Source organism: Panthera leo, chromosome B3 (assembly GCF_018350215.1).
Source record: "Panthera leo isolate Ple1 chromosome B3, P.leo_Ple1_pat1.1, whole genome shotgun sequence".
NCBI lineage: Eukaryota > Metazoa > Chordata > Mammalia > Carnivora > Felidae > Panthera > Panthera leo.
This window is the reverse complement of record NC_056684.1, coordinates 73,730,270-73,869,365: the sequence shown is the minus strand read 5'-3', so window position 1 is coordinate 73,869,365 and position 139,096 is coordinate 73,730,270. Positions and strand designations below refer to the sequence as shown.

General features: G+C 49.3%; 5 protein-coding genes and 2 long non-coding RNA genes across 23 annotated transcripts; 3 read left to right on the top strand and 4 right to left on the bottom strand.

Annotated features, from left to right (window-relative positions):
- Positions 1-45,329: 45,329 nt before the first annotated feature.
- DHRS2 (dehydrogenase/reductase 2) lies at positions 45,330-52,925 on the bottom strand. Of its 4 annotated transcripts, none has more exons than XM_042940597.1 (10): positions 52,847-52,925; positions 52,185-52,315; positions 51,789-51,968; positions 51,443-51,620; positions 50,808-50,909; positions 47,870-47,940; positions 46,756-46,807; positions 46,115-46,249; positions 45,807-45,862; positions 45,330-45,560 (listed from the first exon to the last, which is right to left on the bottom strand). In XM_042940597.1, the coding sequence occupies exons 2-10, from the start codon at positions 52,214-52,216 to the stop codon at positions 45,449-45,451; spliced, it is 918 nt and encodes a 305-aa protein (XP_042796531.1). In that variant the 5' UTR covers positions 52,217-52,315; positions 52,847-52,925; the 3' UTR covers positions 45,330-45,448. The 4 variants fall into 4 exon arrangements, with proteins under 4 accessions (XP_042796531.1, XP_042796532.1, XP_042796534.1 ...); XM_042940598.1 differs by having other exon boundaries at positions 52,767-52,920; XM_042940600.1 differs by lacking the exon at positions 51,789-51,968.
- A 9,675-nt stretch (positions 52,926-62,600) lies between these two features.
- On the bottom strand, positions 62,601-80,857 carry LOC122222364. Of its 3 annotated transcripts, none has more exons than XR_006203721.1 (5): positions 80,748-80,857; positions 77,937-78,010; positions 73,593-73,839; positions 73,115-73,280; positions 62,601-63,270 (listed from the first exon to the last, which is right to left on the bottom strand). It is a non-coding gene; the product is annotated as an uncharacterized LOC122222364 (long non-coding RNA). The 3 variants fall into 3 exon arrangements; XR_006203723.1 differs by lacking the exon at positions 77,937-78,010 and adding an exon at positions 75,380-75,447; XR_006203722.1 differs by lacking the exon at positions 77,937-78,010.
- Positions 80,508-90,064, top strand: JPH4 (junctophilin 4). Of its 2 annotated transcripts, XM_042942779.1 has the most exons (6): positions 80,510-80,637; positions 81,182-81,731; positions 82,494-83,265; positions 86,299-86,417; positions 86,741-87,273; positions 88,214-90,064. In XM_042942779.1, exons 2-6 carry the CDS (start codon positions 81,353-81,355, stop codon positions 88,295-88,297), a joined length of 1,887 nt encoding a protein of 628 aa, XP_042798713.1. In that variant the 5' UTR covers positions 80,510-80,637; positions 81,182-81,352; the 3' UTR covers positions 88,298-90,064. The 2 variants fall into 2 exon arrangements, with proteins under 2 accessions (XP_042798714.1, XP_042798713.1); XM_042942780.1 differs by lacking the exons at positions 86,741-87,273; positions 88,214-90,064 and having other exon boundaries at positions 80,508-80,637; positions 82,494-83,309; positions 86,299-86,404.
- A 95-nt stretch (positions 90,065-90,159) lies between these two features.
- Positions 90,160-98,529, top strand: AP1G2 (adaptor related protein complex 1 subunit gamma 2). 3 transcript variants are annotated; one of them, XM_042942776.1, is made up of 22 exons: positions 90,162-90,307; positions 90,671-90,875; positions 91,321-91,445; positions 91,586-91,727; positions 91,849-91,945; positions 92,116-92,192; positions 92,311-92,406; positions 92,818-92,898; positions 93,198-93,296; positions 93,472-93,527; positions 93,699-93,812; positions 94,009-94,149; positions 94,248-94,302; positions 94,386-94,508; positions 95,197-95,286; positions 95,374-95,501; positions 95,759-95,863; positions 96,196-96,316; positions 96,400-96,535; positions 97,848-98,011; positions 98,227-98,325; positions 98,428-98,529. In XM_042942776.1, exons 2-22 carry the CDS (start codon positions 90,672-90,674, stop codon positions 98,527-98,529), a joined length of 2,355 nt encoding a protein of 784 aa, XP_042798710.1. In that variant the 5' UTR covers positions 90,162-90,307; position 90,671. The 3 variants fall into 3 exon arrangements, with proteins under 3 accessions (XP_042798711.1, XP_042798710.1, XP_042798712.1); XM_042942777.1 differs by lacking the exons at positions 96,400-96,535; positions 98,227-98,325; positions 98,428-98,529 and having other exon boundaries at positions 90,160-90,307; positions 97,848-97,994; XM_042942778.1 differs by lacking the exons at positions 90,162-90,307; positions 90,671-90,875; positions 91,321-91,445; positions 91,586-91,727; positions 92,116-92,192.
- A 164-nt stretch (positions 98,530-98,693) lies between these two features.
- Positions 98,694-101,940, bottom strand: THTPA (thiamine triphosphatase). Of its 2 annotated transcripts, none has more exons than XM_042942781.1 (3): positions 101,695-101,940; positions 100,635-101,207; positions 98,694-99,559 (listed from the first exon to the last, which is right to left on the bottom strand). In XM_042942781.1, exons 1-3 carry the CDS (start codon positions 101,753-101,755, stop codon positions 99,414-99,416), a joined length of 780 nt encoding a protein of 259 aa, XP_042798715.1. In that variant the 5' UTR covers positions 101,756-101,940; the 3' UTR covers positions 98,694-99,413. The 2 variants fall into 2 exon arrangements, with proteins under 2 accessions (XP_042798715.1, XP_042798716.1); XM_042942782.1 differs by having other exon boundaries at positions 100,656-101,207.
- A 91-nt stretch (positions 101,941-102,031) lies between these two features.
- On the top strand, positions 102,032-133,801 carry ZFHX2 (zinc finger homeobox 2). Of its 8 annotated transcripts, XM_042942775.1 has the most exons (11): positions 107,640-107,730; positions 120,013-122,102; positions 122,283-122,800; positions 123,346-123,586; positions 124,861-124,935; positions 125,343-125,401; positions 127,081-127,281; positions 127,648-127,774; positions 127,914-128,531; positions 129,300-131,372; positions 131,625-133,801. In XM_042942775.1, exons 2-11 carry the CDS (start codon positions 120,062-120,064, stop codon positions 132,602-132,604), a joined length of 6,933 nt encoding a protein of 2,310 aa, XP_042798709.1. In that variant the 5' UTR covers positions 107,640-107,730; positions 120,013-120,061; the 3' UTR covers positions 132,605-133,801. The 8 variants fall into 8 exon arrangements, with proteins under 8 accessions (XP_042798703.1, XP_042798706.1, XP_042798705.1 ...); XM_042942769.1 differs by lacking the exon at positions 107,640-107,730 and adding an exon at positions 102,032-102,159 and having other exon boundaries at positions 127,914-131,372; XM_042942772.1 differs by lacking the exon at positions 107,640-107,730 and adding an exon at positions 104,426-104,715 and having other exon boundaries at positions 127,914-131,372.
- On the bottom strand, positions 106,332-107,575 carry LOC122222360. Its single transcript, XR_006203718.1, has 2 exons — positions 107,496-107,575; positions 106,332-106,645 (listed from the first exon to the last, which is right to left on the bottom strand). It is a non-coding gene; the product is annotated as an uncharacterized LOC122222360 (long non-coding RNA).
- Positions 133,802-139,096: the final 5,295 nt, after the last annotated feature.

Sequence of the window (139,096 nt, the reverse complement as noted above, 5' to 3'; positions counted from 1 at the left end):
GTCCTCACTTTTAGCTGATGACCTTGCTTCTGAATGTACGAAGCATATAGAAGCAATCTAAAATGTATTACCAACCCCAATCCTCTTCTTTCCCTTCTGTTACAGTGGATAAACTGTCAGCGCTCCCATGCAAAGCCAATGCTTACACTTTTGCCCTGGGTCCTGTTCCTTCTCACTTCCTCAAAGATACTGTCTGTACTGATCATTCCCATTGGCATACACTCTGTATGTCTCCTATGTTAAAAAATGAAAAACAAGACCCCAAATTCCTTTAATACATGTCCTCTCTCAACTACCATCCCATTTTCCCTCCTCCCTCTACAGGGAAACTCCTCAAAAAGATCATCTATACTCATCCTCTCTGCTTGCTCTTCTGTCCTTCCTTGACACTAGTCCCAATGGGCTTTATCATTACTGCTACTCGCTGCAACTATCAGCAGTGCTGTGGGTGACCTCCCCTTTGCCACATCTAATGACAAATGCTCCATCCTCATCTTGCTCAGCCTCTCAGCAGCATGTGACATAGTTGTTCCCTCCTTCTTGAAATGCCTCCTTCTCTTTGGTTCTCTTCAAAACGCATTGAATATTCCTTTACTGGTTCCTTCTTTTCCTTTTCAGGTCTAAAACAAAAATATCCCAGGGCACCTGGGTGGCTCAGTCGGTTAAGTGTCCAACTCTTGGTTTCAGCTCAAGTCATAATCTCACAGTTCATGGGTTCGAGCCCCACATCAGGCTATGTGCTGCCAGTGCAGAGTCTGCTTGGGATCCTCTCTCTCTGCCTCTCTGTCTGCCCCTACCCTGCTTGCACTGTCTCTCAAAATAAATAAGCTTTATACAAAAATAAAAATATAAAACTAAAGTACCCTGGAGCTCAGGGCTCAGACCTCCTGTCCTCTATGAACAGTATTTCATTAGGGGATCTCATCCAGCCCACGGTTTCACACACCATATGTGTGTGAATTTGACCACTCAGATTGACATCTCTGGCTTCATCTTCTTGCCTGAACTCCAGACTCACATACTATTTAGCGGCCTACTTGATACTTATACTTGATGTCTGATAAGCATCTCTAACTTAACAACCAGGTTAACCTCTCTTTCAGCCAGGTTCTTAATGCTCTCTCCCACAAGCCTCTTCCTCCTGCAGAGTTCACCATCTTATTAAAAAGCACCACTGTTGGGGTGCCTGGGTGGCTGTCGGTTAAGCGTCCAACTTCGGCTCGGGTCATGATATCACAGTCTGTGAGTTCAAGCCCCACATTGGGCTCTGTGCTGACAGCTCAGAGCCTGGACCCTGCTTCAGATTCTGTGTCTCCCTCTCTCTCTGACCCTCCCCCGTTCATGCTCTTTCTCTCTCTGTCTCAAAAATAAAAAAAAAAAAAAAAAAAAACAACACCACTGTTAACCCAGTTGCTGAGGCCTGGGAGTCTCTACACTTGGACTTCTCCCCTTTTCTCCCACCCTGTGTCAGCAAATTCTGTCTTCTCTACCTTCAAATTACATCAGAACACATGCACTTGTTAGTACCTCTACCACCATCATCCAGAGGCAAGTCATTGTCTCTTGCCTGGATTATTAGAATGACTTACTCACCATTACCCCACCGTTACCCCTCCCTAGTCCACCCTCCACACGGTAGCTAGAGTAATACCTATAAACTGTTGGCTATATCTTGTCATCCCTTAGCTCAGATCCTCCAGTGGTTTCCCACACTTTTCAGATGTCCTTATCAATGGCCTTCAAGATTCAGCATACCCAGTCCCCCTATTTCCTCTTTTACCTCATCTTCTATCACTCTTTCCCCCTACCTCCTCCAGATACGCTGGCCTTCTTGTTCCTCAAGACCAGGTATACTCCTGCTTCAGAGCTACCACTCAGCCTGGGCATTCTGCCTGAAAATTTCTTCTTGGATTCCCACATGCCAGACTCACCTTATCAAGATGGCCTTCCCCAGCCACCCCTATAAAATAGCAGCCCCACTCTATACTCTATCCCATTATCCTACTTTCTTTTTCCCCTGGCACTTACCATCACCTGACATATATTTATTTGTTTGTTGGGAATGTAAACAATCACAAGAGCATCGACTTTATTTTATTCACTGCTATATCTTCAATATGAAGCTAGGTATGTAACAGAAGCTCAATAAATATTTGCTGAATGAATGAACAAATGGACAAATTATTTTTCTTACAGTTTTTTGAGAGCTTTCCTGCTAAGGTCAGGAACACAACAAGGATGTCCACTCTCACCACCGTTATTCAACATAGTCTTGGAAGTCCTAGCCTCAGCAATCAGACAACACAAAGAAATAAAAGGTATCCAAAGTGGCAAGGAAGAAGTCAGACTTTCACTCTTCACAGACGACACGGTACTCTATATGGAAAACCCAGAAGATTCCAACAAAAAAATGCTAAAACTGATCCATGAATTCAGCAAAGTCACAGGATATAAAATCAATGCACAGAAATAGGTTGCATTTCTATACACCAATAATGAAGCAGCGGAAAGAGAAATCAAGGAATCGAGCCCATTTACAATTGCACAAAAACCATAAAGTACTTCATAATAAACCTAATCAAAGAGGTAAAAAAATCTATACACTGGAAACTATAGAAAGCTTATGAAAGAAATTGAAGAAGGCAAAAAAAATGGAAAAATATTCTGTGCTCATGGATTGGACGAGCAAATATTGTTAAAATATCTATACTACCCAAAGCAATCTGCATATTCAATTCAATCCCTATAAAAATAACACCAGCATTCTTCACAGAGCTAGAACAAACAATCCTAAAATTTGTATGGAACCAGAAAAGACCCCAAATATCCAAAACAATCCTGAAAAAGAAAACCAAACCTGGAGTCATCACAATTCCAGACTCCAAGATGTATTACAAAACTGAGATCATCAAGACAGTATGGTACTGGCACAAAAACAGACACATAGATCAGTGGAACAGAAAAGAGAACCCAGAAATGGACCCACAAATGTAGGGCCAACTAATCTTTGACAAAGCAAGAAGAATATCCAATGGAATAAAGACAGTCTCTCCAGCAAATGGTGCTGGGAAAACTGGACAGCAACATGAAGAAAAATGAACCTGAACCACTTTCTTACTCCATACACAAAAATAAGCTCAAAATGGATGAAAGACCTAAAGATAAGACAGGAAGCCATCAAAATCCTAGAGGAGAAAGCAGGCAAAAACCTCTTTGACCTCAGCTGCAGCGACTTCTTACTCAACATGTCTCTGGTGGCAAGGGAAACAAAAGCAAAAATGAACTATTGGGACCTCATCCATATAAAAAGCTTCTGCACAGTGAAGGAAACAATCAGCAAAACTAAAAGGAAACCGACAGAATGGGAGAGGATATTTTCAAATGACATATTGGATAAAGGGTTAGTATACAAAATCTATAAAGAACTTATCAAACTCAACACCCAAAAAACAAATAATCCAGTGAAGAAATGGGCAAAAGACATGAATAGACACTTCTCCAAAGAAGGCATCCAGATGGCTAATAGACACATGAAAAAATGCTCAACATCACTCATCATCAGGGAAATACAAATCAAAACCACAATGAGATACCATCTCACACCTGTCAGAATGACTAAAATTAACAACTCATTCAACAACAGATGTTGGCAAGGATGTGGAAAAAAGAGGAACCTTTTTGTGCTGCTGGTGGAAATGTGAACTGGTGCAGCCACTCTGGAAAACAATATGGAAGTTCCTAAAAAAAATAAAAAATAGAACTACCCTATAATCCATCAATTGCACTACTAGGTATTTATCCAAAGGATACAGGTGTGCTGTTTCGAAGGGGCACATGCACCCCAATGTTTATAGCAACACTATCGACAATAGCCAAAGTATGGAAAGAGCCCAAATGTCCATCAATGGATGAATGGATAAAGAAGATGTGGTATGTGTGTGTGTGTGTGTATACACACACACACACACACACACACACACACACACACATACATATACACACAAACACAATGGAGTATTACTCAGCAATCAAAATGAATGAAATCTTGCCATTTGCAAAACATGGATGGAACTAGAGTGTATTATGCTAAGTGAAATTAGAGAAAAAAATATCATATGACTTCACTTATATGTGGAATTTAAGATAAAAAACACATGAACATTAGGGAAGGGAAGCAAAAGTAACATAAAAATAGGAAGGGGCACACAGTATATGAGACTCTTAAATACAAAGAACAAACTGAGGGTTGCTGGAGGGGTTTTGGGTGGGGTGAAGGGCTAAATGGGCAAGGGTCATTAAGGAGGACATTTGTTGGGATAAGCATTGGGAGCTATATGTAGGGGATGAATCACTGGATTCCTCTCCTGAAATCATTATTGCACTATATGCTAACTAACTTGGCTGTAAGTTAAAACATAATAAATAGGAAAAGGAAGAAAGAAAAGGAAGGAAGGAAGGAAGGAAGGAAGGAAGGAAGGAAGGAAGGAAGGAAGATAGAAAGGTTTTACAGTTTTGTATTCTCAAATGTAGTTTTAATTCAACTTTATTTTTGTATATGATTTGAAATAAGGATCTAATTTGTTTTTATGTGGAAAACGAATCATGCCATTGGTATTTATTGGCTAGTCTTTCCTTTCCTCCATAAACTTGTATAAGCTCACTCATGTCATTTCCCAAATTTTCATCCATCTGAAAGTTTGTTTCTGGGCTCTCTATGCTGTTCTATTGGTCTATTTGTCTATTTTATTTACCACAGCATTTTAGTAAGTCTTGATATACAGTAAGGCAAGTATTCCCATCTTTTTTTCTTCATCAAAATTGTTTTTGCTATTCCTGAAGTTTGATTCTTCCATTTGAATTCCACTTAAAAAAACCTATTGAAATTTTGATCAGAATTACATTGACTTCATAAATTAAAATGGGGTCAAATGGACATCTTCATGTTACCAAGCCTTTCCACACATATCTCCCCTCTTACTCAGATCTTTGTTTTATTCTTCAAAAAGATTTTATATGTTTCTCCATAAAGATAGAATAAATTCTGGGGCACCCAGGTGGCTTAGTCAGTTGAGTGTCCAGTTGGCACATATCATGATCCCAGGGTTGTGGGATCAATCCCCACTTGGGGCTGTGCGCTGGGTGTGGAGACTATTGAGATTTTCTCTCTCCTTCTCCCTCTGCCCCTCTTCCCCACTCATGCTTACTCTCTCTATATGTATATTTTTTAAAGAGAAAATTCTATGTTATTTTTATTCTTAGATATCTTAAAGATTTTATTAATGGTACCTTTTCTCTTTAATATTTTTAAGTGGTTATTATGTTGTGGGACATTACTGATTTTGCATGTTGATCTTACAGCTAGAAAACTGCTGACTTATTCTAATATCTTGTCATAGATTTTATGCATCGGCAAATATTGACTTTTTCTCTTCCTTATGAATTCTTACATATTACCTCCACTTATTTTATTGTATTGATTAAAACCTCCAGTATAGTTGAATAGTAGGGCTGCCACAGGCATCCTTGTCTTATTACTGACTTCAATGGGAATATAGTTAGGATTCATTTTTAAATGCTATTTATTATAGATGTTTGTTAGGATTCTATATTGGGTTAATAAAATTCCCTTCTAGTCCTAGTCTGCTAAGAGGTTTTTTTTTTTTTTTTCATCCTGAAAAGATACTAAATTCTATAGAAAAAATGTTTTTGCTTCTGTTGAAATGATCATATGGATTGCTCCTCTGACCTCCTAAGAAACTGGATTATGGTGATAAATTTTCTGTTGGTGAACATCCTTGTATTCTTGGGATACACTCTACATGGCCAAGAGTTATTTTGTATATACTACTGCACCGGGACTGGTGAACAGCAGAGTCCTTATGTTGCAGTATACTGTATAGTGATGGCCTTCAGCGTCCCCTTCATACAGTAGCTTGGAAAAATATCAGAATTTAATTGCCATCAGATTTCAGTATGAAAAAAGGACTCATCCACAGAAAATAATGGAATTAATGGTTAACCCTTTTATCTCTGAACGTGGGATGAGATCAACTTCCAGCTGCTGTTCTCTATTTTGTATATACTATATACTGCTACTACAACTTTGGAATTTTTACATCTATGTTCCTCATTGAGACTGGTTGATAATTGTCCTTATCCTGGTTTAGAATTGATTATTTAAGAAACAAATGGTGGGGGAGTACCTGGGTGGCTCAGTCAGTTAAGCATCTGACTTCAGCTCAGGTCATGATCTCATGGCTCATGAGTTAGAGTCCTGCTTCACATGAGCCCCACTTCACTCTCCCTCTCTCTTCCTCTCTCTCACTGTCTCTCTCTTTCTGCCTCTTGTGGGATTCTCTCTCTCTCTCTGCCCCTCGCTCACTTGTGCCATCTCTCTCTCAAAACAAACAAATGGAAGTTTAGCTTCCACTTAGAATGCACAAAGGCACAAGAAAACATCAATTCCCACCCTAGGAATGAAAAAATATAGATCACCTACAGAATCATAACTTTCCTAGATTCCATCAGAAAGCTGAAGCAACCATGCAAACTGAATTCTGAAGACTGAGAAGACCCTCGAAAGAAACATGGGATACATGAACTGTTTCACTTTTGTTAAAGCAGGGGAGGAAGAGGTGGCTGCCATAAAAGTGGGTAGGAAGAAAGCAGCTAAAATGTTAATGAATTCCTTAAGGCCTAGTATGGGCTAACATGCAGTTTAGAACAGGGTTTCTCAGCGTTAGCACTATTGATATTTTGGGGAGGATAATTATTTGTTGTCAAATGTTGTCCCAGGCATTGTAGAATATTTAGCAGCATTCCTGGCGTCTACCTCCTAGATGCCAGTGGTACCCACTCCCCTAGTTGTGATAATCAAAAGTGTCTTCAGACATTACCAAATATCCCTTGGGGGGCAAAATGCCCCTGATTGAGAGCCAGTGGTTTAGAACAGTGGACACCCAGACACAGGGTGTCTCACAAGCTCTTTTCCAAGGGCCTTCACCTAGTACTGATGTAAAGGACAGTGGCAGAGAGAACCCTAAATTAAAAAACAGAGATTGCCAGATCTCTGACAAAACAAATATGTTGTCTACAAGAAACTCATTCTAAAAACAAGAAATGGTTTGAAAGTAAAAAGGTGGAAAAGGAAAATCATGCAAGCACTGCTCAAAAGAAAGCTGGAGGAGCTATATTAGTATTAAAAAAAAAAAAAAAACAGACTTCAGAACAAAGCCAGGGATAAAGAGGAACATTACACAATGAAAAAGGGATCACATTAGCAAGAAGATGTAACTGTCCTAAATGTGTATGCATCTAAAAACAGAACTTCAAAATAGATAAAGTAAAAACTGTTAGAATTAGAAGGAGAAATAGGATAATATGCATTTATAGTTGAAGACCTCAACACCCCTCTCTCAGTAATTGATAGAGCAAGTAAACAGAAAATCAATGAGGATATGGAAGACCTGAACAATACTATCAACTAACTTGACCTTGTTGACATATATAGAAGACTCCGCTCAACAAGAGCAAAATATACATTTTTTCCCCAAGCACACATGAAACATTCATCATGATAGACCATATCCTGGACCATAAGACAAATCCCAACACATTTAACAAGACTGAAATATTACAAGCATGTCCTCTGGCCTCCTCGACAGGATTAAGCTAGAAGTAAATAACAAAGATATTTGGAAAATCTCTAAACATCTTGAAATGAAACAATGCTCTGCTAAATACTCACACATCAACAGTGATTTACAAGAGACATTAGAAAAATTTTAATTGAATGAAAACACAAATATGTCAAAATTGGGGGGATATAAATGAGTATCATAGTTCTCTCTCTTTCTCTCTCTCTCTCTCTGACTCCATCTCTTCTCTAAAACAGTTTCTATTTTTTTTAAATGATACATTTCTAGTTTGTAAAACACATCTCTAAAACCATCTCGCCTTTTATTGAGAGAGGACAGAAGACAGAGTTTGATTAACTATTGATTCCTTTTCTCTAATAATTTTTTATTTTTTCAAGTTTTCCTGATGCCGAATGATCCGTTTGTTCTTTCACTGATAAGGTTGCTCCTACATTTGCATTTTTAAGGGAAGGTTACAAGGGGAAGAGATGCACACTGTGGGGACTGAGTCATGCCTCTGTGGGATGAAGAAGAGGGGACTCCTGCCTTCTCTTGACAGCTTGGTTTTGGAAGTGATCCCTTTACCAAGAAAGCCTTGACCTGTTCTAGGTGACATGGAAGTCACCCACAGCCTTGACACACAATAGATGGGGACTAACAATGAACACAGCTCACCAAATACTATTTGTACATTCTCTCTTTTCCTTTATCAGCTTTTCCCATAGGTTTTTCTATTTTATCAGTCATTTTCAAAGAACCAGCCCTGGGTGCACCTGGGTGGCTCAGTGAGCTGAGCGTCTGACCCTTGATTTTGGCTTAGGTCATGATCCCGGGGTGGGATCGAGCTCTGAGTTGGGTTCCTGTGCTGAGCATGGAGCCTGCTTGAGATTCTCTCTCTCCCTCTGCCCTTTTCCCCTTCCCCTGCTGCTCACATGCTCATGTGTGTTCTCCCTCTCTCTCTCTCAAAAAAAAAAAAAAAAAAAAAAAAAAAGAACCAGCTCTCAGTTTTGCCAATTATCTCTACAGTTTTTTTTCTCTTTTTTTTAACTTTTTTTTTTGAGAGAGAGAGAAAGAGAGCATGAGCAGGGGTGGGGCAGAGAATCCGAAGCAGGCTCCAGGTTCTGAGCTGTCAGCACAGAGCCTGATGCGGGGCTCCAGCTCACGAACCGTGAGATCATGACCTGAGCTGAAGTCGGACACCTAACCGACTGAGCCACCCAGGCACCCCTCGACAGTTTTTCCATTCTATGGAGATGGGAGGATGATGGTGGTGGTTTGGTGTAGTTGTGGTTTGGTTTGGGGTTGGTTCGTTCTCAGTCTCCCTCCCACTCCCCTCCACCAGCCTCTGGGTTTCCCTCTACTGGAGGGAAACCAGTGTTACCGGTTAGTTTTTTACCTATCATTTCAGCAAGATTTTGTGCATGTATGAGCAGCTATGGACATTTATAAATCGTACTTGTGTAGCTGTAACTCCTTATTATAAAAGAGTGGCATATTGTACACACTGTCCTGTCCATTACTTTCTTCATTTAATGATACATACTGGAGATGATTATGAATCACTACATACCGAGGGTCCTCATTCTTTTTTTTTTTTTATAAAAATTTTTTTAACATTTATTTACTATTGAGGGACAGAGAGACACAGAGCATGAGCAGGGAAGGGAAGGGGCAGAGAGAGGGGGAGAATCTGAAGCAGGCTCCAGGCTCTGAGCTGTCAGCACAGAGCCCCACGTGGGGCTCGAACTCACAAACTGCGAGATCATGACCTGAGCTGAAGTTGGATGCTTAACCGACTGAGCCACCCAGGCACCCTCGTCGTCATTCTTTAAAAAAATTTTTTTAATGTTTATTTATTTTTGAGGGAGAGAGAGACAGAGTGTGAGCAGGGGAGGGGCGGAGAGAGAGGGAGACACATAATCCGAAGCAGGCTCCAGGCTCTGAGCTGTCAGTACAGAGCCCGATACAGGGCTGGAACCCCCAAACCATGAGATCATGACCTGAGCCTAAGTTGGATACTTAACTGACTGAACCACCCAGGCGCCCCCTTGTTCTTATTAATAGTTACAGACAGTATTTGTATTTTATGACTGTTCACTAAATTGTAATCAATCTTTCGTTTTTATAAATAGTATAATTAATAGCCTTTTTCATACATCATTTTATTTGTATCTGTAGAATAAATTAGGAGAAGTGGAATTGATAGGTCAAGAGGAATATTCTGATATTATTTTATTCTGTATTGCCAAATTGTCATCCATAGATGTTGTATTGATTTTCCCTGCTGCTTACGACGTGTGAGGGGAACTGTGTCATCACACCCTAAACGCTGGCTAAACCAGTGTTGAATCACCTTATTGGATCTTTACCAATCTGATCATTTTAAAATGGTGAAGGTGATTAAGAGGTTCAAACTTCCAGTTACAAAATAAATCACGGGGATGAAAAGTACAGCATAGGGAATACAGTCAATAGCATTCCAATAACATAATGTGGTGCCAGATGGTAACCACACCCATCATAGTGAGCTCTGCGTAATGTACAGAATCATGGAGTCACTCTGTTGTACACATGAAACTAATAAAATGTTGTATGTCAACTATACTTCAATAATAAAAATGCTTTCATAAATAAATGAAATAAAAATGGTATTTCAGCATAGTTTGAAACTACATTTCCGCACTGCTGAAATGGAGCATTTTCTGTGAACATCTATTCATATCCCTTCCCCATTTTTTTTCTAAGAGTTTCTGTCTTTTTCTTATTAATTTGTAGAAGTTCTTTATGCATTAGGAAGATAAGGCCTTAGCCTGTCCTATGGGTTGCAAATACTTTTCTCCAGTTTGTTATTTGTATTTTAAAGTTACTTACAAATAAATAAAGCCCTCTTGGTAGAGTCCTCCCTATATAATTATGTACTATCATTTCTTATTCTCATTAATTCTTTATTGTCTTGAATTTTATATGGTCTGACTTATATAATGTTGCTACTCTAGCTTCCTTCGGTTAATAATGGACCACTATATCTTTTCCGTCCTTGTATTTACAACCTTTGCAACCACTTTTTTCACTCAGCTTCTTGTCATCAGCATACAACTGGGTTTTGTATTGCTTTATTTCATCCAATCTGCTAGTCTGAATAGATTAGTTTACCTGCTTGTGATTATCGATAAATTTGGACTTATTTCAACCATATGTTACTGTGTTTTCTCTCATCTATATTAATTTCCTAAGGTTGCTAGAACAAATTGCTACAAAATGGGGTTGAACTCAAAAAAACAGAAATTTTTTTGTCACAGTTCTAAAGGCCAGAAGTCTGAAATCCAGGTGTCGGCAGGGCTGAGTTCCCTCCTGAAGCTCTGGAGGAGAGTCTGTCCCTTGCCTCATCCAGCCTCTGTGGCTATTGGCATTCCTCGGCTGGCAGGTGCATCACTCTGATCTCTGCCTCTGTCTTCATATGACCAGCATTCCACTCCCTACATTTAATTTGGATTTAGGGCCCACCCAGATAACTGATGATCTCATCTAGGGATCCTTAGCTTCATTTCATGTGCAAAGACTTTTTTTCCAAATGAGGTCACATTCACAAGTTCCAGGGATTAGGATGTGAACATATTTTTAAGGGGCTCAACCCACTGTACACCATCTTTATTCCTTATTCTTCTATTATTCCCCCTCTTTCTTTGACTGTCAGATTGATAAAGGTTTATCTTTTTACCTCTAGTTGTTCAGAAAGTATTAAATATTTACATTAATTTCGGTAAGTATCCTTAAATTTTAACATGCATATAGTGATAAAATTTTTTTACCTTTTTTTTGAGTGAGAGAGAAAGAGCCCCTGTGCACACTCACATGAGAAAGAGAGAGAAAAGAGAGAGAGAAAGAGAGAGGGGGTGGGCAGGGGGGGAGAGAGAGAGAATCTTAAGCAGGCTCCAAGTCCAACCTGGCCCTTGACTCGGGGCTCATTGCCACGACTCTGGGATCATGACCCTGGGTTCATGACCTGAGCCGAAATCGAGAGTCAGATGCTCAACTGACTGAGCCACTGAGGTGCCCCTTTTTTTAAACTATTTTTTTAGTCATAAAATTTTCTAATAAATTCTGTGGTTTTTTGGTATTTCCATTCTTTCACAGAAAAGATCCCCCAAATTAGCATACTTTTATTTCCCACTGAATAAACCTGAACCCAGTCTTTTTTGTTATTTTTTAAATGTTTATTTTTTATTTATTTTTGAGAGAGCGAGAGGAGGAGAGAGGCAGAGAGAGGGAGAGAGAGAATCCCACACAGGCTCTGTGCTGTCAGCTCAGAGCCCAATATGGGGCTCAAACTCATGAACTGTTAGATCGTGACCTGAGCTGAAATCAAGAGTCCGATGCTTAACTGAGCCACCCAGGCACCCCTTTTTTTTGTTATTTTGCCTAGAAATAGTGTCCAAAATTTTCAATATCCAATTAATAAACTTTGAGCACCCATCTGCAATATTTACTTCTTCATTCATTTTATTTATAAATTATAGACACACGTCACTTTCCAATGTATTATGTAAATTGTAAAATATATGTGAAAAGATAAAAATAGATAAATATAAAGATGAAAAATTCTGTTATTTTCTTTCTGAGCACAAAAAGATTACCTTGCTAGCCCTCTGGGACACATGCACCCTATTTTGGATACTACTTGTATGGAGATTCTTTTCACTTTTAGAATAACACACCAAATATGTTAAGAAATTTACTGTCAATTTAGAATTACATTTATGAAAGTGTTTTACAAAACTCAATAATTCCATTGCTTCTTGTTTCCTACATCTTCCCTCTTAGTTTACTTTCATTTAGTAAGTTAGGCCTCCAGTTGTCCAGTAGATGTATTTTGAGTCTTTTAGTCTATTTTTGTCTTCTTTTCTTTCTTTTCTTTTTGCCTCTCTATGCTACAGCATCTTCTTTAAAAAAATTTTTCTTAATCTTTATTTTAAGTAAGCTCCATGCCCAATGTGGGGTTTGAACTCATGACCCTGAGATCAAGAGTTGCATGCTCTAGGGGCACCTGGGTGGCTCAGGGGGTTAAGTGTCCAACTTCGGCTCAGGTCATGATCTTGCAGCTCATGAGTTCGAGCCCCACTTCAGGCTCTGTGCTGATAGCTCAGAGCCTTGAGACTGCTTCAGGTTCTGTGTATCCCTCTCTCTCTGCTCCTCCCTTGATTGTTCTCTGTCTCTCTGTCTGTCTCTCAAAAAATAAACAGACATTTTAAAAAATTAAAAAAATAAAATAAAATAAAATTGCATGCTCTATCAGCTGAGCCAGCCAGGAGCCCCTCTGTGCTACAACATTTCCCATAGTGTCTTCCAATCCACTTATTCTCCTTTGACTTTTAATTTGCAACTATTATTTCTTTTTTCTAATTCTACTTTCAATATAGTAGTATAACGAAATGATTAAGCACAATGGAATCAGACAGCTGCTCTGTTTTGAATCCTTGCTCCACCCATAAAGCCCTGTGAGGACTTGGGCAAGTCATTTCACTGCCATTTCCTCATCTGTGTATGATAACAACACTTTTCCCACTCCATGGGCTTATTGTGCTAATTGAATGAGATTTGATAGCTTAGTATGTTTAGAGTCTGGATTTGTGCCTGGTACTTATGATGTGCTCCTTAAAATTTATTTCCATTTCTAATTTTGCTGAATTGAAGTCAGAGACTGTCGTTGACTCGCTCTCTGGCAGAAAATTTGTCTGGAGCTTGACATCGTAAAACATTCTGTGCGTACATTCTTGAACCTTTGTTTTGTAGAGTGAAGAGCCACAAACAAAGCCAGGACCAGCTCTCCCTCTGAGGACTAAAAAAACTGGACAAATTATTTTTAATGTATTTTAAAGTTTCAGAAAGCCATCAAAAACTACTGGGCTCAAATCCTAGGGATCAATAGGAGAGTGGGTAAATAAAGCATGGAGTGTATACATAAAATGGAAAATTATACAGTGCTAAAATGGAGCAACTAGATCCATACGTATCAGCATGGATAAATTCAAAACCATTAAGTGAAAAGTACAAGATGCAAAATATCATATGGGGTCTGATACTGATTATGCAAAACACCACACATATTCTATGCATTTTCTGTGAGCACAAATAGTTGAATAAAAAAATTTTTTTTAAGTCTGGAAGGAAAAACTGAGTTTATGAGTGTGATCAACTTGGGTATGAGGGAGAGGGGTTGGAGGGTAGGAGGGTGGTCAAAGTGGCTTTAGTGTGGCTGGATAAGCACAATGTGGTAAATGGGTACAGTGGAATATCATCCAGCCTAAAAAGGAAGGAAATTCTGACATTGGCCACAACATGGATGAACCTTAAGGACATCATGCTAAGTTAAATAAGCCAGTCACAAAAAGACAAACACTGTATGATTCCACTAATATGAGGTACTTAGAGGAGTCAACTTCATAAAGACAAAGTAGAATGGTGGTTGCCAGGGCTAGAGTAGGGAGTATGGGAGCTATTTAACGGGTATAGTGTTTGAGTTTTACAAGATGAAAGGAGTTCTGGAGGGTGCCTGGGTGGCTCAGTGGGTTAAGCATTGGACTTTGGCTTACATCATGATCAGATCCTCTGTCCTCTTCTCTCTCTACCCACCCCTCTTGTGCACTCACTCTCTCTCTCAAAAATAAAGAAACATTTTAAAAATTTTTTAAAAACCTAAGAAAAAAAGGGACTTTAGTGGTATTTATAATGTCTTAGCTTTTAAAAAAACTAAAAAAAAAATTTACAACACTAAAATGAAAATAGAATAAGACAAATAATTATGTTACACTTAGTTAATCTGTAAAGCAGAAAAGAGGGGTGTGCCTGGGTGGCTCAGTTGGTTGAGTGTCCAACTTCATCTCAGGTCATGATCTCGCAGTATATGGGTTCAAGCTCTGCGTTGGGCTCTGTGCTGACAGCTCAGAGCCTGGAGCCTGCTTCAGATTCTGTGTCTCCCTCTCTCTCCCCTTCACACTCTGTATTTCTCAAAAATAAATAATAAAAACATTAAAAAAGCAGAAGCAGAAAAGAGGGATGACAAACTGAGCCTTGGGGGGTGAGTCAGGCTCTCCACGGCCACTGTCTACCACTAGGATACCTCCGGGGCCACAGGGAGATTCATCATGTGCTGAAGTCTGATGGTTAATAACAGCTCCTGGAGTGCCTGGATGTCCCAGTTGGTTAAGTGTCAGACTCTTGATTTCGGCTCAGGTCCTGATCTCACGGTTGTGAGATCGAGCCCTGTGTTGAGCTCTGCACTGACAGCATGGAGCCTGCTTGGGATTCTCTCTCTCTCCATCTCTCTCTGCCCCTTCTCCACTCACTCTCTCTCAAAAATAAGTAAATAAACACTTTTAAAGAGTGCTACACTTATGGGGGCTTGTTGTGGTCCTTCTTTTGTGTGTATCCAATTAATGGATGTGGCTTTAGGTGTGTTATCTCAATTAATTCTCATGGCAGCCTTTTGAATTATGTACTGTTGTTATTCTCATTTGACAGATAAAAAATCTAAAGCTCAGTGAGGGTAAATGATTTGCCAAAGTGACAAAACAAGTGAGCAGTGGAGCTATGATTTGTATCCAGGCAGATCTGACCTCAGAGCTCAGACCCTTAACCATGCTGCTGTGAAGTGTGTTTTCTAGCAAACAAAAGTAAAATTTCCACACACATATCACGGTGGTAAGGTGTAATCCAAAGCAATAGCTATGTTAAGAGCATGTGGAATATTTTGTTCATTAACATAACTGTGTCTTTACAACCAAAAAGATAAAACTTGCAGATGACTGCCCTCTGAGATTTAAACCAGTGAAAAGAAATCTTTAATGGATGAGAGTATCTATCTAAAGAATTCACCTTAAGGAACAGATCAAAGTCGGAAGAGACAAGTCAATGCCAAACTTCAATCAAGATGTCTAGAGTGAAGTCACATGAAGGCATAATTGATGAGAGCGATTTGGATTTTAAAATGTTTATATTCTTTGATGTGGTGATTCTACTTTTTGGAATCTATACTAGGGGCATAATGCCACATAACTAAAGAGTTTTATCCATAAATATATTCAGCAGAAAATGAATTTTAATAGTAAAAATGAAAATCAATCTAAGTATCCAACACTAGTGAAATAGCGAAAAGGAATCCCATACAATGGAAATTGTGAGACATACACACACACACACACACACACACACAGAATTTGTGATTGTTTACTAATTTTATATGTACAAAGACAAATTGCATGAGGAAATCCAGTCAGTGTGCTATATAGAGACAGGGTTACCTTCCTGCTACAAATACAAAGAGATACTAAATAGTGTATAACGTTATTAGTTGAGGAATAAAATAAAGGAAATAATAAAAGGAAATTTTATTATAAAATAATAAGAAATTCTCAAGTCCCAGAAAAAAATAAGGAACGCAAAGCGAGTGTGGTAAGAAAGATGAAGAAACTAGGGCAGTCAGTGGAGTATAGACCTGGAGATAGACCCTTAGGGTCTACGGCCTGGGGTTTTAATATTCACATGGGGATGGAGATGAAGTCTCAGGTCCATGAAAGGTAGGGACCTTGTCTTGTCTGGATTGATTCCCTCTAAAACATAGGCTAAAGCAAAGATGAAAGAGCTAGAGCCTTACTTGGTGTTATTCGTCAAGGTTCTCCCGAGAACAACCAGTAGAATGTATATTTGTATAGGAAGTGACTTATTTTAAGGAACTGGCTCATGCAGGGTTTCTGAGTGGCTCAGTGAGTTGGGCGTCTGACTCTTGATTTCAGCTTGGGTCATGATTCCAAGCTCTGCATCAGGCTCCTTGCTGAGCATGTAGACTACTTGAGATTCTCTCTCTCTTCCTGTGTCCCTCTCCCCTGCTCACACTCTCTCTCTCTAAAATAAACTAACTGGGGCTCCAGGGTGACTCAGTCAGTTGAGCGACCAACTTCGGCTCAGGTAATGATCTCACGGTTTGTGAGTTTGAGCCCTGCGTCGGGCTCTGTGCTGACATCTCAGAGCCTGGAGCCTGCTTCTGATTCTGTGTCTCCCTCTCTCTCTGCCCCTCCCCCACTCATACTCTGTCTCTCTCTGTCTCAGAAATAAATAAACATTAAAAAAATTAAAAAATAAAAAATAAAATAACTAACTAAATACATAAATACATAAGTAAATAAAAAGGAATTGGCTCATGCAATTGTGGGGCTAACAAGTCCAAAATCTGCAGGGTGGGCCAGCAGGCTGGAGGCCAGGGACATCTTGATACTACATTTGACATTCGAAAGCTATCTGCTATAGAATTTTCTTTTGCTTAGAGGAAGTCATCTTTTTGTCCTCATCAGGCCTGTAGTTGTTTAGACAAAACCCACCCACATATGGGGAATGATGTGCTTTACCCAAAGTCCACTCGGTCAAATGTTCATTTCATCCAAAAATCACCCTCACAGAAACATTCAGAAAAATGTGTGACCACATATCTGGGCACCATGGCCCAGACAAATTGACACATAAAATTAACCATTCCACTTGGGAAGTACAAGGAAGGCAGCAAAGATGAGGAAAGGGGAAGTGAAGCAAAAAAGACATGAGGAAGTGTGAAATGGTACGTTGTCATTCTGGCTGACACTTCATGAGAAGCCTCCAAGATCACAGCAGGTTACTCAGCAAGCGTGTCTGGTTGGCAGATGGTTCTGCTCCAAACAGGCTGCAGAGAGAAATGGCACTTTGGAATAGGCCATGGGAGGGAGGAGGACGGGGAATTTATCTGCCAATCTCTCATCTCCTGTTTTCCATTAGTAGACTCACTCCACAGGAAGTTAACTTCCCAGCACTTCCACGGGTTGCCAAGTGGCCTTTTCTGTAGCAAGAATCAATGTGGCATTTCACCTAAGTCTAGAAGTTGTGGGAGGAGCCAGAAACTCTGGGTTCATAGATGTTTGGCCTACCTGTATGATGGAGGTCAAGGTGAAGGACTTAGTGTTCGCAGAGAGAGTGATGATCAACCTCTGGTAGTGTCAACAGAGTCATGGAGGCTATTAGTGCTGAGGAAATCTAAGGACGAACATAGATTTGCATCAGATACAACCCACTTCTCCTACCACTACAATCTACTCATTCTCCATTGTATTGACTCCTATTCTATATTATTGTAGGGATTTCATTTCTCGTGAGTACAAGATATCCTATTCCTTGCCGTAGAGGGAGGTCTGGGTCTGAATCAGAGTCCCTCAAAGTGGTTCCTAGTTGCAAACTCCTGGAAAAATTCAGAAACAAGAGTCCTTGTTATTGTAAGCTGGTCCCTGGTCGTATCTGATTTTCATCATCTCTCTCTTCCACACCCATTCTAAATTTCCCTCCTCCCCTGACAGCATTTAGGCTGGTGCAAGTTGATTGAGACCTTTTGGCCCTTTATTTTCCCTGCCTTTGGTGGGTTGTGGTATCTGCATTCCCATGATTATTACAGGACATAGAAGTACTAAGAGACACCCAAATAAAGGCCCTGAGTTCTGGAAATTCTCTTTACTATCCCCTTGTGTAGCAGTAACCCTAGTTCCTCATGCTAATCAGGATTGATTACCCAACCAGTGCAATAAGTCTTTCCTTTGCTTCCTGGTTCACTGTGGCCAGATAGAAAACTGGCCAGATGATATCTACCACTCCTAATTTGGGGGACCCTGTTCTCTACCAAAGGTCACATTCTAGTCACATGACTTCACACAGCTACATCCTCTGGGTTCTAGTAACTGTTTCATGTCTGCCCCTTTATTGTTGGCAGAATAATGGCTCCCAAGGATGTCCCCATCCTAATTCCCAGAACCTGTGACTATGTTAGGTTATATGGCAAGGGGAGAATTAAGTTTGAAGATGGAATTAAGGTTGTCAACCACCTGACTTTCAAATAAGGGGAATTATTCTGAATTATCCAGTTTGGCCCTATGTAATCACAAGGGTCCTTTAAATGTGGAGGAAGGACTCATAAGAGTCAGAAGTGGAGAGATGACATCATTAGAAACACTTGACCAGCCACTGCTGGTTTTGAAGTTGGAAGGGGGCTATGAACCAAAGAATACAGATAGCTTCTAGAAGAAGCTGCTACAAAAGGCAAGGAAACTACCCTTCCCTAGAATCTCCAGAAAGAAACATGGCCCTAGAGTTTGATCCAGTGAGACCCATTTTAGACTTCTGACCCTCTAGAACTGTAAGAGAATAAATTTGTGCTGTTTCCAGCTACCAGATTTGTGGTAATTTGTTACAGCACTGATGGGAAATCAATATACCCCTTCAGACTTACAGGAGACAATGGTTTCCACCATCACAGGCCCCAGGGCACTGCACCATCCTACTTGATTTCTTAAACCCCACCATACCTTTGAAGGGAGTTTAATAAAAGGAGTATTTACAATTACCCAGTTTGAGTTGTTACTCATTTCCTGCTAAGGCTCTAAACTGATACAGAGCCCAAAGCATCATTTCGGGATATAAGTGTCCTCAGCCACGGGGAGGGAGAATAGACTTGTCTAAAGAATTCAAGAGGCAGCTAATTAAAGTTCTTGCCGAGGTGTCCTAAAGCACCAGTGAAGAGCGCAGTCGTAGGTGACCAATGAATCTAAATGCAGACTCATTCACCTCTCTCCTCCAACTCTCCCCATCTCCCTTCCTGCTGTCCCCAGAACAGAACCTGCACTAGAAACTGGGAGTTCTGGTTTATAATCTGATCTTTGCCATTGAGTGTCTTTGGGCAGAGCAGCTAATTTCTCTGGGTCGTGATTGCTGCTTGTGTTGAAGAGCACTACCCCCTCAGCAAGCTGTTCTGTCTCAGCAAGGCACTATTAGTCTGTAAAATCTAATACTACCCTAAACATTCAAGCCTTCCCTCATGTGATCCACAGGACTTCAGGTTTCTTTGCCAAGGTCCTCTGGGTTGCGTTCAATTCAAACTCCCATGAAGAGCTCAGGAACCCTTACACAGCAGGCTCCTGCCTCCCTCTCTGATCTAACCTAACCTCCGGCCACATACCACACGCCTCACTCCCCACACCTCAGTCTCAGGGGCCTTCCTTCAATTCCCAAATCCTGCCAAGCCCTTGACTTTGCTCTTCCTTCTGTCTGGAACACTCTTCTCACCAGGGCTGGCTCTTTCTCATCATTTAGATCTCCGTTCCCACATCACCTCCTCAGAGACATTTCCTTGACCATCCCATGTCATGTTGTCTCCACTTCCTGATACTTCTATGACATTGCCCTGTTGAGAAATAATGGCTGAGGGTTTCCAGAATTAACAGAATACACCAAACATTAAGGAACATAATTAAAGACAATCCTCACCTTGGCTGGAGACATCAGAGTTTTATCACAAAACATCAAAGAAAAAGAACAACTTGAAAGAACTTCAGAAGTATTACTTCAGCAGAAAAGAAAATGAGCCAGAAAGGAAGAATGGGCTGTGAGAAGCAGTAGTGGCCAAGAGTGATAAAACATGTTGGCAAATCTAATCCTTGATTGATGGTAAATCATAACTATTGAGAGGTTAAAAGCATAGGGGTATTAAAATACCAGAGGCCTACAATAAGGAATTTAGAAAGAAAAAATTGCAGAGGGAAAATAAGGTATTCTATGTCTTTAGTTGAGGAGCAGGATCCCCCCTTTAATGAACTTTTGACTTATATAGAAAAATAGAATTAAGTATGGATGTTAAAAAAAAAAAAAGTTTCAGGGTGCCTGGGTGGCTCAGTTGGTTAAGTGTTTGACTTCGGCTCAGGTCATGATCTCACGATTCTTGAGTTTGAGCCCTGCATGGGGTCTGTGCTGACAGCTCAGAGCCTGGAGCCTGCTTCGGATTCTGTGTCTCCCCCTCTCTGTCTGCCCCTCCCCTGCTTGTGCTCTGTCTCTCTGTCTCTTAAAAATAAATAAAAACAATTAAAAAAATTTCACCGAGTCCCAAAAATAGATGTAGAAATACCATGTAGTACTTATAACCAATGAAAGAACCAAAGAAACTTCATTAATCCAACAAAAGGCAAGATAGGAGAAAAGAAATGGGAAGGAAAACCTTGGTAAAGGAGAAATATGTCCAAATACATACAACAGAAATTGCAAAAAAAAAAAAAAAATGTGCAAACTAAACATTTTTTTACAAAAATGGGGTGCCTCAGGTCGACTTTTTTTAATCCAAATAAATACTGTTTGAAAAAGCACACCATTTATTCTTTTGGCTTCACTGTGACCTCTCTGGGAATGGCCCCTGTGGAAACTACACATTGGCCAGCACCTGCAGCAACAGTTAATGGCAGTAAGCCCAATGCTAGTGGAGGTCAGGACAGGAAATGAGAATGACCCACAAAGTGGGTGCATCAGTTCAGATTGCTCTTTCTTCATAGTAACTTGAAAGGTATTGCTGAGAAGGGACAATTGATAATGGTTTGTAAAGAAAGTGAAAAACACTGGTGAAAATCATGGGAGCTTTGTCTGGATACGAACCTCCTCTCGAGTTTTAAGAGCAACTTAGCAAGTTATTTCTCTTCCACAGGCCTGTTTCTTCACCTATAGAATAAAAAGAGCAATGCTGTCTCTCCAAGTTTGGGGGCTGGCTAAACTAGATTCCAGAGTCTGGACATGGCGAGCCTTTGGTAACTAAGACAAAGACCCGTCATCACACAGTACTGCCCCTCTCCACAGGCAGTACCATCTCAGCCCATGGCCTACTTCTCACTTCTCATTTTTACCCCCAGGGAAATGAATTTGCACAAACCAAAACTGTAAGAAATTGATATGCAAACACAAATGTAATTTCTTTTTTTTAAGTTAGTATAAGTGCCAAGCAGACAGTTTCTCTCTAGACTCAAAAATAAACTTTCTTTGGGGTGCCTGGCTGGCTTCGTCAATAGAGTGTGTGACTCTTGATCTGAGGGATGTAGGTTCAAGCCCCATGTAGGGTATAGAGATTACTTAAGAATAAAATCTTTATGGGGCGCCTGGGTGGCTTGGTCGGTTAAGCGTCCGACTTCGGCTCAGGTCATGATCTCGCGGTCCGTGAGTTCGAGCCCCGCGTCGGGCTCTGTGCTGACAGCTCGGAGCCTGGAGCCTGTTTCAGATTCTGTGTCTCCCTCTCTCTCTGACCCTCCCCCGTTCATGCTCTGTCTCTCCCTGTCTCAAAAATAAATAAACGTTTAAAAATTAAAAAAAAAAAAAAAGAATAAAATCTTTAAGGGGCGCCTGGGTGGCTCAGTCTGTTAGGCGGCTGACTCTGGCTCAGGTCATGATCTTGCGGTCCGTGAGTTCTAGCCCCGCGTCAGGCTCTGTGCTGACAGCTTAGAGCCTGGAGCCTGCTTCATATTCTGTGTCTCCCTCTCTCTGACCCTCCCCTGTTCATGCTCTGTCTCTCCCTGTCTCAAAAATAAATAAACGTTAAAAAAAATTTTTTTTTAAAGAATAAAATCTTTAAAACAAAGAAAAAAAGAAAGTTTCCTTTCTATTACCCCTTTCTTCTCCTGATGTCGCAGGGCCACTGAATTCATAGATTCCTTGAAGGTACTCTGTAGGGAGTATCGTGTGTACTCTGTGCCTTTGCTTTTGGTGCCTTCTCTTCTCATCCACTGAAGCCTTCCTGTGTTAGGATTCACTTCTGTGACAGGAAGATACACACCCTCTGCCCCAACTAGAATGCCACTCCCCTCCTTGCTTTGTCTCATTTCTCACACTGATCACTGCAGATAAGGCTCCTTATCCCAGGGTACTTCAGGGTTGGGAGGGAGCAGTTAGGAATACCCTGATTTGAGGCTAATCTCTGCTAGGATTCAGTCATGTTTGCATGTTGGGCCCCCAAGGGCCTTCTTTTTTAAAAATATTTTTTTTACATTTATTTACTTATTTTTGAGAGACAGAGAGAGACAGAGCACAAGTGGTGGATGGGCAGAGAGAGAAGGAGACACAGAATCCGAAGCAGGCTCCTGGCTCCAAGGTATCAGCACAGAACCCAACGCGGGGCCTGAACTCACAAACTGTGAGATCATGACCTAAGCCGAAGTCAGATGCTCAACCGACTGAGCCCCCCAGGCACAATCCCCCCCCCCCGCCCCCAGGGCCTTCTTTTATAAGAGATTCGATGGTAAGGGCACAAGAGAGCACGGGGCACTATGACAGGAGATTAGAAGCACAGAACAGGATCTGCCTGGAAAATGTATCCTCTGGCCCAGACTCACCACAGAGAGTGATGGTGCTGTTTTCACTATGATCTCTGAGAGACACAGACTTTACTTAGTATTGGTACGCGGTGACCAAGTGCCACACTCAACACCTTGTAGGAATTTCCCCCCACCATGGAATACGACTCTGTGGGGAATGGATCCATGTGTCACAACTTACACTGACAGCTCTGAGGACACGCAGGATGATGTCAGTAGGCAAGGTGACCAGCCTCCAAGATGGCCCCAGTGGTCCCTGCCTCCTGGTATTCACATTCTTGTCTCCTCCCACGTGCACCATGGTTGATCCATGTGACCAATAGCAGGAGCATGGCATGTCACTTCTGGGGCTAGGTCATAAGAGATATCATGCCTTCTCCCTTGTTCCCTCAGATCTCTTGCTCAGGGGAAAACTGGCTGCCATATTTTGAACAGTCCTATGGAGAAGACTACTTGGTGAGAAATGGAGGTCTCCAAATAAGCTGAGAGAAACTGAGGTTCAGCCATGTAAGTGAGCCCTCTTAGAAGTGGATCCTCCAGCCTCAGTCAAGCCTTCAGATGACTACTGTCCTGGCCAACATCTTGATTGCAACCTCATGGGAGATCCTGAGCCAGAAACACCCAAATAAACCAGTCCTGGATTCCTCATTCTCAGAAACTGTTTGAGATAATAAATGTTTGTTGTTTTAAGCCACTGTAGCAATAGATAATAAAATAACGTTCTCTAGCACAATTACAAATAAATGGAGTTTAATGTCATAAACCCTACTATGTAAATATGGACAAATCTCTAAACACATGTGATGGAAAGTAAAAGATTAATTATACTAAGATATATTCAATATCATGGGTGGGGAGGGAACATTGTGGTGGGGGAAGTTATCTTATCCAAGAGATATATTGGGAGGGTTTATATGATTTCTTTGGGGAACGCTGATACTTTCTCACTCCCCCATCTCCAGGGAGAGGACAGGAAGCTACTTTCCAACATAAACCACAAATACTGAGAAGGGGCTCTCAGGGCACACTGAAAGCTTGGTGTGTGTTCTCTGCAGTTGAAGATGGGGGTGGTCCTTGACACCCGCCTAACTCAGGCATGGGGAAGCTGAAGCTGTGGCATGTGGGACAGGACACGGAGCCTACATTTTGTTGGAGAGTTGAGGCCTTTCTATGCAACAAGTGTTTGCCACTCAGCAGAGGGAAACCCAGGCTGGAGACACTTTATACTCTCCTCCAAGAAGACCGTGGGGAGAGTGAATAGTGTCTGTTTGCTGGTGTGCTGTGGACCACAAGAACAGGGCTGGAGCAACATGGGTGCAGCAACCAGAGGAACGGAAGCTAGAGGAAGAGGGGGAAGAAGCAAAGGAGAAGGACAAGAAGTCTTACCTTTGGATAAAGGGTGAAATGCTGATTATTATCTTGGTTGGACATTTTGTTAAGTTTTTTTGTTACAAGGGTTTCTGAGCATGTGGGAAGGTGTCTGTCATTAGATTTAATGATAGTTAATGTTTGTGTATCTGCTCCATCTTTTTTTTCCAAAGGTTTTTTGGGGTAAATTGCAGAACATCTGTCATTTCACATTCCTGGGGACTCCACACCGTCTTTTCAGAGAACAGGAACATTTTCTTTTCTTTTTTTTTTTTTTAATTTTTTTTTAATGTTTATTCATTTTTTGATAGAGACAGAGCATGAGTGGGGGAGGGGCAGACAGAGAGGGAGACACAGAATCCGAAGCAGGCTCCAGGCTTGGAACTGACAGCACAGAGCCTGACACAGGGCTCAAACTCTCAGACTGTGAGATCATGACCTGAGCTGAAATCGGACGCGGAACCAACTGAGCCACCAGGCATCCCCAGGAACATTTTCTTGTATGCTCCAGCAACACCGTCGCCCACAGTGGGATTAATGGCGATTTTTTTGGAGTCCCCTGATGCCCAAGACATATATGGTTTTCTTAACTGTCTCCAAGATGTCTTCTTTAAAAAATACAGTTGAGGGGCGCCTGGGTGGCTCAGTCGGTTGAGCGTCCGACTTTGGCTCAGGTCATGATTTCACGGTCCGTGAGTTCGAGCCCCGCGTCGGGCTCTGTGCTGACAGCTCAGAGCCTGGAGCCCGTTTCAGATTCTGTGTCTCCCTCTCTCTCTGCCCCTCCCCTGTTCATGCTCTGTGTCTCTCTGTCTCAAAAATAAATAAACATTAAAAAAAATTTTTTTAAATACAGTTGAAGCGGGGGGTGGGGGGGAGGGTGTGCGCCTGGGTGGCTCAGTTGGTTGAGCGTCCAACGTCGGCTCAGGTCATGATCTCATGGTTCCTGGGTTCAAGCCCCATGTCGGGCTCTGTGCTGACAGCTCAGAGCCTGGAGCCCGTTTCAGATTCTGTGTCTCCCTCTCTCTCTGCCCCTCTCCTGTTCATGCTCTGTCTCTCTCTGTCTCAAAAATAAATAAACATTAAAAAAAATTTTTTTTTAATACAGTTGAAGCAGGGGGTGGGGGGGAGGGTGTGCGCCTGGGTGGCTCAGTTGGTTGAGCGTCCAAGGTCGGTTCAGGTCATGATCTCATGGTTCCTGGGTTCAAGCCCCATGTCAGGCTCTGTGACAACAGCTCGGAGCCTGGAGCCTGCTTTGGATTCTGTGTCTCCCTCTCTCTCTGTGCCCCTTCCCCACTCGTGCTCTGTCTCTCTCAAAAATAATATAAAAACATTTTTTAAAATTTAAAAATAAATAAATACAAAATACAGTTGATGGGGGCACCTGGGTGGCTCAGTCAGTTAAGCATCCAACTTCAGCTCAGGTCATGATCTCACGGTTTGTTAGTTCAAGCCCTGAGTCGGGCTCTGTGCTGACAGCTCGGACCCTGGAGCCTGCTTTGTATTCTGTCTCGGTCTCCCTCTGCCCCTTCCCCACTGGCGCACTCGCTCTCTCCCTCTCTCCCTCTCTCTCTCTCTCTCTCAAATATAAACATTTTTTAAAACATTTTAATAAAAATAAAAATACAGTTGATGTGTTTTGTGCCTAGGAAGATAAACTGGAAACTTTTAACTTTTAAATTGAGGCTGTTATTTATAACTTAAATTGACACAAGACTATTCCCGAAGAGTGAGCAGCACTCCATTCAGGAATGGAGAAATTTTATCCCTGTTGAATCATTCTGAAAGAAATGACAGAAACACAGGGGAAATGTAGATTTTCATAATCCCCCCCCCCGCAAAGAGGAATTTATACTTTGTGAAGGTGACAGACACTGCTGGAGAGATGCTCTAATAAGTTTACCCATGTCTTCATAACCCAGATGTTTAAACACTGCACAGGAATGTCATCCGTTGCTGATGCACGTGTAAATTTGTACCAAGTCAATGCAGGGCATGTGGCAGTGTCTATCAAAATTTTAAAAGCATACACTCTTTGATCCAGCCATCTCTTCCCCAGAAATTTATTCTGTACATATCCTGGCCATGTGAAATGAGTAAGTAAAAGGATATGCCTTGCAGCACTGTTTGTAATAGCAGAAGATTGGAAACAATCATAAAAGTCCATCAGTGAGGGATTCGTTTTCTATATATATGAACATATATATGCAGTTTATTATATATTATATACATATAAATGTTACACATACTATATATGTGATCGAGTATTCCACAGCAGAAGTACTACAGAATGCTCTAGGCCAGCAGAAGAATGAGGCTATAGGCACAGGCAGACTGCTAAGTGGAAAACAATGAAATGTGTAACAAGGTGCTGAGCGCGTGTGTGGGTATCATGCCACCGCTTGCTCTCCTCACTCACCCCCTCTCTCCTGTCTGAGAGTGACCTCTGTAAACGACATCAACAGACTGTCTTGTTCTCTGGCTCATGTTGGGTTCAGCCCTTGCAGTACAGCAGCAGGAGGGCAGACAGAGGGAGGAGAGGAGGAGTGGGCATATGCCCCTGGCCTCCTCCCTGTGACGCCCTGCTGGCTGTGCTGCTCACAGGAGTCACTGTGCTGTCTCCCTCCACCGTTGCTGGCCCTGGGTTATTGCACTATCTCTTGTGCTTTTCCTGTGGCTGGCCCACGCTTTTGTAAACAGTCCATTCGTTATGTTTGACTCAAATGACTCACTTTATGTGGGCCATCTGTTTTCTGTCAGGACTCTGACTGATACGGTATATTAGCACTGAGGTAAAAATATAATAATAAATAATAATAATAATAAGGGCGCCTGGGTGGCTCAGTCAGTTAAGTGTTGGATTTTGGCTCAGATCATGATGTTATGGTTTGTGGGTTCAAGCCCCACATGGGGCTCTGTGCTGACAGCTCAGAGCCTGGAGCCTGCTTCGGATTCCATCTCCCTCTCTCTGTGTCTCTACCCCGCTTGTGCTCTGTCTCTCAAAAATGAAGAAACATTTTAAAAAATTTTAGATAATAATAATAATAATAAAAGTGTATGTCTGTTGAGGAGGGGGACACATGCACTTAATGTGTGCTTAGTGTTTCTAGGAAACTGCACAAGAAGCTGCTCACAGTGGTTGCTTCTAGGAAGGAAGCGGTGGCTGGGGGTGGAGAGCAGCAGGAAGGAATATCTAGTTTTACTGTTAGCCTTTTTGTTCCTTTTGAATTATGTACTTTATGCATGTATTGCTTATTCAAAAATCATTTCTTTGAATTTTTATTTTGCTCCCGCCCTTCCTCAAAAATAATTTTTAATTGAATTTTTTAGAAAATAATGAAAAATAGAGACCGCAGAGGGACTCCGTGCCAGAAGGCTTCCCAGACAGCTGTCCCTGCAGCACCCAAATCCCTCCTTCCCCGGGCACGGCCACCTTCCCTGGCAGATACACCAAACTGCCAATTGAACAAAACCGTAACTGGCAAGCTTCTCCCACTATATACTACAGACATGAGATGCAATATTTTGAAAGAAATCTGGCACATTAACTCTTAGACCATTTCCTGATACTCACAGGCGGGTAAGGGATTCATGCTAAAGGCCACAACTTCACTACCGCCATCAGCAGGCCACACGTCCCTCCCCCACAGGGAGCGGGATAGAGTCTGCTGTGCTTTTCATCTAGGCCCACTTTTTAATCCCTCTCTGACATCCTTGCCACTGCGGAGTCCAAACCGGCCTCGGCCTGGTTGAGTCTCAGCTACACTCAGCGGAGTCTGGCTAGGAGACCACACAGGGAGGGTCCTGTCTTCCTCCTCCCGCTCCTCAACCATGGCCAACCCATTACTTAGCAATGTCTCTATTTTTGTCATGCTCATTATACTGCAGTGCTCTTCATTTTCATCTCATTATTGTTGGCGGGGTCATCTGGAGGCTTCGTTGCCCAGGAGACAGTGGGGGAGCTGCGCACTCAGCTGTCTTCCGTAGGCGTGGCTCATCCATCATCTGGCAATACACTCTCAGGTCTCTCTCTTCTTGTTGTAGGGTCACCACCAGAGCCCATCGGTTGTTCTGGCTCTTCCTATTCCCAGAAGTGTGATCCTTCCCTTCTTAAGCAGAGAGGGAGAAACATATCTATATTTTATAGACAGATACATAATTGACAGAGAAAACAGAGCATCCACACGATTCCCGTGTGTAAATCTTTTGGAGGAGAAAAATGTCTCTGGGCACTGACTGCACTATTAGAAGCGTGTGGGATAGAAACACTCCTGCCCTAAAGAACACAGGTCACTGGGTTACTTCCCCAGCCTACGTGAGATGGGGGCTGTGGCTACAAAAGAAGTCCCCAAAGCACATTTGCATAAAGGCCCCCAGTACTTTTGCCCTAGATTCCACTACAGCAACATGAAACAGGTTAGGGTCTCAAGGAGATGACCATAGGCAAAAGGGGAACAAGGTACTGCTTTTGAGAGGAACTGATGCCCTTTGCCTCTATCCCCAACACTGAGGTTCTGTCCCTCCCTCCACACCCTCTGCACTCTAATGGCAGGGACAGAGCGCCCCGAGCCCCAAGCCTTCCCACCTGTGCCTTTTTTCATGTGAGGTCTGTCTGCTGGAGCTGTTCCTTCTCGTCCTGTGAAATCAGATCTCAGGTGTTACTTCTTTAGTGAACACTTCCTGGACTCCTAGCCTATATCCCTCTGGCATTGTTAGACATGCTTTCCTCTGAAGTCCTATAGCACTTTGTTCCTGGATGGTTATTGTTGGTTGTCCACTGTCCAACTCCCGTTGCTTTTGTATTGGCAGATTTTGCTGGGTGCTGATGCACAGCACATAACTTAGTTGAATGCACTGAACCTGGAGTGATAATTAGAGATGATTATGTGAACCACCTCACGACTGATGGTTTGCTTTGGGCCAGGCACTGTGCTGAGAACTTGACAGGCACTATCCCCCTTAATCCTGACCATAGCCCAAGAGGTAGGTGCCATTACTCCTCCTCCTGCAGAGGAGGAGACTGGAAAAGGGTAAATGATTCACTCAAGGCCATGTGCATATTCCTTTCTATAGAGTTGCTTTCACTATACATGCAGTAGCATACTCTACATACTGTCCTACACCTTGCTTTTCTTCCCTTTAATTTATTTCCTGGAGATTGTTCCATTATCACTAGTTACAGACCTATAACCATTCTTCTTAACAGATTTAGAGTATTCCATAAATGGATCTACTCTACCTTATTTAATCATCCCCTGTTGGTGGGCATTTAGGTGGTTTCCTGTCTTTTGCTATTATGCATGGGGCTGAAAAGTGTATCCTTGCCCACAAATCTCAACATAAGTTATATTACATTCCATGCAAATCCTTGGTCCTTCTGGAATTTTGGTTACAAATGAGGTAGAAATTCAGTAAAAATGTTGGCCACTATACTCTACGATGGCCAAATATCTTACCCGGCACATAGTTGGTGCTTATAAACATTACTAGTGACAGTGGTGATGGTGACGACCAACAGCATTCACTGTGGCACACCATCAGGTGTGTTTATGAGCATGCAGTCAGTCTACCGCATTAAGGGTGGCTCCCTGGATGTCTTAACTCTCAGTGTCTAAGTCCTAAAAGTCACGCATCTGAATGACGTTCTGACCTAGGGAGGAGAGAAAGATATCACATGATTACGGTCATGGGATGAACCAAATGGGGATGACCCAGGATGGAGGAGCTTCTGAAGGCAAACTGTGGGTGATGTATGTGAGGCGTTCCCTGTGGGCTGGTTCGGAAGACATGCCATTAGTGGATGCAGGCTAATTGGGTTGGCCTTGGGCTGGAGGGAATGGAGGCATGTTCTAGTGTTAGGCAGGGTAATGTCCGAGGAGGCAAGGCCAGCCGGGGTCAGACCAGAGCTCTGAATGCAGAACCAACCTTTGGTTATATAAGAATATAAAGAGCCTATGGTATACAGTTGGAAGCTTCTGTCCATGTCTGGTAGAGAGCAGATAGAGGATGCCACAGAGAGAAATGTGAGCTGGGAACCTAGTCAAGTTTAAGGATCATCTGAAGAAGATGCTCTCTTATCCAGATGGGTTGAAGTGTAAGCCCTACTAGCTGGAGATCCCTGGGAGATGAGGAGAAATAGTTCTGGGGTGGGATGGCCAATCCCCAAGTAATGGGTGTGCATAGCAGAAGAGGGAAAAAGTTTCTCCTTAGTGCTGGAGTTGCTGGGAACAAGTAAATCTCTTGCTGGGCAGGGGTGGGGGCATCTACAGGGAATAACTGAACAGTAAGTCATGTTTCCAAGCTCTGCATAAGGACTTGGGAATAAGACGTCATAATAACAGCTAATATCTACCATAACCATGCCAGGCATTAATTCATTTGATTCCCCTCACAGCCCTGCAAATTTATCCCCATTTTATACAAGAGAAAACTGACTCACAGAGAGGTTAACCCTCCAGAATTGAAGTCACGTAACTTGCATCTATTATCAAAATTTGATCATCCATTTAACCCTAGGGGATGCTTTTACAGATCACCTTCTGTGCACTAAGATGTGGTCTTCATGAGGATAACCCCCAGCAGGATGATGGCCATGTATGGGACTTTCCTAAACCCGTCTAGGAATGGGCAGATCTCAGTACCATGCTGCTCCACCGTGGCCCTCCAGAGTGAGGGCTGGACTGCAGTAGAGATATAAGCCGCTTCTCTGAATACCCAACCATGGAATAGTGGGAGTAAGAGCACTGACCTAGGAGTCAGGAAGCTCAGGGCTGAGGCAGACGGAATGGAAAGACAGCTGAGAAGGAAGGAAGGAGATGGGCTCTGCAAAGTAACCAGCTATGGGCTGAACACAGAGGTCACTGGATCCCCCTATGTCGGGCAGGTTCCAGCAGGAGTCAGGCAAACACTGGGGACAAATGTGGAGGGTGTGGCAGGTGTCCGGCTTCATACTACAAACAAACCTCCCCCATTGGAGAAGCTGGGATGTCCCAACATGGGAATGGGATTTGCTTCATTTCAACTCGACAGCAAGCCCTTTGCCTCCACCAGCTTGGGAGGGGTGGCGTGATTTCTGCAGAAAAGCACTGCTTTTGCTGTGGGTCATCTCCTAAGAATGTACTACTTTGTCCTCCCCAGCCCTTCTCCCCACCCGGGGCTAGACAGATCTGCCCTTCTCTGGCTTTGACATGTCTCCAGGCACGAATCTGCTGGCCTGGCCTGGACAAGCAAAACATGCAGTCAGAAAAAGAATGAAGCTGACTGCCTTTGGCAGCACAAGACCTCAGTGCTGCCAGCCCCGGGCCCATCCACCATGCCCATCCCTCCCTCCCTGCTCACTGAGAAGAAGGAGGTCAAAAATCAAGCTGTCCTGGGGTGCCTGGGTGGCTCAGTCAGTTAAGCGTCCAACTTCGGCTCAGGTCGTGATCTCACGGTTCGTGAGTTCAAGCCCCACTTCAGGCTCTATGCTGACAGCTTGGAGCCCAGAGTCTGCTTTATATTCTGTGTCTCCCTCTCTCTCTGCCCCTCCCCTACCCATGTTCTGTCTCTCTGTCTCTCTCTCTCTCTCTCTCAAAAATAAATAAACATTAAAAAAAATAGAGCTGTCCACCTTTCATCAGCTGCACCTGTGACAATCATAATGTCCCAGGCCCTCTGTCCTTGCTCTGGTCTTCGAGGTGCTTTAGAGCTGTCCTTCCAACCCCCACAGGTTGTCATGGTGTCTGCTGCTCAGACTCCTCACTGGACAGAGCAGCAGACTGTCTCCATGGCAATGAAAAGAATCTGTGGAGGAAGGACGTTGGCCTTGGAAATGAACTCACAAGAACCCTCCCGGGAAATTAGCTCTTCCTGAGAGGTCAGGAGAGATGCCCCTCGTGGAGACAAAGTTCTTTAGCCGTTCCAGCAGCCTTGGGAAGCTCAGGTTTCCAACAGCGATGCCACCATCTCTGTCTACCCTCCAGCCATGGAGGAAGCCCAACCCAGATCCCTGGCTGAACCCATAAAAACTGCTGCTCTGGACAGCATGGTTGGTGTGGAGAATGCCTGACCCGGTTGTGCCGCACAGCCAGCTTCCCTGCCCGCTCTGCTTCTTCTCAAAGTCTCTCTCCCATCTGACAGGACCCTGGGCCCACTCCTCCTTGCTAAGGTGTGAGCAGATACAGATGAAACAGTGCCTCCCCTGCCCCCAGATGCTTGTGTGTTATCATAGGATCTTCCATAATAAGAACAACAGATCTCAACTAGCCCACTGCAGTCCTTGGGAGACATTTCTGCCCTGCATGTGTGCCTTTCTATCCTGCTTTTCACACCACGAATCTCAGCTTTGGCATGGTTCCCACAGGGAGGGCACTAGGGTTCTCTGAAACTCCTAATCCCTTTATTTTTTTTTAAGTTTTTAAATGTTTTTATTTATTTTTGAGAGGGAGAGAAACAGAGTACAAGCAGAGGAAGGGCAGAGAGAGAGGGAGCCACAGAATCCATAGAAGGGTCCAGGCTCTGAGCTGTTAACACAGAGTCTGACACAGGGCTCGAACTCGTGAACTGTGAGATCATGACCTGAGCCGAAGTTGGACACTTAACCAACTGAGCCACCCAGGCACCCTGCTCCTAATCCCTTTCTAACCCGACACCTGCACAACTGGAATCAGGCTGGGCTGGGTTAGAAGATATGGCCTTTTCTACCTCAGCCTCCCAGGCAGGAATCTGTCTCCCCCACCTACCTCAGGTACCCAGTGACCCCTTCCCTCTCCCCATCAATCCTTGTTCTCACAGAGGAATCACAAATGCATTCACACTTGAATGTGAGCAATGACAGATAAAAGCAGATTCTCTCAGGGAAGTCAGAAGTTAAATTGTAAGGAATGAGCTCCTAAGTGGACTTTCAGCCACCAGTTCAAAGGACAAGTGCCATAAGAGTAGAGTTTGGACTTTGCTCTTAGAAAAAGAAAGAAGTGATGTGGATCTTCTTTCTTCCAAAGCGTTTCTTTGCACTTGCTGACTCCCTTGGACAATAAAGGGTCTGTTTTGCTTTAACTTCTAGTTCTTAAGCCAAGGAGTGTGATTTCATAAAATTCTGCTACACTAAAGCTAGGTGTGGTGTCACCACAGAGGACTTTATGTTCACTGCCTGATATCACTGCTTCCTCGTTAGCAACCCAAGAGCACAGCCTCATAGCCACCACCACACCTACAGAGCAGCCTGCAGGGGGGAAGGCATCCCACCCTTCCTCCCCTCCCCTCCTCTGCTCAGTAATCCTGGGTTCCTTCTGGGACTTCTCACTTCCTGAAAACAAATCAGAAAGGACTTCATCAAGTACACTTCAGTTCAGGTACCAGCTGTGCCACTTATTTCGCTACGTGACTGTCTTTACTTGAATCCTTCCAAAAGCAAAGCTTAAGTAAATCCTTTGTGATGTGGTCATGGGGCACAGAAGTGAGGGGGCGGGAAGAGAGACAGGGCAGCCTCTGGGCCATGGGAATGGACTCCACACAGACTCACTGAGAAAGTAGGATGCCTTCCTGTTCCTCCTCCCACAGGGTTCCCCACTGGCCGAGGCTGCCCCTGCCCCTGGCAGTCACCCCCCCACCCCCGACATGCAGGACTCCCTGTGTACTCCCCTGGGCAGAAAAGCAGATGAGTCATGGTAGGTGTTGTGGGGCGAGTACTGTCCATCTATGCTGTGGCTGACATCTGAGGTGGACTGAGGGGATGTGGCCACACTTTGGCACGTTACTGAATTTTTCTAGAATCTCAGGTTCTCCACAGGTAAAATGGGGCTAAGATCTGCCCTGCCTCACAGAGTTGTTACTATCTTTAAAAGAGAGAATTCTTGAGAAGCACTTAGCACTGTTCTTGATCCAGAATAAGGCTCAGTAAGTGGCAGCTACTACTCTTCCTGTGACTGGGGACCGTGGGGGTCACCTATGTTGCACTAAGGGCCTGGGGGTCTGTTTCCCACCCCACCCCCTCTCTTTGGCAGGACCCAGATTGGGCAGGACTGGAAGTCATTTGGGAGATGAATCCCGAGGAAGCAGCCTGAGTTCTGGGTCTAGAAAACTCTTAAGAGTTTTTCCTTCCTTTCCCAAAGGGAAGACAAACTTTTTCTGGAGTGCAAGAGGCAGAAAGGGTTGTAGCTCCAGAGTGGCTGGAGAGGAAAATCTTGCTTTTTCTAGAAGGAACCATTTCCTTATATGGTTTGCCTCTGCCATTTCCAGGAATTTAGGGTCTAAGAAGGAGTTCCCAGAAGCAGGAAGAGCTAGACACACCAGATTCACCCTCCAGAAGAGGAATTCATTCATTCACAATCCAGTCAACTATTCAACAAACCTGCATTGAAAAGTTTCTAGGTGCTGAGCTTTCTGCTAGAGGCTGGGGCTTCAGAGATACAAGACCATCTCTGGGCAACTGAAGAAGAAAACAGAACACACTGACAACGATGCCCACGCACTGCAGTAAGTGCCACAGGAGCGGCTGCCCTTGGAGGATGGGTTCTGACAAAGGCAGCAGTGTGTGTGGAGACCTCAAGCAAGAGAGAGCACAGCCCATGGGGAACTGTGAATCCTTCCACCAGCAAGAGTAAAGCTCCCGAGGGCAAGTGATGGTTTAAAAAACAGAGTGATGGGCTCCTGGGTGGCTCAGTCAGTTAGGCGGCTGATTTTTTTGTTTCATATTTATTTATTTTTGAAAGAGAGAGACAGATCATGAGCAGGGGAGGGGCAGAGAGAGAGGGAGACACAGAATCTGAAGCAGGCTCCAGGCTCTGAGCTGTCAGCACAGAGCCCGACGCTGGACTCGAACTCATGGACCATGAGGTCATGACCGGAGCCAAAGTTGGATGCTCAACCGACTGAGCCACCCAGGCACCCCAAGTGTCTGACTCTTGATTTTGGCTCAGGTCATGATCTCACAGTTCGTGAGTTCGAGCCTCGCAGGGGGGCTCTCACTGTCAGCGCAGAGCCTGCCTGGGATTCTGTCTCTGCCCCTCTCTCTGCTCCTCCCTCACTTGTGTGCTCTCTCTCCCTCTCTCAAAATAAATAAATAAACTTAAAAAAATTTTTTTAAGCAAAACAAAATGAAAAAACAGTGACAAAGGAGGCAGAGGTCAGGATCTGAGGAGGTGTTCCCTACACAGAGAAATTTGGCTCTCATCCTGAGGCTGATGGAAAGCTATCTCCACCACAGGACTTATTCCATACCCCTCTGTGTAGCCCCTCATCATTGTAAAAGCTGTAGCTCCTGCATCAACGATGATATCCCCGACTATCTTAGAAGTGAAGGGAGAATGGAAAGCAACAAGCAAACCTCTCTGCCAATAAAGTTTGGGCCTCTGCTTAAAACACGGCCAGCCATGAGCCCTTTCTTCCTCTTCTTCTACTTACTGAAAAATCGTCCACTCAGTATCCTGAGTCACCTTTATAATTCCACTGAGAAAGTTCATAGCACTGCTGTGGAGTCCCAGGTGCAATAAATATTGGGTGGACAGGTGGATGAAAGGAAGGCCAAACAGTGGTAATAACGATAGGTGAGATGAGCACTGAAACTGATAAATACACATATGTGCTTGTATGTGCCCAGACTGTCTTTGGGAACAGCGATGGCCTGCGGGGAAGGGAAGCAGATTCTAGAGTTCAAGTGTGGTAAGGGAGACTCACTTTCCACTTCTCACCCTTTTGAAGTACTTCAATTTGTTACCATGTTCATTTAAAATACTTCTTAAAGGTGTGCCTGGGTGGCTTAGTCGGTTAAATGTCCGACTTCGGCTCAGGTCATGATCTCACAGTTCGTGGGTTCAAGCCCCGCATCAGGCTCTGTGCTGACAGCTCAGACCCTGGAGCCTGTTTCGGATTCTGTGTCTCCCTCTCTCATGGCCCCTCCCCCACTCACACTCTGTCTCCCTCTGTCTCAAAATAAACAAACATTAAAAAATAATAATAATAAATAAATAAGTAAATAAATAAATAAAATACTTCTTAAAAATAAATGCATGTACTGTCAATACCCTCCAGCCAAAGACCACCACCAATACAACCGTAGTCAAATAAAATTGGGTTTATTGACTCTTAGCAAATGAGGGAGAACATACCCTGTGGGGACGTGGGGTGTCTCACTAACAGAATGTTAGAAAGGACTTAATCAGATCAGGCTTATTTCAGGTGATTTTGAGGAGGATTCAAAGAAGCAAGTCTTTGCTCTGGATTGGATACTGGGATAACTCTGTGACTAGAATCTTAATCATAAGTATCTTAATTTGTACATAGAAGGAGAGAAGAAAAGAGCAAAGTTATGGGAGCTGTTGACAAAGCAGCATCTGTCACTCATTATTCAGGATGGAGGATGGATGTTCAGATTTTTGTAGTTTGGACAATAATTTGTCTGTGTTCAGGGGCTCCTGGGTAGCTCAAACGGTTAAGCATCTGACTTGATTTTGGCTCAGGTTGTGATCTCACAGTTTGTGAGTTTGAGCCCCACATCAGGCTCTGTGCTGACAGTATGGAGCCTGCTTGGGATTGTCTCTCCCTCTCTCTCTCTGTCCCTTCCCTGCTAACTCTCTCTCACACTCTCTCAAAATAAATAAGTAAACTATTTTAAAAAATCTCCCTTGAAAAAATAATTTGTCTGTGTTCAGACATGATTACAGAGTGATCTTGTTTTTGTCTTCATTCATCAAGTGAACAGAGTGGGCTTGTCTGGTGGTGGTATCCCCCAGAATTGCTTATGTCTAACTGAACACCGTCACCTAGCTGGGAGGCCAGGCCATCAGCACCAAGGCCTGGCTAATTATGCCAAGTCAGCTCCAGGCTAGCAGCGGCTGCTCCTCTCTTTCTAGGCACCCTTCAAACTAAAGAGTACAGATATTAATTCAACTAGTTGTTTTTACTATACTGCCTGAGTAGTATAGAAATTGGGCCAATTTTTTTTTTAATATGGACTCAACACTAAGTAAGGATCACTTTAACAACTTTTTATGAGATACCAGCAAGCTTTAATACAGTATATTCTAAAGCCTGAGCTGGGGCAGGTCCCTGAAAATGGGACCACTGGTGGCTGGCATAGATGGCCAGGCTCTCTGACCCATCAACACCATAGCGAAGTCACGTGGGCAGGGGTTAGTGTCAGCTCCACAGTCTTAGCTTGGGCTGCTATGACAAAATACCATAGATGGGCTGGCTTAACACAGACATTTATTTCCCACAGTTCCAGAGGCTCAGAATCTGAGATCAGGGTGCCTCCCTAGTCAGGATCTAGTGAGAGCACTTTTCCTGGTTTCCAATGGCCATTTTCTTGCTCTATACTCACCTGGTGGAGAGAGAGAGATCTCATATCCCACCACCACCACCCCCTTTTTGAAATTTGTTGTTAACATTTATTTTAGAGAGAGAGAAAGAAAGAGTGCAAGCACAAGTAGGAGACAGGCAGAGAGAAGGAGACAGGATCCGAAGCAGGCTCCACGCTGTCAGAACAGAGCCCGATGTGGGACTCAAACTCATGAACCGTGAGATCATGACCTGAACCAAAATCAAGAGTGAGCCACTTAACTGACTGAGCCATCCAGGCGCCCCTCATGTCCCTTTTATAAAAGCATTCACTCCATCATGAAGGCTACACTCTCATGACCTCATCTAACCCAAATTACAAAGGCCCCATCTCCTGGGGCACCCAGGTGGCTCAGTCGATGAAGCCTCCAACTCTTGATTTCAGCTCAGGTCATGACCTCATGGTTCTTGAGTTGGAGCCCCATATTAAGCTCTGTGCTGGTCATGTGGCAACTCCTTGGGATTCGGTCTCCCTCTCTATCTGCCCCTCCCCTGCTCACTCTTTATCTCTGTCTCAAAATAAATAAAAATAAACTTTAAAAAACAGGCCCATCTCCAAATACCATCATATTAGGGATTAGGATTTCAATATATGAATTTTAGGGGTAGATAGGCTTTCAGTCCACAGCACTCCCTGTTCAAATGCAGAAACTCCTGCCCTGGGAAAGAGAACTTCTTAGGGGATCATCAGTTGGACAGGTAATGGGTCAAGTGAACCAGGCACAGGACTTTCTCATGGCAAGCCCAGACTGAGGATCAGGGAATCTAGTCTCTGGATCAGTTTTCCCACCAGCCCACCACATGGCCAAGCTCCTTCCCCTCCATGGGCTTCAGTCTCTTCATCTGTAAAATGGCAGGGCAAGGGAAGGGGGAAGTAAACCAGATCATTTGTATGACCTTTTCTGTGATTCTGGGGCACAACTGTTCCAAAGGCAGGTGATGAGCCCATTTCAACCTCTTCTGGTAAAAGCAAGAGACCAGGTGCACTGGAGAGAAGCCAGCATATCTGGCAGGAAAAACATAGCCTCCATGACAAGCGAGTGGGCTTAGATCTCATGGACTCAGAGAGCTACACCTCCCCACACCTGCGTCAGTTCTTAACCCCCAGCAAATGAAGCAAGACAGGAGGAGCATTGAGCGTCCCCTAAAGGATTGTCATGGAGTTAGTTAGCTGACAAACTTCAGGACAGGGAAGAGAAGAAAGGAGGTAGAAGAGAATTCTGGAAATGGCTCCATCTGAGGTGGGCTATTCTGAAGTTGGGGGTTGGGTAATAGCTTCTTTTGCTTGGCATTCCATACTCCATCCTTCTGCCAGTTGAAAGACACTCTCTAGATGTGAGCTAACAGTGCTGTCTGTAAGCTGTTTAATTGGCCAAGGGGGCCACTTGCTTTGGATGAAAGACCGTCATCTTCTTGGTAGAATCTGATGCAGGACATTCAAGACCCAAAATGTCTGGTGTTTGGGTTGGGCTGGCCACTGAGGTATCAATTCATTAAACTCCAAGGCCCCACATCTCATCCCCACACCTGTGGTGTTTCAGGTCACCAAGGACCCATCTTTACCACCAGCATCCTTTGTCAATTGCCTCCAGAAGCTGGGTTGCCAGAAATGGGACAAAGGTGACCCTGGATTCCTTCCCTCCCAGGACCTCACATTCTAAAACCATCCTGATTTTTTACTTAGGGAGAAGTAAAGAGAGTTTTTAAATTGGTATGTAAATTTAATGACATTGAGTGTTGCATTTTAAATTTTCATTTTTTAACAAGTAGAACATCCAGTTGTTGAGAGACCGAAGCTCTTTGTGTGTGTGATTAGTTTATTAAGAGTTTCCTCTCTGATCTTCCTTTCCTGCCTTCCTCTCTCTTCAGTCTTCTGGGAACCCTGCAGAATAGTCACGTGCACCACTCAAACCAGTAACTGGAGATTTAAGATCTGGCAGCTTGAAAGCCTCAGTGAAAATTTCTGATGGACGTCCCTTGGGGGAAGTGGATTAATTGTTATTTTGGGAAGAGGAGAGACTGTTTCTCCCTGGGGCTTCACAAGAGCAAAAGGGTTGAGAGTTTTGTTTTGTTTTCAATGTTTATTTTTTTTGGGGGGGGGGGGGCAGGCAGAGAGAGAGACGGAAACACAGAATCCGAAGCAGGCTCCAGGCTCTGAGCTGTCAGCACAGAACCTGATACAGGGCTCAAACCCACGAACCTTGAGATCCTGACCTGAGCCAAAGTCAGACGCTTAGCCGAGTGAGCCACCTAGACACCCTGAGAGTTTTCGTTCTTAAACAAATTTGAGACCTTGGGTGCTTACATCCTAGAGACCTTGTATCAGACACTTTCGGTGTCCTGACTCAGGCCCTCTTGCTGTCACCTGCATGACTTCTGACATGGCTGGGGTGGGCCATTTCTTGTAGGCCTGACTCACTGCACTTTGGACAGCACCTTCCTCTTTGACTGGAAGTGTGGCCCAGTTAATAATCCCCAGAGGCAGCCCTCAGTGGATAGGAGGTGAGAGTACATGGATAAATGCTCCACCTGCCATCTTTAGGGTGGACATACTCTAAAGTATGTTTGTGAGGGAGTATATGCTCTTCTTGGGAGATGGAGAGAACTTATGGCATGCAGTGGCATCCTCCCTAGCTGACCCCTTATTTCCCTGCTCACCCCCATACTTCTGCTCCTGCAAATCTCCTGTCTGAAAGCTCTTGTCTTAGGCTCTACTTACAAGAGAAACCAAACTAAGACAGATATGCCAGAGAGAATTAGGCTGACAGAGCCTTGGCCATCATTTTGTCATGGAAAGTGGTTGAGAGACAGACTCGGATTCAAATCTCAGCAATGCCTTCCTACAAGATGCACATATCTACACAAACTAACCTCTCTGGAGCAGGTAGCGATTAGGAAATGTCAAAGGTCCCCGTTAAAATGATCAGCATATGGAGTCATTTTACCACTGGGATTCATGAGGACCCTTCCTACATGGAGGAACACATCTTTGGGCCTTCAAGGGCTAAAGGAACAGAAACTGTAAACTTGAGTCCAGCCACTGAGGGTACACACAGCAGCCCAGCCCTGCATAGCAACTTCAGTGCCCCCCTCACCCCTGCTCCCAGGGTCCCAGCCCCACAGGTGAGGAAACCCAAGGGCACTTGTGTCATCTGATTGCTCTTGTCCTCCATTTCCATCCTACTCTCAATCTTTCGTTTATTCTGGTAATGTTTACCCCATTGTTTAATTGGCCAAGGGGACTTTTTGCTTTAGATGGAAAGAGTTCATCTCCTTGGTAAAATCTAATGCAAGACCTTCACTGGTGGAGTCAGCGGTGAACAAGCATAGCCTTGGGCATTCACCCATTTTTTGTCCTCACCTCACCCCACAAAACCCAGCCTCCACAAAACCTCCGCTTAGCTCCACTGCTTCGGGCCACTCTGGAACCACCCCTTCTTCTCCAATGCAGCACCAGGACCCTCTGCCCTGGCATTGCCCTTCAAACTGCCCTCCCACCTGTGAGCCCAGCCCACAGGTGAGGCCTGAACAGACACAGCCTGGATGTTCATTGCAGGAGTGAGTGATACACAGTGTGGTGGGACAAGAGACCCACTACAGTGTGGTCTGGAAAATAAATAAGAAAAAACCAGGCCAGGGACTGCAGCTTTTTATTCCTGTGGGGCCACAGCATCCAATCAAGGTTGGGTACCCTCAAGAGTCATAAGACACAGAATCCTCAGACTGGATTGCCATCACTCAGTTTATCATAATCCTTACCTATGGCCATCCCTGGATACCCTAGAATTCCCCAGTATCCTGATACTTTTTTCCTCCAGATCTTTCCTTAAGAATCAGAGATGAAGGGGTTAACTTGAAATGTATAAATACAGACAAAATGCTCCCAGGTGGAGAGTCAGATATTACAAGTCCCCACTCACCCGGCTCCATTTCCTCCTCTCCCTCCTTCCCCGTCCCTCAAGCACACAAGTACTCCAAGCCAGCAGAAACCCTCTGATGAGCCAAGCTTGGCTGCTGTTGTTTTGTTTTTCATTTATTAGCCCAGGTGAAAGCATCTCAGTGCCACCCAAGGGCTGTTGGGAACCCAGTAAATACTGAGGTTATTTATCCCAAGGAAGAACTTATGTTCGGGTGTCTGTGACCTGCTGTCTCCTGGCTGGAAACAGCCTGAGGAGACAGGAGGGGGAGACTCAGTCTGGCCCTGGTCCTTACTCAACCCAGTCCGGAGCCCCCATCCACTTGTGTGGCTGTAAGGCAAGAATAGCATGGGAGCAGAGCAACGGGCCTGTCCTTCTCTCCATCCTTGCACCCTCCCATTCCTGGCATGCCCTGGGCAACGTGGGCCCAGAGTGGGCTTTTCCAGACACTTCTCAACAGAAGAAGGGCAAGAGCCATAAATTGAGTGCCAACCATCCTTTCACTCCCCAATATGTTCACCTGCTCTCTCTCCCAGCCCCTTCTCCTTGCTGAGGTCAGTTGCACTCTACCAGGGACACACACTCACTATAACAAACACACAGCATGTATCACTGGGACACCAAATCCCCTCTCTGAGCACTGCTCCATTGCAAGCAAAGTTCTCTTCTCGGCCTCAACGCCCTGCCTCCAGCACTGGGTCCAGAACTAGGGCCTTCCTTCCCAGTAACATACCCTCACCTTCTTCCACTGCTTTCATCCTGGGAGGGAGAGGGCTCAGCAGCCCCTGCCCCACCCTCAGGCTGCTCTCTCCCCTTGGGGGTCCCTGTCATCCTCTGCACCACTCTGGGTGTCCTCCCTGCCGGCCTAAAGGGCACTGTCCCTGCTTGCCTGGCCACTTCCCTTTCTCTAACTCTGCCCCCACAGAGTGTAGAGGGGGTCATGGGGCTGGAGAACCCATAACAAGCTTCTGCCCTCTGCCTTGGCTATTCTAGAGCTGTGGGAACCTCCAGAGTCTCCCCTCTGGGGCCTGGCTTTCTCACCTGTAGAATCCTGTCCTGCTCTGCCTGTCTGCATCTTCCCACTACACCGTGATTCCCAAGCCCCCCACCTTCCCCAACCAAAGCCTTCAGCCTGAGCTTTATGCTCTTGCTTTACTGTTGTATTCTGATTCCCCACCTCAGACGCCTCATTCAGAGCACTTCTGGTGGCACCTTAGCCCTGCACCTGTGGCCTGGACAAGTGCCAACCCTAGGGAGACCTCACTGTCCCCGTTTCTGCCACAGAATTCCTAAAACCCTTGGAATTTCGTAAGTGATGAGAGTAATAAAGGTGTCTCAATATTCATAACAACCTCCTCGCAACTATACCTCAGTTTATGTTAATGAGGTAACTTTTGGAAAACACCTAAGGATGGGCTGGTTGCCAGGGAAACCAACCATATGATTGGAGGGTTGAAACTTTCAGCCCCACTCCCCTGACCTCTGTGGGGGGGAGAGGGGCTGGAGGTTGAATCAATTGCCAACTGTGCCTAATGAAGCCTCCATTAAATCCTAAAGGGCAGGGTTCAGAGAGCTTTTAGGTTGGGGAGAGTGGCAACAGACATGGAAGCTCCATACCTTTCCCCATACCTTGCCCGATGGAACTCCCCCATCCAGCTGTTTCTGAGCGATAAGCTTTTATAATAAACTGGTAATCTAGTAAGAAAAATGTTCCTCTGAGTCCTGTGGGCCACTCCAGCAAACTAATCAAACCCAAGGAGGAGGCTGTTGGAATCTCCAAGCTATAGTCAGAGCACAGGTGACAACAGGGACTTGTGATTGGCTAGTGGGGTGAAGGCTGGTCTTGTAGAACTGAACCCTTGACCTATGGGATCTCATCCTATCTCCAGGTAGATGGTGTCAGAATTAAGTTGAATTGTGAGACATGCAGCTGGTGTTAGAGAACTGCTTGGTATGGGAGAAGAGCCCACACATTAGAACTAGGTACAAGGTGGGGGGTGCTTGGGTGGCTCAGTCAGTTAAGTGTCTGACTTAGGCTCAGGTCACAATCTCACAGTTCATGAGTTCAAGCCCTGTGTCGGGCTGACAGCTCAGAGCCTGGAACGTGCTTCAGATTGTGTCTCCCTCTCTCTCTGCTCCTCTCCAACTCATGCTCTGTCTGTCTGTCTCTCTCTCTCTCTCTCAAAAAAAATAAACATTAAAAAAAAAAAAAGAATTAGGTACAAGGGCACCTGGGTGGCTCGATTGGTTAGGCATCCGACTCTTGGTTTCAGCTCACGTCATGATCTCACAGTTTCATGAATTTGAGCCCCAAGTTGGGCTCTGCACTGGCAGCTCAGAACCTGCTTGGGAGTCTCTCTCTTCCTCTCTCTCCCCCTCCCAAACTTACACTGTCTCTGTCTCTCTCAAAAAATAAATAAAATAAACAAACTAAAAAAAAATAACGAAAAGCACAAAAATTTACACAGATTAAAAAAGAAAAAAAAAATTGGCTACAGAATTGTACCCCTACCCTACTCTTAGTCTTTTTCTTCTGTACCTACTAAGACACTATATAATTTATTTTTTAACATGCTTGTTGCTTATTGTACCCCTCCCCCACGAGAGTGTAAGCTCTGTAGGGAAATGATCCTTGTTTTGTTCACAGTCACCCCCTGAGTTCCTAGAACGCGCTCAGGCAGAAGTCAGGAGACAGGAAAGGCCTGTCCTCAGCCTCATTCCCCTTGGCTCTGCCCTTACCAGGAGTTTCCAGGCTCGAGGATAAATTTGAGTTTATTTGGGGAAAAAAATGTTTAAAGCACAAGAGGCAGAGAGAAGAAGCCAGCATACATCAGGGGCCTGGTAGGGAGTGGTGCTTTGTCACTAAATTCATTGAATGAATGAATGAATGAATGAATGAATGAATACATTCTGCCTTATTTTAAACCCCTGTTTTCCTACCACAATGAAGGAACTTGAGGGAGGTTGGGTCTTTTTTATATTTATGTTCTCCAGGTTGTGTGGTCCAATGTACAAAGTAGGGATAAATAAAGCTTTTAATAGAATCAGTCTCAAGACAAAGACCCATGCCCAAGAGGTCCAGAGAGGGGGCGGTGGTGAGGGGCTTCGGTGAGGTGAAGGCTGGTGGGCAGGGTGGAAGCCTTGTCTCAGGCCCTCGCTTGGGCACCCCTTATGGATTGCAAAAGAGGAGGAGAGGCGTTCTCAGTGCCACTGTTCCTCCCCAGCTCCGCTGAGCCTTGGACATGTACACAAAGTAGGAGGGTGCCCATGAACATGACTCAGGACAATAAAAAGAACCTTTGCCAAGAGGAGACAACCTTAAGAAGAACTTCACACTGACTTCTCTCTTTTGTCTAAATTAGAAGTTCTCAACCTGGAATCGTATGCAAGATTTGGTGGGACTTTTTTCTTCGGGTCTCAAAGACCTGTATGGCCCAGAAAACATTAAGAACCGCTAGCCTGGAGAATCCCGACGGGAGTTCCAGAATTCTCCCACTCCCTCCCGCCACTCACGCTACTCCCACCAGCCTGCTCAGAGAACGGAGCAGAGCCTGCTGTGAACACTCACTGACCACCACCATGGGTCTGTGAACGCGCTCAGGCAGAAGTCAGGAGACAGGAAAGGCCTGTCCTCAGCCTCATTCCCCTTGGCTCTGCCCTTACCAGGAGTTTCCAGGCTCAAGGATAAATTTGAGTTTATTTGGAGAAAAAAATGTTTAAAGCACAAGAGGCAGAGAGAAGAAGCCAGCATACATCAGGGGCCTGCTGCCCTGCTGCCAGAGGAGTCTCCGTTCCTTTCCCTTACAGTTCCTCCAAAGTCCCAGCCCCATGAATTCAGTCAGCTCCACAGCCCCACACCAAGAACCCACATGTTGGTCGAATCACAGCAGCTAAATCAACAACAGTCACGCAGATGAGAATACTGGGGGTCCTTCCTCGAGCCTGGCACAAACAAGCCCCCAGCTTTATTGTCTGGCAGAGCTTCAGACCTTCATGGGCCCCAGGCTCCTAGGCCTAGACCCCCTTAGCCCCATCAGAGACGAGAGGAGAAGCCGGCCACCGCGATGTTCTCGCCGGTGATGTAGCTGGCGTCTGGAGAGCACAGGAAGGACACAAGTCCTGCACAGTCCTCAGGCTGCCCAATCCTGGACAGAAGGAGGACAGAACACATGTCAATGATCTCAGACTCTGGTTTTGCTGCTCTGGTGGGAGTGGATTCCAAGAGGGGACAGGGTGGACCCGGCAGGGCTACTTGCATCCTCCAGGGCTCTGCAGAAACCAGACTTCAGCTAAAGGAATGACCAGTGCCCAGGGAGGGGTCAGCTAGTGAGATAGACCAGCCCCTCCTCCCCAACTGTACCCAGATTACCAAAGTTCCAAACCCAACTTGCCTCTGCACTTTGTGATCTTCCTTGAGGTTGTTCCAGAAAACCTCATTTTTGTGTAGCTGGGCAAAGAGAAAACATGAAAGAGTCAGTGCTAGCTAAAACAAGGAGATGAGCAGGGACCAAGGTGATCCCATAGCAGATTTGCCTTTCTCAGGGGAGAGGGACTGAGTCGTGGCTGAATTCAGAGGACAGCAAGGACCTCAGCTGTTAAGGATGCTGATCTGAGGCTCCAGTCACTCCTTCATCACTTAGTCACTGGGGAGGTTTCGCCAAGCCAGGCTGAGAAATGGAGGACATGCCCCAGTCCTCACCACTTTGCTGAAGTCAGTCTTGATTACTCCTGGAACCAGGCAGTTCACCCGGATGCCCTTGGGGGCCAGCTCCAATGACAGTGTCCTGGTGAGGCTCAGCAGGGCCGTCTTACTGATGTTGTAGGGACCCAGCTCCTGGGAAGGGAATCAAGACAGTGATTAGGATATTGGGAAGCAGGGGCACCTGGGCGGCTCAGTCGGTTAAGTGTCTGACTCTTGGCTTCAGTTCAGGTCATGATCTCATGGTTCATGGGTTTGAGCCCCACATCAGGGCCTGTGCTGACAGTGCAGAACCTGCTTGGGATTCTCTCTCTCTCCCCCTCCCACACTGTCTCTCTCAAAATGAATAAATAAACTTAAAAAAAAATTTTTTTAAAGGATATAGGGAAGCAGAGGAACACATCAGTTGGATTTCTCTCCTACAGATGATCCCACCCTGGCCCAAGCACAGAACTCAGACACACTCTCCCCAGCCTGGTCTGAGAACAGAAGCTGGATCTGAGGGACCCAGCAGCCACATGGGCATCAGCTCAGCCTAGGGCAGCAGGAGTAAAGTGTGGGTCTATCCCAAACGTTGTCCCTGTGGCGTTGTGGGGACCCCTTCCCCTAATCCTACCAGGAGCACATAAGCAACAACTCACCACTCGTGGTACATATGCTGAAATGGAGGAGACCAGGACGACTGCCCCCCTCCTGAGAGGAGACAGACACAGAGGAGACAGGAAACCAATAACTTACCATGGACTTAGGTGCCACTATTATTTTTAAAAGATAAAAAATTATAATTATAACATTTTAATGATTATAGTCATTGAATAATGCAGTCCTCACAACAGCCATACAGTTCCTGTTATTATCCCCATTTCCCAGCTGAGCAAACAGAGGCTCAGCAGGGCTTATCAACAGAGCCAATAGGTGGCAGAGCTGGGACTCCAACCCTATCTCTCTCTGACCCAATGTCTCTACTTTGAACCATTACACTCTTCTGCCTATCCCTGGGGTAGTGAAGAACAGACAGCCAGGTGCTTGGGAAAGGGGGCAGAGTGGCCTTGGTGACAGTGAATGCCTATCAATGGGCGGCCTCTGACAAGTAGATGGGGCCGGAAGAGACAAGAAATGAGAGTCAGGAGTTTTTCCTTCTATCCAAGACAGTCCCCAGGCCAGTTCCTGAAGGGTATGTCTGCATGGAGGACATACTGGAGGACTAGCTACGTGCTGAGGGAGGTGGTGGCCCAAGTCCCTAACCTCAGACCCCTGAGACTATGTGTGGAGTGCAGTCAGATATGCAGGACCTAGAACAGGTCCTGCCTAGAACAGCAGGCTCCCTGGAGACTGAGAAGCAGGGAGTGAGGAGGGGCGTGGGATGGACCTCTCCCTGCCGGGAGCAAAGGGGCAGACCCTGTCCCAGACTGTAAGCTGGTGAAAAGGCATTGTCCAGCTGTGAGAGAATCAGAGTAGGTGAGGGTGAAAATGACCTGCCCAAGGCTAAGGAGCTAAAAGCACAGCCCTTTCCCAAACATGGTGATGTCAAGGCCAACGAGAGCATGCCTGAGCCACTGGACATCACCCTCATCAAACAGCCACTAGAATTAGAAGCCATAGCTGTACAAAAGGTGAGGCAGAACAGAGGGAGGGGGATGTGGAGGCCTCAGGGACACCTCTTTTGTCCTCCCCTCCCGGCTATGGCCCCATGTTCTCTAGACTCAATTCATGCCCTGGCTCCCCACCAGTCCCCACCCCCACCCTGCAACCTACCCCCTCTTCACCATGTGGGGCACCAGCTGGCTCAGCATCAGGGCCGGGGCCTTCACATTCACTTCCAGGATCTGAAGTCAGAGCAGAGGCATGGTGGAGGGCAGAAACACATAGCCCTCAGCCCAGGACCTGTTCTCATAAGACACATGGGGTCCTAGAATTTGTCCGGTAAACCCAGATATGTGCAGATCTGAGATCAGTTCCCCTTCTGATCAGGACAAGAGGTGCTTCCCACTTGCTAATGGTTTAACACGCAGGCAGGCTAAGTGACAGGCCTGTGAGCAGAGCCCTGAAAATGTGAATTGTTCAGGACTGGGGTGAAGGAAGGCAACGTTGAGGCCTTTTAAAGAAACTGGACTATGTTCTGGTTGTGCAGACAGAAGCTGTAAGCAGAGGCCACTGGAAAAAGACTGAAAGTAGAACAGATGGAGGGAATGTAGGTGCTGGGAGCAAAGGAGATTTCTAGAAGAGTTGTCTTTGTCTGTCTGTGTTTTTACTTGTTTATGTCCTTGTCTTGTCCCAATAGAATTAAAGGCGTACTCACAATGCAACAGCATAAAACAAATCAAATAGGTATTATGTGTGAAGAAATGGAGAACAGTAAAAAATAAGTGTAGAAAAATAAGAAAAAGCAAGAGTAAGGTTGGTGCCCACAGTTCACAGCATGTGGTAAGGACTGAACATTAGTCTATTATTCGTTCACAAAAATGCAAGCTGTGAGGGCCTACATGCATGCCAGTTTATTGCAAACTTGGCTCCAAGCTTTCTTACGGCCACCACAAAGAGGGAGACACAACAGAGAATTGCCATTCTGGGAGTTGGGTGCCCACGCTGGGCCTGCCTGCAGCTAAAACCTGGATCTGGGCTCAGACTTAAGGGTCCCTGACCCTCTGTCTGGGAACTCTGTCAGGTGGCACTGGGGACAGAGGAAAAGTATGAGAGGAGCCGACAGGGAAAGACGCAGAAACTGGGCTGGGGGCTAGGCCAGATTACCGGTTGGGACTAACATGGGAGCAGGATCCCTCCTGTGGGGCACCACCTCGAGTGAGGTCAGTGCGTCTGGGTCTCTAGGGAGTGAGGCTGCACATCTGCAATGCCTTCCCACGTTTTCATCCCACACCCAACCACCCCATTGGATGTGGGCAGGGGAAATGCTTCAATGGAGAGCTGGTGAGGCCAGTGTGATGACAACTTGCCAGTGTTGGGGATGACCCCCAAGACTGTAAGAAGTGGCTCAGATGTCTAAAGGGCGGACCAGCATGAGATCCCCAATAAGAAGGAATTGAGGGTTAGACTAAGGGTATTCCTGGTCATTTTCTGTTCGAAACAGACCCCCGCCACCCCACCGATGTCTGCCCTAAGCTCCATGTATGTCAGGCTGGGTGATGGGCTCAGACAAGGCCACTCCTAGACTTGGCAACCAAACATGAGCCAAGGAAAAGTTACAGCTCCTCCCGGGCTGAAGAGGACTGCCCTATTAGAAAATTGGGTAGAGTATCTCTGGGTGCCACGAAGTCCTGAGTAGAGACTGTGGGCCTGAGGAGGATGGGTGCTGGAGAGTCCTCAGGCAGGAGAAGGGTGGAGGAGAGGCGGTAGAATGGGAGATGGGAGATTTCCCAACCAGCTGGAGAAAACGGGAGTCTGCCTGGGGAGGTGCTCAAACCGGCCCAGGGATAAGGTGAACAAGAAGGAACTCCCAGGACACCTGCTGAAAACCGCATGCAGATAGAGCAGCAGGTCAATGTCACACTCGTTTTGTAACCATTTCACCTCTGAGGTGGTGGTGGATGTGACTGGAGATGACTCCTGCCCAGTGGGGCAGACCTTGGAAAACAGGGTAGCAGCAGAGAAAGTAAGGCTGGGCCGTGGGCAAGTGCGCTCGGCTTCAGGAGAGAAGATTTGAAATGGGTTCTGAGAAAAAGAGAGTCATGATCCCATGAACTAAGACACTAAAAGAGGGTATGACTCAGGAGGGTTAGGAGATGGTCAGCCATGCAGTCCCAGCCACCTAATCACTAATGGTCGTTGGGCAGCATCAGGAATCTGAGGAGCCTGGGGAGGCTGCTAGCAGCGGCTGCAGGGAGCTCAGATTTCAGGCCATCTCTGAGGATGGAGGAAAGGGCAAGCCGCCAAGGGCAGATGCACAGGAGAGGTGGCTCGAGAACGATGTCTACAGAGCGCGGATTGCTGGGGAAGGCAGAAGGGAATGCTCTGGCCAGTGCTTGGTAGGGAGGGGGGTGCTAACAAGGTGATTTCATTGCAGTCCGTCTTGTCTGACAGACTCAGGAACCAAAGACAGGAGTGAATGGAACAGAGGTCATAGGATAACAAAGCCCAAAATGGACCTCAAGACATTTTGCAAGGCCTCTTCTGGACCCTGTGGCTCAGGTGGCAGGATCATTAGGTGGACGCAGTGGGTGGAATGTCTGAGCTCATAGGAAGCCAGTGGCCAGGCCCAGGCCTGACAGGTGTAGCAGGTTCATCTGAGGGACAGTAAGGAAGCCTCATCTAGGAAGGGTGAAGAAAGAATCTCAGCGGCAGGTACAGGTCACCAAAAAGGAGCAAAATCACCAAAAAAAAAAAAAAAGGAAAATATATCTGCTGTTGACAAAGAGCAGAGACCTTACTATTCTTGACCCTTACCAAAAGCAGAGACCTACTCCCACAGCTGTAAAGCTAGAGCCTGGAACCGTGCCTGGCACATAGCAAACCCTCAGTAAATATTTGCTAAATGAATAAATGCAAAAAGGATGGGAAGAGAAAAGATGGCAGAAAGAATGTAGGAAGCCACTTTAAAAACACACAAATTGGAAAGGAGCACCGCAGCACACTCCAGGGGACAAGCGGTCAGTGCCTGTTTTTACAGTAACTTTGGGAGGGGAGGCTCAACCGGGGAGCACTTCAGACCCTCTGCCAGCTCCTCCCAGCGGCCTCTCACCTTGTCCCACACTTGCTCACTGGCCCCCAGGGTGCTTCCCACCAGCGGGTTGACACCTGCACTGCACACCAGGAAGTCGAGACCCCCACAGTGCTCCACGACCTGGGGGAAAGAGTGACACGAAGGGCATAAGTGTGGAGATGGCCCAAGGAGGCCACACCCACCCCGCACTGCTGCCAGGTGCACAGGGCATTGAGACAACACTTGCTAATTAGATACTGTCTCAACCAGGAATGGTCACAAAGCCAGTGTGAGAACCAAACACTGGTGAAGGCAATGCCCTAGGTAGGCCCAAGGACGGGCTCTGCAGAGCTGAGGGCCTCAGGAGAGGAAGGTCTGTCTTCTCCAGGAATCCGTCTATATGCCCGGGATGGGGAATCCCTTTAGATTCCTCCTCAACCACAGTTCTCCAGGTGGGGGTGGGGGTGAGGGTCCTTTCACGAACAAGCCACTTTCCAGAAAGCCAGCGTGAACAATGAGGTCTACCCGCTTAGACCATGAACAATCCTGGTTTCAAGACTGTTGTAGGGCCTCCCAACCCCGATCCGGGTCCCTGCCCCACCCAGGGCTGAGCAGAGTGGGAAAGGCTCTGTGCACTCTCCTTCCTATGTCCTTCCACCCCTGTGGCCCCTCACCGTGGCCACCAGTCGCTCCCGGTCCTCGGCCTTCCCCACGTGGCACACGGTGCCCACCACACTCAGCCCCTCCCCCTGCAGCGCCGCCACTGCCCGGTCTACGTTCTGCTGCTTCCGGCTGCTGACCACCACGAGGGCCCCGTCCCGGGCTAGGGGCCTGGCGATAGCAAAGCCGATCCTGTGGCAGAAATGGAGGGAACAAGACAGCCTCAGCCTCCTGCCACCATGGTCACTCGACCCACGGAAACCAATAAGGCTGTGTCCTAATCTACAACCCTGAGGTCTCTCTGTGGAAGCGAAAATCCTTGTGAGGGGTCAAGACCCATAGGGCAATCAGGGCACTTACCCATCAGTGGACCCCGTGACCACAGCCACCCGATTGGCCAGGATGCCCTTTTGGCCTATCCCACTGCTGGTCATGCGCACAGAGAGTCCAGCACAGGAATGGAACAAGCCTCTGTGGATGTAGGCCACTGTTGGGAGCATGGAGGCCAGTTCCTGTCTCTGCTTCCTGCTGAACTTGGCCCTGGAGGAGAGAATCAACTTCAACTATCACTGATGCCATTAGTGAACGTGATGGCAATCTACCTCCAGCTCCTTCAGACAGACAAGGCCAGCAGCAGAGAGCCAGAGAGAGTCGAGCTAGTCAGGGTGAATTTCAAACACGTGAGCCTCAGGTCAGGCAAACTCTCTGTGAAAATTCTCTATTTATAAAACAGGCAAATTAGAGTATGAGACCCACCATTCAGCAGACAGGGTTATCTTCCCATTCATTCCACGACCAAGCACTGAGCACTTGCAACATGCCAGAGAAAGTAGACCAAGGTTCTGAGCGCCTGCATAACGTCCTCACCAGGCTGTGCTGAAGTGAAGCTAATTGCATAGAGGCTGTGAGGAGCCTGAGCCAGACAAGGCAGCCCCACACCAGGCTGCAGGGTGCAGACCCATGCCCTCAGGACACCCTCAGGAAGGAAAGGGGTAGGCCTTTCGCAAGTGTGGGTAGGGGTAGGTCTACACAAGTGTGAAGGCAGGGTGAGGACCTGGCGTGGGAGACTCACATATGCAGACACTGTGTATGAACTAGAAATACAGGAGAGATGCTTGTGTAGGGGATCCTCTTTCGCCAGGACCCCAAATTTCCCAGCTCCACATCAATGTGAGCCCAGAGGCTCCTGCCTCCCCCCAGTGTGAGATTCCCATTTGCCTGCCCAGGAGCCCTGTGGGGTCCCAAATCTAGGAGTGTGATCTGTTTCCTGCGGAGGCGGGAGGGAAGGAATGGTTGGAGAAAAGGGTCACTGAGGATACACAGCGACTCGGGATGTACTTTTCATGTAAGATAGTGCCAGGAAGCTGAAGAGATGCAGTCTCTGGCAGCTTGGACTGCAGGGGCCATCAGACACGCACTTTCAGGAGATTCTGGTGTGGGCTGACCGTCCGCAGACCCTCATCTGTTCCAGACCTGCCTTGGCCACTCTAACACCAAGGGACTCCTTGTTACTAAGCAACCCCTGCCATACCTACTGCATCTCCCTTGTTCCTTAGCAACCAACCTTTACATAACCCAGTTCCCTCCAGTTAGGGGTCCTTATCTATAATAACAAATGAATGGGTGCTGCTCAGGAATTAGGGAGAAATTTCAGATTAAATATCAGTCTGTATCAGAGCCATAATGAAGGTAACCAAATGCTCTGCTTTAAGAGAGACAGCCTTGGTTTCAAATTTATGTCTCTTCGGATACCGTATTTCCAAAGACACCCTTTGCAGGTCCTTGACCTCCTCTCCTTTTTGTCCTGGCTGCTGTCATTCTCTTCTCTCTCACATGCTGTCTCTTTTCTGCAAGGTCATACCTACAGCCTTTCCATTCCAGAGGATGAGGGGTTTCAGCTTCTGATTATTCTACCTTTCCTAAACAGGACACCAGATTCTAAACACTGTTATGACCCCTGGGGGACTTCTCTACCCCCAGCTGTGAGCACAGATTAACCCCACCAAGTGTCAAGGGAATTGGTCTCCTTGGCTGGGAGGGCAGCAGGAAAAAGAGGGACTCGAATTTTGTCAGGACGGGCCGCCCCCTGCTGGAAGACCAGAGTTATGGCACGTCTGAGATGCTGTTCCCATACCAGCAAGTCCGTGGCTGTCCCCTCTGTTCTACAACAGTCCTTACCAAACCCTGCTCCTTTCTAAACTTGCCACGAGATGGTTTGCAGGAAAGCTTCCTTACTGGTAGGGAAAAGCAGCTGTGGCCTATTGCAGGTAGAGCATGGAGAAACTGATCAGGCCCCATCTGTCTGTCTTGGTTCCCCTTCCGATTCCAGGTCCTTCTTTCCCTGAGACTGAGCAGCTTCCAAGGGTCCGGGCTCCCACTCACTCTGCCCTCATCCTCACTTCTGCTTTCCTCTGGAGCAGTCAGCTGGGCCAGCTAGGCCAGAGTCAACCACAGGTCCCGGGAGCTTAGAGTGGTATCTGAGCCTGGCACTGCCCACTCTGATGCCCCTTACCATGCTGATCAGTTCAGTTGCCCAGAAGTGGAGGTGGGAAAGCCAAGTGGACACACCCTCAACTTAGTCCCATCTTGGAGATGGATGGCCCTCACCAAAGAGAAAAGGAAAGGGAAAAGCAAAGAAAAGATTAGGGGAGAGCTAGTAGTTAGAAACATTGACAATCAGGAAAGAGAGAGATGAGGGAGATTTCAACAGAAGGTGCATGATTTGGGCAAGTCTGTTCCCCACTCTGGCTCCATCTGCACCTGGGTAAGATGAGGTGCTGAGTTGGGTGGCCCTAAGGGCTCTGATAGCCTCCAAGAGCTTTATTATGAGAATCAAAGAAGAAATAAAGACAGCTGCAGACAGAGCCAGGGAGAAGGAAGCATCAGCACAAAAAATAAAAAAAGAGTGAAGGTGGGCAGTAGTGGTGACAGGGACCCCAGCCCAGCCAGCCTTACATTGGGCCACATTGTCCCTGCTCTGGTCTTACCTGGCGATGCTCTCGTCGTCGTTCCTGAGTGCAGGTCAGGAGCCCTTCTGCTGTGGAGCCTGCAGCTGACTGAGTGTGAAGATGTGAGGAAACAACAGGCTGAGTTTCAGGCACTGTTACTCCAACTGAAAAACTCAAGGATTCTGGGAATCTACCTTCCTAGAATTAGGAAAGGTGGTGATGAGGAAAGTCCTCCCCCACAGCTGGCGAGGAAGCTCCTCAGGGGTGGCTTGGGGGAAAATGCAGGACTTGAATTCCCCTCACGCCATTCACCAGGAAGCCAGTCCTATCAGTCCACCTGTCCCCAGACACTCACACAATAGAAGCAGACAGACTCCAACCTGTGGGGCCTACAGGCTTAGCCGGCTGGGGAGGCAGCACTGGGTACAAAGCCACGAAGATATTTCTACAAGCACAGAGAAGAGACTGCAGGCCTCAGCCCCAAAGCCATGAAACAGGCCCTACTGGCCAGATCAGGGGACCATTTTTTTTAAATGTTTATTTATTTTTGAGAGACAGCATGAGCAGGGGAGGGGGAGAGAGAGAGGGAGACATAGAACATGAAGCAGGCTCCAGGCTCTGAGCTATCAGCACAGAGCCCAACACGGGGCTTAAACTCACGAGCTGTGAGATCATGACCTGAGCCGAAGCCAGATGCTTAGCCGACTGAGCCACCCAGGCACTCCAAGAGACTCTTTTTTTTTTTATTTTTTTTTCAACGTTTTTATTTATTTTTGAGACAGAGGGAGACAGAGCATGAACAGGGGAGGGGCAGAGAGAGAGGGAGACACGGAATCTGAAACAGGCTGCAGGCTCTGAGCGGTCAGCACAGAGCCCGACGCGGGGCTCGAACTCACAGGCCGTGAGATCATGACCTGAGCCGAAGTCGGACGCTCAACCGACCAAGCCACCCAGGCGCCCCACCAAGAGACTCTTAAATACAGAGAACAAACTGAGGGTTGCTGGAGGGGTTGTGGGTAGGGGGGATGGGCTAAATGGGCAAGGGGCATTAAGGAGGGCACTTGCTGGGATGGGCACTGGGTGTTATACATAGGGAATGAATCACTGGAATCTACTCCTGAAATCATTATTGCACTATATGCTAACTAATCTCACACACAAAAAAAGAAAACTATGTGAAGTGATAGGTGTGTTAATTAACTCGATGGGACAAGCCCTCTCATAATGTATACATAACTCTCATAGTGTATACATGTATCAAATCACCATGCTGCACACCTTAAATATCTTACAATTTTATTTGTCAATTATACCTCAGTAAAGCTGGAAAATGTTATTTATGTGACCATACAATGGGTTTATTATTATTATTATTTTAATGTGTATTTATTTTTGAGAGAGACAGAGACAGAGTGTGAGGAGGGGAGGGGCAGAGAGAAAGGGAGACAGAATCCAGAGCAGCCTCCAGGCTCTGAGCAAGCTGTCAGCACAGAGCCTGATGCGGGGCTTGAACTCACAAACTGAAAGATCATGACCTGAGCCAAAGTCAGACGCTTAACCAACTGAGCCACCCAGGCGCCCCTTGGGTTTATTGTTTTTAATAAATAATACATATTTTTAAATTTCTTAGTTTTAATTTCTATTATAGTAAATATTAACAGATATAACTCACATAAACAAAAGCTCTTCAGAGTCCTCAATAATTTTTAAGACCATAGGGGGTCTGGGGTGCCTGGCTGACTCAGTCGGTTGAGCTTCTCACTTGATTTCAGCTCAGGTCGTGACCTCCGGATCGTGGGATCAAACCTCATGTTGGGCTCAATGCTGATCTTGGAGCTTGCTTAAGGATTCTCTCTCTCTCTCTGTCTCTCTCTCCCTCTGCCCCCCTTCCCTGCTCTCACCTTCTCAAACAAACAAATAAATAAATAAATACATAAATAAATAAATAAAACTTAAAAAAAGAAAAAGAAAAGAACATGTAGGGACCCTGAGACAGAAAAGTTTGAGAATGCTGCTTACCCTAGTTTATATAACTATTCCCCTATTGATGGGCATTTTGTTTATTCCCTTATTTTCCTACAAGCAATGCTGTAATAAGCATCTTTGTACATATCTCTTTGTATACAATACAAGAAAATCTTTTTAATCAAGAAAAGCATTCTAAATCAAAGTAATTAGTGGTTATCATAGGTCTTTCTGATTCGTGGGTAAGAGTGAAAGGCCAGGGTAACAGTGCCCTTCGGATGCTGGATGTGGATAAATCAAGAACTCCCTGGGATTGTCACCATCAATAGAAAGCGTGGTCAGAAAGGCTATGCTGGACCCACTCCGACAAGGCTTGCAGAATCAGACACAGTGATGTTGGCACAGGCAAACAGAACACACTGCTGATAAAATGAACATATTCACACTCTTAGCACATCGATTTCTTGCAAATGGAGGTGAAGATGTCATCTAGGACTACTGCAGTGAGTTCGTCAGGTAATATCTGTGAAGTGCCAAGCAGCATGCTTGCAGGCATCCCAGGCATTGATCAGGTGCCAGTTCCCTTTCCCCTGCTTTCCCCTTCATTGTGTGGCCTGCCTCAATACTTCGGGACACCTAATGCTGGAGCACAGAGAAGGCCCAGTCCCCAACTCCCTGCAGGGGAGTAGCAATGACAGGAAGATGCAATCTCTTGCCTTACAAAAGATCTGAGAAGGGAATCTGGTGCCATTACCCCAAACTTCCTGAGGCCTATTTGGGGGGGGTCTCCATGTTTCATTCAGGTTTTATCCTATTTGCCAGCCTGTACCCGCCTGAAATTTCCTGAAGCCATGCCCCCGCCAGCCTTCCCACCCTGTCTCTCAGATCTGAGAGGTCCACTCTGCCAGCTGAGGGGCAGAGGAGTAAGGCCCCTTGACAAGAACTCTCCACAGATCCTGACCACCCAGGTCCTGTACAAGGGAAATTACTCAGAGAACAGGCTCCCCACACATCTACCCGTTCCTACCAACCCCCACAGGCAAGAAGGTCCAACCTCCTCCTCTAGGAGACTCTACCCTAACTGAAGGTCTATCAAAGCCTATTTACCCCAAGACCTTTCCCAGTTGAATACAGGCCAGGCTCCTGGAGATTACAGGTCACTAGGGAAATGACTGAGGACATGTCCTCAATACCAACTGACATTTAGGAGATTTTATCTCCACCCTCCTTTTTCCTGAGGGTATAATCTCCCTGTTAATTCTAGGTATTGACTCAACAAATTGTTGCTGAGTCATAAATTATTCTCTAGGAATCAGTGAAGTGTTTAATTTACAATGTAATATATGGAATGTCCTGGGACTCTGCTCACCCTTGGTGCTCCCCACCCCTCCTGGGTTCCCAGCTCCAGGTACATCTAGTAAGTCAGCCTCCTCCAAAATCTCATATATACACAAAAGTTCACTGAAAATGGAGCACAGATTTAAAGGTAAAACATAAAACTATAAAACTTTTAGAAGAAAACATAGAAGAATCTTCCTTAGCCTGTTAATACAGTAAATTACATGGGTTTTATTTTGAATATTGAAAGAACCCTTGCATCCCTGGTTGGTTATGATGTATAATAATTTTCATATATTGCTGAATTCTATTTGGTAATATTTGGTTAAGGGTTTTTGTGCGTATATTCAGGGATATTGGGCTGTAGTTTTCTTTTTCCTTTTTTTAATATTGTCTTTTTCTGATTTTAGTATCAAGATCATACTAGCTTCATAAAATAAGTTGGAGAACTTTCCCCTCCTTTTCTATTTCTACAAGAGATTATGTCGAACTGGTCGAATTTATATACCATGCTTCAGAGGAACAGATCCATCTGCCCCTCTCCTTCCCTTCATTCCTTCCTTCTCTCCTTCCTTCCTTCCTTCCTTCCTTCCTTCCTTCCTTCCTTCCTTCCTTCCTTCCACATAGTTAATGATTATCTTGAGGAGGCAAGCCAGTTATCTAATACAAGGCTCGATTCTGCCCTATTTGTTTTTTTTTATTTCCATAACACTGGTATTGCTTTTACTATGTGTCAGAAACTATTCTAAGCACTTTGTAAACATTAATTCTTTTCATCCTTATACAACTATTATTTGAAGTAAGTGCTATCTATGATTATCCCTATTTTACAAATGATAAAATAACTTACACAAGACCACAGAGCTAATAAATGGCAGGGTCAGGATTTCATCCCAGGTATCTGTTGTTTTAACCACAATACCCTTCTCTATGGGGACATTAGTATTCTTTTCATACTCTAAATAACAGACAGCTTAAGTGATTTGCCCAACTGAATGCAGCCAAAGTAGAACTCTTAATTCCCATCCACCCTAAAATCTGTCTTTCCACACCTTCCTATCCCAGGAAGGTGTTCCAATCAAAACTTTGAGAATTGCCTTTGAGTTTTCTCTTCACCTTAAGTCCCACATTCAATACATCAACAACTCCTGTTGATTTCGCCCCCAAAACATGTGTCAAATCCTCTCTGTTCTCTATCATCCATACTACCATTGCAGGAGCAGCTAAAATTATCTTTTTAAAAAGAACTCTCTTCTGTTTAAAACTCTCCAATGTCTTCCCACTGCACTTAGAACCAAAACTTAAATTTTTTCCCATCTTGCAAAGCCCTGAAGAATCTGGTTCCCAGGTATCTCTGAGACCATCTCTTCTGCTCTCCCCTTGGCCCGCATGCTCTGGCCCACAGGCTTTTTTTCTACCCCAGACCTGACAGCTCAGGCCTGCCTTCATAGCTTCTGCATTTGCTGTTTCCTGAAAACTCTCACCACCTACACTTCATGGTCCCTAAATGTCACCTCCTTGTAGAGACTTTCCCTGATCATCCGGCACAAGGTAGACCCTCAGAAGCACTTCTCCTACCATTCTCTTTTCTTTCTTTCTTCCTTTTTTTAGTTTTTCTAAATGTTTATTTATTTTTAAGAGAGAGAGAGAGAGAGACAGAGTGTGAGCAGGGGAAGGGGCAGAGAATCTGAAGCAGGCTCCAGGCTCTGAGCTGTCATAACAGAGCCTGATGTTGGGTTCAAACTCACGAACCATGAGATCATGACCTGAAGTCAGATACTTAACTGACTGAGACACCCAGGCTCTCCACTTTTCTTTTCCTTTTCTTTTCTTTTCTTTCCTTTTCTTTTCTTTTCTTTTTTCTTTTTTTAGGTATAATTAACATCCAGTGTTATATTAGTTTCAGGTGTACAATGTAATACTCAATAATTCTATACATTACTCAATGTTCCTGGTGATAATTGAGTGTTCTCTTAATCCCCTTCACCCATTCCACCCTCCACCCACCTTCCCTCTGGCACTCACCGGTTTGTCCTCTGTATTTAAGTCTGTTTTTTTGTTTGTCTCTTTTTTTCCTTTGGTTGTTCGTTTGTTTGGTTTCTTCAATTCCACATAAATGAAATCATATGGTATTTGTCTTTCTCTGACTGACTTGTTTCACTTCGTATTAATACTCTCTAGCTCCAGCCACATCATTGCAAATGGCAAGATTTCATTCTTTTTATGGCTGAGTAATATCCTATTGTGTATATATACCACATCTTCTTTATCCATTCATCTGTTGGTGGACACTTGGGCTCCTTCCATATCTTGGCTACTGTAAATAATGCTGCCATAAAATAAGGGTGTATATATCTTTTTGAATTAGTGTTTTCGTTTTCTTTGGGGAAATACCCAGTAGTGGAATTACTAGATCATATGGTATTTCTATTTTTAATTTTTTAAGAAAACTCACACGGTTTTCCACAGTGGCTGCACCAATTTTCTTTCCCACCAACAGCACATGAGGATTCCTTTTCTCCACGTCCTTGCAAATCTTTTATTTTCTTCATAGCACTTATCACTGCCTAATATTTCTTCTTCTTTATTACCTCCCCTACTAGGACACAAGCTCTGCAGAACTCATAATAATAAGTAATGCTTATGTAGCAATTATTTTTGCACCAGGCACTGTTGTAAGCTCTTTACACATGTACATTCACTTAATCCTCACTGTAATCCTGAATAGCTGCACTATGAACATTTTCATGTTTCAGAGGATGAATCTCAGGTACAGAGAGGCAAAGTAACTTGCCCAGGGGTTACACAGCTTGTAAGCAGTGAAGCTAGGATACAAGCCCAAGTAATCTGGCTGTGAAGTGTGTGCTTTTAACCCTCCTGCTTTATGACCGTCAAGAGAGTAGGGCCCTTATTTGTATTGTCCTCTGCCATGTCTATAGCAGCTTTAACAGAGCCTGGCAGAGAAAAAGCACCAATTAATCTCCCTAGGATACACAAATGAATGCTGCAAAACAAGCCTGCTTTTGAGCCAGAGTGGTCTGGACTCCAAACCCTCGTTTCCAGAGTATAGGAACTGGAGAATTACTAGCTTCAAACCAGAAATTCATTGAAATTTGCCATCTCCCCTAAAGATGTTTACAATCTCCTGGGAAATGCATATGCAAATAACAAAGAAGCAAAGTAGCAAAATATAAGTACCACAAGTGAGGGACACTCAAAGTGCCATGAGGTTCTGCTCAGGGGTTGATAACTTTTCACTGAAGTTCAGGGAACTGTTAGAAAGAAAACTTCAGGTCCCAAATGGCATCACTTGGGCCGAGTCCCCAAACCAGGGCTTAATACCTGACCTAACTGGAGTTTTAACCTCTTCCAGAAATGTAATCTTAACAGATCAGTCAGGGGTTTTCTGATCAGTATCAGTGAATCTGCCTCCTGGGCTCTCTCCTTCTCTGCCCCCTACCAAATTGAGGTAATCTGCATGATAAGACCCCCTGCTGGTCCCCCTATGGGGAGGCTGTCAGGCCTGAAACAATTCTTTTATTTTGCTAGCAACATTCTTGCCCCACCCTGCTTCCTATAAAAACCTTCCATTTTGTACTTGTCCTCAGAGCCCCCTCTACGTGCTAGATGGGATGCTGTCCATTTGTGAATCATTTAATAAAGCTAATAAGGTCTTCAAATTCACTCAGCTGAATTTTATATTTTATTTTATTTTATTTTATTTTATTTTATTTTATTTTATTTTATTTATTTTTAATGTTATTTTTGAGCAAGAGAGAGCGGGTAGGGGGGTGCAGAGAGAGAGAGAGAGAGACAGAATCCGAAAGCAGGCTCTAGGCTCTGAGCTGCCAGCACAGAGCCTGATGAGGGGCTAGAACTCACAAGTCGTCAGATCATGACCTGAGCCTAAGTCGAACACTCAACCGACTGAGCCACCCAGGCACCACTGAATTTTGTATTTTAACAGATTGGCAGCAGCATTGAGATCTAATGCAAACTTGTGACAGCATTTGAGGACAATGAGAAACACAGGGGTGGTGCCCCAGGAAACATTTTGAGTTCAGTCTTTCTCCCAATGAGGCCGTTGGTAAGTCCTCTGGGTTTCAAATCCTCTTGTTGTGTTTGGGCTACCGATCTCATTGGCTTTCCAGCCCAGGATTAACGGGTCAATGTAGACTGACAGGAGCCTCTAACAGAGTGTCATTCCTTAACCCTTGGTTCAGTCCATAATTCCACATTGGGACCCTGTCCTAGTTCCAGCCCAGAGTTACCCTTTACTGGGGTTTGCTGCATTAGCCCTTTCCCCATTTCCTGTCTGTAGTCTTCATAATGGAGTCAGCTGGGTTAGTCTATGTTCACAATTGCATGGTCTTCTCTTGGACAGTCTGAATGACATGTTTTGGTGACTGAGGTGAGTTAAGATTTGTTTGCACATGTTTGCTTCTCTTGTTTTGTGTAAATAAAAGCCACCGCTAGTGGGGCTCTCAGAGGCCAAAAGCTGCAAAATTTGGTGGGCTCAGGTTGGGCATTTAAGAGCTATTAGAACACTTGTCACCTAACTCAGACTCCCATGTTAGGATAAGCTGATTAAACGGGTTAGATTGACACTAGGTCATCTGCCAATCTCAAGAAAGTTTCCATGTAATGAGGCACACTATAAACACCCCACAAATCCCAACGCCCCTCCATGGCCAGCTCCTATCTGGCACACCTGCTTATTTTGTGTCTAAGGACCAGCATTTTAGAATCTGTGGATGTCTAGCAAGATGGAAATTTTTACTAAAAATAACATGGAATTATAATGGCCTTTATGGGGAACGTTTCAATTCCATCATTTAAGACATGCACTTGAAAGCAAGGGTTCCCAAATTAAACAGAATGGAATACCCATTTAAATTGGCAAGCACACTCCTCCAAAGACTTCAAAATTCCAAAGCAGTTTTATTGAAAGATTCATTGCAAAAGGCTAAAGAAAAAGTAAAGATATAAAAGGCACATAAGGGAAAAGACTGCTCCCCTCTTCCTTCCTTCAAGTATTCATTGTCTGATTTGTTTTTCCACTCTGAAAAGACTACACAACCATAAACAAAAATCTGCCAAGTTCATGGCTTTACAGACACCCCCATATCTACCTTCAAGGGACGCCTCATTTGAACCCCTTCTAGTGTTGTCCAAACTGAAGGATTTCCTGGTAAACTGCTATATTATTCCTTTAAACAGCCAAGGGAAAATGCTGGTAGATACCAGATCTTTCAGAGGGGATCCTAGAAAAACTGGCAAAGGCCAGCCAAAGGTAAAAATGCTTACCAGAATCAATTCTTCTGAATTTCTGTCTGGAGCACCCAGTCCAGAGAGGAAAATAAAATGTCACATCCCTCCCTTTGCAAATCCAGACCCATTATTTATTCTTTCTCTCCCAACAATAGTTATTGCCTTCTTGTTTGCATAACTGGACTTGGCTTTCTGCTGGCTTGGAATTAGCAGATTGTTGGTTCTTTCTTTTGGCTATCCTTGGAAATGACTCCGAGTTTTGAGAAGTTAATATCCTTTGCACCATCTTTTTGGATCCAAGCAGGGTTATTCAATATTGCCTGAAATATTTAAAATTAAAATTAGGTACCCAGAGGGAAAGAAGCAAATTGAAGATAATGTCATTGGATGATATCATTTAAATTACAACCCGATTCTTTGAGGATGTGAGAGCAACAAATCTTTCACAAAACAAAAATCAGCTCTAGGAGGCAATTCAAAATTCACCTACTTCTTTACAAATCCCAAAACTTCCCTTGTTGAATGCAAAAGACTTGGAAATCATTGGCCTTAGCAAACCAAAGTCATTCTTGAAGAACTTCTATTCTTTCTCTATCCATTATCACGTCTTTGAAATGTAAACACAGGGGCGCCTGGGTGGCTCAGTCAGTTGAGCATCCGACTTCGATTCAGGTCATGATTCTCGTGGCTCATGAGTTCAAGCCCCATGCCGGGCTCTGTGCTGATGGTTCAGAGCCTAGAGCCTGCTTCGGATTCTGTGTCTCCTTTTCTCTCTGCTCCTCCCCCACCTGTGCTCTGTCTCTCAAAATTAAATGAATGTTAAAAAAAATTTTTAAACATAAAATAAAATTCTCAAAAAGATAGATACTAATCCAAATGTCTTTCAAGTTCACGTGATCTAGGATAATCTTCAGTAAATTAAAGTTTAAGCTCATTGGTTTAATTAAAACAGGCATGTCTTTAGGGTTAACGTCAAATATAAAACTTCTTTTCCACTTGAGTTTATTAGCCAAATAATTTCATGTTATCTCTTATAAGATCTTCCAAAAAAATAGCTTGGGATAATGACTGATTTTGTCTAACGTTTAATAAAGCTTTTGTATGTAATTTAAACAATTCTATTTTTTTCAATATTTATTTATTTTTGAGAGCAAGAGAGTGCAAGCAGGGCAGGGGCAGAGAGAGGGGGACAGCAGCGAGCCCGATGTGTGGCTTGAACTCGTGAACTGCAAGATCATGACCTGAGCTGAAGTCAGATGTTCAACCAACTGAGCCACCCAGGTGCCCTAAATAATTCTTTTTTTTTTTTTAATGTTTATTTATTTTGAGAGAGAGAGAGAGAGGCATGTGTGTGCATGTAAGGGAGAGGCAGAAAAAGAGAGGGAGAGAGAGAATCCCAAGCAGGCTCCACAGTTGTCAGAGCAGACCCTGACTGGGAGGGTGGGGGGCCCAGTACCACAACCATGAGATCATGACCTGAGCCAAAATCAAATATCAGATGCTTAGCCGACTGAGCCACCCAGGCACCACAGTAACCTAAACAATTCTTAAAAACAAGTGAATTAAATAGATGTAAGCAACATAAAAGTTTATCAATGAACTTTTCAGCAATATTTATGTCTACTTAAATAGTTTCCCCAAATCTTTTTAGTAACCTAAAATCTTTGCTAACCTAAAACTTAAAAGTTAAGTGGTGAGTTCATTTAACATCATTGAATATCCCCATCTCAGGACCATTTCTCAAGAAGATAAAATAATAAATAATTAATTGATGTGGGAGCATGAGGCAAGCTGAGGGCAAAATACAGGCTGGCACCCCATCCCCCCACCCCCAGGTGGAATCCGTGTGATATTCCTCTGACACTCCTAGCTACCCAAGAACAAAGGAAAGGGGTTTAAGTGCTTACCATGGTGATGTGGGAAACTAAGGCAAATGAAAAATTAAATTCCCTTACTGCCTATAGTCCATTGACAAGTCCTTGAGACCAACAGAGTGACTGACCTCCCTCTAGGAGCTCAGCCGCCTCAAAGATGACACTTTGCTAGGGGCAAAAGAGAATTTTGGCTTAATATTGTTCCAACCTTGAGAATCCTGTAAATCAACTTCCTTTATCTCAACTGCCCCAGGATATATGCTGGCAATCAAGCTCCAAGTTTATGCCCCATGCCCCCCATATGCATCTGAGGGGTCTCATGACTGGGGTTTTATTAAATGGTGATAAATGGTATTTCCCTAGCAACAGCTAGCCCCTCAAGGTCCAGGAAACCTTGCTTCCAAAATACCTTAGAGATTTACTTAATCCCTGACCCCCTCCCAACCTGAGGGTATATAATGAGTTACCCTTCACGACCCCAGTGCAGCTCTTCCTGCCCATGGGTCCTGTCTCCATGGTTTAATAAAATCACCATTTTTGCACCAAAGATGTCTTCAAGAATTCTTTCTTGACCATCAGCTCTGGACCCCATGAAACCACCCTCCCCCCCGCCCCCCCGCCATCACACCAAAACTTCATCATAATTACTGAACATAGGCTATCTACTTTTGACTTCTTATTACAGGGAAACTAAAAGATATTGGGATGTGTTAGTGCTATATTAGAAAAATTTTAAAAGACAAATGCTTCTAAAAATTATGAAAGGTATTTATACATTTGCAAATTTAAAGAATGCTGGTATTGGTGAGGGAGCATAAGGCGGGCTGAGGACAAAGTACAAGCTAGCACACCACTCTCTCTCCCCCCAGGTAGAATATGTATGGTATTCCTCAGGCACTCCTGGCTGCCCAAAACAAAGGAAAGGAAAGAAAACAAATGGTTAAACTGACAGAGTCTCCATCAGTTTACAAATGTCTTGGTAAATTATAAGAAAAAGGCAATCTTATCAATAGCCTAATCTCCAGAAACCTATAGACTCAGTTTCCTGGAACCCCAACATCACCCTCCCCTCCATAGTGATGTGGGGAACAGAGGCAAGAAGGAAATGGCAGATAAAATTAAATTTCCTTGTAACCTGCAGCCCATTGACAAATACTTGAGGCAGGCAGAGTAAAACATTTCTCCAGGAACTCCCTACTGTCTTAATGTTAATGCTTTGCTAGAGGGAAAAACAACCTTAGCTTGACAATAGCTAGGCCTCCAATAATCTGTGAGTCTTTAGCATATGAAAGTTTCTTTGGAAACTTCCTCTTGTCTTTACCTCCCCCAGCCCCATAGTATATAATGAGCCACTCTCCACAACCCCAGGGTAACTCTTGTTCCCCTCCCACTTCCCCCATCCCCACTTCAATAAAATCTTTGCACCAAAGACATCAAGAATTTTTTTTTGGTCAATAGCTCCAAACCCCACCATCACCCCAAAACCTCATCAGTATAACAGGCAGTTCACAATTACTTACTTCTTTAGTGGTTGTTATTATTTGTTTGTTTGTTTGTTTGTTTGTTTGTTTGTTTTAAGTAGGCTCCATGCCCAGTGTGCACAACCCTGAGATCAAGAGTCTCATGTTCTACCGACTGAGCCAGCCAGGTGTCCCACTTACTTATTAGTTTTCACTTAGAAATTAAGGTTTCTAAGGGTTAAGAATTCTAATTAAGGTATGTAATAAAAGCTACTAAAAGTAAGATAAGCATCTCTACTTCCTGGGAAAATAAAATATCTTTTCATTAAGACAAGGTATGACAGATGCACTTTTTTTTTTTAAGTAGCCTCCATGCCCTACATGGGGCTTGAACTCACAATCCTGAGATTACAAGTCACATGCTTTATCAACTGAGCCAGCCAGCCACCCCCCAGAGATGCACTCTTGTTGAGGGAAAAAAGAGTAATTTTATCCTCAAGTAGGGCTACGTTAAAAAGAAAACCACAGGGGCACCTGGGTGGTTCAGTTGGTTAAGTGTCCAACTTCAACTCAGGTCATGATCTCATGGTTACTGAGTTCCAGCCCCACGTTGGGCAGTGTGAAGCCTGCTTGGGATTCTCTGTCTCCCTCTCTCTCTCTCTGCCCCTCCCCTGCTTGCACTCTCTCTCTCTTCCTCTCTCTCAAAAATAAATAAACATTAAAAAACAAAACAAAACACAGGACCCAAAGGGCATCAATCAGGTTAAGGCCCCAAGTCAGTAAGCCAAGACTTAAAGCCTAACCTAACTGCACTTTTAACCCTCCAGGAATGTAATGTTTAACCAATCAACAAAGAATTTCCTGGCCAATACTAGAAAATTTCCTGATGGCTCCCTTCCCCTCCCTTTAGGAGGGCAACATTGCCTAAACAATGCACTCCTTGCTAATAAATTCCTTTCTTTTTTTTCTTATGCCTTTGAAAACCCTTCTTTTGTTTAGCTCAGTGGAGCTCTCCTCTACTTGCTAGATGAGATGCTGCCTGATTCATGAATCCTTCAATAAGCCAATTCGATCTTCAAATTTACTCAGTTGAATTTTGTTTCTTAACAGAAGGATCCATGAAGAAAATGGCATTTGTACTGACTTTTGAACAATCTGGACAGGCAGAGATAAGAAGGAGGGGGTAACTGAGATGATTCGTTGTCCCCTAATATCTGTTCCATCAGTAATCATGCCCCCAAAATTTTAGCTGTGCAACTGGGCACCCAGAATAAAGGTTACATTTCCCAGCCTCCCTTTCAGCCAGGCATGGCCACATGACCAAGTTCTGGATAAAAGGATATAGCAGAAGTGAGGTATTCAATTTCTACGAAGTATTCTTCAAAGCAGGGGGCATGCTCTTCCTTTCTTTCTCTCCCTCCTGCTGGCTAGAATGTGAACTTAATAATGAGCTGGAGCAGCTACCTTTGACCTAAGAGGAAGCTACACATTGAGAATGCTGCACTATAGGGTTGAATCAGTCCGGATCCATGAAAATCATAAAGACCATATGAGACCTACCGTGGTCTTGTTTAAGCTGCTGTTGTGTTTATGTCTTAGGGTGGGCTGCCTGAAACAGATCCTGAGACCAGGCTTCACTTGCAAGTGAACTATTAAATGTTCCCAGGAGGAACAAGTAAGGGAGTGTGGGAAGCAAGACAGGAAAGGGGAAAACAAGGGTGTGCTTTCAAGCAAAGTGCCAGCCTCAGGCTTATCCTGAAAGGGAGCTCCGGAGCACAAATTACACCTCAGAGTTTGTCTTAATTTGAGACAAGGGACTGGGCTTTTGTCCTTCCTCACTAGTTCAAGCTAAAGGTTGCTCCCAGGCCCTCTGCATATGCAGAAGCTGTGGGAAATGATAAACAGGTCCAAGGGGATCCAGTACAATCTCAACAGGCCCCTTACACTGGGTTTTCGGTCACTCATAGCTGAACTAATTTTCACAGGTACCAAAGCCATTCCCACAGAGGGGAGAGTGTAAAGGGCACAGAACCTGGGTGGGGAAAGGTGTATATCAAAGTATAGGAAAGGAAGAAATAGAAAACGAAGTTGGGAAATCAAATTGTAGTCATTTGGACTATATGGAAAGCTGTAAATGCCTGGCCAACCCATACGAAAGGAAGCTGGGAGGAACTTTGAACATGATGATTCAAAAGATGAACGTGGTGACTATGAGGGGGTGAACTAGACTGAAACTCACGTGGAGTAGTGTCCGTAATTAGGCCATATTTGTAGCCTAGGCAAAAGGTAACGGTGGCTCAACCCCAGATGATGGTTCTGGGAAGGGAAAGAGGAGGAAAATGATCACAAATCTTATAAAGACTCAGTCTTGGGGCACCTGGCTGGCTCTGTCGGTAGAGCATGTGACTCTGGATCTTGGGGTTCTGAGTTCAAGCCCCATGTTGGGTATAGAGTTTACTTAAAAAAAATTTTTTTTAAATAAAAATGTAAAAAAAAAAAATTCTCACGGGTCATAGAGAAATAGGTGGCAGCCGGACTTGGCCTAGGAGCTGTAGCTCGCCCTGCTCTGGCTCCCAATTTAGGCGTTAACAGCCACTGAAGGGCACCTCCTTAGAGACACCAGCACGGTCACCAAGTGCATGCCACCAAAGACCCACACAGGAGTCACAGCGCCTCCTTGTTCTGTGGTTTGGGAGGCTGCTCCTCTGGGCCCAGGGGTTCTGGTGACACCACCTCTTCTCTCTGTTCCTCCAGCCTGGGGTAATAGTGCTTCCTGTAGTCACCACATCTGGTCACCACAGTGCCTCCCTTTGCTCTTCCAGCCCTCCAACACTGGACTAGCCATTCCCTGCACACACAGCCTAAATGGAGTGCCTTGTGTGGGCTCATTTTCCTGGATGGGTCCAGACTGACACAGAAATCCTTCTGTTTTAGGGGTGGGAAGAGGAAAAGAAAGCTGAAAAGGAGCCAGAGAGGCAAGAGGCAAAGTAAGTGTGTCTCGAAACTGAAGGGAAGAGGCACCTGGGTGGCTCAGGTGGTGATCTCACGGTTGGTGTGTTCGGGGCTCTGAACTGACAGTGTGGAGTCCACTTCAGATTCTCTGTCTCCCTCTTTCTGATACTCCCCCTCTCATGTGCACTCTCTTTCTCTCAAAAATAAATACACATTAAAAAAAAGGAATGAAAGGGAAAAAATGTTTGGGAATGGTGAGCAGGAGTCACTGACCCTGAGAGAGGAGGAAGCATGAGAAGAGGCTGATGATTAGAGGAGCAGGAAGAATGGCCAGACCTTCCAGAAGCAGCCCCTGGGAATGGCGGGGGTAGGAACAAGCTAGAGAAAGACTCGGCCTCCTCTTGGGAGACTGTGAAGGGCAGGCAGCTTGAGGGAAGTGTCTGATGTGGTGCCACAAAATCCGTGCGGGTGTTTGGCTTACTGGGCATTGGGCAATGGCCCCTTGTTTGGTAACACCCTTATGGATAGGCAAACACAGGCAGATTGCCAATGGCCACCTCTCAGCCCCTGCAGAGGACTAACCATAGTATGGCAGCCAGGAACACCCTGCAAGAGGGGTGTTTTCAAAATCTTCATGACTTATTAATTCAGCAAATGTTTATTCAGCACCTCTTATGTGCCAAGTGCTACTCTAGGTGCTAAGGATATAGTAGTGAGTTATTTCTTTTTAATATTTATCTTATTTTTGAGAGAGAGCCAGCGAGCGAGTGTGGGGGAGGGGCTGAGGGGGGGCGGGGGGCGGGGGCGGGGGAGGAGGCGGGGGGAGGGGAGAGAGAATCCCAAGCAGGCTCTGCACTGTCAGTGCAGAGCCAGATGCAGGGCTGGAACTGACAAACCACAAGATCATGACCTGACCGGAAACCAAGAGTCGGATGCTCAAACGACTAAGCCACCCAGGCACCCCCAACAGTGAGTTTTTAAAAACTTATTCCTCTGGGCACCTGGCTGGCTCAGTCAGTAGAATGTACAACTCTTGATCTCTGGGTTGTAAATTTGAGCACCACACTGGGTGCAAAGATTACTTAAAAATAAAATCTTTTTAAAAATTAAATTAGGGGTGGCTCAGTCGGTTAAGCGTCCGACTCTTGATTTCGGCTCAGGTCATGCTCTCATGGTTTGTGGGCCCAAGCCCTCTGTCAGGCTCCATGCTGACAGTGTGGAGCCTGCTTGATATTCTTTCTCGTTTACTCTCTCTCAAAATAAATAAATAAACTTTTAAAAAATGAAAAAAATAAAAATTAAACCAAAAAGTCTATTCCTTCAAGGAGGAGCTTACATTTCTGTGGAGGGAGACAGGTAATCAAGAAAGAAACACAAAAGGGCAGGTGCTGACAAGTGCTCTGGAAAACAAAACAAAACCAAAACAAGGTGAGGAGGCTGGGGAATGTGGGATGGGGTGTTTCATATCAGGCCAGGTCAAGCAAAAGATGATAAAGCAGTAAGTGAGCAAAGGCCTGAAGGAAGTGGGAGAGTACAGAATGTTCTGGACAGCAGGAAGCACTAAGGCAGAGTCAGGTGCGTGGTATCATTCACGAAACAGCAAGGAAGCCAGTGTAGCTAGAGTGGATGGACTGAAGGGGAGGATAAGAATAGGGTTTGAGCAGAGAAGTGATGTATCTGATATTCACTGTAAAAGGTTGACAGTGACTAGTGTGTGGAAAAGACACTATAGGGGGTTGAGATGATCCCTCCATTCTTAGAACAATATTACTATAGATAGGAATAAAAGTCAAACCCCACAAATACAGGCTGGTGCTCAACTGGCTGGGTACCAAGAATAATAGAAGAAAAGCTATAGGTCAGAGTTGTCTACACCCCAACCATGAGACAGTAGTGTGGTAAACCAGGCAATCCTGCAATATGTGACATCTGACCCATGAAGACTAGGACGCTGACTCTGTGCCACGTTTGGCCTATACAGGGCGCCCTAGCACACAGTTGCCTTATGATTGCAATGCTTTCCACCTGTCCCACAGCCCAGGCTGCACACAAGCCTGTTCTCTCCATAAGTGTTTTCTCCCACTGTTTTCCCTTCTCTTCTGGCTGTGCCTCTAATGTTGTCATTCATTCAGCAACTACCATGTGTAAAACTTAATGAAGAGTGCCACAGGAGAGTCTCTGATAAGGACTTGGAGCTTGAATCTTTTGTTAATTGCGCCTAGAGAGCTCTGTCTGCTGTTGGCACAAATCTCTCTTGTTAGCCCCTTCTGGTTTGCCCTCTAACTGAGGGCTTTTTCTCCACCTCTCACAGATGCACTCTTGGAATGTCTGCCCTGCCAGACAAAGGACTTCTCTACAGCCCAAAATCACTGGCTTCAGTTTGGGTCAGGACTGGCAACCTAGTCTCAGTCTCAGGTGAAGAAAAACAGGGCCAGGGTTGGCAGAATGGTGCAAGGAGTCGAGGGCTCTTTAACTTCTCCCCGTCCCACCTCCAAACAGGGCCTTTTTTCCTGACAAGCTCAGGTCCTACATGGTCAGAGCAGGGCCAGGGTCACAGCCAATCCCTATCTCCTTCCCTCTTAGGTAACAGAGAAGAGAGGCCCAGTCTAGCCTTGGGTCCAATGAGAATGAAACCTTGAAGTGGCTTATTTGGACCAGAGACTGGAGCCAGTTTCTACCCTGCCAAGAGGCAGGGAAAGTTTCCTTCTCCAGAGCTTGGAGATGCCAGCCTTGCGGATTCCCAAAGGTCTGTGGCTCTGTGTCCAGCCTCCTGCTCCAGAGCCCCAGGCAGAGTCCTGGAGACTAGACACAACAGCCAAAGGCTCTGGGAGACCACAGGGGCTGGGGACGAAGCTCCTGGCCCAGAAGCTGTGGCAGAGAGCTGTGTATTAGCTGCATGGCCTCTAAGTGGCAGGAGCGAGAGGCCGGGAAGGAAGGGGAGGTCCGGAGCAAGGACTGCTGGACCAGGCTTGTGGCAACCACTCTGCCAGGCTCTTCCCCGGGCCGTGCAGCTTAACTCTCTTCACACTCGTGAGGCAGGACTATGTCCAACTTAATAGATAATAAATCTGAGTCTCAGAGAGGTCACACAACTTTCCCCAAAACACACGATCTACAGACTCCAGAGCCTGTTCAGACACCGAGGCTGCTGGGAAGAAGCCCCTGCAGCCTTGTCAAGGGCCCCAGCTACTTGTGTGGAGCCTGTGGTCAAGCTCAGGCCTAACATCCAAGTCGTGTCTATCATGAGGAGTTACTGGACAGTTGAATGTCAAGTGACTTCACCCCTTACCCTCACTCTACCCCGGTCTCCTACAGGGACCCCCACCCTTCTGCCCTTCTCACCCTAAGCTGGCCACATCCCAAACCCATCGGATAATGGGTTTTACTAGTACAAATGCATTCCAAAGGGAGGGGGGTCCAGCCCAGTCGTAGCTACCACAGCTGCTAGAGGTTTGTCCCAACCCTTAGGGCTTTGGGCTTCTTTGTCTGCCTCCCACCAACATTCCCTCTCCTTTCTGCAGCAGATTCCCACGCCATTGGAGCCTAGCATAAGGAACAGTCCCCAGCTCGTCACAGCTTTGCTGCGCCCCCACACCTCATCTCCCCTCTCCCTGACTGCCTCCTCCTCACCAGCGTGGGGATTTGGCTGGAGTAGCTTGAGCTTTGAATTTTAGAACAAATCCAGAGAACCCAGTAGCCCAGGGGGACCTGGGAAGGGGCTAACAACACCGGAGGTCATGTGACTGCCTTCGGCTTCTTATTGCTCCTCAGGCTTTGCTTAGCACTGAACTGGGGCCCCTGCCCTCCAGAGCCAAGGGGTAGGGGGTGGAGGGCAGCACAATCACAAATAATACCGCATAAGAAACTCTAGAGCTGACCTAGGCATACAACCCCATGTTTTGCTTGGCGAGCGATCCACACCACGGAACAGGGACATGCTGGCTGCTTAGTCCGCACTGAAGGGTGAAATCGCCTTCAACTTCTCCGTGCCTCACATGATGATCGGCCTGCACCATCTCGACCTATTCCAGGGTGGTTGGAAAGCTATGAATCAAACAACAGATGGGACAGGTAAATGTGCTCGTGTAAACAGAGATTCATTAGGGAGGTATGTGGGGGGGGGGGGTGACCTCGTGTTGTGAAAGCCCTTGTTCTCTTCCACCTAACACTCAGTGCAGGGGCACCTCCTGGTCTCTATGGTTACCAAGAGCAGCCCTGCCAGGGAGAACCTGGAGTGTAAACAGCAGGAACCGGGTCTGCGGCTGCCATGTCTGGAAGGAGGCCTCACACAAGGGCAAGGGAGGAGAGGGTGGGGCCCCTGCAGGCTCCCCAGGCCAGAAGGAGGAACCTCTTTACCTGAAAACAAATTTCCCAGGTGTGGAAATCTCCCCTCACTTATTCTTGGCACACAGCATTTTGAACAGTCGTTCCCAGTTTACTTCAAAGATGTCAGTTTTAAAATATTTTTTTCAATTTCTCTATTTTCATCATAGAGAAAGAGTCAACTAGATGTGAATGTGCCTTTCACATGTGCTCGTTCCCCATTTAATAAGGAAGTTCTGTGAGAAGAAGCAGTTGCAGCCTTGAGAGGTGAAATTCTGCCCTGGAAAATAAGACGGGTGAACTGCTAAGTCCAGAATGAAGACCAGACACCAGGAAGCCTGAAGCCGAATGTCCTGTATGCACATAAGTATGATCATTGTGGTTTAAACGGTTGCCTCCTTCCCTTCCCGTGGCTGCCAAACAGGGATGTGGGTAATGATCACAATTTGCTGTATCTTCAGGTTATCTTTACATACAAATTGAAACCATTATTATGAAATAAAATGGAGTGCTAACGTGGGATTTAGGAATGCTCATGAATTTTCCTTCATATCTGATGTGCTGGATAACTCTGGCCTTGACTCTCAGCCTCTCCAAGACCCCAGCTGCACCCATGGGGCCAGCCAGCACCAGTCTGAGAATCCCAGGGGGCCCTAACCCCACCTCGCAGATGCACAGGTGCAGGGGCTGTGAGAGCCAGCAGTGCTGAGGTAAGACTCAGAGCAGTGCCCTGGCAGATAGTAACCTGACTGGTTTCTCTCCCCCTTGGACATCTTGTGCCTGTTGCCACCCATGGCTCAGAGGTACAGATTCCAAGATCCACTGGCCACCACTGGCCTGGGATCAGCCTTCCTTCTCCTGATCCTCTGCTCACCATGCCAGTCATTTAATGCACATAAACACAGTGTGAGGCAGGGTACATCGGTATGTACCCAAATCTAGTGCAGCCCCGTTGACTGCTCAGATGGTTAGAGTGCCCACCTCCCTTCTCCCACCCCACCCCACCCTAGGAAAAATTCAGCTCCCCCCTCCCCATTTTGAAAGAGAGGGGTGGGCAGATGGGGAGAGAGAAAGAGAGAGAGAGATCAAGAATCTCAAGCAGGCTTCATGCTCAATGTGGGTCCTGATGTGGGGCTCAATCCCACGACCCTGGGATCATGACTTGAGCCAAAATCAAGAGTCGAATGCTTGGGGCACCTCGGTGGCTCAGTTGGTCAGGCATTTGACTCTTGATTTCAGCTTGGGTCATGATCTTGCAGTTCATTAGTTCGAGCCCCACATTGCTCTCCGCACTGACAGTGCAAAGCCTACTTAGGATTCTCTCTCTCTCTCTGCCCCTCTCCAGCTCTCACTCTCTTGCTCTCTCTTTCAAAAAAAAAAAAATTGAGTTTGACGCTCAATTGACTGAGCCACTCCGGCTCCCCCAGACTCTTATCTCTCAGCTCCACTGCATAATACAGAAGGTTCAACCCCTTAGCATAACCTCCAAGACCACCCCTGTTTTCAACACTAACCTGCTCCCTTCACAGCACCCACAGGAAGCAAATGGGCTTAGGAGGCATGTGGGGGTACCAGAAAATGCTGGACTTAGAGGGGCATGGATCCCCCTCTCAGAATCTCACAAAACAAATATTGTCCTCTCCCCAAGGGAGGGGTGGGGAATGGATATTCATGCCCCACTTGCCCATTTTATTTGAGTCCCTTAGTCTATGGCCCTCCGGTTAAAAAGCCCTGCTCCTGGTGAACTTGGTCTCACAGTGTGTAGAGAGAGAAACAGAATAGAATTCTCAAACATCCTTTCTCTTTTTCGCAAGCCAAACCTTGGAGCAGCCAGAGGCAGGAGCGATCAGGCAGGGGACAGCCATCCAGAACATTCTGGAATCACCATCTGAGGAGCAGAGGGGAGCTGTGTGTGCAGCCAGCCGTGGTCAGACAGAGGAAATGCAGGGTCTGGCTGCTGGCCATTCTTACCCTCGCTCCCACCATCAGGATCTCTGGCCCCATCCTGACCCCTGGTGGCTGCCCATGGGATGAGGTGAGCATTCTTCCCAAGCTCCTCCCTGCCCTGGTCCCAGCATAGCAGGAAAAATGAATCCCCCACCCCACAGGTCCTGGCTAGGGTCCCCAGGAAGTACAAGTGTGTTTCCTAGGGGTTTTTCAGGAGGGTTTACTCCACTGTGGTCACCAGGTGCCTTCTCAATGTAAGTCCAGAGACCAATTAAACAAATGTATATAAAGAAAGCCCTTTCACCTGCCAAGTTGGCAAAAGGTGTGTTAAAAAAGAGGTGTGTGTCTGTGTGAATGTGTGTGTGTGTTATAACTAAAAGTTAATGCAGGCCGGGGTGCAATAAGACCAGCACTCTCATGCACAATTCGTGAGAGTACAAATTTGTATAACCCTTCTGCAAGTGATCCGAGCAAAATAAATCCAAAATCTTACTAAGCATTCTATCCTCTGACCCAGTAATTCTGTTAGGAATCCAGCTTCAAAAAAATCAATACTCAAATAACATGAAACCCAAAATTTGAAATAAATGGAAGAGGAAAAAACAAGATAAGCCAAGCGTGATCATCACTGAGGCTGGATGATGATTACATGACAGTTCTTTATTCTGTTTTGTTTTGTTTTGTTTTTGTCTGCTTTGCTATATGCTATGAATTTGCCATGATATTTTTAGAAGAAAGCATCAGAGATGCAAAGATTTGTATAAAAGATGTTAATTTTTAATAGCAAAAACTGTGCAAATGGCAAAAAAAAAAAGTGCTATGCTGGGATGGTTAAACAAATTATGCTGCATCCAAATAGTGGGATATTATGCAGCCATTAAAAACGCAAGAGTGTTTTCATGATGTGGAAAAATGCTTATGTGATGCAAAGCAAATAAGTAGGAATCAAAATTGCATATGTAGTATTTAACTGAGTATGTTAAATGAAAAGTGCATAGGGGTGCCTGGGTGGCTCAGTTGGTTGAGTGTCTGACTCTTGGTTTTGGCTCAGGTCATGATCCCCAAATTGTGACATCAAGGCATGTGGCAGGGTGGAGAATGCTTAAGATTCTCTCTCCCTCTGCTTCTGCCCCTCCCCACTCATGCTGGCTCTCTCTCTAAAAAAATAAAAATAAAAAATAAAAAGTGCATAGAAGGAAACCATATGAAAATACGCTAACATGTTTGTTATACAGTGAGACTAGGGGTGACTTCTATTCTTGATATTGTCCTTTATTTTCTTAATTCTACAATAAGCATGTCTTTTATAAATAGGTCCCCAAATTGCCTTTGTGGAAGTATACCAACTTGGGGGTCTGAGATACATTCAGCTCCAAGGACTGCCATGTATTAGCCATGCAACACTGAGCAAATTCACATCTGGGTCCCAGATTCCTCACCTATAAAACTGGCATAACACCAACCTATTTTTCAAGCCACCATTTACTGGGTCTTCACTATGTCCTAGGCAGTATGCTTGGGGAGGGTTTCTGCATATACAATCACACACACCATTCATACATGGTCATTTCAATCCTTACAATAAGCTCTGGAGTAGATTAGGGCACTGCCATCTTAAGAACTACACGAACTGTGGCTCAGGAAAATTAGGGAATGTGCTCAGTTTTACCCATCTAATAAACAGTACAGGTGGGATTCAGACATAGATCTGACCATCTTTGAAAGCCCTGTTCTCAGACCCTCCAGCCTGGTCTGCTTATGGTTACAGTTCTTTTTTCTTTCTTTCTTTTATATATATATTTATTTTTGACAGAGAGACAGAGCATGAGCATGGGAGGGGCAGAGAAAGAGGGAGACATAGAATCTGAAGCAGGCTCCAGGCTTTGAGCCGTCAGCACAGAGCCCAACTCGGGGCTCAAATTCACGGACCACAAGATCATGACCTGAACAGAAGTCGGATGCCCAACCAACTGAGCCACCCAGGCGCCCCTACAGTTACATTTCCATTGGACTGAATGCAGTAATGCAGGTAAAGTGCCACACACAGTGCCCAGCTCCAAGCACAGAGCTGCTCTACTGGTTGGTTCCCTTTTCTATGACCTCAGCATGATGGTACATTGTGGCAAAACAAACCAGTGCACCCTCCAAAAAGAAGCACCTCTGATTTAAAAGAAGGGATTATAGGATCTGCAGGGACAAACCAGACTGGGGCTGGAAGACTGCCTCACTCAGGGAGATATTGGGGGCTGGGACAGTGTGCCAAGTTCAAGGATAGTTCTGCCAGTGACTTCTTCAGGGCTTCATCAGCTCTACACATTGCTTTGCAGCCTGGAATTCCGTCCAGAGTCACTCCACCGAGCAGGCATCAATTCCTACCTTCCACTTACCCCTCCCACCCTTTCTCCCTAAAGAACAGGGCACAGGTCTCACCAGTCCTATAGATTTCTTATTCTTCCCTTTTCTTGGAGAACAGGAAAATCTTAGGGGCTGAGTAGGATGAGGCCCTGTGTGGAGAAGGAAGTCCTGAATATCTGAGGGTGAGGAATGCGAGGGTGGTTGGCTTGCTCCAGAATCCTTTCTGGATTCATCCTTTAAGATACCTCTTTCCCTAGGGAGCCAGCCTAACTTAGTTTCCATCTCTACTCTCTACTTCTACCCCTTGAAACTGTTATAGCACTAACTACACTAGAGTTACTTGTTAGTTTACTAGTGAGTTGGTTAGTTTTTTGCTAGTAAGCTCCATAAGGACGATACTCGGTCTCTAGCACCTAGCAATGTGCCTGGTACACAGTAAACTATGTAAATGTCTGCTAAATGGCAAAATGGAGGGAGGAAGGAAGGAAGGAAGGAAGGAAAGAAGAGAGGGAGGCAGGAAGGGAGAGAGGGAGGGAGGGAGGGAGGGAGGGAGGGAGGAAGGAAGGAAGGAAAGAAGGAAGGAAGGAAGGAAGGAAGGAAGGAAGGGAGGGAGGAAGGGAGGGAGGGAGGGAGGAAGGAAAGAAGAGAGGGAGGGAGGGAGGAAAGTCCTCTTTACCAAGTAGACTTGGTAGTCTTGGCCCAAGTAGACTCACAGCTGCCCTGTTCTGTGCAAAGCACTTAGAAGATGTGATCCCTGCCCTGGAGACTTAAAATATACACATTTCTCCAACTTTGTATCCATCTTTGGGAAAATACATTGCAAGGGTAATTCCTGTTTATTCCAAACCTCATGCTCTTTATTTTACTAAAGTACTCAAAACGGAGCTCCTGAGTCTGAGGGAGGTTCCCAAGTACATGGAATCCTGGGAAGAATTATAGGGCTCAGAGGTCTGAAGTCTAGTGTTCTAATCCTAGCTCTGCCACCTCAGCTGTGTAACCTCCAGTGAATGACTTTCCCCTCTGGGCCTCAGTTCTCTTTGTAAAATGGATGGGCCTGACTTTGTATGAAAATAAAAGCAGTTGGGTATATCTGACTATTTACCCCATTGTATGTAACTGGACAGTATCTTCCCTCATAAATGCTTAGGTGCAGGATAGATGCATCAGTAAGCTGAGGGGCAGAAAGATAGCATGTGCCTATTTCAGTCTGTAAAAAGGAAGGCCCAGGATGCGCTCCCCCTCTAGTGAGTGGTTGGAGTGGTGGTCGACCAAAGGGGGGCTTACCACAATAAGGGCCCACCCAAACATGTCTATGTGTCTTAGCCCCTAGGTTTACAAAAGGCTCCAAAGCCCCAGAGTCTTCATGGCACTACCAAGGACGAACCCTTGTTCACCATTCAAAAACAATACACCCCTCATACCACCCTTCCCCCTTCGGAGAGACAACCCAGGGAGAAATAGTCAGCAGAGGTGGAAGATGGTGAGATCTGGAAAAGCACTGGTGAAGCCAGTCTTCCTGCAGGGCCCCATCTCAGGCTTCCCCAGAAAGTGCAAGTAGTGGAGCTTTCTGGCCCCCTGCAGCAGTTACTTCTGGAGGACAGTGGGTTTGGTGGACACAGGCATCCATGCCCAAAGGCTTCCTGGCTTCAGTCCAAGCGGCTGGCAGGTTCATCCTTCTCCCTAGAGCCCCACGAACACCACTTCCGGCCCTCCTGTCTCTGCTTGGGCTCTAGCTGCCTGGATTTCTATGCCCATGCCAGGCCTTCCCTGTGCAGAGCTTTCTCGCTCTCCCTTACAACCCTTATTCACTCTCACTCTCCCTATCTATTTCTTTCTCCTTCCTCCTCCTCCCCTGCTTCTCTCCTCCTTGCCAACCCTCAGCAGGCCCAGAATGGGTCCCCCCTCCCTCCCCCACAGCATCTCCCCCTCCTTAGCTCTCACCCCTGCACCTCTTTCTTTGTATTCCTCTCGCCCTCTCCCGGCCTCGCCTGTATCTCTCCTCCCCCGCCTGCCTTCAGCCTCCCCCAGCCTCCCCATCTTCAGCTCAGTCTCCTCCCTCTCGCTGTGCTCCCCTCCCCCTCTCCCCCAACCCTCGGTCTCACCCCACTCCCCGCCGCCGGCATCCCTGGGTTTCTTTCCACCCTAGGGGGGGTCTCTGTGCCCCTCATTCTCCTCTCTACCTGCCTCTACTTTCACCTCAGATTTAGCCGGCACCCATCCTTTCCTGCCTGGGTCCCCCACACACACTGCTAACATCGCCACTGTGTCTTCTTCCTCTCCTTCTCTCCCCACCCTCTCCTCTTCTCTCTTCTCCCTGCCCCTTTAAATCTGCCTGGCCCAGCCTCCCCCGTGATGCTGGGATGGAGCAAACATTGATTTGTGCTGGGATGGAATCGGAATTTTGATTTTTTTTTTCCTTTCCCAACCATAAGAAGGGAAAAAAATAATAAAAAACACCTCCTTTTGATAGCCCCCTCTCCTTTCCCATCCAGTTCCCAGCTCCTCTTCCCTATCTCCATCCAAGGCAAAATTTTTCCCCTCCACTATTCTCATCCCCCCCCACCCCTGCCACTACCTCGCCCCCCACCCCCATCGCCAGCTCCTCCAGCTGGGGAGAGAGGGGACTCTCTCTTGCGGCTCCCCCACCTTCGCTCTCTGGGTAGGAGCGGTCTCTCCGGAAGGGGAGGGGGCTTTGACTTGCCGGGACGAGGTGGGAGTGGAGGTATCCTGCCATGGATGCTGTGCCTGGGAGGCAGCCTGAGCCCCAGCCCACATGGTGAGTAACCTGCCCCCTCCCTTCCGCCTGTCTGCCCATCCCCACCCTCGTCTTTTCCCTGCGGAGCCTCCTCCATCCCCATCTTTCCCCCCACCAAACCCACTGCCCACCTTGGTCCGATCTCCCCCCTACATTTTCATCCTCCACCCCTTGCCTGGGATGCCAGAAAATCGGGGCAGAAGGGTCCTGACAGCAGCCTGAGGAGCGGACGGCCTACGACTCTGCCCAACCCCCTCTCAGGACCCCCCCCCCCCCCCCCCCCCCCCGTCCCCAGCAACTGCCATCCACACCCGACACTTTGGGGTTCCAGGCTGGAGAAACGGGACTCCTGCTTGGGGTTGGGGCCCCAAGTCCTGGGAGGGGCTCTCAACAGGAAGGAGGGGTGGGGGAGCCCCCATGCCCCCAAAGCTTAAGAGCTGCTGGAAGATGCTGCCGAAGGGTGGGGGGTTGGGGGGCGGTGCTGATGCCCCAGAGCCTCTGGGCCAGGGAGCGGCGGGCAAAGAGGAGGGGCCTCGCTCGCCACTTCCCCCCTCTTTCTCCGCAGCCACTCAGGATGAGGGTCCGGCCCTGCCAGCCCGCGCTGGGGCCCCCCCGCCCGGCCCCGGTCTAACTGCCCCCGCCCCCAGGCCTCGCCCCGCTCGCAGGCCCCCAGCCGGCTCTCCAGCCCCAGGATGCGCTGAGCCGCCGGGGGGCTGAGGCCGCGCCAACTACATGCATGTCCCCCGGGGGCAAGTTCGACTTTGACGACGGGGGCTGCTACGTGGGGGGCTGGGAGGCGGGGCGGGCACATGGCTACGGCGTGTGCACGGGGCCCGGCGCCCAGGGCGAGTACAGCGGCTGCTGGGCGCACGGCTTCGAGTCACTGGGCGTCTTCACGGGGCCCGGCGGACACAGCTACCAGGGCCACTGGCAGCAGGGCAAGCGCGAAGGGCTGGGCGTGGAGCGCAAGAGCCGCTGGACGTACCGCGGCGAGTGGCTGGGCGGGCTGAAGGGGCGCAGCGGCGTGTGGGAGAGCGTGTCGGGCCTGCGCTACGCCGGGCTCTGGAAGGACGGCTTCCAGGACGGCTACGGCACCGAGACCTACTCCGACGGAGGTGCGGGGCCCGGCCCACTACTGTCTGTCTGCTCGTCCGCGTGCGCCTTCCCGTCGGCCTGTCCCGCGTACGCCTTCCCCACCATCTGCACCCGTGCCCCGCTGTCCTCCTGTATGTCTTCCCCATTCATATGCGCCCCGTGCTCCCATCTTGTTGCCCTCTCCTCCCATCGCACACGTCTCTCTCATTTGTCTGGCCCCTGCCTGCTTCTCCCTCTACCCAGTCTGCAGTCTGCCTGCCCTCACTCTTCCCTGTCTGCCTGTCCCTCACACCCCCCCCCCATCTACCTGACTCTCACACCCTCCATCTGCTTGTCCCTTCCACCCCTGCTGCCTGTCCCACACCTCCCCTCTCCACCTGCCTGTCCATGACACCTCTGCTCCGCCTGTCCCCTCACATTTCCTCAGCTTGCTCCTCATAGTCCTGTCTGCCTGTCACATGACTATCTTAAACACCCCGTCAGCCTGTCCCTCACACCCTCTGGACTATCTGTCCTTCATACACCCCAGCCTGCCCGTCCCTACCCCTTTCCCTTGTCTATCTGCACGCCCCAAATCCACAGATCTCCTACTACCTGTCGGTCTTCACCGTGTTCTCCTACACCTTCTGACCCAACCTGGCCTGTCCCAGCTCCTAGTGCTTTTCCCCGACCTCCACGCTAACTGTCCCCACCACTCCCTCCCTACACTTGGGCCTTCGGGGGCGCTTGGGGCCTAAGGTGCAGGAAGCAGCGGGTCCTGACCCTTTCTCCCCGTCCCACAGGCACCTACCAAGGCCAGTGGCAGGCCGGGAAGCGCCACGGCTACGGGGTGCGCCAGAGTGTGCCCTACCATCAGGCGGCGCTGCTGCGCTCGCCCCGCCGCACCTCCCTGGACTCCGGCCACAGCGACCCCCCGACACCGCCCCCACCCCTGCCCCTGCCGGGCGACGAGGGAGGCAGCCCGGCCTCAGGCTCCCGGGGCGGCTTCGTGCTGGCCGGTCCGGGGGACGCTGAAGGCGCGTCCACCCGCAAGCGCACTCCCGCGGCCGGCGGGTTCTTCCGCCGCTCGCTGCTGCTCAGCGGGCTCCGGGCTGGCGGGCGCCGCAGCTCCTTGGGCAGCAAGCGGGGCTCCCTGCGCAGCGAGGTGAGCAGTGAGGTGGGCAGCACAGGACCCCCGGGCTCCGAAGCCAGCGGGCCCCCGGCCCCAGCTCCGCCCGCCCTCATTGAGGGCTCTGCCACTGAGGTGTATGCGGGCGAATGGCGCGCCGACCGGCGCAGCGGCTATGGTGTGAGCCAGCGCTCCAACGGGCTGCGCTACGAGGGCGAGTGGCTGGGCAACCGGCGGCACGGCTACGGACGAACCACCCGCCCGGACGGCTCCCGCGAGGAGGGCAAGTACAAGCGCAACCGGCTGGTGCACGGGGGGCGCGTGCGCAGCCTCCTGCCTCTGGCCCTTCGGCGGGGCAAAGTCAAGGAGAAGGTGGACAGGGCTGTCGAAGGCGCCCGTCGAGCCGTGAGCGCTGCCCGCCAGCGTCAGGAGATCGCCGCTGCCAGGTGGGCATCCGCTGCAGAGGCCAAAGCTGGGCTAAGTGGAGAAGGTACCCTGGGGACAGTTGGGGGTGGGGGGTGGGGATGGGTAGTTAGTGCCTAAAGGAGGGCCATGACCAAAGGCCTAGGGCTTGATGGGGAAGAACAGGCCTAGGGCCAAGCAGTTGTAGCCCTGGGTACCAGGAGTGTTTATATCTGAGGCTACAGGTGGATGTGGGTGTAACTGTGGGTGGCTGGGTATTTGAGGGAAGCCGTGTTAGACTATAAGTGTGTCTTAGTGTCTTTTGTGGGGATGTGTGTCATTGTTGTGTGTGGGAGTAGCAATGAGCGCTGGCTTATACAGGCTCAGAAACCTCTTGGAAGTCAGACATGTCCCTAGTCTTCCTCTTGCAGCTGGGGGCAGCAGCCTGGGTCAGGGAGACAGGGAGTGTGCATTCCTAGCCACCTCCTAGCCTGCCCACCAGACTGATAGAATTCCAGCCTTGGGCCTTGGGGAGATCTAGTTTGTACAGCTGATCTATCCACATGAAAAGATAGTTCCTGTCACCTTTGCCTCCTCTGCCTTCCTTTACCCAACTGATAAAGGTTTGAGGGGAGGAGGCTTGCCTGTAAATGAAATTTTCTTTCTGCAATTCAGATTACATTTCCATGCATTGAGGACCTTATTATCTAAAGCAGCACTGTGCAGTAGGAATATAATGTAAGCCAAATATATAATTTTAAATCTTCTAGTAGCCATGTGAAAAGATAAAAAGAAACAGGTAAATTGAATTTAAATAGTACTTTTTTTTTTTTTTAAGTAAGTCTTAGGCCCAACACGGGGCTTGAACCCAAATGACCCTGAGATCAAGAATCGCACATTCTGCAGAGTGAGCCAGCCAGGTGCCCCCTAAATAGTTACATTTTTATTTAAACCAGTATAGCCAAATTTTGATGATTTCAACATATAATCAACATAAAATTACTAATGAGGGATTTTACATTACTTTTTTTACTAAGCCTTTGAAATCTAGTATATATATTTTATATGTATAGCACATAATTTCAAATCAGACTAGCTACATTTTAAATGCTGGATTCGATAGCACAGATCTAAAGAAAGCCAAAAACCCATTTGTAATGCGATTCACAGGCCCCTAATTTATATAACTCATACATGTAAATTTTCACATGTTGGATTTTCTTTAAAGGGGAGTGTACAGTTGAAGGATTTTGTTTAAATTTGAGACTGTTTCAGAGGATCAGAGGCCAAGATATGTCCAAATATGCTTCAGTGAGTTTGTATAATGGGTGATCAAGTTATGTGTAGGAACGTGTCATTTCCAAAGTAGATGCCTGAGCCAGAGATGTCTATCTGTAGATACATCTCAGTGTCTGGGTGGTTAGAGTCCAGAGCCTTAAGCCAGGGAAGGGGGAGGGCAGGGCACCAGGGAGCACTTTAGCCTAGATGAAGAACAGGCATGGGCAGGAAAAACTGATCCCAGGAGCTGAGAGATCAGTCAGTGGGAGGAGGCTGGTTATTCTCCCCAGCAACAGGCCTGGCAAACCTGATTGGTTGCCAGCTACCATGGAAACAGCAGAGCCTCAGCAGCAGGTGCCTCTGCCAGGTAGCCTGATGACTGATTCTGCTGCCTAGGACTTGCTCATCGACACCCTCCAAACTCAGAAACAGGCTCGAGTTGTCAGTGTTGCAGTTTTTTGGCCGCCGATAGAATTCCATGCAACCCAAGACTGTGATCGTCATCCCCTGCCCTAAACCCTGAGACCAGCTTACTTTCAGGAAGGGACTAGTCATATAGAGTCTAACAGCACAAAGACAGAAGAACATGGTCATCTGAGGTCCCTCCAAACAGGCTCTAAAAGTCCTTAACCCAGCAGATTTGAGGGGAGGAGGCTGACCATATCTCCTGAGGTACGTCAAGAGGGGATAGACTTAAGACTACAAGGAACACCACCACACTTCTCTCTACCCCCATACCCAGTCTGCCTTCCTAAGCCAGATGAAACAAGCCTGGGGCCAGAGGGGTCTTGATCCATTTAAGCCCAAGTATATCTGATTACCTTTATCTCTGTTCCTTTGTGCCCCACCTTCAGTCAGGATTACAGAACTAATTTAATGATCACAGGGCATCTGTGATTAACAGCAGAAGTTGAAAGGGAAGGTAAATTGAGGAAGCATCTGACATCAGAGGGAGAACTGGGAAACAACCATGGGGAAAGGACTGATAATGCTTCATGGTGGCCTGTACCCACAGAGCAGGGCACAATGGGAGAGACATGTGAAAGGGAAGGAAACTAAGAGCTTCCTCAGAAGATGTAAACACTATAGTGAGAAAGCATGCATGGTAGCTGGGAGAAGAAGTAGGAAAAACAGAAAGGGGAGACCCATGCTTATCCCAGTTCCAGAACTCAGAAAGGAGGTGATGGTGCAGGGAGACAGAGGCAATGACCAAGAGGCAAGAACAGTGTGATAACAGAAGAGGCTGAAGAAAAGCAACCTGTGAAATTCTCATGTTAGGAAGTCTGCAATGAAGAGGCAGGGTTAGTAGCAGTAAGGGGAAAGGAGGCAAAGGCTCCTAGCACAGGGAGCAGATGGCCCAGAACAAGGGGCAGGGCAGGGAAAGCTGCTGGGAAGTACCAAGCAGGTGCAACTACAGAGAGATGTGCTAAGAGCATGAGGTCTCCTCTGTCCCTGGGAAGGGAGCAGGATGGGGCTGGGATAACAGAGTTGAGGGCAGCCAGGGAGGGCCTGGCCCCTGTTGCTGGAAGAAGGAAGGTGTTACTACAGGACATGATGGTGGCAGGTATGAAAGGAGCAAGAAAGTGTGATGAGAGCAGTCACAGCCCAGGTCTAGGAGAGGAAACCAGAAGCCAGCTGCCCTGCCAGGCCAGGGAAGGGAGCAGGCAGCAGTGTGTGAGCAAGAGTGAGGACTCCAGAGGTGAGCTCAAATCCAGAGGACATGATGTGGCAGGAACATGGGCCAGGGGGCTGGAGCATCGGAGCAGGTCTGCTAAGTCCCTGCCCCTGGAACCCGACAGGGCGGCAGATGCCCTTCTAAAGGCAGTGGCAGCCAGCAGCGTCGCTGAGAAGGCTGTGGAGGCAGCTCGAATGGCCAAACTGATAGCCCAGGACCTGCAACCCATGTTAGAGGCCCCAGGTGAGGCGTGGGCAGCCTGGGGAGCTGGAGGGGCTCAGGTGTGGGGAAAGGGAAGGAAGTCCCTACAGAGGACTGGGGATGAAAAAGCCAAGGTATGAGGGTCCAAGGGGATGAAGAGGGGGGCCAGACCCAGTTGTTTGGAGAGTGCAACCGGGAACTTATGAAATTTAGTAATAAGGACTAGGGGCTTGGGGTCTGGCTATGAGAGGCTGTAAGCCTGGGGATGCAAAGTCCTGGGAGGGCCCAGAGAGAGGGATAAAGCTATAGCTCTTGCTTCCCAAGGCCAGTTAGGCCCCTCTGATTCTCAGCTATCCCTGCTGCAGGCCGCAGACCCCGGCAAGACTCAGAAGGTTCCGACACAGAACCCTTGGATGAGGACAGCCCTGGGGTATACGAGAATGGACTGACCCCCTCAGAGGGCTCCCCTGAACTGCCCAGCAGTCCTGCCTCCTCCCGCCAACCCTGGCGACCCCCTGCCCGCCGGAGCCCACTGCCTCCTGGAGGGGACCGGGGTCCCTTCTCCAGCCCCAAAGCTTGGCCTGAGGAGTGGGGGGGGCCAGGTGAGCAGGCAGAGGAACTAGCTGGCTATGAGGCCGAGGATGAGGCTGGGATGCAGGGGCCAGGGCCCAGAGACGGTTCCCCACTCCTCGGAGGCTGCAGTGACAGCTCTGGAAGTCTTCGAGAGGAGGAAGGGGAAGACGAAGAGCCCTTGCCCCAGCTGAGAACCCCAGGGCGCTTGGAGCCTGAGCCCATGGCCACGCCAGTCCTGAGGGGCCCATTCTCAAGGGGTCCTGAAGCCGGGTGCCTGATGGAAGAGTTTGAGGAGCCTGCTGCAACGGAGAGGCCCATCCAGCCGGTGAGATGCCCTCCATCCCCGCTTTGTGGCCCCTTTTCTCCTCAAAGCCTTGCCTGTCATCCTTTCCAGACATCTCTCTGATCCCTTTAGGGGCTCTGATTTGGACTCAGATTCCTTTCTGCCTGCCCAGTCTTGGACCATATCCCACCTTAAAAAAAAAAAAAAAAAAAAAAAAAAAAAGGGAACTTGTGAACTGCAAGCAACCTTAGAAACCTTCATCTCCAGCTCCCTCGTTTGACAGATGGGGAAACTGAGGCCCAGAGCACTTAAAGTAATTTGCCCAAGGTTACCAATAAGTAATGGTAGAGCCAAAACATCTTTCCCTGTTCTCCTTCCATATCATTTCCAGCTCCTGGTTTCCTACTCCACCCCCACCCCCACCTCCACAGTTTCTCTCTTTGGTGCCCAGAAATAAAAAAGGAAAAGCTTGTTCCCTCCCTACCCTGAGTCTCCCTCCCTCTCCTGGGAAGAAGGGAAATGGGAAAGGAGGCAGAAAACTGGGAGGGGTGGAGTTTCCCCAGAACCCTCTACTCTGATTGGATGCCAGGCCTCTCCTGTTTCCTAGCAACTACATCCTCACCCCTTCATCCCTCTCTGCTTTACTGCAGTACTGGCTGCTGCTGCCAGCGTCTGCTACTAAGGCCAGGCACCTTCTGCCTGGGCCACGTGACATGCTGCTAGTGGGAGGGGAGTCGAGGGAGGAGGGAGGAAGGGCTGTTCCCGACTTGAGGGAGCCTGAGAGAAGGCGGGGCCCTGCCTGGGAGAAGAGAGGTGTTTCTGCAATCTAAAACAAAGGTTGGACACGCCCCTGCTCTGACCTCTGAAGAGAGGTGCCTGGGACCCTTCAGCTTTGCCACTTGCCAGGGCAGGAAGTTGGGACCTGTCGCTGGACACGGTCCTTAGGGACTGAGACTGCATTTCCTTCCCCTTATCTCTCTAGGGAGCTGCCAACCCCCTGGTGGTGGGAGCCGTGGCCCTCCTGGACCTCAGCCTGGCGTTCCTGTTCTCCCAGCTCCTCACCTGAGGCTCCTGCCCAGCCTAGTTCTGGCTTCGGTTTCTGCCTCTTCACTTCTTTGACCTGCCTTTTTCTCTTTTCCTCCTCCTGGTTGTTTTTTTCTCCTCTCTTTCTTTCTCTTCTCCCTTCCCATTCTTTTCTGTTCCCCCTTTGTTTTTGTCTTTTGCTTTTTCTTTCCAGCTGTCCTTTCAGATTCTCTCATTTATTCTGGATCTGTCTCTGTCTTCCTCACTCTCTTCCCCACCCTGCCCCACCTCTCTCTCTAGATTGTTTACATATGAAGGGCTTTTCTCACTCAGAGTTGCTCTCTTCTCTGAGACACACAAATCTAAGTCAGACCATTGCCCCATGTCCTCCCCGCCTTTTCTTTAGACCTGAACTTCGGTGAGGGTGGGGGTTTGGTATCCTGAGGGGTCTCCTGGAAGCTGAGTGGGAAGGAAGAAGAAAATGGAGAAGGGATGACTGTATACTGGGCAAGGCACTGGCTGAGCTGCTGTGGCTCCCTGACCCAAGGGGCCTGGTGTCCCTCTGAGGCCTAGTGGAAGAGCTGGAGGAGGTATGGCCTCCATCTCTGACCTTGGAGGATCCGATCTCACCTCCAAGCACTGAACTAGGTTCTTGCCTAACTCCATCCTTCCCTGAAGGAGATAGGGGAGATGAAAAGTAGAATGACTCCCTAGGATCTCCCTCTTCCTTTCCTCAACAGCCAGCCTCTCGTCCAACCCCCCTAGGGTGGCATGCCTTGTCAAGAGCAATGTGTAAAGGAAAGAAAATGTCTAACGCAGTCACGTCTACCCACTGACCTCTCCCACCCTCTTCTCCGCCCCCCCCCCTAAAATTTATTTGGTTGGTCTGGACTCACTTGTGGCCTTTGATTAGACTTCTAAGGGGCCTGAAGAAGACATTTCTATTGCTGAGGGTTAGAGGCACTTGAGCTAGGACCCCACTCCCCAACTCTGGCAGTTGTGGTGTGCGGGTTGCAGGGAGGCATTTTGGGGAACACAACCAGCCTAGGTAAGAGGAACTCAGAGCAGCAGAAGCTGTGACAAGTTTAGTAGTCTAAATGGGTTATATCCCTTCCCCCCATCACATCAGGATCTTGTGAAATGGGAAAACAACAGAAAGAGGGATCGAAGGAAGCCAATCTCTCACACACTTTCCAGGCAGGGCAGAGGTGGCAGTCAAACCAGGGTGAGAGGTGGGTGGAGAGCCCTGTTTGAGATTGTGGCTGATCCCTGTTAATAGCTTTCCCCTGGGGGCAGGAAGCCCTAGGAAGAGGGGGACCCCTCTGTAGGGTCCCCAGGGGATCTTTCCTCCCTCCCCTGCATGAGGCAGACGCAAGCTGCCTGCCAACCCCCTCCCTCAAGGAATGGCCTTGCCTGGGAATGCCCACCATACATACCCTCTTCTTTTTTTCTAGTCAAACTCTGTTTACTCCTTGGCCTGCCTCCCTCCCTCCCCTCTAAATCTTTACTTCTGATTTCTATTTCATGGAATTTGGGATTGAAGTTAAACTACAACAGTGCCGCCAACACCAAGTCTTGCAGGAAAAAAATACAAAGAAATTTAACAAAAAATATATTAATAAAAAAGTTCAAAAAAGGGGGGGGACTGTCATCTCCTTTGGGGTGCGATGGCTTCAAATCCAAGCTCTCTGAGGCTCTCTGGGTGATGAGAATGTACAAAGAGCCCTCTTGGGGAACCCCAGGCCTGCCATGCAGTCTTGCTGCCAGAAGAGCTCCTTCCCCCCACTCCAAAGCCTGAGGCCTGAGGTCAGAGTACTCTATACTCTAGACGGCTCAGTGGGGCTGCCCGGGAGGGGCGGGGTCCCGTGAAGAGGGCGGGGAGAGGGAAGGACCAGTCGAAGGACCAACCCCTGTCGGGCCCTGTACCCGGAAGCGCTGGGGGGAAAGAAGCGGAGTTGAGACCAGCCAGGTGAGGCTGTCTTTAGGGCTGGCGCCCTGGTGTGAAGCTGAAGCCGCCTGAGGTGTGACCCTGGGGAAGAATACCACGAAAGAGGTAGCTCGAGGCCCTGAAAGGAAATGAATGGCCGAGCTAGGGATGGGAAACCAGGTGGGGCTTGAGGCTGGGTTGGGGGGAAGGGGGGGGGGGGTGGGAAATAGGCGGGGTTCTGGCGCATGCTCAGTACGAACGGGAGCAGAGGTGGGGCGGGCACGCATGCGTGATGGGGAATCTCCTCCCGCAGTGTGGAAGGGGTGGGATGTGGAGATCCACGTGGGTAAAGGTAAATATGGGCTCGGTTTTAGGGTAGCTTCGGGGCCCGGTCCCTCAAGATGGCACAGGGCAAGCCTGGACTAGAAGGCCAGGTATTCGGCCCGAGGGGTTTAAAGCCCTCTCCATTTCCGGGCTCTGCCCCTTCAGGATGGTGGTACCTTCACTGAAGCTTCAAGATCTAATCGAGGAGATACGTGGGGCCAAGACCCAGGCCCAGGAGCGGGAGGTGATCCAAAAGGAGTGCGCCCACATCCGCGCCTCCTTCCGCGATGGGGACCCTCTGCACAGGCACCGCCAGCTGGCCAAACTGCTCTACGTCCACATGTTGGGCTACCCCGCCCACTTTGGACAGGTATTGGGCAGGCCCTCCTCCCTTCTGAGTTTGATGAGGAAGTCTAATAGAGCAGGGTCTTGGACACCCTCACCTAGTTGTGCCCTGGTTGTTGTGGGGTTTTTTGTTTTTTTAATTCTACAAAGATTCTGAGCCCTCCCTCACAGCATGCACTGCTGACCCCGTCCTTATTACAACCCCTATGGGTCATAAGCTGGACTGAACACTTCATTCTCTGGCCAGCCCCATTCAAGTCACCTCCTTTCTTCTCCCATCCTCCTCGACTCCTGGTTCCTCGAAACTACCCACGAACTCTGAATTTCCTAAGCCTTTCCTCTTGTTGAAGGGAGGGTGATGGGAAATGGTGCTACCATAAGTTAATCTGGTGGTAAAGAAGATAGAAAAGGGATGTTAGTGCCTCCCAGTTTCACCCCTGCCCCTTCCTGTTCTCCCTCCTTCCCTGTAGATGGAGTGCCTGAAACTGATTGCCTCCCCCAGATTCACAGACAAGAGGGTGGGCTACCTGGGGGCCATGCTTCTACTCGATGAGAGGCAGGATGCCCACCTGCTCATTACCAACAGCATCAAGAAGTGAGAGGGTTCTGGGAACCACTTGGAATCAGGGAGATGGGAAGAGTGGGGAACTGGGAAATCCCAGGGGGCTGCCTAATGTAGGTACTGGGCAGGGTATATTTCTCAGAGCTTGACTGACCACCTCCCCAACTCTGCAGTGATCTGAGCCAGGGGATTCAGGCAGTACAAGGCCTGGCCCTGTGCACTCTGAGCACTATGGGCTCTGCTGAAATGTGCCGGGACCTGGCCACTGAGGTGGAGAAACTGCTCCTGCAGCCTAGCTCCTACGTGCGCAAGAAGGTGAGATGGCAGGACTGCAGGCCCTTGCCCCACCAGAAACTGTCCTGTTGGCCATGTGTTAAAGGTGGGAGGTCCATCATGGCAGACCCCTGCCCTCTTCTGAGCCCCCTGATCTCTGCAGGCTGTTCTGACTGCAGTGCACATGATCCGGAAGGTCCCTGAGCTCTCCAACATCTTCCTCCCACCCTGTGCCCAACTGCTTCATGAACGCCACCATGGTAAGGCCACAGGGCTCCCTGTCCCCTGCCTTACCTCTGGCTATGGACGGAAGTGAAAAATGGGACAGGAACACCAGCCCATAGGAGAAGGGGTAGCATGTGCACACAAACACACGCAGTAGGCTCTCCTGTGCCCCTGGCCCACCATTCACTCCCTACCCCCACACCAGGCATCCTGCTGGGCACCATCACGCTGATCACGGAGCTCTGTGAACGAAGCCCTGCAGCCCTCAAGCATTTTCGAAAGGTGGGCTGGTGAAAGGGGCAGGCCCTGGTCCAGGAAAAGAGGGGCAATGGGGTTGGAATGGGGCTGAAGGTTGAAAGGCTGAGGAAGAATGCCCAGTAAGGCTGTGCCCTCCCTCCAGGTGGTGCCCCAGCTGGTGAAGATCCTCCGGACTCTGGTGACAACGGGATATTCCACAGAACACAGTATATCTGGAGTCAGCGACCCCTTCCTGCAGGTGGGCCGATCCTTTCCTGCTGTATCCCTGGAACAGAGAGCTTAGCAGTAAGCCCATGGCTATCGGTCACCTCCCAGAGAACCCTTTGGGTCAGTCAGTGTCTTAGGCAGGAAGATGGCAGACACAGGATTGCACAGGTCATCCCAAGACCAGTGCTGGAATGGGGATACCTAAAGGTCAGAAAATCCAGTTTGGTAACAATGACAACAAAAAAGCCTGTCTCCAAATCCCTGAGCCTCACACACGTCTGATCTCCCAGGACCCAAGGGACCCAAGGTGAGGGGCAGGGGCAGGGAAGCTCTAGGAAACCAGCCAGACCCCTCATGATACTTTCTTCAGTGTTGGATTTTTCTCAGCCCGACTTCTCACCCTCTGAACCCCTCCACCTTTCAACCTTTAACCCAACTTCAGGTCCGGATACTTCGTCTCCTTCGGATTCTGGGCCGGAACCACGAAGAGAGCAGTGAGACCATGAATGACTTGCTGGCTCAGGTTGGGGCTGGAGCGGGGCACCGGTTAGGTGTGTTGCTCTGAGATCCCACCAGCCCCAGGCATCCCTCACGTGACCACCCATTCTGTGGTGGCCGTATAGTCACATCTCCATTTCCCTCTAGACTGGGATCTCCATGAGGAGAGGGACACAGTCTGTCTCAGTGTGGTAGTCCCTGACACATGGTGGGGGCTCAGGGAACTTCGTTAGATGATGGAGGGATGACACGGTGGATACCCTCCAGAAACCTGAGGAGAGGACAGAGCCCCTTCTAGCTGCACCTTCTCTCCCACCCACTCAGGTGGCCACTAACACAGATACCAGCCGAAATGCGGGCAGTGCAGTCCTGTTTGAGACAGTGCTGACCATCATGGACATCCGCTCTGCACCTGGCCTTCGGGTATCCTCCCATATGCCTCTCCCACTGGGGCCCCACTCACCAGCCCCAGCCAGGCAGATGGGTCCTATTCACCGGTTTCTCCTCCCCACCCATCATCCCGTGCCACGAAGTTCCCCACTCCTTAACAAGGACAGTTGCTCCTTCCCTGACTGTCCTCAACCTTTGCCTCCCATAGGTTCTAGCCGTCAACATTCTTGGCCGCTTCCTGCTCAACAATGACAAGAACATTAGGTGATAGTCCCAGGTGTCTGGCTGGGCTGTGCCACTGAGCACCTGGCCCTCGCCCCTGCTTCTTCCAGGGCTTCCTGATTCACCTACCTCTTATTCCAATACTCAGGGCAGGATGGGGCAGGGAGGGGGCTGATGGCCATGGTGTGATAGGGCCTCTCCCACTCTGGCCAGGTATGTAGCCCTGACGTCATTGCTGCGTATGGTGCAGTCTGATCACAGCGCTGTGCAGCGGCACCGGCCCACTGTGGTCGAATGTCTGCGGGAACCTGATGCCTCCCTCAGCCGGTGAGTGGGACAGACAAAAGAGAAGATGGGGCAGAGGGCCCAGCACCTGGTAGCCAAGACCTGGATGGGATCAGACAGCTGAAGTAGGGGGATTAAGGAGACAGGTGCCGCTCCAGTGCCTGGAGAAGGGAGGGCCTGAGATATGTCTTGGGGTGACCTGGCTACTCCGTATAGACAGATCTCTTTCTCTTGATAGGCGGGCCTTGGAACTGAGCCTGGCTCTGGTGAATAGCTCCAACGTGCGAGCCATGACACAAGAGCTGCAGAGCTTTCTGGAATCCTGCCCCCCAGATCTACGGGCCGACTGTGCCTCAGGCATCCTGCTGGCAGCAGAGAGGTGAGGTGACAGGTGCCCAGTAGGCAAAGACCAGGAGGCAAAGACGGTAGAATCTGGGGAGGGTCAGCACCAGGGCTGAAGAGCCATGTGTCCCCTAGGTTTGCCCCAACCAAGCGATGGCACATAGATACCATCCTGCGCGTGCTGACAACGGTGAGGCAGGGACTGGACTAAGAGAGCTGGGAGGGAGTGGGCAGGGTTCACCACCCTGACTTGGCCCCATTCACCTCTTCCAGGCAGGCATCTATGTACGGGATGATGCAGTGGCCAACCTGACCCAGCTGATTGGGGGGGCCCAGGAGCTACATGCCTATTCTGTGCGCCGCCTGTACAGCGCCCTGGCAGAGGACATCTCCCAAGTACTGTTCCCACCACCCAGACCCAGGGCCGCCCAACCCTCTTAGCCCTTCCTGGGCCACCTACTCCCTCCACCGGAGTCCTTACTGTTTCTCCCTGGAAGTCACAGCTACCTACTTCGCAGAGACACTCAAGGACACAGCCCTGTTTTTAGTTAGAACACCTAGACTTTTGAACTGGCTCTGGTATCTACTGGCTGTGTAACTACAGATGACTTATTTAAGTCTCCTTATGCTCAGTGTACTCAGCTGTCTACCTCCCAGAGCAGTCTTGAGGGTCAAATGAGATAGAGTTCTTTCTTCATGTATCAGGCTTTATTATCTTGAATTCCGAGTGGATTAACAGAAGCCAGCCACTATCAGTAGTCATTTCTCCATATTATCCAAATAGAATGGGCAGAAACCATGGTACCCCTTCGAGGGAAGGACCCTCTTGCTTCCCTCTCTCTGAGCCCCTTTTGATGAAGCCATGTAGTTCTCATGCGTGGCCACCAGAGGGCAGAAGTTGTCCAAGAGCCAGGACAGAGCCAGCGGGGAAACAAACTTACATAACTGTTCCAGGGCAAGTCTTTTCCCTTTCCCCACCCCTCCAAACCCCACTACCTCTGTGCTGCATAAAGGGAGGTCACAGGTGTTGGAAGCTGAGGAGGGGACCCAGAACCTGGCCTACCATGTTTCTTATCCCATGCAGCAACCACTGGTGCAAGTGGCAGCCTGGTGCATTGGAGAATACGGGGACCTCCTGCTGGAAGGGAGCTGTGAGGAAACAGAGCCCCTTCAGGTAAGACCTCCATTGGGAGTACACCAAGGAGGGACTCAGCAGGAGAGGCAAGATGCCCCAGGGCTACTACCTTTGTCCCTGCTGAAGGTGGAGGAAGAGGAGGTGTTGGCACTGCTGGAAAAGGTGCTGCAGTCCCACATGTCCCAGCCAGCCACCCGAGGATATGCCCTGACAGCCCTCATGAAGCTCAGCACCCGGCTCCGTGGAGACAGCAAGTAAGAAAGGGTCCCAGCCCCTCCAGAGACCTTCTTCTTCGTGTCTCCAGGGACAGATGTCCCTTCACTGTGCCCACCGGCTTCTGAGTTTCTCTCCATACACACATCCCAGTTCCCCCAATCCTTAGGTTCTTCTTTTTGAGCCAAGTATTGTGGGCATCCCCCTGCTCCGTGGGGCCTTTCCCTTACCTGCCATATCCTGGAGTTGAAGGGCAGGGCAGGTTGCATCCCCACTCACACACCACCCTGTGGCCCAGCCGCATCCGCCAGGTGGTGTCCATCTACGGGAGCTGCCTGGACGTGGAGCTGCAGCAGCGGGCTGTGGAGTACAACACGCTCTTCCAGAAGTATGACCACATGAGGTGCGATTGGCGTAGGACCCACACCCCTGCCCTCTCCTCACCTGTCCTCTCCCCAGTGCCCCTCTCTGGGCACAAGGGTCTCATTCTCACCTGCGTCCTTACTCCTCCACAGTCAGAGCCTCCTGCCTGTAGTTCACTGAAGCTAAGTTGGCTTCCAACCCTCCTTGCTCATCTGAAAACTGGCAACCGTGTGCCCTCTTAGGAAATCAGAAAGGCACTCTGACCCACCATGTGCCCAGGGTTCTGCATGGTCTCACCCTTCCCTCCCCCATGCTTGTTATGAAAAGCCCAGGGTCCACTCAGAGGGACACACCTGTATTCCATTCTCTCAGGGCCGCCATCCTGGAAAAGATGCCTCTTGTGGAGAGAGGCGGGTCTCAGGTTGATGGGGAAGCAAAGGAAAGCAAAGAAGCCCAGCTTTCGGAAACAGCCCTTGTGTCCACAGAGCCCCAGGTGAGGAGGCCGGAAGCCGCAGGGGGATGAGGACTTGGTCGGGCTTCCACACCCAGCCCTGCTCCTTCTGCCCTTTCCCCTAGGCCTCCAAGCTCTTGGATCTGTTAGATCTCCTGGATGGCACTTCTGGGGATGCCCAGCCCCCACCCCCTCTGGATCCCTCCCCAGGAGGCGCTTTAGTACACCTCCTCGACCTTCCCGGTGCACCTCCACCCCCACGTAAGCCTCAGCAAAGGGGAGATGGGAGGGGCACCTGGGTGGCTCAGTCAGTTAAGCGTCTCTTTTTTTAAAGTGTTTATTGGGGCACCTGAGTGGCTCAGTCAGTTAGGCGGCCGACTTCGGCTCAGGTCATGATCTTGCAGTCTGTGAGTTCGAGCCCCGCGTCGGGCTCTGTGCTGACAGCCTGGAGCCTGCTTCATATTCTGTGTCTCCCTCTCTCTGACCCTCCCCTGTTCATGCTCTGTCTCTCCCTGTCTCAAAAATAAATAAACGTTAAAAAAAATTTTTTTTAATTAAAAAAATAAATAAAAGTGTTTATTTATTTATTTTGAGAGAGAGAGAGAGACAGAATCCCCAAGCAGTCTCTGCACTGTCAGCACAGAGCCCGATGCGGGGCTCACGTAGGGCTCCATCCCATGAACCGTGAGATCATGACCCGAGTGGAAATCAAGAGTTGGTTGCTTAACTGATTGAGCCACCCGGTGCCCCAAGTGTCCAACTCCTGATTTCGGCTCAGGTCATGATCTCGAGGTTCACAGGATGGAGTCCCATGTCAGGCTCTGACAGTGGAGCCTGCTTGGGATTCTCTCTCTCTCTACCCCTCCTGCACATGCACGCACACACGCTCTCTCTCAAAATAAATTCATAAACTTTAAAAAAAGAAAGCAGGGGGAGATGGAAGACATCTTAAGAAAAGGAGGGGTGGAAATGTGCTGGTTCTCCTTCTTTGCCAAAATCACATCCCCTCTTGATAGGTAAGTGTTCATTAGCTTGTGCCTGTTCCCTCTCAGATACCCCTCAATGCCTTCCCTTTGTTCCAGACTTCTTACCCTCACCTGTGGGGCCCGCCTTCCTCCCAGCGCATCTCATCTTCTTTCCCCGCTACCCCCTCCACTGGCCCGTCAGCATCTCAGACCCTCTCATCTGAAGCCCTTGGCAGTTTGTGTTCCTCTTACATGAATGTTCTTGCCCAGCACACCAAACGACTGGCTCATTCTCATTTCTCAGGCCTCAGCCACAATGTCAGATGCCTTCCCCCACCACTCCTATTTAAGTTAGTTCTCCCCAGTTATTCTGACATCGTTTATTTTCTTCACAGCACAAATTGGTCTGTGATTATCTTGGTTGTTTTCTTGTTTATTGTTTTTTTCTGCCCACTGGACTATGAGTTTCATCTTCTTGTCCACTTTGTCACTAGCATCTCAAGCACTGCCCTGCACCCAGTGGGTGTTCACTTCATTTCTGTTGAATGAATGAATGAGCTTGTTATCTTCGCCCCATACACTGAGCTGCTTGTCTCTCCATATTCCAGCTTCCATCCCAAATCTCAGAGTGTTTGAGCGGGAAGGACTACAGCTGAATCTGTCTTTTGTTCGACCCTCTGGAACTCCTGCTTTGCTCTTAATCATGGTCACTGCTACCAACACCTCAGGAGCTGATGTCACCCACTTCATCTGCCAGGCTGCTGTGCCCAAGGTTTGTGGAAGACCAGGATTTGAGGTGGCCTGGGCACTTGAGGAGAAAAGGCTAAGTAGAGGGGGTGGGTGGGAGGAAGAACGAGAAGGAAATGACAATGCAGGGACAAGCACTTGGGAAGTTATGGGAAGAGGGTTTGAGACTCTCGGGTGTGGAGGGGTTGCCTGAGCCCAGCTAGCTGCCTTACTGTGCTCTGCCCAATCTCCTGTGTTCAGAGTTTCCAGCTGCAGCTACAGGCCCCCAGTGGGGACACACTTCCAGCTCAAGGTGGCCTTCCAGTGACCCAGCTCCTCAGAATCCTCAATCCTAACAAGGTGAGCTCAAGAGCACCCACCCACAACCCCTTCCTGTTGATAAGGCCCAGGGACAGGACAAATCACAGGTGCTAACCTTGGTCTCCACTCTCATACTCCTAGGCCCCCTTGAGGCTAAAGCTGCGCCTCACCTACAACCACTTTGGCCAGTCGGTGCAGGAGATCTTTGAGGTGAACAACTTGCCTGTGGAGACATGGCAGTAACTCAGCCTCTACTCACGGTCTGAAATCCTCCTGTGTCCTGAACGCCCCCTAGGGTCCCAGCCACTTGGAGCCTGGTGATTGGCTACCAGCAGGTGGTGCTCTGGGCCTGTGCTTGCCCCTGCAAAAACTGTGGGGGCCTGCCTTCCCAATAATGAAAGCCCAATAAAGCCTGAGGGGCAAAAGCCATATTTGGGTATATTTGAGATAGAAAGTGTTTATGAATCATAGAAGGGAAGAGTTTTCTTATCCAGAAACTAAAGTATGTATCTTCCTTTGAGCCTTAGGAACCTGTTTTAACAATTGAGGACTTTTCTTTCTACCCCTTCCAGGATGGGGAGCAAATTTGCCCCTAAACCTCCATAGGAGACACTCTACCATCTGGGCCAGAGTAGGGCGCAGGAGCAAAAAGTAAAACCAGAACTTCTAGATTTCTGACAGATTCTCACCCACTTCCCCAACCTGCTGCTATTTCCCATACCCCAAGGCAGGGAAATCCCTCCCCTCGTCTCTAACTCAGCTGTAAGGCGGTTTAGGAGCCGCTGGCAGAATCAATGGCATCGACCAAGGGAGGGGGGTGGCAAGGGATTTTCCTGTGCTTAACTACTGATCACAGCTAAGTGGAAATCCTATAAACACGAGCGGAAATCAATGGAGGCTGCTTAGCGGCCAGGGGAGAGGGGCGGCCCACAGATTGCATCTGACGGATGAGGGAGAGGAGGCAGCCAGGGAGGGCTCAAGGAAGGATAGCTGAGGGTAAGGTGAAGGAACAGGAAGGGCTGGAGAGAGGGGAGTCAGTGTGAGAAGGAGGCCAGGGGAAGAGGCATAGTGAGCCCAGGAGGGAACCCTGTTAGATTCAGACTCTTCCCTGTTGAGGAAGTGACACCCTAGCCCAAGTTGCCTTCAGGATCTTTAGTCCCCTGTGGCTTCTCTCTGGGTCTGTGTACTTGTAGCAGGCGCTGATAGTCCTGAGGCTGGAAACGCTGTAGGTATACCATCAGCTTGGCAGGTGCTGTCTCCTGTACGGGCACACCTACAGGCAAAAGGGGAAGGAGGAGAGAACCAGACAGAGCTTCAAATGCATTGACTCTGCTCCCTGTCCAGATAGCCAGACCCCAGAATTCTTTCCAAGGCAGCACTGGGATTCTGAATGCCACCCGACCAGCTTCTATAACCCACCAGCCCTCACCCTGACTGGCCTGTGGAAGTGGGGCCTACAAGGACCACTTCAGGTAGGAGTGGGGCTGGGAAGCCAAGCGTGAGCCTCTCCTCCAGCAAGGAGAAATGGTGAGGAGGCGCTCAGGTGCCATGAAGACAAGAGGATGCCTCAATATCCACTCATTTCAGTTATTGCTCCGTCCCTCAATTGAGATTAAAGCCCGTCTAGGCAGGCCAAAGCTCATTGGGTTGGTAATGAAGCACATGCAGAGGTACACACAGAGAACCCAAGGGATATAGAAGAAATGACAGAAGTAGCTATAGCCGTGGGGTGGGACTCACATAGAATTCTAGCATCTAGAATGGTGGTATGGAACCATAATAAGTCAGTATCTTATTGTTAGTGCCTGGCAGCATGCTGGGCATATAGTGGTGAACTCAGCATATGTTTGTTGAGATAGCGAGAACAGCATTCCACGGCTTTAAGGCTTCATGGGATGCACAAACTCATACTTCTGTGGATGAACTGTCTACAGAAAAAGAAATCAGCCAACACTTGTCTTGCTGCCTGTCACATAAATACACTGTTCTCGCCTTTTAGTCAAAGTCAACAGGACAAATTAAATGAGGGCTCCAGGTAGTTGTAAAAATAAGAGGATGGGATTTGGGGGAGAGAAGGATGGGTGGATGGATTAAAGCAGAGAACTGATGGAAACTTGGAGTGGCTGGAGGTGTGTGAACTAAATGAGGCAAGGACTGAGAGAGATTAGAGACCTGGAAGGACTTGACTCAGGTTAGGCAGCTACTATAAAAGCAAACTGGGTCTTCCAAAAAACTGCTCAAACAATATCCAGTACAGAAATAACCCCGAGACCCTCCCCACGAACCATCCCCATGAACCCGTTCAGTGGGTACACCCAGAAGACAGATAATGAAGGCAAAGAACGCACACAAGGGCCTGTCTCCCTCACCAAGCATGCTGCTGAGACTGTAGATCTTCTCCAGGGCAACTGGGACTTCAGCCTCCTCGTGCACCAGGGCCTCTACCTCACCCACGGTGTAGCCAAAGTCCGCTGTATCCAGGTCCACCCTGAGCGGAGGCTCCTCTTCATCAGTTCCAGAGAGCACCAACTTCCAGGCACTACGCTTAGTCACAAAACTAGCTACTTCCTGCAGCCCCAGTGGCCCCAGCACAGCTGCCACACCTCCTGCCCCCAGGACCTCAGTCCCCAGCACCTCACAGAGCTGGGCCACAACTGCAGGCTCAACTGTGAGTTCCACATACTCCTGGTGGGGTCCTGAGACACCTGCTGTTCCAGGACATTTGAGCTCCCATCCACTACCCTCTCGCTGCCGCAGCCAGTAGTCAGCCCGCATGAGGCTCAGCTCAGGCGTGTCATAGTATCTGTCCCGGAAGGTGACCTGGTGCTCTAAGGTGCTCCCCAACTCCTGCAGCCGCTTCTCTGTGCCAGGCCCAGGAATGAACTTTCGCTCCACCTCAATCAAGGCGTGGGCCATGATACCTGTAATCAGTCAGTAACAATTTGCTGAGCTCCCAAGGATGCTTGGCCTTGCAGGGGGACAATTCAGTAACCACCCCCTCCCCCACCCCGGGGAAGAACTTATGAGGGACACACTGTCACAGGGCTCTCTGTTGGGGCTACAGCCCTTTCTCCCTGCCTAGTGATGGATGGTCCCCTCTGTCTCTGATGTTCTAAAGCCCTGAAACAGTGACAGATCTCCAGGTAATCCCTTACACGGTTCATGATGTCAATTCAAAGGGCTTCCTAGAGAACTGTAGTGGGTGTCCTCCTTTCAGTACTTGTCTTCTATACCTTGCTACCCCGGGTGGCCGGTGGCTCACTTCCCGGAACAACCCCGCCCTTCGCCACAGCACCGGGTAGCGGAGCCCCGGGTCTCACCTCAAAGCCCGAGGGCCTCCCTCCCCCGGGACCTGGAGATGGAGAGGGGACCCCACACCACGCCAGCGAGGAATGCCGGGAGCAGTACCTGGCCTCGGACCTCGGCCCGGCTCTCTGTGCACCGGGCCGGTCCCAGCACGAGCGGCCATATTAGGCGTGATGTGGCGGCGCCGAGGACAGGCCGGGGCCTGAGAGGCTAGGTACGTGATAGGGGTGCCGCGACCTCGGCGGTGGGCTGGGAGCGCAGAGGTTCCCCCCGCGCTCTGCTCCTCGTGTCCGACCCCTCCCGGCTCCCGTGGGTCGGCCCGGGTCTCAGGCCTCAGGCTGAGCCCGGCACCCTGGGGGGTCCAGGTGCATGATGGGAGGTGTAGTTCCAAAGGGAGATTTTGCTTTCTCGCCTCATTCGTCGCTATGGTGACAGGAAAGCTGTGATTAGTGCCCCAACACTGTCTAAAGTTGAGAAGGGGCGGTATGGACAGTCGGATGGAAGGAGCTGAGCCCAAGTCCTGTCTCCCTCCCCCTCACTCCCTAGGCAGATGGGCCTGAAATCCAGGTAACTCACTCAGACGCTGCTGTCCCAACAGATATTTTATTGACTATTATGGCGGCCCACAAGTACAGGCCAGTGGCAATGGGTTGAAAAAGGGGATAACTCAGGCCAGTTTAACTACTCTGGAGGTTTAGAGGGGATAATACATCCTAGAATGAAAGTTTAGGGTAAGGGTGGAAAACGTTCTGTCAGAGGAGGAACTAGTATTTTGGATAGGAACTAAAGACACTGTGGGATTTCAACAGTTAGAGACATGGATGGAGACAGGAACAGCAAGAGCAAAGACCAAGAAGCTGGAGAGCACCTGGCCAGTGTGTAAGGAGAAGGAGATGAGGCTAGAAATACAGTTGAAGAGTAGGTTAGAAATGGCCTCGAGTGCCAGCCAGACTGAGGAATTTGTCACTGAGTTGCCAGTGGCCCCTGAGCAGGCTTGGTCTGGAGTGGGAGAAATATACTCATGTTCGCTTAAAATACAGGAAGACATTGGGGTGACCCTTTGACTGCTTTGGGAGACAAAATAGAGAAGGCTCCTTCTCCTTACTCCCTCTGAGGACTGTGATAACCTGGAGATGTCACTGTGTATCTGATACTCTGGGTCAGGTAGCTTGCTGAGGAACAGTGGCTCTTGTCAACTCCTACGATGGGTGAGAAGTGCCAGGTTCTCAACATCGGACATCTTCCCAGTATCTTTTCGGAAACAAATGACCTGTGGGAAGTACTATAGGGAAGGCACTGATTCACAGACATGACATCTTGAACTTGGGATGTGTTGGATGCATCCCTCCTCCACCCCATAACAGGCACCAATAGTCAGGGAGGGGAGGGCCTCCAGCCCCTAGCTCCAATCATTGGCCTACTTTTCATGCATCCTTTGCTTTGCAGTTTTCTTCCCTGGGGAAAAAGACCCCTTCCCCTGAATTATAAGGTCCTCTTCCCTGGGTTACAATGTCCAGTCCAGTCGGGCAGAGGCAGCAGTTTAACTGAAAGACCAGACTCAGGAACCAGACAGACCTGAGTTTGACTCCCAGCTTGGATTTCCAGTTGTTTTGTCTTGGGCAAGCTACTCCACCTCCCTAAACGTCTCATTTCTCCATGGTAAAATGTGAACTGCCACAGTTATGTGTGAGGATCCAATGATAAACTGTCACAACCTAGAGATTCAAAATGTTACTTTCTTTCTACTTCCTTTTTTCCTGTGAACTCAAGGATTCTTTTTCTTTTCCCTTCTCTCCTTTCTTTCCTTCCTTCCTGTTCTTTTTATTTTTTTATTTTTAAGAGGAGTAGGTTATAGCAGCAATTGTGAGCTCTAGAGTCAGACTATTGAGGTTTGAATCCTGGAGCTGTCACTTAATGGCCATGTGACCTTGGGCCACCTAATTAATTTGTTTGTTTCCTGGTTTCCTCAACCGTAAAATGGGACTAGTTGTGAGGATTAAGTAAGTTAATATACATAAAAGGTCTTGGAAACTGTTTCTGTGCACTCAATAAACCTTAGCAGTTATTATTATTACAATATAAAAGAGCTTATAAACTGAAGATGAGGACCAGGAGCCAGAACCTCCCCTTCCCCCATCCAACTCTCTGTGGAGACAAGCTCTCAGAGACTTCAGAGTAACTGCTGTGGAAGAGAAGTTTCTAATACCCAACCGGAAAGGAGGGGGACTAATAAGGCAGGAAGAAGGGAGTGGAAAAAAAAAAAAAAAGAGAGAGATAGGCCTGGGGTGGCTTTGGGAGGCTGGTAAAAGCCGGGGCTTGCTCTAGAGCTGATTTAAAACAAAATAACAAAACACATGTATGGTTTCTGTAGGCAGGATAAAAAAAGGAGAAAAACACCAGAAAGAGTTTAAAGGCTCCGGCCCCCTTTGCAAGCACTGGCTTGGACCCGGCGCCACAATCTTGCAAAGCGGCCCCGCCCGCTGGCTGGCCTGCCCTGGGGTATCAGGTCCAGCGCAGGCACTCAGCGCTCGCTGGCCGCTGGGTGGGAGCGGGGACGGATGGACTACAAATACCGGCATTCACTGCGGCGGGCGGGCCGCTGCACCTGCTCAGTGGGGCCGCCCCGGGCGCCTGGGTATTGATTATTCCATTGTGTGGGACGCCTCGGCTCCAGCCAGTGAATGAGGCGGAGGAGTGAGGGCGAGGAGGAGGAGGAGGAGGAGGAGGAGGAGGAGGAGGAGGGCGAGGAGGAGGAGGAGGAGGAGGAGGAGGGCGAGGAGGAGGAGGAGGAGGGCGAGGAGGAGGAGGAGGCAGGGAGCGAGCGAGTGCCCAGGGTGAATCAATGGAAACCCCCTCACGAAGCCGGGAAAACACTTCAGCCGCAGCCAAATAGCATTGATTATTTTCCTTCACTTCCCTCACCGCCGTGAATTTATTTATTTATTTTTTTCCATCTCCGTCCCCGACGCCCCGGAGTGAGCGCTGGAGGGAGGGAGGAGGAGGGGAAAAAAAAAAGGAATCAACACATCGGAGAAGTCCCTTCCAAGAGCCGCCCCCTCCCCTCCCCGCCTCGCGCTGCTCGGCGGCCGCGGTTCGACTCCCGTCCCTGCTTCCAGCTGAGGTGTAAGTGCATCGATTTCCGATGCTGCTGGGTTGGTTTTTTTCTCCTCTCCCTCTCTCTCTTCTTCCTTTCCTTGCTCTTTGGAAGCTGAAGACGGAGGGGAGAGGAGGCGCTCGGAGACTGCCGCTGGAGGGCACGGAGAGGGACGGGAAGGGGCTGGGGGAGGGGACACGGACGGACGGACAGACAGACCGAGAGCTTGAGGAGGAGGGGCACGGGTAGGGGGGAGGGGGCGTGCGAGCGAGGATGGTGGTGGGTGGGTGATAGAGATGCAGGGGTGGAGGGAGAGACGGCGAAGGGAAAGGCTTCGAGGCTGGACCAGGAGCCAGCCGGACAGACGGAGGGTAACGAGAGCCTAGACGGACCGCGCCGAGGTGTGCGGGTAGCGGGGGTCCCGGAGGGAAGGGGAGGCCGGGTGAGTGAGGGCTCGGAGCTGTCAGCCCGGAGGGGCCTGGGTCTCGGCCGCCCCGCGCCGGCTGCGGGATCGGGAACCGCGGCAGGCGGACGGGCTAATGGATGGGCTAGCGTGCTGGGGGTGGGGGTGGGGGTGGGTGGGAGGGGATATGGATACTCTTAATCTTCGATCTTCGTTTTTGCCTGAAGTTGAGCTGGGGTTTTTTTTGTTTGTTTGTTTGTTTGTTTGCCTTTTTTTTTGGAAAGGTGCGAGTAGGTGAGGGGAGGCCACTGCTCCATTCAAGGTGAAGTGTGTCTCTCCTGGCCCCCCAACTCTCCATGCGCTCTTGTCTGCCCCCCTCTCAGAGTAACCCTATCATTTTTGAGCGCTGGACCACGCGTGGTCTCGATGTGCCTGTAGCCCCGCTGATCTCTGTCCATGTGTCCCTGCCTCTTGATTTTGTCATTTTTTCACCTCATTCATTCTCCCCACCCATCCATCCCTGGGTCTGTGTGTCACTGTGTCCGCATGTGACTCTTCCTATCCGAGTGATCCTCTCGCAGTGTGTCCCTGTCACTGTCATGCCTTGGCTCCCTGACTTGTCTGTCTAGGACCATCTAGGACTCCATGCCCTCTCTTTTGGGGTCCTTATGAGATCTCTGGCCTTCTCAGGCTACTTTTTTCATGCTTATGGTTGTGGTAGTCACTGGTCAGGGGCCTGCAAAGAGTCTGAGGGATGGAGCAGATGTATCTCTCCCAAGGACTCAGGTACCCTTTCAGCACAGCCAGGACCGACTCCTCTTCCACCTTCACCCGGGAAGCTTTGGAACTTCTAGCGTTGTTGACTGTCTCCTTTGCCATGTGCCTGTCTCACCCACCAGGACCTTTGGTCTCCTGTGTGTCATCTGCCTCTCCAGGAGCTTCCCACCGCAAACCTCTTCCTTGCTGACTTGATTTCCTCCCTTCCCTCACTTGGCCATTGTATATTTTTTCATTTCCCCATTTTGTTTCACCCCCTTTTTTGCATTCCTATCTCCCGTGGTCTCCCTTGCCTATTCTTTACCTTTGTTCCCATAACCTGCCCTCTGCCTACCTTTTATCCTTGATCACCCTAATTCCCTCTTATCCCTTATCCTCTCACTGAGCATTTTAACCTCAGCAGCAAAAGGTACCAGAGAGGAAGGGGCTGGGAGAGGTAGGGAGTATGGTTTGTGAAGGCACATAAACAGGCCAAGAAATCAATTTAATGGGCTTCCAGGGGCATATAACCCCTTCATCAGTCAGGGCCATTATGTCCATTAACTGTCAACTTTGATTTTGTAAGGGGACATTCTCTAGGACTCTGAACTCCACCCTGCTTGGTTGCCTCTCATCCTTCAGGTCATTCTAGATATCAGTGGCTTTTTCTTCACTTTCTAGTTCATCTTCTTCCTGGCCCCCCTGTTATTATCATATTTGGATTCAGCACGATCCTTTATGTGGCCGTTTTCATTCATATGACAGAAGCTATCTTGTGCAAGAGGCCAGGTTCATTCAGCCTAAAGAATGGGAAAGGTGGATAAAGAGTCTGGGGAGTTTACCTTGTGTTAAGCCCATCATTGTTTTCCAGCCCTTGGAGCTTGGAAGGGTAAAAGGAGGAGGTAGATAGGGGCACAAGATGGAAGATTTCCGAGGTGAACAGTGTTCCAGAAAGGAAGGAGAGGCCGGGTGCAATAAATGTATGGGGTAGAGAAATGCATGACGTGAGGGATGTGCAAAAGGAAGGGAAGAAAATCCATGCGGAATGGGGGCAGGGAAGGAACCGAGGGGTGATTGGGAGAATGAAATAAAACATGACTTGATAGCGATACAGAAGATGGAGAGAAATGATAGAGTATTCCTCAAGAGGAGGTCAACAGAAAAGGCAATATGCAATGAATACAATTGTAAAGTGGGGGAAGGGAGGAACTGAAGAATAATATGAGGTGGAAAAAGAGTATGGTACAAAGAAGGTAAATGGAAGGCAAGCGGAGGAGTGCTGAAGCAGATCAGAGCTGCACAGAGCTTGGTAGGGGGAAAAAGGAGAGGATGAGGTATCAAAGGAAACAAATGCCTCTGGTGTGAAGGGGACCCAGCGTGACCGGTGCAAAGAGAGCGCTGCAGGAGGGGTGATTTGGAAAAAGGCATAGCAGAAATACCACTGGGTGAAGCCCCACAAGAGAGAGATGCCAAAGGAGAGGCAGAGAGCCCTCAGAGATACTGGTGAAGAGAGACAGAAAGAGAAGCTTCCGAGCATTCATTCCACTGGGCACATCCCTCACTACCCCACCAGAGGCCTTTGCATTTCATTCCCAAGCCAGGGGGACCCAAGCAAAGAGATGAAAAAAGTAGAAATTCCATTTACTTTACCTGACAGGAACTTGAATCTTTCTAGCCCCCTGAGAACCAAAGATCTCAAGCCTCTGATGTCATAAATTGCTGGTGTTGCCTTGGCAACCTGACAGGGTTCCTCCCTCCATGATGTCAGAGCAGCTGGTGTTACCTTGAAACACATAGAGGAAGAACTTGCTGCTTTGCTGGAGCTGTACACGTATGGGGCCGGAGCCTGAATCTGATCTGTAGGATTCCTGGGTCTTAGCTCAGAGTGAGATCTTGTATTTGATTGCCCAAGGTTCACTAGATCCTGCAGGAGCAAGAGAAGGGAACTTGGGAGACAGGGGGCATTGAAGACTGGGTGGTAGGACTGAAAGACAGGCAATAAAGGAAGAAAACTGGAAATGGCAGTTACAGAACATGAGACGGGCGTTATGAGCAGGGAGGAGAGCTATTGAAAATGTAAGATGAACCTAGCTCTGGGTTTAGGAGTGGAGACTGAAGCTGTAAATGCAAAGACAAGAGATCAGAGCTGTGTGAATGTAACCTGATGCAGGGATAAAGAGGAGGGTTCTGAAATGGCAGCGGGCACAGTGGAATTTGGCTGGGGCTGCTTTAAGTTGGAGAGATGAAGCTGTTGGGTGAGAGACCCAGGGTGAGTCATGATGGTCTTATGAGCAGGGGCCTTGTCCATCTTCTTTCTGACTGTTTTCCCAGCACCTCGCCCAGCGTCTGTCACATAGAAGATGCTTCATATCTGTTGATCGAATGTTGAATAATAGGGAAAAGCTAGGGAAAAGAGTTTCCCACCTCCCTCTTACCCCAACCTTCAGGCCTAAGTCTGCATAAGTGGGCAAGTCGGGAAAGTAGAAACTGAAGGAAAGGTCTGGAGGGGAGTTTTCTGATCAACACTGAGATCTCAGGTAGAGAGAGGAGAGACTAGGTCAGGGGCACACCCGGAGTCAGCTCAGGGCAGCCACACTTGGAGGGTTGACTCCAGGGTCTGATCCAGGGAATCTTTGTAGAGATAATAGGAAGAAAACATGAATGAACAATCTTAGGAGCCCAAGAGGAAGATGTGGAGGAGGGTGGAGAAAGGAGGTGGTTTCCAGAAAAGGTTGGGAGCTGTTTCCAAAGACAGAGTGGGTGGATTTGAATTGGAAGTGGCATCCCGGGCCGACTGCATTCCCAATCATGAAACCACAATTGAACCCATCATACCCCTGCCCTTCCCGCCATGTGACAAAGAGTTCATAAAGCAACACCAGGGCCATCCTAAACACCTTGTCCCAATCCAGGCAACTCCAAGGAAGTCAGCATTGGCCAAGCAGGCCAACAAGCAGGAGGCACAGACCTGGATGTAAGAACCCGGTGAGGGATGGCCTTGATGCCTGATTGCTCACTGTTGAAAGAGTCCAGAGGTATCTGGAAGGTGGGGAGGGAGGCAAGTGATGCAGAGCTCACCACAACTCTGAATGAAATCTGCGGAGAGGTCTCAATACACAGAAGGTTTAGAGAAAGATGCACTAGTCAGGGATTATAACCTGTCCCGTTTCTGTGGTGAAGAGTCAGAAGGACTCTGAATGGATTGGGACTCTAGGAAAGAAGACCTGGAAGGGAGCAAGCAACCTGGGAGCCCTGGGGGAGAGAATCTGGCTATAATAAGAAAGGCTAGGGTGACTGGAGAGTCCTGAGGAGGGGGGCACCCCGAAGGGAGGGCAGTGGTGGCTGGATGCACTGTCAGCCGCCACCATGGACTTGGGCAGCTCATATTTTGCAGCAGGCGACAGGCTGTCGACACGGCGGTCCTTTACCTCACCGTTAGAAACTCATTTCATTGATTTTTCCATCTTTCTTCTCTGGCTTCTCAGTCATCCCACCACTCACTTTCCCAGAGCCCCTTGCCTCTCTGGGGAATGCCCCAGGGGACTGCCTGCCCACCCCTCCTCCACCCCAGGCTCATGTGACAGGGGTTAAAGATTTAGAGGGCCTTCCAGCACCCCCACTCCCTCCCCCCCCACCACCGAGGTAATCCCATTGGCTCTCGGTAGCCCCCTCTTGTAGGAACTAGTCCAGAGACCAGGGCCTCCGTTAGGTCATTCAGGATGCCCAGTTAAGAGGGGACAGGGCTAAGATCCACCTGTTCTGTCACCAAGCTATACCACTGAAGTGCAGGCTGCATGTCCCTGGAAGGAGACATCTTTTACTAATTCCTCCTGACACAGCTTGGTATCCCTTAAAATTTTTCTTTCAAAGTCAAGTGAGAGAACAGGAGCGGCCTCTGTGTTTGGACAGGAATAAGGGATTACATTAAAGCTAAGCTTCTAGCCTTGGAGTCACATCAGGGCCATCCACTGGAACGGTGCTTGCACAGGCGCCTGTGCAATTAGGAGGACATAGTAGCAAGAGCTCTCTTCTCAGAGAAGAAGGTAAATGTATGCAGTGTCTAGTTCAGTGTAGTGTGTTGACCTGCAGGCAGTGGGGCAGGATGGGTGTGGGTCAGAAATTTTTACTTCATGTGTGGACATTTCCCTAGTGCCTCCTCCAGTCACAGCCTGCTACCCTCAGCCTCTCCCTCTGGGGCTGGGATCGGACAAAAGGTTAGGAGTCAATTGCCAGTCATTTGGCTTCTCAGTGAAGGAAGGCAGAGGGTGGGACAGAAGTGTTAGATGGGGTTTCCCTGAGGAACGAATGGGATACATGCCCTTTCTATCCTCAAAATTTTCAGTCCTTGTTTTGCCAGTGACCACCCCCCCAGCTCAGTCTTATGGCTCTGTCCTCCTTTTTCTCTCTGGTCTCTGGGAGGTTGTTTCTCTGGGGCCCAGTGTGTCTTGGGTGTGGGGTGTCTGAATCCAGATTCTGCTACCTCCTCTGACTCATGGGCCTGTCCGCCCCCCCTGGCAACTGTCTTCCTTTCTGTCCAGCCACTTCCAGGTTCTGGACCACTGGCCTACTTGGGCCGGAATGCCTTCTTCCATCTTGTTTCTCCCGGGATTTTCAAAACCCAGAGGTAAATCCTGGTGCTTCCGGGAGAGGAGTGCACTTGAGGTTAGAGAGACCGAGGCAGGCCAAGAAAGGAGTGTGGGAGGGATAAGGGCAGGGAGGAGTGGGAGAAGCGGGGGCAGGCTGAGTATGACCGAGGAAGGGAGTCCGAGGTAAAAACCATGTGACTTGGAGCCGACGTGAAGGCCACAATTTAAATGAAAAAGAAAGGAGGGCGGTAGACTGCGCGGCCGGGTAAAGAAATGGGAAGAGCAAAACCGGGAGCCTGACCCCCTGCCGGGAAACGAAGGCTGTGGGGAGGAGGAGGGAAGGAGAGTGGCTGGGGAGAGGCTTCAGGCGGAAAAGGCAGCTCTGGCTCAGCCTCTGTGGCAGTCCTGAGTTCAAGCCGTGCTGGCTTTGACCCTTGTGGGAGGAACTGAAGTGGCAAATTAACGACGATAATGAAGTCACTGCTCCTTGTTTGTCTTTGCTGGTTTCCCCTTGAGATTTGTCCTCTGGCCAGACGGGGCAACGTGGGGGAGGGGAGGGCCATCGGCGGGGAAGGGCGGGGGAGGGGCGCGGAGGAGAGGACCGGGAAGTGGAGACGCGGGGGCCGAGCGGACCCGAGCGAGGAGGAGGAACTCAGGCAGGGAGGAGGCCGAGGGAAGGGGACGCGCCAAGAGTAGGGGAGAGGAGAGAGCGGCGGCAAGACGGGAGGGAAAAGAACAATGGAGAACAGGGCAGGGAAGCCTGGAAGGAGGAGCAGAAGACCGGGCGGGAGAAGGAGAGCTGGCACCGGGAAATGGCGAGCCGGAGGGAAAGAACGTGGCCGGGGCTGCGGGAGCTGCAGCTGGCGGGGCCAGTGGGCGGGGCCTCATCTCCATCTCTAATGGCTGTGAAATGAGGTTAGCTCCATTAGAGGCGGTGAGAGTGTAACGGGATCACACTCATTAGGGCTGGGCCATCCCAGTAATTACCACCACCCCAAACACGCCCGCGCCAGCCGGGCCGCCGAGCACAAACAGGCACGCGGCAACACACCCGCACCGGGCAGCCCCGCCGCCCGCGGCCCAGCGAGCAGCCCCGGGCCCACGCGGGCAAGAACTAGGGCCCGGGGAGACCCAGCCCCAGCTGGAGGTCTGACAGCTAGCGCCTTCACGAACCCCGAAGATGTGCCGGGACAGACACCTACGCCCTCAGCCACGCACGCAATCAGAAAGCAGTGAACACACACGTACACCCCAACTCAGGAAATAAGGCACGTGAGTGAATAACTATCGTTTCTATTTATTGATCCCAAAGTGCTGGCCTGGATAATGATCATCTCAACGGACACAACTCCATGAGGAACTATTCCCCATTCTGTATACAACGAAACAGTTTTTAAGCAACCCACCTGAGGTCATTTACATAATGCAGACAACTAAAATTTGATTTCAGGTCTGTCTGACCCTAAAGGCCAAGTTCTACAAGAATGCTCTGCTGCTTGTCTTGAAGCTCATATGTTGTTATGGATGCATATGTGTAGACCTCCAGCTTTAAGAGACATTATCATAAATTAATACGCATATCCCCTACCTTTTGATTTCTATCTCCAGCCACCCCCCAAACACAAACACACAAAAGGAATGGCCAGAGCCCCTCATTGACTGCAATGTGAATAGCACCCCCTGGAGTTGCACAAAGCAGTGGTCCTGTTCTGGCTCATCTTTTACTAAGAAACTGAGAGCAGCCATCTAACACCTTCAAACTCAAAGAGGAGCCTGACAGCTTATATGCTCAAGGGGACACACATAGGACAGAGTAACACACAAAAACCTCAAAGACCTTATTCAAAATGCACAGCAGCCAGAGTTCAGAAGCTAGCAAATTAACCCAAGAGCTGAGTGCTGGGGTCAGGCTACGGGAGTCCAGTCTAGACTCCACATCTTTCCAGGTGTGAGACCTTGAAAATTCCTTTCCCCATCAATGTCTGTTTCCATGTTTGTAAAATGGGAATGAATGGCTGTATCTATTTCATCAGATTGTAGTGGAGAATTAGGGGATGCAATTTCCAGGGCTCGGCACAGTGCTGGCACATGGTTAACATTTAAGGATACTATTATTATTAGTTGTCTTGTTGTAACACTATTTAAATGGAGCCATTACTATGACAAGGTTCACGTAGACTCCAAGAATCAGAAGGTTTTATTTATATTACAATGGTATTCTTTCTATTAATTCTAAAGAATTGTGTGTAATTCCTTTCAAGTGCAGGGACCTTCTACAGAGGTCCTCTATGCCAGGAGCAGATAGGTTCCTGAATCTGAACTCAAGAACACTACTCCCTGCCCTCATATAAAAGGGTTCAGAGCTGGCTTTGTGGAGTTGTCCGAGCCTGAGTCTCCCAGGGGCACCTACAAGATCACACAGCTCCACACGGCTGTCCTAACGCTTGTGGTGTCATTAAAGGAGATGCATGGGCAAGAGGGTCCACTCCTCTCCAGCACGTCCACCCCTCCAGCAGCAGACACCCTGCAGCCCACTCAACAAAGTAAGGCAAATGTGGATGGATGTTCCACTAGCTGGTTGTGGTTTTAGTCCACAGCTTCCCTTTGACCCGTCTGCTCCCAGCCTATCTCCATCTTCCTCCTCTCTGCCTCTGCTTTCTCCTCACATCTCACCTAGTTCCATTATGCCCACCCGAAGCATCTTGCAAGGTGTAAGACACAGTTCCTGGGCTCCATCCCTCTCACTGGGGACAGGCCCCCTGCCCAATCTGATGCCAAAGCCGGGAGGCCTCCATGAGATTCAATAATCACACTTGTGGATCAAGATTTGGCCCCATCCCCCAACTTCCCTGCCTCTCCCTTTCCCTCCCTTCTTCTTCCCTCTTCCTCTCTACCTTAGCTCTTTCTTTACCCTCTATGACACACCTTCTCCTGCCTAAGTGCTTCATTCCCTGCCAACTCTCATTTTCTGTCTTTTGGACAAACATATTTCACAAAGTAAATACTCCCAAATATTTGGGGTGGGGGGAGATGGAGAGGTCTAGGAGAGGTAGGTAGGATTGAAATGGAGGAATAGGTACTGCTGAAACTAATATTACAATATATGTTATTTACTAGAATTTATTTTTTAAATTTTTTTTATGTTTATTTTTTTATTTTTGAGAGAGACAGAGCATGAGTGGGGGAAGAGCAGAGAGAGAGAGAGAGAGAGAGAGAGAGAGAGAGAGAGAGACAGAATCCGAAGCAGGCTCCAGGCTCTGAGCTGTCAGCACAGAGCCTGACACGGGGCTTGAACCCACAAACTGTGGGATCATGACCTGAGCTGATCGGACGCTCAACCGATGGAGCCACCCAGGCGCCTCTCTTATTTACTAGAATTTAAATAAAAACTTGAAATATGAAAAAAAAGAATGGAGGAATAGGAGTACCTCTTGTTTCCTTTTGAATAGGAAGGGAAGATTTAGAGATAGAAAATGATAGTGTTTTTCGGTTTTTTGGGGGGGGAGTGTGAGGGGGAAAATGATAGTTTATTTTTTTATTTTGAGAGAGCGAGAGAGAGCAGGGGAGGGAGCAGAGAGAGAGAATCCCAAGCAGGCATCACACTGTCAGCAAGGAACCCACAAACTCAAGAGTTGGACATTTAATCGACTGAACCATCCAGGCGCCCTGAGAAAATGATAGTTTTAAATGAAGGGAGTGGCCATATAGTTTTGATCCAGGTATTAACTGCTTTTGCACCCGGTCCAACTGTGAGCCTGGGCAAGGCTTCCATTCTCTGCTCTCAGATGATGGGGTGTCTCGAGGCCTGGCAATCGAGAGGGCCAAGTGAGAAATGAACTCTGCTGCTGGGCAGACTTAGCTTTAAATCCTGGCCACTGAAGACTCTCCCCTCCGTTTTTGAAAAGGGCAGAAATTAGAGGATGAGTCCTGGTCAAGAAGGAGCGAAGCAGAAGGAAAGTTGTCACCCACCTGGGAACACCTCACTCTGCTCTGTGGGAGGAGCTAGCCAAGACAGAAGGAAAAGAACCAGCCTGACTGATCACCCAGAAGGCCAGGAAGGAAGGGATCATTCTTCCCATTTTCCCAGGTTGCAAGTAACTTACCAAGGTTGCATAGCTGGTGAGTGGGGGAAGCAGCCCAGCACTGAACCTGGGGCTGCATGAATCCATAGCCCATGTTCTTACACTGCTTTAAAAATCAAGCTCATCAAGTTAGAGTTTATTGTCTATACCAAACAATCCCTGTTAGGCAGGGCACTCTATATTTCCTTTTTCTTTTCCCCTCTTCTCCAAGGCTTCTGCCTCTTAAAAGCAACAGGTTGAGACAAAAAGGGGCAAGAGGCAAAATGAGTGTGGAAGAGGGCAGTGCCCTAGGCAAGAATTTCAGACAGAGGAAGAAGAAGAGGAAAGGTCCTAAAAATGGACTCTTCAGTAAGGGAGAGGGGATAGATCCAACAGTTGGAAAAGTGAAAGGCAAAACTGTTTGGAAGGCTCTGATGTGGAAATCATTGTATGCAAATTTTAAGCAAATATGCTGGTGGCATCTGGTAGACTTTCTGGGAAAGTCTTTGCCATGTCCTTGCGTCTGGGGAAAAGAAGGGAGTGGGATTTTGCTTTAAGTGGGATTCTGGTTTAAGGAGAGGAGGGGGAAGAGAAAGGCAATCTGTTCGCCCGGCCTGGCATGTTTTCTCCTTGGTGATGTTCCTTCCATAACCACTAGGGAGCAGTAGTGTTTCTTCTCCTCTCGGTGGCCTGCTTGGGGCGGAAAGGGGCGCCATCCAGGGGTAGCCCTGGTCTTGCCGGGCTCCAGACGGGAGCTCCCGTCGCTGGCTTTGCCTCCATTTGCTGCACCCGTGCCCTAGTTCCTCCTCGGGGAGGGATAGAGTCTCTCTGTCCTCGGGCCGCGTTTCTTCGGTCCTTCCTTTGCCCTTGCTCCTTTGGCTCTTGTGCCTCACTGTGTTCTCCCTGCCTTGTGCGGTCTCAGAGCCCACCTTTTCAGACGTCCGTAACTTCATATCCAAGCCTTTCAGTCCATCTCTTAACATCTTTCTCTCTCTCGGTAACTTTCTGGGTCTACTGTCCGTCTTGGAGCCTCCCAGCTCCCCGGCTTCTTCCTGTTTTAAGCACGGTGGATCTGCCCCCCGAATAGGGAGCATTTATCAAGAAGGAGGAATTCTTGTCCAGCTATTTACTGGGTGCATTTCTGCACACCTACCATGGAACAATGTTTGCAGTTCAGTGATTATGTTTGGGGGGCAACTCCTCCCTAGCTGAGCTTTGAAAGTAGCACTTCCAGCCTTCTCTTCTCATCCTGAGCAATAACCATGGACCCGGCTCTGGAAAGAGGAAGAGGGCAATAGTAAAAACAAAACAAAACAAAACACACACACACACACACACACACACACACACACACAAACTCTTCTATTCCTCCATAGCTTTCTCTCCATCTTCCCCTTACTCCTCTCCTCCCCCTGTGAGGCAAGGAAACATTAGGGATGGAAATGGAATGAAGGGGCAGCAGGGGAGCTCTGGAGACTGAGCCATTTTGGAGCTGGAAGATTCATCTCAGGGGATGACTACACCCTCAGAACTCTCCACCCTTCCTTGGCTCCAGGCCTGCCTCCTCCCATCCCCCTCGGTGGCAGCAGCCTTGTAATTTAAAGCTCTCTCTGTCGCCTCTAATGTGATCCTCTCGTTTTATTGACTCTCTCTGCCGTCTGTGGCGCCCCTTCACATCAATCTCCGCTCTAATCACACCGCCGCCACTGCCTGCTGTCTCCCCAACCCCTCTCCTCCTGGGCCCCAGCCCTTGCAGCCACCTCTCCTTTGACTGTCCCCCACGTCCACCCTACACCTGGACCGCCCTCTTCCTCCCTCCCTTCCCCAGAGGCGGGAGTGCCAGGGCCCTTGAGGGTGGTCTTCTCCCCTTCCCCACCTCTGAGATGTGCCCCAAGGGAGAGGAGATGCCCTTAAGGAAAGCCCGGAACTACAGGAGGAATGGCAGTGGTCTGAGGGTGAACATGACTCTTGGCCTGGAGGTGGTAGGTGGAGGGTGACTTGGTCTGTCATCCGGCTCTGCATCATCTCCAGAAAGAGCTGAAAACTGAGTTCAAGGTAGGAAGGGCAAAGAGAGGGACACAGAGATTCAGAGAGGGAAGGAGGAAAAGATTGAGGAGGAGGGAAATGGAAGGAGGAAAGAAAAGGTGAAAAAAAAAATCATTGCTGCAGTTAAAGGTTTGTAATAAATAGAGGGTGATGGGAGAAGTGTGGAGAAGAAAAGGGGGGGGAGCTGGGGGGTGCACTGAGGCAGAGATAAATTTGCAATTGAAATTCTTTCCTGTAGAGGAGGAGGAGGGAGGTGGGGAAGAGATTTGCAATTTTAAACAGCTGCCGACCTACCCTTGGCGGTCTGGGTCTCACCCACGAGCTAGCCCAGAGCTAAACTCCTTTGGTTTCTAACTAAGAATCAGCTGGGTTTTTTTCCAGTCCTGGGAAGTAGAAGCTTTGGAGAGAGGATTTGGGGCTTAGGTCGTTCTAGCACCTCCTCTGAAGTTAGATCTGGAGTTGTGAATCAGGAGCCAGGAGGAAGCAGCTGATCGATGTGATGTAGGCGCGGTAGCCCAGCGGGGATGAAGCACCACCCGGGTCAGCCCTCGGTGGCAGGGCCCGGGAGAAGCCCGGCTTGCCCAGCCTCACTTCTTCCCACCAGGTGGGGCAGCGAAAGGGTGGTGGGCCCCCACTGTGAGGGGTAACAGTGGACTGTCAGACCCTCGTGAGCCAGCACATTTACCCCCTACCCCCAAGGATTCCGTAGGAGAGACACCTTTCTCCCAGTTTCGGGCTTCTGCTTTCTGGTTATCTAGGATAACCCCTCCATCTAATACCTTTACTTCCCTCCCGGTTCTCCAGCTACCTCCCCCCACCCCCCAGCCCTCCACCCCTTGCCCAGGTGCTGATTTGCATTTTCATTAGCATGCTGATCCAGCCCCACGCGGAGCTACTTAATGGCTCTGACTTCACGCCTGGCTAGCCCCCTAGGAGGAGGGGGGGAAGTGGGAAAGGGGGCCTGCAGGCTGGGTGGGGCCAGGCCGAAGACCCATTCCTAATCAAAGAATCTGAAGGTGAGCATTAGAGGTGGCCCAAGGAAGGAAGGAGAGACCACATCCCTTCTGGAAGCATGGGCTTGAACGTTAAAGGTTTAATCATTAGAGATTGGCTGATAATTAAGACCTGGAGTGGATGCAAGCCACTTGGGACACTGGGAAAAGTATGGGATGGTGAAGCATGGGGAACTGGTGAGTTTGGTGGGGACGGGAAGCGGGGCGGGGGGGGGGGTTGCGGAGGGGGAGGAAGGTGTGGTAATCAAGGTAAAAAGGCTGGGAGCAGCGTGGGAGGCCTGGTGTTTCTAGTAGCTGGAGGGAGCCCCGGAATCCTGACTGCTAGACCTCTGGAGGCTCATTTGGCCTTTCCTGGGTCTGAGGGACGATCCAGGTAGATGGAGGGCCCAGGTCTCTGTGCCCCGCCAGTCCTCTGGTTTCCCCTCCTTGGAGTTGTGTGACAGTTAGCAGCTCACTCAACCTGTTTCTTGGCTGCCTCATCTGCAAAATAAGATTAAATGAAATAATTGATGAAAGCATTTAGCACAGTGCCAGGACCATGGCATATGTACCTTAATAGCTTTTAGTAATATTACTGTTATTATTTTTTTAAATCTCTTTGTGGGGGAGGAAGCTAATCACATAGAATCAGTTGTCTTCCAACTGGCCAGGGAAGCCTCCGCCTATTTCACATGCTTGTGACCAGAGATGGCTCTGGAGGGCATCTGTGAGAGCAGCACCGGGCCTGCAGGCCAGCAGAAATTCACTGTGGCCTCTCTGGCTCAAGGACCTTGACTTAGGGAAACTACCCCTTCAGTGAGTGGAAAATCTGAGGGTCTTTCCTAGAGTTCATTCATTCAACAGACATGCACTGACTATGTGGCGGGCATTTTTCTTGGTGCTAATGATAGAGAAAGTAGGGTTCCTACTCTCATGGAACTTACCATCTAGAAGGGAGAAGTAAGTAAACCAGGAAATATCAGGTGGTGAGAAATCTCTGAAGAAAGTAACCCCCCGGAGCATGTTAGCTTCCATAGGAAGGGAAAGCCTGTTGGAAGAGGTGATATTTAAGCAGACACCTGAATGAGAATTTGCCACCATGCAGAGGTCTGGGGAAGAGTCTTCCTGGCTGACAGAGTAAGCTGTTTAGCTTAGGCAAGGCCCTAAGGTGGGAATGGACTTGGTGTGTTTGAAGAACAAAAAGGCGGCCAGTGGGCTGGAGGCAGCCAGCCAGGCAGGGTGGAGAGTATTAAGACGTGTCACAAGTAGGCCGGCATCAGATCAGATAGATCCTTTTGTAGATCAGGATCCTTTTGGATCTTATTCATTGTACAGTGAGAAATCATGGATGGGTTCTTAAGGATATAGTACAATTGACATTTTTTTTTTTTGGTTTATTTATTTATGAGAGAGCGAGGGGAGGGATAGAGAGAGAATCCCAAGCAGGCTCCGCAATGTCAGCACAGAGCCTGATGTGGGGCTTGATCTCACAAACCACGAAATCATGATCTGAGCTGAAATCAAGAGTCAGACACCTAACCGACTAAGTCACCCAGGCACCCTACAGTTTACCTTTTTTTTAATGTTTATTTATTTTTGAGAGAGACAGAGAGAGAGCATGAGAGGCAGTGAGGCAGAGAGAGAAGGAGACACAGAGCCCAAAGCAGGCTCCAGGCTCTGAGCTGTCAGCACAGAGCCCGATGCGGGGTTCAAACTCACGGACCGTGAGATCATGACCTGAGCTGAAGTCGGACGCTTAACCGACTCAGCCACCCAGGCGCCCCACAATTTACCTTTTAAAAGACGTTTAAGATATCTGAAATTTGCTTTAAAACAATACAGGAAAATGGAAAGTGGGTAAAGATATGGATGAACCAAGATCGGCCATGTGTTGGTGGCTGTTGAAACTGAGTCATGAGTACAAAGGGGTACCTTATGTTATTTGGTCTACTTTTATATAGGTCTGGCATTTCTTATAATTGAGAATTAAATGAAAGGTCATTCTGGCGGCTGGATGGAAGGAGACTGGGCTGTAGGGGCAGCAGTGGAAACGGAAGCCGCCGTGGAGCTCGGCACACTGGTTCAGGAAAGACCGTGGCTGGGGTGACGCTGATGCTACTGGAGACGATGCTAAGGGAGGGATAGGACGCGTGTCTGTCTGAGAGATTGCTGTCCCGTTGTATGTGGGGAGCGGGCTAGAGGAAGCTTCTAGGTTTTTAGCCTAGCAACCAGATAAATGGTGGTCCCAAGTTCTGAGATAGGGAAGATGGGAAGAACGAGCTCGGGGGGAGAAATAGTTCTGATTTTGGACATGTTATGTTTGAAGTGTGTTAGCACTAAGGTGAAGCTTCAGGTTGGCAGGTGGGTAGCTGAGTCTGGTGCTCAGGGAAGAGAGTGGGGCTGGAGTACCTGGAGAGTCAAGGGCCTGTCTGGGTGTCTCCTGCCACCTCACAGCCCCGCTCTCTCCATGTTTCCCCCGCAGGGTACTTGCCGTCACGCTGAAATGAACCCCCGGCGCTCCTCCGTCTGCCATGGCCACCCTTAACTCATCCTCTACCACTGGCACCACCCCCACCCCTGGACACAATGCCCCGTCTCCGCCTCCGGACACCTCCCCCCCTGGCACCCCCGCTGATCCTGTCACCAAAGATCCCCCTGCTGCCCCCTCCACCTCTGAGAGCATGAGGCCCTCAGAGCCAGGGGGACAGGCCCTGGAGTCAGGCTGTGGCCTCGTCCCACCACAGGAGACTGGGGAGCCCCGAGAAGAGGCTGGCTGTAGTGGCTTCTCACCAAAGGACCTAGGAGTGCAAGAAGACAAGGAGCAGGAGGAGGAAGGAGGAGGGCTCCCTCCCGTGGACCTAAGCAACCATTTATTCTTCGCAGCTGGTGGTGAGGCCTACCTAGTAGCCAAGCTGTCCCTGTCAGGTGGCAGTGAACTCCTGTTACCAAAGGGCTTCCCCTGGGGCGAGGTGGGAATCAAGGAGGAGCCCAGCTTGCCCCTCCTTGCCCATCTACCCTCTGCACACCTCACTGCCCTTCACATCCAACATGGCTTTGACCCAATCCAAGGCTTTAGCTCTTCTGACCAAATTCTGTCCCATGATACCTCAGCGCCATCTCCGGCCACCTGTGAGGGAAGGGATGGAGCCTTCTGGAGCTACCAGCTGGCTCCAAACCCACCCGGAGATCCCAAAGATGGCCCTATGGGGAGCAGGGGAGGAGACCACAGGGCACTCTTCTGGCTCTGCCTCCTGTGCCGCCTGGGTTTCAGCAGGGCCCAGGCCTTTATGGGTCACACACAGTCTCATGGGGTGAAGCTAACCCCTGCTCAACATCTGGGCCTGCCCAGTAATGCAGCTGTGCTTCAGGTGGGAGATGAGGGCCGCGTGGCCCTCCTAAGCTTTCTGGAACCAAAACCACCTGCTCGCCCCCCTTTAGAAATGCCCCTTGATAATAGCAGCATGGTGAACACAGAGGCCAATGTAGCCCAGACTGAGGATGGTCCCCCTGAGGCAGAAGCTCCTGTCCTGCCTGCGGAAGAAGTCAGGGCACTTAGCCCACCCTCCCCCGCAACAACTCCCGCCACCTGGGACCCCAGCCCAACCCAAGCCAAAGAATCGCCAATGGCAGCTGGCGAGGCAGGGCCAGATTGGTTCCCGGAGGGGCAAGAAGAGGAGGGAGGGCTCTGCCCCCCACTGAACCAAAGCTCACCTGCCTCTAAGGAGGGGGGCGCTCTCTCTGCCCCAGTCGGCTCCCCCGAAGACCCCAGCGACCCACCCCAGCCCTACCGCCTAGCTGAAGACTACACCCCAGCCCCTGCGGCCTTCCAGGGCCTCAGCCTGTCCAGCCACATGTCTCTGTTACACTCTCGCAACTCCTGCAAGACGCTCAAGTGTCCCAAGTGCAACTGGCACTACAAGTACCAGCAGACCCTGGACGTGCACATGCGGGAAAAGCACCCGGAGAGCAATAGCCACTGCAGCTACTGCAGTGCCGGGGGCGCCCACCCCCGCCTCGCCCGTGGAGAGAGCTACAACTGTGGCTACAAGCCCTACCGCTGCGATGTCTGCAACTACTCCACCACCACCAAGGGCAACCTCAGCATCCACATGCAGTCTGACAAGCACCTGGCCAACCTGCAGGGCTTCCAGGCGGGCCCCGGTGGGCAGGGCAGCCCCCCGGAGGCGCCACTCCCGTCCTCTGCCGGGGACAAGGAGCCCAAGACCAAATCATCCTGGCAGTGCAAGGTGTGCAGCTACGAGACCAACATCTCCCGCAACCTGCGCATCCACATGACCTCTGAGAAGCACATGCAGAATGTCCTCATGCTGCACCAGGGGCTGCCGCTGGGCCTGCCGCCTGGACTGGTAGGGCCGGGGCCCCCTCCCCCGGCAGGAGCTGCCCCCGCCACCCCCCCTGAGCTCTTCCAGTACTTTGGACCGCAGGCCCTGGGGCAGCCTCAGGCTCCCTTGCCTGGCCCCGGGCTGAGGCCAGACAAGCCCCTGGAAGCCCAGCTGCTTCTCAACGGCTTCCACCACCTCGGAGCGCCTGCTCGCAAGTTCCCCCCACCAGGTAAGCAGCCTGGGGTCTGCACCTGTTTCCCCTTCTCCCTTCCCCAGGGCCAGACTCGAGCCTCTGCTCCCTCCTAAGGGCCAGCCCCCCACTGGGTAACCCCAGCTCCCTCGGCGCTATCCCCATTTACCCAACTGCCCCATTCCTTCCTTGGGCCACTAACCTGCTTCTGTCCCCCAGCCCCTGGCAGCCTCTCCCCGGACACCCACCTGCCTCCAAGTCAGCTCCTGGGCTCCTTGTCTGACAGCCTGCCCACCTCACCACCCCCAGATGAAAGCCCATCCCTGAAGGTGTTCCGCTGCCTAGTGTGCCAGGCCTTCAGCACAGACAACCTGGAGCTGCTGCTCTACCACTGCAGCGTGGGCCGAAGCCTCCCGGAGGCTGAATGGAAGGAGGTGGCTGGTGACACCCACCGCTGCAAGCTCTGCTGCTATGGCACTCAGCTCAAGGCCAACTTTCAACTCCACCTCAAGACTGACAAACATGCTCAAAAGTACCAGCTGGCAGCCCACCTGAGGGAGGGGGGTGGGGCCGTGGGCACCCCCTCCCCAGTGCCCCTGGGAGATGGGGCTCCTTATGGCTCCGTTCCCCCCTTGCACCTGCGCTGCAACATCTGTGACTTTGAGTCCAATAGCAAGGAGAAGATGCAGCTGCACGCCCGGGGCGCAGCCCATGAAGAAAATAGCCAGATCTATAAGGTGAGAGTGGGGCAGGGAGCCTCTGGGACTTGAGGGGAGCAGCACAGAGCCTCTGGGGGGAGAGAAGAGAAGGGGATGGGGACGGATCAAAGAGATGCTGAGTGGGAGAGCGATGGAAAGACCCAGGACTGGATACAGTGGCAAGTATGTACTGGGATAATCAACTTTTTGGAGATAGTCATGGAGGGGAGGCCAAAGGATGGTGGACTCTGATAAAATGAATCCAGTACTTTATTCGGCTTTTCTGATGTTCGGGACTGGAGGGGAGTGTCTGCTCAGGCCATCTTGTCATCCGTTCAAGAGGTTGGAACCAGATTCCATTCACCTACTAGGGTGGAGTCCAGTATTGGTAGGAGGAAGAGAAGGAGACAGGGGAGAAAAAGCAGTAATATTCAGGTGGCCACAGGAGGGAAAGGGGAGGGGGCTGAAGAGGGTGGAAGGGATGGGTAGGGAGGGGCTGCTGCTGGTCAGGCTCCCTTGGGGGAGGTGAGATCTCGAGGTGTCTGTCCCTTCTGGGCCTGAGCATCCTCTTTCTGTGTTTCCAGTTTTTGCTGGAGATGGAGGGGGCCGCGGCAGGGGCTGAGCTGGGGCTGTTCCGCTGCCTGCTGTGTGCGTGGGAGACCCCCTCCCGCCTGGCTGTGCTGCAGCACCTACGTGCACCGGCCCACCGCGACGCCCAGGCCCAGCGGCGTCTGCAGCTGCTGCAGAGTGGCCCCGCAGCCGAGGAAGGGCTCTCGGCTCTTCAGAGCATCCTGAGCTTCAGCCATGGGCAGCTCCGGACTCCCGGTGAGGAAGAGGGGACGGGGCAGGGCGGGCAGCAGGTGTGGGAGCTGGGGGTGGTGAGGTGATACCAGTGAGGAGAAACGGGTCTGTGGGCAGTCAAGAGCAAGTGGGAAGGGGCCAGCTGTGAAGGGGAGATAAAACCGGACTTGGGGAAGAGTGAGGCTGCCCAGTGAAGCAAGGAGCAAGAGGCTGCTGGAGGGAGGAGGCAGTGAAGGGCAAGGGCTTTGCTGGGTGGAGAGCAGAGAACAGGAAAGTAGATAAGGAGGAATCACCCGCTGATTCCGAATCGTGACCAGCGTCCCAGCAACACTGGGTGTGGGGAGTGGCAGGAGCTGGTCAGGAAGGAGAGAACTAGAAAAGCAGAAGAATGGAATCCACTTCGTGCTGGGTTAGGGTATGTCAGAAGAAGATGGGAGTTGTGGGCCTGGCCCGAAGGTTGCAGGGATAGGAAGCCCTTGACAAGTTCCCCAGCCTCTTCATGTCTCCTAGGAGGTCTTCAGCCCGAAGGCTGGGCTTAGGGTCCCCCTTAGGCAGCTGAGGTTGTACCAGCAGAGACCAGGAACAGCCCGCCAGGCGTCATTGATCCAGAGGGTGCAGGAGAAGAGCCTGGAAGGGGCTGTCAGAGGTGGGCATGGGCATTGGGGCTTTGTAGGGGCTGGCGGTGGGCGAGGGTGAGGGTACGGGCAGCAGGAACCAGGAACAGGCAGCATTGACTGGTGCTAATTGAATTGCCAATATGCTGGCTGGAGTTAAGTGCCGGAGGGGCCCAGATCAATAGCTAATGATCCTGGCGCAGGGCTGAATGGAGTTAAGGAACTTTAACACTTTAATTAGGCTGCCACCGAAAATAAATTCCTACACATCTGTCAATTCTTACTTGAGTGGTAATCTCCTCTCCCAGCTAGACCTGCCGCCTCCTGCTTGCCGCACCTGCCTCCACTCAACTTCACTTTCCTTCTTCAGTGCCCCTCCCTTTATGTCTCTGGGCTCCCTGTTTCTGGGACCAGTAGGCAGGGAGCCCAGTTGGCCTGTCTCCGCTGTCTATGGCCAGACTTGTTTCCTCATCTTTAAATGATGGGGGCTGGGTACTTAGAGTTAATCTCTTAGGCTCTCCCACCTCCAACCCTGTCACTTCTTCATCGTCTGTTTCTTTTTGGCAGCTTTTTGACTCCTCCATCCATTTTCTCCTTCTCCTGGCTGCGTGTCCTGCTTCCTCTGCCCTATGTCCTCCCTTTCCTGATGCTTCACTAAGTTGGCTCTCCCCTCATCCCACACAGGGAAGCCTCCTGTCACCCCCTTAGCTGAGCTGCCCACCCCTGAAAAAGACTCTCAGAACAAGACAGAGCAATTGGGTGAGTTGCTCATCTGGTCCATTTTCCCTCTATCCCTGCCCCTTGTCCCCCACCCTCTGCCCCATCCTCATACATTCTGAGGTGCACATGGGATTCTGCAGTAATCCAGCCACCCAGTGAGGCCTCATAGGTGCATGGAGCCAAACTGATACAAGAAAGGGCTCATCAGAGGGAAAGGAGGGGGAGCCACAAAAGGCTTAAATCTGGCCATCCCGCTAACCTGGGATCAGCCCTGCTGGGCCTCCTTTCCCTGTACTGTGTACAGCTTTGTGCTTTCCTGCCCTTTCCCCCCAGCCCAGCCCCCTACCCTGGAGGCTCTTTGCTACAAGTCAGGTAATCTTAAGGGCTGGGGGTCTGGAAAGAAAGAGGGAAGGCTGTCAGAGTCTCTTAATCTCTTCTCCTTTCAGCTTCTGAAGAGGTCGAGAACAAGTCTGGCTCTCGAGGAGACAGTGCCAACCAGACCACGGTCAGAACTGGGATAACTGGGAATAGCTGGGGTGGGGGTGGGGGGCGGGGTAGGGCCTGGTTTTACTGAAATTTGTTCATATTCTAAAGCCTGAAATTCTTATCAGTAGAGCTTTACAGCCAGATTTCAGACTAATGGCAGACCTAGTTTTGTCATGCTTGTGACTTGTCTCAAAACACATTAAGAGATGCCACCTAGGGCCAGTTATATGTTTAGCACCATACAGGGAGCAGAGCTGGCCCCAGGGGTGTAGCACAGAGGGAGAAGACAAGAAGGGAGGGCAGGACTTGAGGGAAAAGTGAAGACAGAAGCTGTCCCAAGGTAGGAAAAGCTGGAAGCAGGTGGAGGAAGGAGGGGAGGAGGGAAGACAAAAGTGAAGAAATGAAAAGAGAAAGCCCAAACCAAAAGGCTAGCCCGCTGCCCAGCTCTCTATTCCTGTCAGGAGCAGAAAGACAACTAGACACGGATGGTCATCTCCTGCAGAAGGCCCCAAGCCTGCATGGAACCATCTGGGCACCTCCTTCCTGAGGGTAGAGGCCCCAGCCCAGATGACTGACCCAGATAGCAAACCCTGAAGCTCTCCAAGTTTCCCAGCCTTGGGCCTCTGCCTGGCCTAGGCAGGACCTGTGTGTTTTAGCTTTGTGGCCTGAGAGTGTGGATTCTGAGGGGACTCCCAGACTGGGTCCCTGAGGCTCCATGCTGCCCCTCCCTCACAGCTCTCCAAATGGGACCTCAACAGGCAGGATTACTACATTTCCACAGACTGCAGCAGTGCTGGCCAGACCCTCCTCACTCCTGTTTTCTCCTGCAGACCGATTCCAGATGTCTGTTCCGAGGGCCAAGTGCATTAAAATGAGCATCTGGATGCCCTTCCTTTATGGCCATCCTGTCCCAGTATGCAGGCCTGGACCAGTGGCACAGGGGCCAGGAGAGGAACTGAGCCAGGGAGATGAAGATAGGCTGGAGGTCAGGCAGTCAGGTGACTAAGGTGGAGACAGGGCCTTCCCTTGGCCCCACCCCTCTAGAGGTGTGGGCGAGAATGTGCCTGCAGAGCAGGACAGAATTTTCATGGGCCGCTGGGGGAGCTGTGGCGTTTGTTTACATTAAGAAGGGGAAAAGGAAAAGAAAGTGGGAGCTGCTGAGCCGCTGGGAGATGAGCCGGCTTCTGAGCAGACAGGTAGGGAGGGCCCCTCTTCAGGAGACACTCAGGTTAGGGACCTTGGGGAGGCAGAGTGGGCAGGGATAAAGGAGCCTCTGGGTCCAGATGTGCCAGAGGGCAGGGGTGCCATCTCACAGGGGAGACACGGGCAGGGTGTGGGTGGGTAAGAAAACTAAATCCCGGGGAGATAGGTACAGGGTCATACTGTAGCTGGAGTACTAAGCAAGGCAGCAGAGAGAGGCAAAGACCAAGGAAAGGCCAGGATGGAGGGAGAGGGCCGGACAAAGAAGGCAGGCAAGGGGAAAGTCTAGCCTAGGCCTTTGTCCCAGTGGAAGGGAAATGAGGGAGGAGCCAGCTTCTTGCTTCTGGCTGGATCCGTGGTGATGCCTTGATGCCTCTGAATGCGGCTCACTGCTAAATTGGGAGTGGGGGATCATGCTGTGTCCAAGAACACAAAGGGCTGGGTGATGGTGGGCCCCATCATTCTCTGACACCTCCTCCCCAACCCATGTGCCCCCAGGTATTCTGCTGTCCATACTGCAGCTTCCTGAGCCCCGAGCCTGAACAGGTGAGGGCTCACACCCTCTCCCAGCATGCAGTGCAGCCCAAGTACAGGTGTCCGCTGTGCCAGGAGCAGCTGGTGGGCCGACCTGCCTTGCACTTCCACCTTAGCCACCTTCACAATGTGGTGCCCGAGTGCGTTGAGAAGCTGCTGCTTGTGGTGAGTACTGGCTGGGTGAGGACCCATCCAGGAGGCCTTGTTTGGGCCAGGAGGGGAAGAAGAGGCAGGGGCGTCCAGGCAAGTATGGGTTTAGCGGGGACAATGTTGGTGAGGAAGCTAAGCATTTCCTTCATTTCCATTAGGTCCTGATAAGAGCTGTTCAACTGGGGAGGCATGGGCTTTGGAGCAGGAGAGGCAGCAGCCCAGGCCCTCCCCTCTGGGGAAAAGCCAAAGTTCTGGGAGTGTTTCCAGGAGGAGACTGGAGCCCTGGACAGAAGCTGGGCACAAGCCCAGGTGCAGAGCAGGGCGTGAGGAGTAGCAGGGTGGGTCAGCACAGGGGAGTCACTGGGCTTTCTTCCATTGTAGGCAACAACTGTAGAGATGACCTTTACAACCAAAGTGCTGCCTGGGCCCACTCTATGCCCACTGGGGGATGCCCCAGAGCCCCCTGCTCCGGGGCCAGAGCCTGAACCCAGCAGAGAACAAGGAGCAGGTAAGAAAGGGGACATTAGCTTCATGGACCAAGAGGGTCTGAAGACAACTGAGGCAGGGATCAGTTGTCCTTGATATGGGGTGGGTGGGGTCTGACTTCAGACAGTTACCTTCTCATGGCACCCTTCTCTTTCCTTCAGAAGGCCCTCAGCTGACCCCAGAAGCCAGTCCTGATCCTCTTCCTGAGCCTCCCCCGCCCTTAGCTGAGGCCCCAGACAAGCCCCCAGGAAGCCCTGATCAACCCCCATCGCCAGCCTCTCGGCCTGATGTCCTGGTGGAAGAATTGGCCCCTCCACCCACCATGGCTGAGGAGGAAGAGGGGCGTGTGGGGGAGCCCCGCCCTGCAGAGCCAGCTCCATCTGACTCTCGCCACCCTCTGACCTATCGGAAGACCACCAACTTTGCCCTGGACAAGTTTCTTGACCCTGCCCGGCCCTATAAGTGCACTGTGTGTAAGGAGTCCTTCACACAGAAGAATATCCTTCTGGTCCATTACAACTCTGTCTCCCACCTGCACAAGATGAAGAAGGCTGCCATTGACCCGTCCGGCCCAGCCCGAGGAGAGGCAGGTGCTGCGCCTCCCACTGCTGCTGCCACAGACAAGCCCTTTAAGTGCACTGTCTGCCGAGTCTCCTACAACCAGAGCTCCACCCTAGAGATCCATATGCGCTCAGTTCTGCACCAGACTCGCTCTCGGGGGACCAAGACTGACGCCAAGGCCGAGGGGCCAGAGCGTGGCCAAGAAGAGCCCAAGGAGGGTGAGACTGAGGGGGAGACTGGCACTGAGAAGAAGGGCCCTGACCCTGGTGGCTTCGTATCTGGGTTGCCCTTCCTGTCGCCTCCCCCACCCCCCTTGGACCTACACCGATTCCCAGCACCCCTCTTCACCCCACCAGTCTTGCCCCCTTTCCCTCTGGTGCCGGAATCACTGCTTAAGCTCCAGCAGCAACAGCTGCTCCTGCCCTTCTACCTCCATGACCTCAAGGTGGGGCCCAAGCTGGCATTGGCTGGGCCCACACCCCTGCTGTCTCTGCCAGCTGCCACTCCTCCTCCCCCGCCCTCTAAGGCTGAGATGGCTGAGCGGGAGTGGGAGCGGCCCCCCATGGCGGAAGAGGGGAATGAGGCGGGGCCCGCCTCGCCCCCCAACTCCATGCCTAATGAAGCAGCCCGCACTGCAGCCAAAGCCCTTCTAGAAAACTTTGGCTTTGAGCTGGTGATCCAGTACAACGAGGGGAAGCAGGCTGTGCCCCCTCCCCCGACCCCACCCCCACCAGAGGCCCTGGGGGGTGGAGACAAGCTGGCCTGTGGGGCCTGTGGGAAACTCTTCTCCAATATGCTTATCCTCAAGACACATGAGGAGCATGTCCACCGCCGATTTCTGCCCTTTGAGGCCCTGAGCCGTTATGCTGCTCAGTTTCGAAAGAGCTACGATAGCCTATACCCACCCCCTGCAGAGCCCCCCAAACCTCCTGATGGGTCCCTGGATTCACCAGCTCACCAACTGGGCCCTCCCTTCCTGGTCCCAGAGTCTGAGGCAGGGGGGGCCCATCCCTCTGAGGAGCGAAGCCGGGCAGGAGGACGCTGGCCACCAGAGGAGGAAGAAAGCTCCAGAGGGAATCTGCCTCCCCTACTGCCTGCAGGCCGCAGGTTCTCCAGAACCAAGTTCACAGAGTTCCAAACCCAAGCCCTGCAGTCTTTCTTCGAGACCAGTGCCTACCCCAAGGACGGAGAAGTGGAGCGGCTTGCAAGTCTCTTGGGCCTGGCTACCCGTGTGGTAGTAGTGTGGTTCCAGAATGCCCGCCAGAAAGCACGCAAAAATGCCATCGAGGGGGGGCCTGTGCCGACCGGAGGGGGCAGCGGGGGAGCCTCTGGCTGCAGGCGCTGCCATGCCACCTTCTCTTGTGTTTTTGAGTTGGTGCGGCACCTCAAGAAATGCTATGATGACCAGCCCCCTGAAGAGGAGGAGGAAGAGGCAGAGAGGGGGGAAGAAGAAGACGAGGTAGAGGAGGAGGATGCAGAGGAGGAACAGAGCCTGGAAACCCCCGCACGGCCCAGGGGCCCGTCACCTGAACCTGCAGACAGGGAAGAGCTGAGCCAAGCAGAGGCAACAAACCCAGGAGGCAAAGAGCCTGAAGGGAGGGCCCCTCCCTCGCCTTCCCCAGTCCACACTTGTGACCAGTGCACCATGTCTTTCCCCAGCCAAGATCTCCTGACCAGTCACCGCCGGCTACACTTCCTGCCATCCCTGCAGCCCGGTGCTGCACCCCACCTCCTAGATCTGCCATTGCTGGTGTTTGGGGAGCGAAGCCCCCTGGTGGCAGGTGCTCCACCGGCCCCAGGGCCACTGCTGAAACGGAAGCATGAGGAGGGCAGCCTGTCCCCAACGGGCAGTGAAGCAGGGGGTGGAGGGGAGGGCGAACCCCCCAGGGACAAGCGCCTACGTACCACCATCCTGCCCGAGCAGCTGGAGATCCTGTACCGTTGGTACATGCAAGACTCCAACCCAACGCGCAAGATGCTTGACTGCATCTCCGAGGAGGTGGGACTCAAAAAGCGGGTGGTGCAGGTCTGGTTCCAGAACACCAGGGCCCGGGAGAGGAAAGGCCAGTTTCGAAGCACCCCTGGTGGGGTGCCCAATTCAGCAGTCAAGCCCCCCATCACTCCTGCCCCTGCAGCCTTCCCCAAGTTCAACCTCTTGTTGGGCAAGGTAGACGATGGATCTGGGAGGGAAGCCCCAAAGCGGGAAGCACCTGCTTTTCCCTACCCACCAGTTACTCCTGCTGCCGGGCCCCTGGCTTTCCTACCACCTGGGAAGGAGGCCACCACCCCAACACCAGAGCCACCTCTACCTCTCCCACCTCCCCCTCCACCCAGTGAGGAAGAGGCTACAGAGGAACCTTCTAAAGCTTCACCAGAGAGCGAGGCTTGCAGTCCATCTGCAGGGGATCTCAGCGATTCGTCGGCTTCCAGTCTGGCCGAACCAGAGTCTCCTGGGGCTGGGGGAAGCAGTGGAGGAACAGGAAGTGGGGTCGGGGTTCCAGATGGAATGGGGCAGCGGCGCTACAGGACTCAGATGAGCAGCCTGCAGTTGAAGATCATGAAAGCCTGCTATGAAGCCTACCGTACCCCAACCATGCAGGAGTGCGAGGTGCTGGGGGAGGAGATTGGGCTGCCCAAGAGAGTCATCCAGGTCTGGTTCCAGAATGCTCGTGCCAAGGAAAAGAAGGCCAAACTGCAGGGGGCGGTAGTTGGTGGGGCTGGGGGCAGCGGTGAGGGCCCCTTGGGAGCCCAGCGCACTGACTGTCCCTACTGTGACGTCAAGTATGATTTCTATGTCTCCTGCCGAGGCCATCTCTTTTCCCGCCAGCACCTGGCCAAGCTCAAAGAGGCAGTCCGAGCCCAACTGAAGAGTGAAAGCAAGTGCTACGAGTTGGCCCCAGCACCCGAGGCACTCCCGGCTCCCAAGGCCCCACCAGCCACCACACCTGCCTCTGTGCCCCTTGGGGCTGGCCCGGCCCTGCCTCGCCTGGCCCCGGTCCTCTTGTCTGGTCCAGCTCTGGCCCAACCCCCGCTGGGCAGCCTAGCTCCTTTCAATTCAGGTGAGTGGGCAGTTGGGAGGGGTTGGACTTCAGAAAGCATCTCTCTAATGACATGCCCCTCTTTTTCCTCCTGGACTCTTCCACCTCCAGTCTCCTGTCACCTCCTTAGTTTCAAGCTCTTGGGGGAGAGGAGGGAGGGAAGGGAGCAAGGCAGCTAGGTGGTGGGAATGGGCGAGGGTGTGGCTGGAGGTGGCAGGATGGACACCAGGCCAGTAGGTGGCTAACCCTTCATCCCTCCTTTCGTCTTCCTAGGCCCTGCAGCCTCCTCGGGCCTCCTGAGCCTCGCCACTTCAGTCCTGCCTGCTACCACAGTGGTCCAGACTGCTGGCCCAGGCTGCCCCTTACCTCAGAGACCTGTGCCCGAACAAACTAACAACTCCACAGCAGGCACCACTGACCCTGCCCCAGGCCCCCCTACTGAGCCCTCCGGGGACAAGGTCTCTGGTGAGCGCAAGCCAGTTGCAGCGCCCACCAACTCCTCCACTGACACCCTCAAGAACCTCAAAGCACTGAAGGCTACAGTCCCAGCCCTGCTGGGGGGCCAATTTCTGCCCTTCACATTGCCCCCCACAGGGGGGGCAACACCACCAGCTGTCTTTGGCCCCCAGTTACAAGGGGCCTACTTCCAACAGCTCTATGGCATGAAGAAGGGGCTATTTCCCATGAACCCCGTGATACCTCAGACCCTCATCGGACTGCTCCCCAACGCCCTCCTCCAGCCACCACCCCAGCCCCCTGAGCCCACAGCCACAGCGCCTCCAAAGCCGCCCGAACTGCCTGCTCCAGGGGAGGGGGAGGCCGGGGAGGCGGATGAGCTGCTGTCAGGCAGTACCGGCATCTCCACCGTGGATGTGACCCACCGCTATCTGTGCCGCCAGTGCAAGATGGCATTTGATGGGGAGGCCCCGGCCACGGCTCATCAGAGATCCTTCTGCTTCTTTGGGCGGGGCTCGGGGGGTTCTGTGCCCCCCCCACTGCGGGTGCCCATCTGTACCTACCATTGCCTGGCATGTGAGGTGCTGCTGAGTGGGCACGAAGCCCTGGCCTCCCACCTGCGCTCCTCGGCCCACAGGCGCAAGGCGGCCCCACCCCCAGGGGGCCCACCCATCACCGTCACCAACGCCGCCACTGCCGCCACGGCTGCCGTGGCTTTTGCCAAAGAGGAAGCAAGATTACCTCACACGGACTCCAACCCAAAAACTACTACTACCTCTACACTTCTAGCTTTATAAACAGACAAACCAAGATGGGGGGGAGAGGGGAGGGCCTCAGGGCTCCCTCCCTTACTCCAAGGGGTGTTCGGTGGGAGCTCAAATCCCTCACCCCAACCCTCGGCTCCGCCCACCTCACGGGAATCTTTAAATTCCCACCCTCAGTGGGCTTCACACACCCCACCTCCAGCAGAGTCCTGCCTCCTCCCCTGCCCCCAGACACACACTGATCCTCTGCGGCTCATTGCCCATCTTCACACCCACTTTGTCATCCTGATGGTCCACTCATCTCTGCCCTGCCCACCACACACAAGATCTATCCTTGAGTCCATCTTCCTACAACCTTTTCCCCACTGAATTCCCAGTCACCCTCCCCCCACAAAACACAGTCAACCCCCGCGAACACACAAGTACATGTTATCCCATGCTGTTCTACTGACTGAGAAAACACCAAAAAAAAAAAAAAAAAAAAAAAAAAAAAGGAAGAAGAAGAAAATAAAGAAAACCCAAGGCAAAGAAGGGGTAAGGAAAACAAACATTGCTACTCCCCCTTCTCCTTACCCCCTTGTCTAGAGCGTCACACAGCTCACAAACTTTCCAAATACCCAGTTGGCTCCCAAGGTTGGAGCCTGGGACGGGCAGGGAGCCCACAAAACTCGAACCAAACTGGAGGCTGGCAGGGGGAGAAGCGCTTGCAGCTCACTCTCCCCACACCCCTCCCTCCTAACCCTCTCCTCGCCTGACAGGGGAGCCCCTGCGGCCTGGACTCTAGGGGAAGCCGCCGCCAGGAACCCCTCTGCCAACCCCCACCCTGCACCCTGGGAACTGCAGTAACTTATTCTCAAAGGCTTTAAACACAGAGATCCTCTCAGCAGCCGTGGGCCTGCCCCTTGTCCCAGCCCTGCCACGTGGGGGTCCAGCCTCCGGGACCGGCGCTGCCCACCAACGGCAAATCCAAAGTTCTTTTATTAAAAAAAAAAAAAAAAAAAAAAACTGAAACACATACACGACCAAAAAAAAAAAAAACAGCAAGAGAGAGCACGCGTGCACATGTGCACGGGAGAGAGATGGAGACAGAGGAATGAACTAAAGTAAAACACAAGCTTGGAAAATACAGAAAAAACTGAAAAGTCTCCCATCAAACAAGTGTTTTTTTCCTGTTTGTGTTACCTTCCCCTCCGTGTTGAGGGTTTCTTTAAACCACTGGTCTTTGGAAGATCTAATGGCTTTAAGTCCTTGTGTGGGTTTGGTGATCCTCAAGATGGAAAGCCATGCAGCCTGGCCTTGGCCATGCCCAGCCTCAGAGGTGGGGGCTGGTAATGGGGAGACAGGCTCAGGCACGGGGGAGACCTACCCTTGCCCCTGAACTGAGTATTTATCAGGACAGGTAACATCCCCTCATTCCTAGCTGCTAGTTAGAAAAGTCAGTACCACCAGATGTATCCTGGAGGTCCAAGGAAGAAAGGGGTGGACAGGGCAGTTGGGTAAGCCTCTCTTTTGTGCAGCTAACCACCACTTCCTTTTGCTTCTTTCACAAAACCCTTCTATTTCCCTTTCCATTTCTGGTCACTTCTTGGACTCCTTGCTTTTGTGGGGTCCCTTGCTCTCCATATGTGTTCTTCCCTCATCCTCTGCCCTTGCCTTTTTTCCCACCGGCAAGCAGCAGCTGCTGGAGGTGCCACCAAAGGAGTCAGGCTGTCCGGGAGGCCCACACGGCTCTGGAGCTCATGACAGATGAGGGGGTGGGTGGGCAAGGAGGTGACTGAAGCACAAGGTGAAGAATGTCTGATAGGGTGCTGTCACCAAGGGGACCAACGAAAGAGGAATGAGCTAGAAGAGAGTCCCCCACCTCTAACCTCATTGTTCCTGCCAGGATCAGGTGGTAACTGGCCACCCCAAAGCCCAGCTAAATTGGCACAGGGTAGAAAAGCAGGTGCTTTATTTCAACAAAGAAAAGCTTGCAAAAGCTCCTAGTCCTCCAGGTAATTTCTGCTACTCCCCTTGCCCCAGACTTCCCCTCTCAAGGGAGTCTCTTTGCAAACTTTCTCCCTTCAGGCTTCTTCCGCTACCATCATCCATTTAATATGCAGACACACCAATTCAGTCAGCCCTAGGATTTTGACTTCCTGGCCCGTCACTCCACCCTGTGAACTGGTTAATACCAAAACGGTGGCTTATGTGCCCAGAAGATGGGAGGGGAGAGTGGGGGAGGGAAAAGTCAGCTGAGTCCCTAGTGCCCACAGGTTCTGCGAATCGCACTTCTGGTCCATTTCTAAAATTAAAAGCTCCTACTCTAGCAAACTGGGGTGGGGCAGAGCCAGTCACTCTGATGATGTCAGGCATAAATGCAGGCCCTACTGTGGTCTCAATCTTGCTGCCAACCTTCCCACCTCTCAGCATCTCTTTTGCACCCCGCCCTCCCTCCTTCCCTATCCTTTACCTTCTCCTGTTGAGATTCTGTGTATAAAACTACTTTCTTAGCAGCATGTGTGAGGAAAGAAGCTTTTTCACTCTGTGCTTTCAGGGAATATGACTTGTGTATAAAAGTTGAAAACCAAAAAAAAAAAAAAAAAGAAAAGAAACATTTTAAAGAAAACCATGGCAAACACCTGGTATGGGATGATTAGGGGTGTGGTGTCATGCATTTTATGAGTTCACAACAAGGACAGGTTGGCTTCAGTTCGAACTGTGTATATTTTTAGTGGGAGTTAAGAGAGCCAGATATCCCTCCTCCTCCTCTTGCCCTCAAACATGTTCTCTTACACCTGGATACCCTGGTCTGGAGACACCATGTACATGCATAGCAGTAGACAGCAACTGACTCTAAGCAACTGTCCTAACCAGGAACCCTGCAGTTTGAGACAAAAGAGCAAGGCTGACTGTGGAGTTAGGTTTCCCATTCCATGTTCCCAGTGCCCGGAAGCATTCCTCCCTAACCCCATTCTCAGACCAGAAGTCCACAGGAGCAGTGCTCCTGCTTCAGAAATGCGCAGTGGGCCACTCTGGTAGACAGAAGTCAGTAGGCCCTATGCAGAATGCTAGAGGTGAGCACCAGGTCGTGCTGCTTCTCCTGGGGAGCAGTAGACCCAACTCAAGCACCTGGCACATCAACAGCTATATTGTAGTATAGGCTCCACCCCAACAACCCTAAAGTGAGCTTCAATCCATGGCTCCTATGATTGGTCTTCCACGGCCTGGGGCAAAGGCCTAGGGTCTGACACACATGGGTCCTAAGGCATCCAAATTCTGGTCTACCCTACTTACCGCTAGGATCAGTACCAGGAGACAGGAGGTGGAAATGAGCTTGGCTGTTTTTGCTCTAAACCAGAATCATTATGGGATGGCTTTAAGGTACCCCATTCTCAACTAGGAACAGAACTCCAAGTCTTCTGCAAGAATATGGCAAAATCTGAAGCTGCAGCAGCCAAATGGGGTAGAATGTGCAATAGGACCACTAAAAGAAACACATTCTTTCTCCAGCTCTCTAGCCCCTGGAGTGTACTTACAGAAGCATGCACAAGAACCAAGAAAGCCAACCATTCCAGCCATGGTAGCACCCATCTACTTAATTCCTTCTATTTGTTCCTTAGTCACTTTCAGGGCTTAACAATCAGATCACCAATCCTCCAAACCTCCACCAGCCTGTTTTAAGACGCATTTTTCCATCCAATAGAAATATATATAGGAACTTGCACCTGAAATACAGAACTCTGTATAACTGCACCAATGGAACAAGCACACACACTGTCAGCAACTGCAGCAAAACCATGGAGAGAGCTACAGGGATACATACATGCCCTAAGGAAGGGCCCCATGGGCACAGAGGCACAAAGGACATGCCTTCAGACCTATCACCTACACTTCACATAAGTAGAACCACCCTCCAGGACATACTCATTTTCTTCACATAAAAACAGTGGGTTTGAAAAGCTTATGAACAGTCAGGGGGAAATGTAACCAGTATCAGAAAGGGTGACCAAGTGTTATAATCCATGGGGAAAGGACTTTAAATTTCTGTGCACTGTGACACTAGGGAGGGGAGAGGTAGAAGAGAAATCAGGAGGAAACTTTAGGGAAAACTCATGAAACACAAGAATAAACTGGTTTGGGACCCTGTGTTATAGGAAGGGTAGGCACTGAGGAACCTTTCTCTCTAGGTTGTGGTGCAAAGCTCAAACCACCAGCTGGGAGCAACTAGTGAGAAACTTGTGAGCCGTGAGGATGTCATTTAGGACTAAGGAAGAAATGCCCCAAATACCAAGGAAACCTTTGCTACAACAAGAAGGGCTACAGACCCAGTCTGCAGGATTATAGCTTTATATACATTGTGAAAAGGGCAGATGAAGGAAAAGCGAGATAGAGGACATCCATAGAAGACCTAGACCGTGACTTGTCAAGTTGGGGGAGCGATGGGAAGTGATTCCCAGGCAAGACTATACAGGAAGAACATAAAATTGGGTGAGGTCCCACTCTGTCATTCTCCATCATACAGAGGTCTCAGACAACCTTCCACACAAAGGACAGCAAGGGGTAAGTGGCATTATTCCCTGTCAGTAGTCTGAACCTGGTGTTTCCTGCAGCTCTCCAGCCAGAGAATTGTCTGGCTAGAAACTCATGGGGAAGCAGGCTGGACCTGCTTATGTGGACCGGAAGGAAGGTGATGGGGAAAGGTGACCTGGGATTGACTCTTTTTTTTTTTTTTTTTAAGTAACCTCTACCCCCAACATGAAGCTCTAACTCATGGCCCCAAGTTCAAGAGTCAGATGTGGAGTGCCTGGCTGGCTGAGTCAGTTAACCTCTGACTCTGGATCTTGGCTCACGTCATGATCTCACTGTTTGTGAGTTTGAGCCCCATGTCGGGCTTTACACTGATGGCACGAAGCCTGCTGGGGATTCTGTCTCTCCCTCTCTCTCTTCCTCCCCCAGCTTATGTTCTCTCTCCCTCTCAAAATAAATAAACTTAAAAAAAAAAAAAAAAAAAAAAGAGTCAGATGCTCCACCAACTGAGCCACAGGCGCCCTCCTGGGGTTAACTCTTAATCCTATCCAAGCAAACACACACTTTTACACAAACAATGGCTAAAACACCGAAATGGGTAATCTGTAGGAGCTCAGCATGCCCCACATCCACAGTCCTTCCCTGATACTCAACCTTGTACCATGTCTTTTCACCTGGACTTGAAGAATGACCCACACTGTGCTCATTCCCACCGAGTGCTCAAACAACAGTATCGTCTGCATCTTGCTAAGTATCCACAGTCAGCTAGGCCCTGTACTCCGTTGACCCCTCCTTCCACTACCCAGGACCCAGATCTGTCACCAATAAGAAGAATAATTAGGATTCATCCTGTACCAAGCATAGAATCCACACAAATCTTGCTGGACCACAGAGAGCCATCTTCCGGCCATGCTCCTAACCTGGTGGTTCTCAGTGGTAAAGTTTAAGAAACAAAGGGCGGCCTACCATCAGAATTTGAAAGTGTTCCCTAAGGGATTCTTTTGTGATAACTACTGCCAGGGAGAAGCACCGTTCTGACAAGCTAAACCTGTGTGATTTGACCTCACAATCTATCCTATTCCTCCTGTTGCTCCTACCCAAAACACATTTACACACACCCCACATGCATGGCAGCATAAAGACAGGCCTGTGGTTGGGGAGGAAGAAGAAAGATGCAAAAAGCCTAGAGAAATCCAATCTAGAGTAACTGTTCTACAAGGTGACTGCTGTCTCTTAAACCAGTTTCTCCAAGTTCTGTTCACCCGCATCGTGGTCACCTGTGCTGGCTTAAAATGCACATTCCTGAAACACATTTCATATTAGTTTAAGAACCCCTGATTTGGGCTGCTCAGCCCATATACGTCTGTGACCTGCCTGGAACTTTCCAGCACCCAGGGCCCTATCCTGCTACACCAGGGGCTCCCACCAGGCGCCTAACATCACCTCGGAATTGTTTTCTTCATTACCCTGCCATCACCCCCACCTCCAACATCTGGGAAATCTGACTGTGTCTTCTGCCAACAGGCTGTTCTTGAACAGGAGACAAGAAACATCATCCACTCACCCATTCGGCTGAGTGTCTCCCTGCTTTTTCCTGTGCTGTGGAAACCACCTCCCTTCTTCTGAAGCTGGCATCCACTTCCAGAGATGCTGAAACCAGAACTCCCCCCACCCTAAGCAGCTCAGTAACATAGTAATGGTTTGATTTCCTTCTGGGCAGGTCTTCTCCTCCATCGGACCCACCCAGCCTCCCCCAACATTACCCAGAGCCAAATCTTCTAATTGAAGATCCTCCTAGTTACTAATCCACAGCCTCTGGCTACTCAGAAAGCAAGGAAAGCCCAACCTATTGGAATTTCTTCCAGATCGAGGCCCAAGGTGCAGTTTTATGGCACTGCCAAAGGCACTGCCTCTGAAGGCATAGGGCTGGTCTGCGTCACCACAGATGCTGGGGACTCTCCTTCTAGGAGCCTTCCTCTCTATGAGGGTTCATTGCTGATCTGTGGATTCCCTTTC

Excerpts from the sequence above, each read along its gene's own strand:
- THTPA (XM_042942781.1), bottom strand. The coding sequence starts at position 101,755 with ATGGCCGCTCGTGCTGGGACCGGCCCGGTGCACAGAGAGCCGGGCCGA. Across the intron at positions 101,208-101,694 it reads GGGCCGAGGTCCGAGGCCAG|GTATCATGGCCCACGCCTTG; the intron begins GTACTGCTCCCG and ends GACTGATTACAG. Across the intron at positions 99,560-100,634 it reads TGAGGGAGACAGGCCCTTGT|GTGTGCCCGTACAGGAGACA; the intron begins GTGCGTTCTTTG and ends TTTTGCCTGTAG.
- DHRS2 (XM_042940597.1), bottom strand. The coding sequence starts at position 52,216 with ATGAATGGGAAGATAACCCTGTCTGCTGAATG. Across the intron at positions 46,250-46,755 it reads CAGCATATGTACCACGAGTG|GAGCTGGGTCCCTACAACAT; the intron begins GTGAGTTGTTGC and ends TTCCCTTCCCAG. Across the intron at positions 45,863-46,114 it reads AGACTGACTTCAGCAAAGTG|CTACACAAAAATGAGGTTTT; the intron begins GTGAGGACTGGG and ends CTCTTTGCCCAG.
- AP1G2 (XM_042942776.1), top strand. The coding sequence starts at position 90,672 with ATGGTGGTACCTTCACTGAAGCTTCAAGATCTAATCGAGGAGATACGT. Across the intron at positions 90,876-91,320 it reads ACCCCGCCCACTTTGGACAG|ATGGAGTGCCTGAAACTGAT; the intron begins GTATTGGGCAGG and ends CCTTCCCTGTAG. Across the intron at positions 92,407-92,817 it reads TCAGCGACCCCTTCCTGCAG|GTCCGGATACTTCGTCTCCT; the intron begins GTGGGCCGATCC and ends ACCCAACTTCAG.
- ZFHX2 (XM_042942769.1), top strand. The coding sequence starts at position 120,062 with ATGGCCACCCTTAACTCATCCTCTACCACTGGCACCACCCCCACCCCT. Across the intron at positions 124,936-125,342 it reads GAACAAGACAGAGCAATTGG|CTTCTGAAGAGGTCGAGAAC; the intron begins GTGAGTTGCTCA and ends TTCTCCTTTCAG. Across the intron at positions 127,775-127,913 it reads CAGCAGAGAACAAGGAGCAG|AAGGCCCTCAGCTGACCCCA; the intron begins GTAAGAAAGGGG and ends TCTTTCCTTCAG.
- JPH4 (XM_042942779.1), top strand. The coding sequence starts at position 81,353 with ATGTCCCCCGGGGGCAAGTTCGACTTTGACGACGGGGGCTGCTACGTG. Across the intron at positions 81,732-82,493 it reads CGAGACCTACTCCGACGGAG|GCACCTACCAAGGCCAGTGG; the intron begins GTGCGGGGCCCG and ends CCCGTCCCACAG. Across the intron at positions 86,418-86,740 it reads ACCCATGTTAGAGGCCCCAG|GCCGCAGACCCCGGCAAGAC; the intron begins GTGAGGCGTGGG and ends TCCCTGCTGCAG.